The following is a 144,179-nucleotide window of genomic DNA, read 5'->3' on the forward strand; positions in this document are numbered from 1 at the left end:
AAATCAGTTAACGATGAAATCAGTTAACGATGAAATCAGTTAACGATGAAATCAGTTAACGATGAAATCAGTTAACGATGAAATCAGTTAAATGAAGATGAAATCAGTTAACGATGAAATCAGTTAAATGAAGAATGAAAATGAAATCAGTTAAATGAAGATGAAATCAGTTAACGATGAAATCAGTTAACGATGAAATCAGTTAACGATGAAATCAGTTAAATGAAGATGAAATCAGTTAACGATGAAATCAGTTAACAATGAAATCAGTTAAATGAAGATGAAATCAGTTAACGATGAAATCAGTTAACGATGAAATCAGTTAACGATGAAATCAGTTAAATGAAGATGAAATCAGTTAAATGAAGATGAAATCAGTTAACGATGAAATCAGTTAAATGAAGATGAAATCAGTTAACGATGAAATCAGTTAACGATGAAATCAATTAACGATGAAATCAGTTAAATGAAGATGAAATCAGTTAACGATGAAATCAGTTAAAGATGAAATCAGTTAAATGAAGAATGAAGATGAAATCAGTTAACGATGAAATCAGTTAAATGAAGATGAAATCAGTTAACGATGAAATCAGTTAACGATGAAATCAGTTAACGATGAAATCAGTTAAATGAAGATGAAATCAGTTAACGATGAAATCAGTTAAATGAAGAATGAAGATGAAATCAGTTAACGATGAAATCAATTAACGATGAAATCAGTTAACGATGAAATCAGTTAAATGAAGATGAAATCAGTTAACGATGAAATCAGTTAACGATGAAATCAGTTAAATGAAGAATGAAAATGAAATCAGTTAACGATGAAATCAATTAACGATGAAATCAGTTAACGATGAAATCAGTTAAATGAAGATGAAATCAGTTAACGATGAAATCAGTTAACGATGAAATCAGTTAACGATGAAATCAGTTAACGATGAAATCAGTTAAATGAAGATGAAATCAGTTAACGATGAAATCAGTTAACGATGAAATCAGTTAACGATGAAATCAATTAAATGAAGATGAAATCAGTTAACGATGAAATCAGTTAACGATGAAATCAGTTAAATGAAGATGAAATCAGTTAAATGAAGATGAAATCAGTTAACGATGAAATCAGTTAACGATGAAATCAGTTAACGATGAAATCAGTTAAATGAAGATGAAATCAGTTAAAGATGAAATCAGTTAACGATGAAATCAGTTAACGATGAAATCAGTTAAATGAAGATGAAATCAGTTAACGATGAAATCAGTTAACGATGAAATCAATTAACGATGAAATCAGTTAAATGAAGATGAAATCAGTTAACGATGAAATCAGTTAAAGATGAAATCAGTTAAATGAAGAATGAAGATGAAATCAGTTAACGATGAAATCAGTTAAATGAAGATGAAATCAGTTAACGATGAAATCAATTAACGATGAAATCAGTTAACGATGAAATCAATTAACGATGAAATCAGTTAAATGAAGATGAAATCAGTTAACGATGAAATCAGTTAAAGATGAAATCAGTTAAATGAAGAATGAAGATGAAATCAGTTAACGATGAAATCAGTTAAATGAAGATGAAATCAGTTAACGATGAAATCAATTAACGATGAAATCAGTTAACGATGAAATCAATTAACGATGAAATCAGTTAAATGAAGATGAAATCAGTTAACGATGAAATCAGTTAAAGATGAAATCAGTTAAATGAAGAATGAAGATGAAATCAGTTAACGATGAAATCAGTTAAATGAAGATGAAATCAGTTAACGATGAAATCAGTTAACGATGAAATCAGTTAACGATGAAATCAGTTAAATGAAGATGAAATCAGTTAACGATGAAATCAGTTAAATGAAGAATGAAGATGAAATCAGTTAACGATGAAATCAATTAACGATGAAATCAGTTAACGATGAAATCAGTTAAATGAAGATGAAATCAGTTAACGATGAAATCAGTTAACGATGAAATCAGTTAAATGAAGAATGAAAATGAAATCAGTTAACGATGAAATCAATTAACGATGAAATCAGTTAACGATGAAATCAGTTAAATGAAGATGAAATCAGTTAACGATGAAATCAGTTAACGATGAAATCAGTTAAATGAAGATGAAATCAGTTAACGATGAAATCAGTTAACGATGAAATCAGTTAACGATGAAATCAGTTAAATGAAGATGAAATCAGTTAACGATGAAATCAGTTAACGATGAAATCAGTTAACGATGAAATCAATTAAATGAAGATGAAATCAGTTAACGATGAAATCAGTTAAATGAAGAATGAAAATGAAATCAGTTAAATGAAGATGAAATCAGTTAACGATGAAATCAGTTAACGATGAAATCAGTTAAATGAAGATGAAATCAGTTAACGATGAAATCAGTTAACGATGAAATCAGTTAAATGAAGAATGAAAATGAAATCAGTTAACGATGAAATCAATTAACGATGAAATCAGTTAACGATGAAATCAGTTAAATGAAGATGAAATCAGTTAACGATGAAATCAGTTAACGATGAAATCAGTTAAATGAAGATGAAATCAGTTAACGATGAAATCAGTTAACGATGAAATCAGTTAACGATGAAATCAGTTAAATGAAGATGAAATCAGTTAACGATGAAATCAGTTAACGATGAAATCAGTTAACGATGAAATCAATTAAATGAAGATGAAATCAGTTAACGATGAAATCAGTTAACGATGAAATCAGTTAAATGAAGATGAAATCAGTTAAATGAAGATGAAATCAGTTAACGATGAAATCAGTTAACGATGAAATCAGTTAACGATGAAATCAGTTAACGATGAAATCAGTTAACGATGAAATCAATTAAATGAAGATGAAATCAGTTAACGATGAAATCAGTTAAATGAAGATGAAATCAGTTAACGATGAAATCAGTTAAAGATGAAATCAGTTAACGATGAAATCAGTTAACGATGAAATCAGTTAAATGAAGATGAAATCAGTTAACGATGAAATCAATTAACGATGAAATCAGTTAACGATGAAATCAATTAACGATGAAATCAGTTAAATGAAGATGAAATCAGTTAACGATGAAATCAGTTAAAGATGAAATCAGTTAAATGAAGAATGAAGATGAAATCAGTTAACGATGAAATCAGTTAAATGAAGATGAAATCAGTTAACGATGAAATCAGTTAACGATGAAATCAGTTAAATGAAGAATGAAAATGAAATCAGTTAACGATGAAATCAATTAACGATGAAATCAGTTAACGATGAAATCAGTTAAATGAAGATGAAATCAGTTAACGATGAAATCAGTTAACGATGAAATCAGTTAAATGAAGATGAAATCAGTTAACGATGAAATCAGTTAACGATGAAATCAATTAAATGAAGATGAAATCAGTTAACGATGAAATCAGTTAAATGAAGAATGAAAATGAAATCAGTTAAATGAAGATGAAATCAGTTAACGATGAAATCAGTTAACGATGAAATCAGTTAAATGAAGATGAAATCAGTTAACGATGAAATCAGTTAACGATGAAATCAGTTAACGATGAAATCAATTAAATGAAGATGAAATCAGTTAACGATGAAATCAGTTAAATGAAGATGAAATCAGTTAACGATGAAATCAGTTAAAGATGAAATCAGTTAACGATGAAATCAGTTAACGATGAAATCAGTTAACGATGAAATCAGTTAAATGAAGATGAAATCAGTTAACGATGAAATCAGTTAAATGAAGAATGAAAATGAAATCAGTTAAATGAAGATGAAATCAGTTAACGATGAAATCAGTTAACGATGAAATCAGTTAACGATGAAATCAGTTAAATGAAGATGAAATCAGTTAACGATGAAATCAGTTAACAATGAAATCAGTTAAATGAAGATGAAATCAGTTAACGATGAAATCAGTTAACGATGAAATCAGTTAACGATGAAATCAGTTAAATGAAGATGAAATCAGTTAAAGATGAAATCAGTTAACGATGAAATCAGTTAACGATGAAATCAGTTAAATGAAGATGAAATCAGTTAACGATGAAATCAGTTAACGATGAAATCAATTAACGATGAAATCAGTTAAATGAAGATGAAATCAGTTAACGATGAAATCAGTTAAAGATGAAATCAGTTAAATGAAGAATGAAGATGAAATCAGTTAACGATGAAATCAGTTAAATGAAGATGAAATCAGTTAACGATGAAATCAGTTAACGATGAAATCAGTTAACGATGAAATCAGTTAAATGAAGATGAAATCAGTTAACGATGAAATCAGTTAAATGAAGAATGAAGATGAAATCAGTTAACGATGAAATCAATTAACGATGAAATCAGTTAACGATGAAATCAGTTAAATGAAGATGAAATCAGTTAACGATGAAATCAGTTAACGATGAAATCAGTTAAATGAAGAATGAAAATGAAATCAGTTAACGATGAAATCAATTAACGATGAAATCAGTTAACGATGAAATCAGTTAAATGAAGATGAAATCAGTTAACGATGAAATCAGTTAACGATGAAATCAGTTAACGATGAAATCAGTTAACGATGAAATCAGTTAAATGAAGATGAAATCAGTTAACGATGAAATCAGTTAACGATGAAATCAGTTAACGATGAAATCAATTAAATGAAGATGAAATCAGTTAACGATGAAATCAGTTAACGATGAAATCAGTTAAATGAAGATGAAATCAGTTAAATGAAGATGAAATCAGTTAACGATGAAATCAGTTAAATGAAGATGAAATCAGTTAAAGATGAAATCAGTTAACGATGAAATCAGTTAACGATGAAATCAGTTAAATGAAGATGAAATCAGTTAACGATGAAATCAGTTAACGATGAAATCAATTAACGATGAAATCAGTTAAATGAAGATGAAATCAGTTAACGATGAAATCAGTTAAAGATGAAATCAGTTAAATGAAGAATGAAGATGAAATCAGTTAACGATGAAATCAGTTAAATGAAGATGAAATCAGTTAACGATGAAATCAATTAACGATGAAATCAGTTAACGATGAAATCAATTAACGATGAAATCAGTTAAATGAAGATGAAATCAGTTAACGATGAAATCAGTTAAAGATGAAATCAGTTAAATGAAGAATGAAGATGAAATCAGTTAACGATGAAATCAGTTAAATGAAGATGAAATCAGTTAACGATGAAATCAATTAACGATGAAATCAGTTAACGATGAAATCAATTAACGATGAAATCAGTTAAATGAAGATGAAATCAGTTAACGATGAAATCAGTTAAAGATGAAATCAGTTAAATGAAGATGAAATCAGTTAACGATGAAATCAGTTAACGATGAAATCAGTTAACGATGAAATCAGTTAAATGAAGATGAAATCAGTTAACGATGAAATCAGTTAACGATGAAATCAGTTAAATGAAGATGAAATCAGTTAACGATGAAATCAGTTAACGATGAAATCAGTTAAATGAAGAATGAAAATGAAATCAGTTAACGATGAAATCAATTAACGATGAAATCAGTTAACGATGAAATCAGTTAAATGAAGATGAAATCAGTTAACGATGAAATCAGTTAACGATGAAATCAGTTAAATGAAGATGAAATCAGTTAACGATGAAATCAGTTAACGATGAAATCAATTAAATGAAGATGAAATCAGTTAACGATGAAATCAGTTAAATGAAGAATGAAAATGAAATCAGTTAAATGAAGATGAAATCAGTTAACGATGAAATCAGTTAACGATGAAATCAGTTAAATGAAGATGAAATCAGTTAACGATGAAATCAGTTAACGATGAAATCAGTTAACGATGAAATCAATTAAATGAAGATGAAATCAGTTAACGATGAAATCAGTTAAATGAAGATGAAATCAGTTAACGATGAAATCAGTTAAAGATGAAATCAGTTAACGATGAAATCAGTTAACGATGAAATCAGTTAACGATGAAATCAGTTAAATGAAGATGAAATCAGTTAACGATGAAATCAGTTAAATGAAGAATGAAAATGAAATCAGTTAAATGAAGATGAAATCAGTTAACGATGAAATCAGTTAACGATGAAATCAGTTAACGATGAAATCAGTTAAATGAAGATGAAATCAGTTAACGATGAAATCAGTTAACAATGAAATCAGTTAAATGAAGATGAAATCAGTTAACGATGAAATCAGTTAACGATGAAATCAGTTAACGATGAAATCAGTTAAATGAAGATGAAATCAGTTAAATGAAGATGAAATCAGTTAACGATGAAATCAGTTAAATGAAGATGAAATCAGTTAACGATGAAATCAGTTAACGATGAAATCAATTAACGATGAAATCAGTTAAATGAAGATGAAATCAGTTAACGATGAAATCAGTTAAAGATGAAATCAGTTAAATGAAGAATGAAGATGAAATCAGTTAACGATGAAATCAGTTAAATGAAGATGAAATCAGTTAACGATGAAATCAGTTAACGATGAAATCAGTTAACGATGAAATCAGTTAAATGAAGATGAAATCAGTTAACGATGAAATCAGTTAAATGAAGAATGAAGATGAAATCAGTTAACGATGAAATCAATTAACGATGAAATCAGTTAACGATGAAATCAGTTAAATGAAGATGAAATCAGTTAACGATGAAATCAGTTAACGATGAAATCAGTTAAATGAAGAATGAAAATGAAATCAGTTAACGATGAAATCAATTAACGATGAAATCAGTTAACGATGAAATCAGTTAAATGAAGATGAAATCAGTTAACGATGAAATCAGTTAACGATGAAATCAGTTAACGATGAAATCAGTTAACGATGAAATCAGTTAAATGAAGATGAAATCAGTTAACGATGAAATCAGTTAACGATGAAATCAGTTAACGATGAAATCAATTAAATGAAGATGAAATCAGTTAACGATGAAATCAGTTAACGATGAAATCAGTTAAATGAAGATGAAATCAGTTAAATGAAGATGAAATCAGTTAACGATGAAATCAGTTAACGATGAAATCAGTTAACGATGAAATCAGTTAAATGAAGATGAAATCAGTTAAAGATGAAATCAGTTAACGATGAAATCAGTTAACGATGAAATCAGTTAAATGAAGATGAAATCAGTTAACGATGAAATCAATTAACGATGAAATCAGTTAACGATGAAATCAATTAACGATGAAATCAGTTAAATGAAGATGAAATCAGTTAACGATGAAATCAGTTAAAGATGAAATCAGTTAAATGAAGAATGAAGATGAAATCAGTTAACGATGAAATCAGTTAAATGAAGATGAAATCAGTTAACGATGAAATCAATTAACGATGAAATCAGTTAACGATGAAATCAATTAACGATGAAATCAGTTAAATGAAGATGAAATCAGTTAACGATGAAATCAGTTAAAGATGAAATCAGTTAAATGAAGAATGAAGATGAAATCAGTTAACGATGAAATCAGTTAAATGAAGATGAAATCAGTTAACGATGAAATCAGTTAACGATGAAATCAGTTAACGATGAAATCAGTTAAATGAAGATGAAATCAGTTAACGATGAAATCAGTTAAATGAAGAATGAAGATGAAATCAGTTAACGATGAAATCAATTAACGATGAAATCAGTTAACGATGAAATCAGTTAAATGAAGATGAAATCAGTTAACGATGAAATCAGTTAACGATGAAATCAGTTAAATGAAGAATGAAAATGAAATCAGTTAACGATGAAATCAATTAACGATGAAATCAGTTAACGATGAAATCAGTTAAATGAAGATGAAATCAGTTAACGATGAAATCAGTTAACGATGAAATCAGTTAAATGAAGATGAAATCAGTTAACGATGAAATCAGTTAACGATGAAATCAGTTAACGATGAAATCAGTTAAATGAAGATGAAATCAGTTAACGATGAAATCAGTTAACGATGAAATCAGTTAACGATGAAATCAATTAAATGAAGATGAAATCAGTTAACGATGAAATCAGTTAAATGAAGAATGAAAATGAAATCAGTTAAATGAAGATGAAATCAGTTAACGATGAAATCAGTTAACGATGAAATCAGTTAAATGAAGATGAAATCAGTTAACGATGAAATCAGTTAACGATGAAATCAGTTAAATGAAGAATGAAAATGAAATCAGTTAACGATGAAATCAATTAACGATGAAATCAGTTAACGATGAAATCAGTTAAATGAAGATGAAATCAGTTAACGATGAAATCAGTTAACGATGAAATCAGTTAAATGAAGATGAAATCAGTTAACGATGAAATCAGTTAACGATGAAATCAGTTAACGATGAAATCAGTTAAATGAAGATGAAATCAGTTAACGATGAAATCAGTTAACGATGAAATCAGTTAACGATGAAATCAATTAAATGAAGATGAAATCAGTTAACGATGAAATCAGTTAACGATGAAATCAGTTAAATGAAGATGAAATCAGTTAAATGAAGATGAAATCAGTTAACGATGAAATCAGTTAACGATGAAATCAGTTAACGATGAAATCAGTTAAATGAAGATGAAATCAGTTAAAGATGAAATCAGTTAACGATGAAATCAGTTAACGATGAAATCAGTTAAATGAAGATGAAATCAGTTAACGATGAAATCAGTTAACGATGAAATCAATTAACGATGAAATCAGTTAAATGAAGATGAAATCAGTTAACGATGAAATCAGTTAAAGATGAAATCAGTTAAATGAAGAATGAAGATGAAATCAGTTAACGATGAAATCAGTTAAATGAAGATGAAATCAGTTAACGATGAAATCAATTAACGATGAAATCAGTTAACGATGAAATCAATTAACGATGAAATCAGTTAAATGAAGATGAAATCAGTTAACGATGAAATCAGTTAACGATGAAATCAGTTAAATGAAGAATGAAAATGAAATCAGTTAACGATGAAATCAATTAACGATGAAATCAGTTAACGATGAAATCAGTTAAATGAAGATGAAATCAGTTAACGATGAAATCAGTTAACGATGAAATCAGTTAAATGAAGATGAAATCAGTTAACGATGAAATCAGTTAACGATGAAATCAGTTAACGATGAAATCAGTTAAATGAAGATGAAATCAGTTAACGATGAAATCAGTTAACGATGAAATCAGTTAACGATGAAATCAATTAAATGAAGATGAAATCAGTTAACGATGAAATCAGTTAAATGAAGAATGAAAATGAAATCAGTTAAATGAAGATGAAATCAGTTAACGATGAAATCAGTTAACGATGAAATCAGTTAAATGAAGATGAAATCAGTTAACGATGAAATCAGTTAACGATGAAATCAGTTAACGATGAAATCAGTTAACGATGAAATCAATTAAATGAAGATGAAATCAGTTAACGATGAAATCAGTTAAATGAAGATGAAATCAGTTAACGATGAAATCAGTTAAAGATGAAATCAGTTAACGATGAAATCAGTTAACGATGAAATCAGTTAAATGAAGATGAAATCAGTTAACGATGAAATCAGTTAAATGAAGAATGAAAATGAAATCAGTTAAATGAAGATGAAATCAGTTAACGATGAAATCAGTTAACGATGAAATCAGTTAACGATGAAATCAGTTAAATGAAGATGAAATCAGTTAACGATGAAATCAGTTAACAATGAAATCAGTTAAATGAAGATGAAATCAGTTAACGATGAAATCAGTTAACGATGAAATCAGTTAACGATGAAATCAGTTAAATGAAGATGAAATCAGTTAACGATGAAATCAGTTAACGATGAAATCAGTTAAATGAAGATGAAATCAGTTAACGATGAAATCAGTTAACGATGAAATCAGTTAACGATGAAATCAGTTAAATGAAGATGAAATCAGTTAACGATGAAATCAGTTAACGATGAAATCAGTTAACGATGAAATCAATTAAATGAAGATGAAATCAGTTAACGATGAAATCAATTAAATGAAGATGAAATCAGTTAACGATGAAATCAGTTAACAATGAAATCAGTTAAATGAAGATGAAATCAGTTAACGATGAAATCAGTTAACGATGAAATCAGTTAAAGATGAAATCAGTTAACGATGAAATCAGTTAACGATGAAATCAGTTAACGATGAAATCAGTTAAATGAAGATGAAATCAGTTAACGATGAAATCAATTAACGATGAAATCAGTTAACAATGAAATCAGTTAAATGAAGATGAAATCAGTTAACGATGAAATCAGTTAACGATGAAATCAGTTAACGATGAAATCAGTTAACGATGAAATCAGTTAAATGAAGATGAAATCAGTTAACGATGAAATCAGTTAAATGAAGAATGAAAATGAAATCAGTTAAATGAAGATGAAATCAGTTAACGATGAAATCAGTTAACAATGAAATCAGTTAAATGAAGATGAAATCAGTTAACGATGAAATCAGTTAACGATGAAATCAGTTAACGATGAAATCAGTTAAATGAAGATGAAATCAGTTAACGATGAAATCAGTTAACGATGAAATCAGTTAAATGAAGATGAAATCAGTTAACGATGAAATCAGTTAACGATGAAATCAGTTAAATGAAGATGAAATCAGTTAACGATGAAATCAGTTAAATGAAGAATGAAAATGAAATCAGTTAAATGAAGATGAAATCAGTTAACGATGAAATCAGTTAACGATGAAATCAGTTAAATGAAGATGAAATCAGTTAACGATGAAATCAGTTAACGATGAAATCAGTTAACGATGAAATCAATTAAATGAAGATGAAATCAGTTAACGATGAAATCAGTTAAATGAAGATGAAATCAGTTAACGATGAAATCAGTTAAAGATGAAATCAGTTAACGATGAAATCAGTTAACGATGAAATCAGTTAACGATGAAATCAGTTAAATGAAGATGAAATCAGTTAACGATGAAATCAGTTAAATGAAGAATGAAAATGAAATCAGTTAAATGAAGATGAAATCAGTTAACGATGAAATCAGTTAACGATGAAATCAGTTAACGATGAAATCAGTTAAATGAAGATGAAATCAGTTAACGATGAAATCAGTTAACAATGAAATCAGTTAAATGAAGATGAAATCAGTTAACGATGAAATCAGTTAACGATGAAATCAGTTAAATGAAGATGAAATCAGTTAACGATGAAATCAGTTAACGATGAAATCAGTTAAATGAAGATGAAATCAGTTAACGATGAAATCAGTTAACGATGAAATCAGTTAACGATGAAATCAATTAAATGAAGATGAAATCAGTTAACGATGAAATCAATTAAATGAAGATGAAATCAGTTAACGATGAAATCAGTTAACAATGAAATCAGTTAAATGAAGATGAAATCAGTTAACGATGAAATCAGTTAACGATGAAATCAGTTAAAGATGAAATCAGTTAACGATGAAATCAGTTAACGATGAAATCAGTTAAATGAAGATGAAATCAGTTAACGATGAAATCAATTAACGATGAAATCAGTTAACAATGAAATCAGTTAAATGAAGATGAAATCAGTTAACGATGAAATCAGTTAACGATGAAATCAGTTAAAGATGAAATCAGTTAACGATGAAATCAGTTAACGATGAAATCAGTTAAATGAAGAATGAAAATGAAATCAGTTAACGATGAAATCAATTAACGATGAAATCAGTTAACGATGAAATCAGTTAAATGAAGATGAAATCAGTTAACGATGAAATCAGTTAACGATGAAATCAGTTAAATGAAGATGAAATCAGTTAACGATGAAATCAGTTAACGATGAAATCAATTAAATGAAGATGAAATCAGTTAACGATGAAATCAGTTAAATGAAGAATGAAAATGAAATCAGTTAAATGAAGATGAAATCAGTTAACGATGAAATCAGTTAACGATGAAATCAGTTAAATGAAGATGAAATCAGTTAACGATGAAATCAGTTAACGATGAAATCAGTTAAATGAAGATGAAATCAGTTAACGATGAAATCAGTTAACGATGAAATCAATTAAATGAAGATGAAATCAGTTAACGATGAAATCAGTTAAATGAAGAATGAAAATGAAATCAGTTAAATGAAGATGAAATCAGTTAACGATGGAATCAGTTAACGATGAAATCAATTAAATGAAGATGAAATCAGTTAACGATGAAATCAGTTAAATGAAGATGAAATCAGTTAACGATGAAATCAGTTAAAGATGAAATCAGTTAACGATGAAATCAGTTAACGATGAAATCAGTTAAATGAAGATGAAATCAGTTAACGATGAAATCAGTTAAATGAAGAATGAAAATGAAATCAGTTAAATGAAGATGAAATCAGTTAACGATGAAATCAGTTAACGATGAAATCAGTTAACGATGAAATCAGTTAACGATGAAATCAGTTAAATGAAGATGAAATCAGTTAACGATGAAATCAGTTAACAATGAAATCAGTTAAATGAAGATGAAATCAGTTAACGATGAAATCAGTTAACGATGAAATCAGTTAACGATGAAATCAGTTAAATGAAGATGAAATCAGTTAACGATGAAATCAGTTAACGATGAAATCAATTAACGATGAAATCAGTTAAATGAAGATGAAATCAGTTAACGATGAAATCAGTTAAAGATGAAATCAGTTAAATGAAGAATGAAGATGAAATCAGTTAACGATGAAATCAGTTAAATGAAGATGAAATCAGTTAACGATGAAATCAGTTAACGATGAAATCAGTTAAATGAAGATGAAATCAGTTAACGATGAAATCAGTTAAATGAAGAATGAAGATGAAATCAGTTAACGATGAAATCAATTAACGATGAAATCAGTTAACGATGAAATCAGTTAAATGAAGATGAAATCAGTTAACGATGAAATCAGTTAACGATGAAATCAGTTAAATGAAGAATGAAAATGAAATCAGTTAACGATGAAATCAGTTAAATGAAGATGAAATCAGTTAACGATGAAATCAGTTAACGATGAAATCAGTTAAATGAAGATGAAATCAGTTAACGATGAAATCAGTTAACGATGAAATCAGTTAACGATGAAATCAGTTAAATGAAGATGAAATCAGTTAACGATGAAATCAGTTAACGATGAAATCAGTTAACGATGAAATCAATTAAATGAAGATGAAATCAGTTAACGATGAAATCAGTTAACGATGAAATCAGTTAAATGAAGATGAAATCAGTTAAATGAAGATGAAATCAGTTAACGATGAAATCAGTTAACGATGAAATCAGTTAACGATGAAATCAGTTAAATGAAGATGAAATCAGTTAAAGATGAAATCAGTTAACGATGAAATCAGTTAACGATGAAATCAGTTAAATGAAGATGAAATCAGTTAACGATGAAATCAGTTAACGATGAAATCAATTAACGATGAAATCAGTTAAATGAAGATGAAATCAGTTAACGATGAAATCAGTTAAAGATGAAATCAGTTAAATGAAGAATGAAGATGAAATCAGTTAACGATGAAATCAGTTAAATGAAGATGAAATCAGTTAACGATGAAATCAATTAACGATGAAATCAGTTAACGATGAAATCAATTAACGATGAAATCAGTTAAATGAAGATGAAATCAGTTAACGATGAAATCAGTTAAAGATGAAATCAGTTAAATGAAGAATGAAGATGAAATCAGTTAACGATGAAATCAGTTAACGATGAAATCAGTTAACGATGAAATCAATTAACGATGAAATCAGTTAAATGAAGATGAAATCAGTTAACGATGAAATCAATTAACGATGAAATCAGTTAACGATGAAATCAGTTAAATGAAGATGAAATCAGTTAACGATGAAATCAGTTAACGATGAAATCAGTTAAATGAAGAATGAAAATGAAATCAGTTAACGATGAAATCAATTAACGATGAAATCAGTTAACGATGAAATCAGTTAAATGAAGATGAAATCAGTTAACGATGAAATCAGTTAACGATGAAATCAGTTAAATGAAGATGAAATCAGTTAACGATGAAATCAGTTAACGATGAAATCAGTTAACGATGAAATCAGTTAAATGAAGATGAAATCAGTTAACGATGAAATCAGTTAACGATGAAATCAGTTAACGATGAAATCAATTAAATGAAGATGAAATCAGTTAACGATGAAATCAGTTAACGATGAAATCAGTTAAATGAAGATGAAATCAGTTAACGATGTAATCAGTTAACGATGAAATCAGTTAACGATGAAATCAGTTAAATGAAGATGAAATCAGTTAAAGATGAAATCAGTTAACGATGAAATCAGTTAACGATGAAATCAGTTAAATGAAGATGAAATCAGTTAACGATGAAATCAGTTAACGATGAAATCAATTAACGATGAAATCAGTTAACGATGAAATCAATTAACGATGAAATCAGTTAAATGAAGATGAAATCAGTTAACGATGAAATCAGTTAACGATGAAATCAGTTAAATGAAGAATGAAAATGAAATCAGTTAACGATGAAATCAATTAACGATGAAATCAGTTAACGATGAAATCAGTTAAATGAAGATGAAATCAGTTAACGATGAAATCAGTTAACGATGAAATCAGTTAAATGAAGATGAAATCAGTTAACGATGAAATCAGTTAACGATGAAATCAGTTAACGATGAAATCAGTTAAATGAAGATGAAATCAGTTAACGATGAAATCAGTTAACGATGAAATCAGTTAACGATGAAATCAATTAAATGAAGATGAAATCAGTTAACGATGAAATCAGTTAAATGAAGAATGAAAATGAAATCAGTTAAATGAAGATGAAATCAGTTAACGATGAAATCAGTTAACGATGAAATCAGTTAAATGAAGATGAAATCAGTTAACGATGAAATCAGTTAACGATGAAATCAGTTAACGATGAAATCAATTAAATGAAGATGAAATCAGTTAACGATGAAATCAGTTAAATGAAGATGAAATCAGTTAACGATGAAATCAGTTAAAGATGAAATCAGTTAACGATGAAATCAGTTAACGATGAAATCAGTTAACGATGAAATCAGTTAAATGAAGATGAAATCAGTTAACGATGAAATCAGTTAAATGAAGAATGAAAATGAAATCAGTTAAATGAAGATGAAATCAGTTAACGATGAAATCAGTTAACGATGAAATCAGTTAACGATGAAATCAGTTAAATGAAGATGAAATCAGTTAACGATGAAATCAGTTAACAATGAAATCAGTTAAATGAAGATGAAATCAGTTAACGATGAAATCAGTTAACGATGAAATCAGTTAACGATGAAATCAGTTAACGATGAAATCAGTTAAATGAAGATGAAATCAGTTAACGATGAAATCAGTTAACGATGAAATCAGTTAAATGAAGATGAAATCAGTTAACGATGAAATCAGTTAAATGAAGATGAAATCAGTTAACGATGAAATCAGTTAACGATGAAATCAGTTAAATGAAGAATGAAAATGAAATCAGTTAACGATGAAATCAATTAACGATGAAATCAGTTAACGATGAAATCAGTTAAATGAAGATGAAATCAGTTAACGATGAAATCAGTTAACGATGAAATCAGTTAAATGAAGATGAAATCAGTTAACGATGAAATCAGTTAACGATGAAATCAGTTAACGATGAAATCAATTAAATGAAGATGAAATCAGTTAACGATGAAATCAGTTAAATGAAGATGAAATCAGTTAACGATGAAATCAGTTAAAGATGAAATCAGTTAACGATGAAATCAGTTAACGATGAAATCAGTTAACGATGAAATCAGTTAAATGAAGATGAAATCAGTTAACGATGAAATCAGTTAAATGAAGAATGAAAATGAAATCAGTTAAATGAAGATGAAATCAGTTAACGATGAAATCAGTTAACGATGAAATCAGTTAAATGAAGATGAAATCAGTTAACGATGAAATCAGTTAACAATGAAATCAGTTAAATGAAGATGAAATCAGTTAACGATGAAATCAGTTAACGATGAAATCAGTTAACGATGAAATCAGTTAACGATGAAATCAGTTAAATGAAGATGAAATCAGTTAACGATGAAATCAGTTAACGATGAAATCAGTTAACGATGAAATCAGTTAAATGAAGATGAAATCAGTTAACGATGAAATCAGTTAACAATGAAATCAGTTAAATGAAGATGAAATCAGTTAACGATGAAATCAGTTAACGATGAAATCAGTTAAATGAAGATGAAATCAGTTAACGATGAAATCAATTAAATGAAGATGAAATCAGTTAACGATGAAATCAGTTAACGATGAAATCAGTTAAATGAAGATGAAATCAGTTAAATGAAGATGAAATCAGTTAACGATGTAATCAGTTAACGATGAAATCAGTTAACGATGAAATCAGTTAAATGAAGATGAAATCAGTTAAAGATGAAATCAGTTAACGATGAAATCAGTTAACGATGAAATCAGTTAAATGAAGATGAAATCAGTTAACGATGAAATCAGTTAACGATGAAATCAATTAACGATGAAATCAGTTAACGATGAAATCAATTAACGATGAAATCAGTTAAATGAAGATGAAATCAGTTAACGATGAAATCAGTTAACGATGAAATCAGTTAAATGAAGAATGAAAATGAAATCAGTTAACGATGAAATCAATTAACGATGAAATCAGTTAACGATGAAATCAGTTAAATGAAGATGAAATCAGTTAACGATGAAATCAGTTAACGATGAAATCAGTTAAATGAAGATGAAATCAGTTAACGATGAAATCAGTTAACGATGAAATCAGTTAACGATGAAATCAGTTAAATGAAGATGAAATCAGTTAACGATGAAATCAGTTAACGATGAAATCAGTTAACGATGAAATCAATTAAATGAAGATGAAATCAGTTAACGATGAAATCAGTTAAATGAAGAATGAAAATGAAATCAGTTAAATGAAGATGAAATCAGTTAACGATGAAATCAGTTAACGATGAAATCAGTTAAATGAAGATGAAATCAGTTAACGATGAAATCAGTTAACGATGAAATCAGTTAACGATGAAATCAATTAAATGAAGATGAAATCAGTTAACGATGAAATCAGTTAAATGAAGATGAAATCAGTTAACGATGAAATCAGTTAAAGATGAAATCAGTTAACGATGAAATCAGTTAACGATGAAATCAGTTAACGATGAAATCAGTTAAATGAAGATGAAATCAGTTAACGATGAAATCAGTTAAATGAAGAATGAAAATGAAATCAGTTAAATGAAGATGAAATCAGTTAACGATGAAATCAGTTAACGATGAAATCAGTTAACGATGAAATCAGTTAAATGAAGATGAAATCAGTTAACGATGAAATCAGTTAACAATGAAATCAGTTAAATGAAGATGAAATCAGTTAACGATGAAATCAGTTAACGATGAAATCAGTTAACGATGAAATCAGTTAACGATGAAATCAGTTAAATGAAGATGAAATCAGTTAACGATGAAATCAGTTAACGATGAAATCAGTTAAATGAAGATGAAATCAGTTAACGATGAAATCAGTTAAATGAAGATGAAATCAGTTAACGATGAAATCAGTTAACGATGAAATCAGTTAAATGAAGAATGAAAATGAAATCAGTTAACGATGAAATCAATTAACGATGAAATCAGTTAACGATGAAATCAGTTAAATGAAGATGAAATCAGTTAACGATGAAATCAGTTAACGATGAAATCAGTTAAATGAAGATGAAATCAGTTAACGATGAAATCAGTTAACGATGAAATCAGTTAACGATGAAATCAATTAAATGAAGATGAAATCAGTTAACGATGAAATCAGTTAAATGAAGATGAAATCAGTTAACGATGAAATCAGTTAAAGATGAAATCAGTTAACGATGAAATCAGTTAACGATGAAATCAGTTAACGATGAAATCAGTTAAATGAAGATGAAATCAGTTAACGATGAAATCAGTTAAATGAAGAATGAAAATGAAATCAGTTAAATGAAGATGAAATCAGTTAACGATGAAATCAGTTAACGATGAAATCAGTTAAATGAAGATGAAATCAGTTAACGATGAAATCAGTTAACAATGAAATCAGTTAAATGAAGATGAAATCAGTTAACGATGAAATCAGTTAACGATGAAATCAGTTAACGATGAAATCAGTTAAATGAAGATGAAATCAGTTAACGATGAAATCAGTTAACGATGAAATCAGTTAACGATGAAATCAGTTAAATGAAGATGAAATCAGTTAACGATGAAATCAGTTAACAATGAAATCAGTTAAATGAAGATGAAATCAGTTAACGATGAAATCAGTTAACGATGAAATCAGTTAAATGAAGATGAAATCAGTTAACGATGAAATCAGTTAAATGAAGAATGAAGATGAAATCAGTTAACGATGAAATCAATTAACGATGAAATCAGTTAACGATGAAATCAGTTAAATGAAGATGAAATCAGTTAACGATGAAATCAGTTAACGATGAAATCAGTTAAATGAAGAATGAAAATGAAATCAGTTAACGATGAAATCAATTAACGATGAAATCAGTTAACGATGAAATCAGTTAAATGAAGATGAAATCAGTTAACGATGAAATCAGTTAACGATGAAATCAGTTAAATGAAGATGAAATCAGTTAACGATGAAATCAGTTAACGATGAAATCAGTTAACGATGAAATCAGTTAAATGAAGATGAAATCAGTTAACGATGAAATCAGTTAACGATGAAATCAGTTAACGATGAAATCAATTAAATGAAGATGAAATCAGTTAACGATGAAATCAGTTAAATGAAGAATGAAAATGAAATCAGTTAAATGAAGATGAAATCAGTTAACGATGAAATCAGTTAACGATGAAATCAGTTAAATGAAGATGAAATCAGTTAACGATGAAATCAGTTAACGATGAAATCAGTTAACGATGAAATCAATTAAATGAAGATGAAATCAGTTAACGATGAAATCAGTTAAATGAAGATGAAATCAGTTAACGATGAAATCAGTTAAAGATGAAATCAGTTAACGATGAAATCAGTTAACGATGAAATCAGTTAAATGAAGATGAAATCAGTTAACGATGAAATCAGTTAAATGAAGAATGAAAATGAAATCAGTTAAATGAAGATGAAATCAGTTAACGATGAAATCAGTTAACGATGAAATCAGTTAACGATGAAATCAGTTAAATGAAGATGAAATCAGTTAACGATGAAATCAGTTAACGATGAAATCAATTAACGATGAAATCAGTTAAATGAAGATGAAATCAGTTAACGATGAAATCAGTTAAAGATGAAATCAGTTAAATGAAGAATGAAGATGAAATCAGTTAACGATGAAATCAGTTAAATGAAGATGAAATCAGTTAACGATGAAATCAATTAACGATGAAATCAGTTAACGATGAAATCAATTAACGATGAAATCAGTTAAATGAAGATGAAATCAGTTAACGATGAAATCAGTTAAAGATGAAATCAGTTAAATGAAGAATGAAGATGAAATCAGTTAACGATGAAATCAGTTAACGATGAAATCAGTTAACGATGAAATCAATTAACGATGAAATCAGTTAAATGAAGATGAAATCAGTTAACGATGAAATCAGTTAAAGATGAAATCAGTTAAATGAAGAATGAAGATGAAATCAGTTAACGATGAAATCAGTTAAATGAAGATGAAATCAGTTAACGATGAAATCAGTTAACGATGAAATCAGTTAACGATGAAATCAGTTAACGATGAAATCAATTAAATGAAGATGAAATCAGTTAACGATGAAATCAGTTAAATGAAGATGAAATCAGTTAACGATGAAATCAGTTAAAGATGAAATCAGTTAACGATGAAATCAGTTAACGATGAAATCAGTTAAATGAAGATGAAATCAGTTAACGATGAAATCAGTTAAATGAAGAATGAAAATGAAATCAGTTAAATGAAGATGAAATCAGTTAACGATGAAATCAGTTAACGATGAAATCAGTTAACGATGAAATCAGTTAACGATGAAATCAGTTAAATGAAGATGAAATCAGTTAACGATGAAATCAGTTAACAATGAAATCAGTTAAATGAAGATGAAATCAGTTAACGATGAAATCAGTTAACGATGAAATCAGTTAACGATGAAATCAGTTAACGATGAAATCAGTTAAATGAAGATGAAATCAGTTAACGATGAAATCAGTTAAATGAAGAATGAAGATGAAATCAGTTAACGATGAAATCAATTAACGATGAAATCAGTTAACGATGAAATCAGTTAAATGAAGATGAAATCAGTTAACGATGAAATCAGTTAAATGAAGAATGAAAATGAAATCAGTTAACGATGAAATCAATTAACGATGAAATCAGTTAACGATGAAATCAGTTAAATGAAGATGAAATCAGTTAACGATGAAATCAGTTAACGATGAAATCAGTTAAATGAAGATGAAATCAGTTAACGATGAAATCAGTTAACGATGAAATCAGTTAACGATGAAATCAGTTAAATGAAGATGAAATCAGTTAACGATGAAATCAGTTAACGATGAAATCAGTTAACGATGAAATCAATTAAATGAAGATGAAATCAGTTAACGATGAAATCAGTTAAATGAAGAATGAAAATGAAATCAGTTAAATGAAGATGAAATCAGTTAACGATGAAATCAGTTAAATGAAGATGAAATCAGTTAACGATGAAATCAGTTAACGATGAAATCAGTTAACGATGAAATCAATTAAATGAAGATGAAATCAGTTAACGATGAAATCAGTTAAATGAAGATGAAATCAGTTAACGATGAAATCAGTTAACGATGAAATCAGTTAACGATGAAATCAGTTAACGATGAAATCAGTTAAATGAAGATGAAATCAGTTAACGATGAAATCAGTTAAATGAAGAATGAAAATGAAATCAGTTAAATGAAGATGAAATCAGTTAACGATGAAATCAGTTAACGATGAAATCAGTTAACGATGAAATCAGTTAAATGAAGATGAAATCAGTTAACGATGAAATCAGTTAACGATGAAATCAATTAACGATGAAATCAGTTAAATGAAGATGAAATCAGTTAACGATGAAATCAGTTAAAGATGAAATCAGTTAAATGAAGAATGAAGATGAAATCAGTTAACGATGAAATCAGTTAAATGAAGATGAAATCAGTTAACGATGAAATCAATTAACGATGAAATCAGGTAACGATGAAATCAATTAACGATGAAATCAGTTAAATGAAGATGAAATCAGTTAACGATGAAATCAGTTAAAGATGAAATCAGTTAAATGAAGAATGAAGATGAAATCAGTTAACGATGAAATCAGTTAACGATGAAATCAGTTAACGATGAAATCAATTAACGATGAAATCAGTTAAATGAAGATGAAATCAGTTAACGATGAAATCAGTTAAAGATGAAATCAGTTAAATGAAGAATGAAGATGAAATCAGTTAACGATGAAATCAGTTAAATGAAGATGAAATCAGTTAACGATGAAATCAGTTAACGATGAAATCAGTTAACGATGAAATCAATTAAATGAAGATGAAATCAGTTAACGATGAAATCAGTTAAATGAAGATGAAATCAGTTAACGATGAAATCAGTTAAAGATGAAATCAGTTAACGATGAAATCAGTTAACGATGAAATCAGTTAACGATGAAATCAGTTAAATGAAGATGAAATCAGTTAACGATGAAATCAGTTAAATGAAGAATGAAAATGAAATCAGTTAAATGAAGATGAAATCAGTTAACGATGAAATCAGTTAACGATGAAATCAGTTAACGATGAAATCAGTTAAATGAAGATGAAATCAGTTAACGATGAAATCAGTTAACAATGAAATCAGTTAAATGAAGATGAAATCAGTTAACGATGAAATCAGTTAAATGAAGATGAAATCAGTTAACGATGAAATCAGTTAAATGAAGAATGAAGATGAAATCAGTTAACGATGAAATCAATTAACGATGAAATCAGTTAACGATGAAATCAGTTAAATGAAGATGAAATCAGTTAACGATGAAATCAGTTAACGATGAAATCAGTTAAATGAAGAATGAAAATGAAATCAGTTAACGATGAAATCAATTAACGATGAAATCAGTTAACGATGAAATCAGTTAAATGAAGATGAAATCAGTTAACGATGAAATCAGTTAACGATGAAATCAGTTAAATGAAGATGAAATCAGTTAACGATGAAATCAGTTAACGATGAAATCAGTTAACGATGAAATCAGTTAAATGAAGATGAAATCAGTTAACGATGAAATCAGTTAACGATGAAATCAGTTAACGATGAAATCAATTAAATGAAGATGAAATCAGTTAACGATGAAATCAGTTAAATGAAGAATGAAAATGAAATCAGTTAAATGAAGATGAAATCAGTTAACGATGAAATCAGTTAACGATGAAATCAGTTAAATGAAGATGAAATCAGTTAACGATGAAATCAGTTAACGATGAAATCAATTAAATGAAGATGAAATCAGTTAACGATGAAATCAGTTAAATGAAGATGAAATCAGTTAACGATGAAATCAGTTAAAGATGAAATCAGTTAACGATGAAATCAGTTAACGATGAAATCAGTTAACGATGAAATCAGTTAAATGAAGATGAAATCAGTTAACGATGAAATCAGTTAAATGAAGAATGAAAATGAAATCAGTTAAATGAAGATGAAATCAGTTAACGATGAAATCAGTTAACGATGAAATCAGTTAACGAGGAAATCAGTTAAATGAAGATGAAATCAGTTAACGATGAAATCAGTTAACAATGAAATCAGTTAAATGAAGATGAAATCAGTTAACGATGAAATCAGTTAACGATGAAATCAGTTAACGATGAAATCAGTTAAATGAAGATGAAATCAGTTAAAGATGAAATCAGTTAACGATGAAATCAGTTAAATGAAGATGAAATCAGTTAACGATGAAATCAGTTAACGATGAAATCAATTAACGATGAAATCAGTTAAATGAAGATGAAATCAGTTAACGATGAAATCAGTTAAAGATGAAATCAGTTAAATGAAGAATGAAGATGAAATCAGTTAACGATGAAATCAATTAACGATGAAATCAGTTAACGATGAAATCAGTTAAATGAAGATGAAATCAGTTAACGATGAAATCAGTTAACGATGAAATCAGTTAAATGAAGAATGAAAATGAAATCAGTTAACGATGAAATCAATTAACTATGAAATCAGTTAACGATGAAATCAGTTAAATGAAGATGAAATCAGTTAACGATGAAATCAGTTAACGATGAAATCAGTTAAATGAAGATGAAATCAGTTAACGATGAAATCAGTTAACGATGAAATCAGTTAACGATGAAATCAGTTAAATGAAGATGAAATCAGTTAACGATGAAATCAGTTAACGATGAAATCAGTTAACGATGAAATCAATTAAATGAAGATGAAATCAGTTAACGATGAAATCAGTTAACGATGAAATCAGTTAAATGAAGATGAAATCAGTTAAATGAAGATGAAATCAGTTAACGATGAAATCAGTTAACGATGAAATCAGTTAACGATGAAATCAGTTAAATGAAGATGAAATCAGTTAAAGATGAAATCAGTTAACGATGAAATCAGTTAACGATGAAATCAGTTAAATGAAGATGAAATCAGTTAACGATGAAATCAGTTAACGATGAAATCAATTAACGATGAAATCAGTTAAATGAAGATGAAATCAGTTAACGATGAAATCAGTTAAAGATGAAATCAGTTAAATGAAGAATGAAGATGAAATCAGTTAACGATGAAATCAGTTAAATGAAGATGAAATCAGTTAACGATGAAATCAATTAACGATGAAATCAGTTAACGATGAAATCAATTAACGATGAAATCAGTTAAATGAAGATGAAATCAGTTAACGATGAAATCAGTTAAAGATGAAATCAGTTAAATGAAGAATGAAGATGAAATCAGTTAACGATGAAATCAGTTAAATGAAGATGAAATCAGTTAACGATGAAATCAATTAACGATGAAATCAGTTAACGATGAAATCAATTAACGATGAAATCAGTTAAATGAAGATGAAATCAGTTAACGATGAAATCAGTTAACGATGAAATCAGTTAACGATGAAATCAATTAACGATGAAATCAGTTAAATGAAGATGAAATCAGTTAAAGATGAAATCAGTTAACGATGAAATCAGTTAACGATGAAATCAGTTAAATGAAGATGAAATCAGTTAACGATGAAATCAGTTAACGATGAAATCAATTAACGATGAAATCAGTTAAATGAAGATGAAATCAGTTAACGATGAAATCAGTTAAAGATGAAATCAGTTAAATGAAGAATGAAGATGAAATCAGTTAACGATGAAATCAGTTAAATGAAGATGAAATCAGTTAACGATGAAATCAATTAACGATGAAATCAGTTAACGATGAAATCAATTAACGATGAAATCAGTTAAATGAAGATGAAATCAGTTAACGATGAAATCAGTTAAAGATGAAATCAGTTAAATGAAGAATGAAGATGAAATCAGTTAACGATGAAATCAGTTAAATGAAGATGAAATCAGTTAACGATGAAATCAATTAACGATGAAATCAGTTAACGATGAAATCAATTAACGATGAAATCAGTTAAATGAAGATGAAATCAGTTAACGATGAAATCAGTTAAAGATGAAATCAGTTAAATGAAGAATGAAGATGAAATCAGTTAACGATGAAATCAGTTAAATGAAGATGAAATCAGTTAACGATGAAATCAATTAACGATGAAATCAGTTAACGATGAAATCAATTAACGATGAAATCAGTTAAATGAAGATGAAATCAGTTAACGATGAAATCAGTTAACGATGAAATCAGTTAACGATGAAATCAATTAACGATGAAATCAGTTAAATGAAGATGAAATCAGTTAACGATGAAATCAGTTAAAGATGAAATCAGTTAAATGAAGAATGAAGATGAAATCAGTTAACGATGAAATCAGTTAAATGAAGATGAAATCAGTTAACGATGAAATCAGTTAACGATGAAATCAGTTAACGATGAAATCAGTTAAATGAAGATGAAATCAGTTAACGATGAAATCAGTTAAATGAAGAATGAAGATGAAATCAGTTAACGATGAAATCAATTAACGATGAAATCAGTTAACGATGAAATCAGTTAAATGAAGATGAAATCAGTTAACGATGAAATCAGTTAAATGAAGAATGAAAATGAAATCAGTTAACGATGAAATCAATTAACGATGAAATCAGTTAACGATGAAATCAGTTAAATGAAGATGAAATCAGTTAACGATGAAATCAGTTAACGATGAAATCAGTTAAATGAAGATGAAATCAGTTAACGATGAAATCAGTTAACGATGAAATCAGTTAACGATGAAATCAGTTAAATGAAGATGAAATCAGTTAACGATGAAATCAGTTAACGATGAAATCAGTTAACGATGAAATCAATTAAATGAAGATGAAATCAGTTAACGATGAAATCAGTTAAATGAAGAATGAAAATGAAATCAGTTAAATGAAGATGAAATCAGTTAACGATGGAATCAGTTAACGATGAAATCAGTTAAATGAAGATGAAATCAGTTAACGATGAAATCAGTTAACGATGAAATCAGTTAACGATGAAATCAATTAAATGAAGATGAAATCAGTTAACGATGAAATCAGTTAAATGAAGATGAAATCAGTTAACGATGAAATCAGTTAAAGATGAAATCAGTTAACGATGAAATCAGTTAACGATGAAATCAGTTAAATGAAGATGAAATCAGTTAACGATGAAATCAGTTAAATGAAGAATGAAAATGAAATCAGTTAAATGAAGATGAAATCAGTTAACGATGAAATCAGTTAACGATGAAATCAGTTAACGATGAAATCAGTTAAATGAAGATGAAATCAGTTAACGATGAAATCAGTTAACAATGAAATCAGTTAAATGAAGATGAAATCAGTTAACGATGAAATCAGTTAACGATGAAATCAGTTAAATGAAGATGAAATCAGTTAACGATGAAATCAGTTAAATGAAGAATGAAGATGAAATCAGTTAACGATGAAATCAATTAACGATGAAATCAGTTAACGATGAAATCAGTTAAATGAAGATGAAATCAGTTAACGATGAAATCAGTTAACGATGAAATCAGTTAAATGAAGAATGAAAATGAAATCAGTTAACGATGAAATCAATTAACGATGAAATCAGTTAACGATGAAATCAGTTAAATGAAGATGAAATCAGTTAACGATGAAATCAGTTAAATGAAGATGAAATCAGTTAACGATGAAATCAGTTAACGATGAAATCAGTTAACGATGAAATCAATTAAATGAAGATGAAATCAGTTAACGATGAAATCAGTTAAATGAAGAATGAAAATGAAATCAGTTAAATGAAGATGAAATCAGTTAACGATGAAATCAGTTAACGATGAAATCAGTTAAATGAAGATGAAATCAGTTAACGATGAAATCAGTTAACGATGAAATCAGTTAACGATGAAATCAATTAAATGAAGATGAAATCAGTTAACGATGAAATCAGTTAAATGAAGATGAAATCAGTTAACGATGAAATCAGTTAAAGATGAAATCAGTTAACGATGAAATCAGTTAACGATGAAATCAGTTAACGATGAAATCAGTTAAATGAAGATGAAATCAGTTAACGATGAAATCAGTTAAATGAAGAATGAAAATGAAATCAGTTAAATGAAGATGAAATCAGTTAACGATGAAATCAGTTAACGATGAAATCAGTTAACGAGGAAATCAGTTAAATGAAGATGAAATCAGTTAACGATGAAATCAGTTAACGATGAAATCAGTTAAATGAAGATGAAATCAGTTAACGATGAAATCAGTTAACGATGAAATCAGTTAACGATGAAATCAGTTAAATGAAGATGAAATCAGTTAACGATGAAATCAGTTAACGATGAAATCAATTAACGATGAAATCAGTTAAATGAAGATGAAATCAGTTAACGATGAAATCAGTTAAAGATGAAATCAGTTAAATGAAGAATGAAGATGAAATCAGTTAACGATGAAATCAATTAACGATGAAATCAGTTAACGATGAAATCAGTTAAATGAAGATGAAATCAGTTAACGATGAAATCAGTTAACGATGAAATCAGTTAAATGAAGAATGAAAATGAAATCAGTTAACGATGAAATCAATTAACGATGAAATCAGTTAACGATGAAACCAGTTAAATGAAGATGAAATCAGTTAACGATGAAATCAGTTAACGATGAAATCAGTTAAATGAAGATGAAATCAGTTAACGATGAAATCAGTTAACGATGAAATCAGTTAACGATGAAATCAGTTAAATGAAGATGAAATCAGTTAACGATGAAATCAGTTAACGATGAAATCAGTTAACGATGAAATCAATTAAATGAAGATGAAATCAGTTAAATGAAGATGAAATCAGTTAACGATGAAATCAGTTAACGATGAAATCAGTTAACGATGAAATCAGTTAAATGAAGATGAAATCAGTTAAAGATGAAATCAGTTAACGATGAAATCAGTTAACGATGAAATCAGTTAAATGAAGATGAAATCAGTTAACGATGAAATCAGTTAACGATGAAATCAATTAACGATGAAATCAGTTAAATGAAGATGAAATCAGTTAACGATGAAATCAGTTAAAGATGAAATCAGTTAAATGAAGAATGAAGATGAAATCAGTTAACGATGAAATCAGTTAAATGAAGATGAAATCAGTTAACGATGAAATCAATTAACGATGAAATCAGTTAACGATGAAATCAATTAACGATGAAATCAGTTAAATGAAGATGAAATCAGTTAACGATGAAATCAGTTAAAGATGAAATCAGTTAAATGAAGAATGAAGATGAAATCAGTTAACGATGAAATCAGTTAAATGAAGATGAAATCAGTTAACGATGAAATCAATTAACGATGAAATCAGTTAACGATGAAATCAATTAACGATGAAATCAGTTAAATGAAGATGAAATCAGTTAACGATGAAATCAGTTAACGATGAAATCAGTTAACGATGAAATCAATTAACGATGAAATCAGTTAAATGAAGATGAAATCAGTTAACGATGAAATCAGTTAAATGAAGATGAAATCAGTTAACGATGAAATCAATTAACGATGAAATCAGTTAAATGAAGATGAAATCAGTTAACGATGAAATCAGTTAACGATGAAATCAGTTAACGATGAAATCAATTAACGATGAAATCAGTTAAATGAAGATGAAATCAATTAACGATGAAATCAGTTAAATGAAGATGAAATCAATTAACGATGAAATCAATTAACGATGAAATCAATTAACGATGAAATCAGTTAAATGAAGATGAAATCAGTTAACGATGAAATCAGTTAAAGATGAAATCAGTTAAATGAAGAATGAAGATGAAATCAGTTAACGATGAAATCAGTTAAATGAAGATGAAATCAGTTAACGATGAAATCAATTAACGATGAAATCAGTTAACGATGAAATCAATTAACGATGAAATCAGTTAAATGAAGATGAAATCAGTTAACGATGAAATCAGTTAAAGATGAAATCAGTTAAATGAAGAATGAAGATGAAATCAGTTAACGATGAAATCAGTTAAATGAAGATGAAATCAGTTAACGATGAAATCAATTAACGATGAAATCAGTTAACGATGAAATCAATTAACGATGAAATCAGTTAAATGAAGATGAAATCAGTTAACGATGAAATCAGTTAACGATGAAATCAGTTAAAGATGAAATCAGTTAACGATGAAATCAGTTAACGATGAAATCAGTTAAATGAAGATGAAATCAGTTAACGATGAAATCAGTTAACGATGAAATCAATTAACGATGAAATCAGTTAAATGAAGATGAAATCAGTTAACGATGAAATCAGTTAAAGATGAAATCAGTTAAATGAAGAATGAAGATGAAATCAGTTAACGATGAAATCAGTTAAATGAAGATGAAATCAGTTAACGATGAAATCAATTAACGATGAAATCAGTTAACGATGAAATCAATTAACGATGAAATCAGTTAAATGAAGATGAAATCAGTTAACGATGAAATCAGTTAAAGATGAAATCAGTTAAATGAAGAATGAAGATGAAATCAGTTAACGATGAAATCAGTTAAATGAAGATGAAATCAGTTAACGATGAAATCAGTTAAAGATGAAATCAGTTAAATGAAGAATGAAGATGAAATCAGTTAACGATGAAATCAGTTAAATGAAGATGAAATCAGTTAACGATGAAATCAATTAACGATGAAATCAGTTAACGATGAAATCAATTAACGATGAAATCAGTTAAATGAAGATGAAATCAGTTAACGATGAAATCAGTTAACGATGAAATCAGTTAACGATGAAATCAATTAACGATGAAATCAGTTAAATGAAGATGAAATCAGTTAACGATGAAATCAGTTAAAGATGAAATCAGTTAAATGAAGAATGAAGATGAAATCAGTTAACGATGAAATCAGTTAAATGAAGATGAAATCAGTTAACGATGAAATCAGTTAACGATGAAATCAGTTAACGATGAAATCAGTTAAATGAAGATGAAATCAGTTAACGATGAAATCAGTTAAATGAAGAATGAAGATGAAATCAGTTAACGATGAAATCAATTAACGATGAAATCAGTTAACGATGAAATCAGTTAAATGAAGATGAAATCAGTTAACGATGAAATCAGTTAACGATGAAATCAGTTAAATGAAGAATGAAAATGAAATCAGTTAACGATGAAATCAATTAACGATGAAATCAGTTAACGATGAAATCAGTTAAATGAAGATGAAATCAGTTAACGATGAAATCAGTTAACGATGAAATCAGTTAAATGAAGATGAAATCAGTTAACGATGAAATCAGTTAACGATGAAATCAGTTAACGATGAAATCAGTTAAATGAAGATGAAATCAGTTAACGATGAAATCAGTTAACGATGAAATCAGTTAAATGAAGATGAAATCAGTTAACGATGAAATCAGTTAACGATGAAATCAGTTAACGATGAAATCAATTAAATGAAGATGAAATCAGTTAACGATGAAATCAGTTAAATGAAGAATGAAAATGAAATCAGTTAAATGAAGATGAAATCAGTTAACGATGAAATCAGTTAACGATGAAATCAGTTAAATGAAGATGAAATCAGTTAACGATGAAATCAGTTAACGATGAAATCAGTTAACGATGAAATCAGTTAACGATGAAATCAATTAAATGAAGATGAAATCAGTTAACGATGAAATCAGTTAAATGAAGATGAAATCAGTTAAATGAAGATGAAATCAGTTAACGATGAAATTAGTTAAAGATGAAATCAGTTAACGATGAAATCAGTTAACGATGAAATCAGTTAAATGAAGATGAAATCAGTTAACGATGAAATCAGTTAAATGAAGAATGAAAATGAAATCAGTTAAATGAAGATGAAATCAGTTAACGATGAAATCAGTTAACGATGAAATCAGTTAACGATGAAATCAGTTAAATGAAGATGAAATCAGTTAACGATGAAATCAGTTAACAATGAAATCAGTTAAATGAAGATGAAATCAGTTAACGATGAAATCAGTTAACGATGAAATCAGTTAACGATGAAATCAGTTAAATGAAGATGAAATCAGTTAACGATGAAATCAGTTAAATGAAGAATGAAGATGAAATCAGTTAACGATGAAATCAATTAACGATGAAATCAGTTAACGATGAAATCAGTTAAATGAAGATGAAATCAGTTAACGATGAAATCAGTTAACGATGAAATCAGTTAAATGAAGAATGAAAATGAAATCAGTTAACGATGAAATCAATTAACGATGAAATCAGTTAACGATGAAATCAGTTAAATGAAGATGAAATCAGTTAACGATGAAATCAGTTAACGATGAAATCAGTTAAATGAAGATGAAATCAGTTAACGATGAAATCAGTTAACGATGAAATCAGTTAAATGAAGATGAAATCAGTTAACGATGAAATCAGTTAAATGAAGATGAAATCAGTTAACGATGAAATCAGTTAAATGAAGATGAAATCAGTTAACGATGAAATCAATTAACGATGAAATCAGTTAACGATGAAATCAATTAACGATGAAATCAGTTAAATGAAGATGAAATCAGTTAACGATGAAATCAGTTAAAGATGAAATCAGTTAAATGAAGAATGAAGATGAAATCAGTTAACGATGAAATCAGTTAAATGAAGATGAAATCAGTTAACGATGAAATCAATTAACGATGAAATCAGTTAACGATGAAATCAATTAACGATGAAATCAGTTAAATGAAGATGAAATCAGTTAACGATGAAATCAGTTAAAGATGAAATCAGTTAAATGAAGAATGAAGATGAAATCAGTTAACGATGAAATCAGTTAAATGAAGATGAAATCAGTTAACGATGAAATCAGTTAACGATGAAATCAGTTAACGATGAAATCAGTTAAATGAAGATGAAATCAGTTAACGATAAAATCAGTTAAATGAAGAATGAAGATGAAATCAGTTAACGATGAAATCAATTAACGATGAAATCAGTTAACGATGAAATCAGTTAAATGAAGATGAAATCAGTTAACGATGAAATCAGTTAACGATGAAATCAGTTAACGATGAAATCAGTTAAATGAAGAATGAAAATGAAATCAGTTAACGATGAAATCAATTAACGATGAAATCAGTTAACGATGAAATCAGTTAAATGAAGATGAAATCAGTTAACGATGAAATCAGTTAACGATGAAATCAGTTAAATGAAGATGAAATCAGTTAACGATGAAATCAGTTAACGATGAAATCAGTTAACGATGAAATCAGTTAAATGAAGATGAAATCAGTTAACGATGAAATCAGTTAACGATGAAATCAGTTAACGATGAAATCAATTAAATGAAGATGAAATCAGTTAACGATGAAATCAGTTAAATGAAGAATGAAAATGAAATCAGTTAAATGAAGATGAAATCAGTTAACGATGAAATCAGTTAACGATGAAATCAGTTAAATGAAGATGAAATCAGTTAACGATGAAATCAGTTAACGATGAAATCAGTTAACGATGAAATCAATTAAATGAAGATGAAATCAGTTAACGATGAAATCAGTTAAATGAAGATGAAATCAGTTAACGATGAAATCAGTTAAAGATGAAATCAGTTAACGATGAAATCAGTTAACGATGAAATCAGTTAACGATGAAATCAGTTAAATGAAGATGAAATCAGTTAACGATGAAATCAGTTAAATGAAGAATGAAAATGAAATCAGTTAAATGAAGATGAAATCAGTTAACGATGAAATCAGTTAACGATGAAATCAGTTAACGATGAAATCAGTTAAATGAAGATGAAATCAGTTAACGATGAAATCAGTTAACAATGAAATCAGTTAAATGAAGATGAAATCAGTTAACGATGAAATCAGTTAACGATGAAATCAGTTAACGATGAAATCAGTTAACGATGAAATCAGTTAAATGACGATGAAATCAGTTAACGATGAAATCAGTTAACGATGAAATCAGTTAAATGAAGATGAAATCAGTTAACGATGAAATCAGTTAACGATGAAATCAGTTAAATGAAGATGAAATCAGTTAACGATGAAATCAGTTAACGATGAAATCAGTTAACGATGAAATCAATTAAATGAAGATGAAATCAGTTAACGATGAAATCAATTAAATGAAGATGAAATCAGTTAACGATGAAATCAGTTAACAATGAAATCAGTTAAATGAAGATGAAATCAGTTAACGATGAAATCAGTTAACGATGAAATCAGTTAACGATGAAATCAGTTAACGATGAAATCAGTTAAATGAAGATGAAATCAGTTAACGATTAAATCAATTAACGATGAAATCAGTTAAATGAAGATGAAATCAGTTAACGATGAAATCAGTTAACGATGAAATCAGTTAAATGAAGAATGAAAATGAAATCAGTTAACGATGAAATCAATTAACGATGAAATCAGTTAACGATGAAATCAGTTAAATGAAGATGAAATCAGTTCACGATGAAATCAGTTAAATGAAGAATGAAAATGAAATCAGTTAAATGAAGATGAAATCAGTTAACGATGAAATCAGTTAACGATGAAATCAGTTAAATGAAGATGAAATCAGTTAACGATGAAATCAGTTAACGATGAAATCAGTTAACGATGAAATCAATTAAATGAAGATGAAATCAGTTAACGATGAAATCAGTTAAATGAAGATGAAATCAGTTAACGATGAAATCAGTTAACGATGAAATCAGTTAACGATGAAATCAGTTAAATGAAGATGAAATCAGTTAACGATGAAATCAGTTAACGATGAAATCAGTTAAATGAAGATGAAATCAGTTAACGATGAAATCAGTTAAATGAAGAATGAAAATGAAATCAGTTAAATGAAGATGAAATCAGTTAACGATGAAATCAGTTAACGATGAAATCAGTTAACGATGAAATCAGTTAAATGAAGATGAAATCAGTTAACGATGAAATCAGTTAACAATGAAATCAGTTAAATGAAGATGAAATCAGTTAACGATGAAATCAGTTAACGATGAAATCAATTAAATGAAGATGAAATCAGTTAACGATGAAATCAGTTAAATGAAGAATGAAAATGAAATCAGTTAAATGAAGATGAAATCAGTTAACGATGAAATCAGTTAAATGAAGATGAAATCAGTTAACGATGAAATCAGTTAACGATGAAATCAATTAAATGAAGATGAAATCAGTTAACGATGAAATCAGTTAAATGAAGAATGAAAATGAAATCAATTAAATGAAGATGAAATCAGTTAACGATGAAATCAGTTAACGATGAAATCAGTTAAATGAAGATGAAATCAGTTAACGATGAAATCAGTTAACGATGAAATCAGTTAACGATGAAATCAATTAAATGAAGATGAAATCAGTTAACGATGAAATCAGTTAAATGAAGATGAAATCAGTTAACGATGAAATCAGTTAACGATGAAATCAGTTAACGATGAAATCAGTTAACGATGAAATCAGTTAACGATGAAATCAGTTAAATGAAGAATGAAAATGAAATCAGTTAAATGAAGATGAAATCAGTTAACGATGAAATCAGTTAACGATGAAATCAGTTAACGATGAAATCAGTTAACGATGAAATCAGTTAACGATGAAATCAGTTAAATGAAGATGAAATCAGTTAACGATGAAATCAGTTAACGATGAAATCAGTTAACGATGAAATCAGTTAAATGAAGATGAAATCAGTTAACGATGAAATCAGTTAAATGAAGAATGAAAATGAAATCAGTTAAATGAAGATGAAATCAGTTAACGATGAAATCAGTTAACGATGAAATCAGTTAACGATGAAATCAGTTAACGATGAAATCAGTTAACGATGAAATCAGTTAAATGAAGATGAAATCAGTTAACGATGAAATCAGTTAAATGAAGAATGAAAATGAAATCAGTTAAATGAAGATGAAATCAGTTAACGATGAAATCAGTTAACGATGAAATCAGTTAACGATGAAATCAGTTAAATGAAGATGAAATCAGTTAACGATGAAATCAGTTAACAATGAAATCAGTTAAATGAAGATGAAATCAGTTAACGATGAAATCAGTTAACGATGAAATCAGTTAACGATGAAATCAGTTAACGATGAAATCAGTTAAATGAAGATGAAATCAGTTAAAGATGAAATCAGTTAACGATGAAATCAGTTAAATGAAGATGAAATCAGTTAACGATGAAATCAGTTAACGATGAAATCAATTAACGATGAAATCAGTTAAATGAAGATGAAATCAGTTAACGATGAAATCAGTTAACGATGAAATCAGTTAAATGAAGAATGAAGATGAAATCAGTTAACGATGAAATCAGTTAAATGAAGATGAAATCAGTTAACGATGAAATCAGTTAACGATGAAATCAGTTAACGATGAAATCAGTTAAATGAAGATGAAATCAGTTAACGATGAAATCAGTTAAATGAAGAATGAAGATGAAATCAGTTAACGATGAAATCAATTAACGATGAAATCAGTTAACGATGAAATCAGTTAAATGAAGATGAAATCAGTTAACGATGAAATCAGTTAACGATGAAATCAGTTAAATGAAGAATGAAAATGAAATCAGTTAACGATGAAATCAATTAACGATGAAATCAGTTAACGATGAAATCAGTTAAATGAAGATGAAATCAGTTAACGATGAAATCAGTTAACGATGAAATCAGTTAAATGAAGATGAAATCAGTTAACGATGAAATCAGTTAACGATGAAATCAGTTAACGATGAAATCAGTTAAATGAAGATGAAATCAGTTAACGATGAAATCAGTTAACGATGAAATCAGTTAACGATGAAATCAATTAAATGAAGATGAAATCAGTTAACGATGAAATCAGTTAACGATGAAATCAGTTAAATGAAGATGAAATCATTTAAATGAAGATGAAATCAGTTAACGATGAAATCAGTTAACGATGAAATCAGTTAACGATGAAATCAGTTAAATGAAGATGAAATCAGTTAAAGATGAAATCAGTTAACGATGAAATCAGTTAACGATGAAATCAGTTAAATGAAGATGAAATCAGTTAACGATGAAATCAGTTAACGATGAAATCAATTAACGATGAAATCAGTTAAATGAAGATGAAATCAGTTAACGATGAAATCAGTTAACGATGAAATCAGTTAAAGATGAAATCAGTTAAATGAAGAATGAAGATGAAATCAGTTAACGATGAAATCAGTTAAATGAAGATGAAATCAGTTAACGATGAAATCAGTTAACGATGAAATCAGTTAACGATGAAATCAGTTAAATGAAGATGAAATCAGTTAACGATGAAATCAGTTAAATGAAGAATGAAGATGAAATCAGTTAACGATGAAATCAATTAACGATGAAATCAGTTAACGATGAAATCAGTTAAATGAAGATGAAATCAGTTAACGATGAAATCAGTTAACGATGAAATCAGTTAAATGAAGAATGAAAATGAAATCAGTTAACGATGAAATCAATTAACGATGAAATCAGTTAACGATGAAATCAGTTAAATGAAGATGAAATCAGTTAACGATGAAATCAGTTAACGATGAAATCAGTTAAATGAAGATGAAATCAGTTAACGATGAAATCAGTTAACGATGAAATCAGTTAAATGAAGATGAAATCAGTTAACGATGAAATCAGTTAACGATGAAATCAATTAAATGAAGATGAAATCAGTTAACGATGAAATCAGTTAACGATGAAATCAGTTAAATGAAGATGAAATCAGTTAAATGAAGATGAAATCAGTTAACGATGAAATCAGTTAACGATGAAATCAGTTAACGATGAAATCAGTTAAATGAAGATGAAATCAGTTAAAGATGAAATCAGTTAACGATGAAATCAGTTAACGATGAAATCAGTTAAATGAAGATGAAATCAGTTAACGATGAAATCAGTTAACGATGAAATCAATTAACGATGAAATCAGTTAAATGAAGATGAAATCAGTTAACGATGAAATCAGTTAAAGATGAAATCAGTTAAATGAAGAATGAAGATGAAATCAGTTAACGATGAAATCAGTTAAATGAAGATGAAATCAGTTAACGATGAAATCAATTAACGATGAAATCAGTTAACGATGAAATCAATTAACGATGAAATCAGTTAAATGAAGATGAAATCAGTTAACGATGAAATCAATTAACGATGAAATCAGTTAACGATGAAATCAGTTAAAGATGAAATCAGTTAAATGAAGAATGAAGATGAAATCAGTTAACGATGAAATCAGTTAACGATGAAATCAGTTAACGATGAAATCAATTAACGATGAAATCAGTTAAATGAAGATGAAATCAGTTAACGATGAAATCAATTAACGATGAAATCAGTTAACGATGAAATCAGTTAACGATGAAATCAATTAAATGAAGATGAAATCAGTTAACGATGAAATCAGTTAAATGAAGATGAAATCAGTTAACGATGAAATCAGTTAAAGATGAAATCAGTTAACGATGAAATCAGTTAACGATGAAATCAGTTAAATGAAGATGAAATCAGTTAACGATGAAATCAGTTAAATGAAGAATGAAAATGAAATCAGTTAAATGAAGATGAAATCAGTTAACGATGAAATCAGTTAACGATGAAATCAGTTAACGATGAAATCAGTTAAATGAAGATGAAATCAGTTAACGATGAAATCAGTTAACAATGAAATCAGTTAAATGAAGATGAAATCAGTTAACGATGAAATCAGTTAACGATGAAATCAGTTAACGATGAAATCAGTTAAATGAAGATGAAATCAGTTAACGATGAAATCAGTTAACGATGAAATCAGTTAAATGAAGATGAAATCAGTTAACGATGAAATCAGTTAACGATGAAATCAGTTAAATGAAGATGAAATCAGTTAACGATGAAATCAGTTAACGATGAAATCAGTTAACGATGAAATCAATTAAATGAAGATGAAATCAGTTAACGATGAAATCAATTAAATGAAGATGAAATCAGTTAACGATGAAATCAGTTAACAATGAAATCAGTTAAATGAAGATGAAATCAGTTAACGATGAAATCAGTTAACGATGAAATCAGTTAAAGATGAAATCAGTTAACGATGAAATCAGTTAACGATGAAATCAGTTAACGATGAAATCAGTTAAATGAAGATGAAATCAGTTAACGATGAAATCAATTAACGATGAAATCAGTTAAATGAAGATGAAATCAGTTAACGATGAAATCAGTTAACGATGAAATCAGTTAAATGAAGAATGAAAATGAAATCAGTTAACGATGAAATCAATTAACGATGAAATCAGTTAACGATGAAATCAGTTAAATGAAGATGAAATCAGTTAACGATGAAATCAGTTAACGATGAAATCAGTTAAATGAAGATGAAATCAGTTAACGATGAAATCAGTTAACGATGAAATCAATTAAATGAAGATGAAATCAGTTAACGATGAAATCAGTTAAATGAAGAATGAAAATGAAATCAGTTAAATGAAGATGAAATCAGTTAACGATGAAATCAGTTAACGATGAAATCAGTTAAATGAAGATGAAATCAGTTAACGATGAAATCAGTTAACGATGAAATCAGTTAACGATGAAATCAATTAAATGAAGATGAAATCAGTTAACGATGAAATCAGTTAAATGAAGATGAAATCAGTTAACGATGAAATCAGTTAAAGATGAAATCAGTTAACGATGAAATCAGTTAACGATGAAATCAGTTAACGATGAAATCAGTTAAATGAAGATGAAATCAGTTAACGATGAAATCAGTTAAATGAAGAATGAAAATGAAATCAGTTAAATGAAGATGAAATCAGTTAACGATGAAATCAGTTAACGATGAAATCAGTTAACGATGAAATCAGTTAAATGAAGATGAAATCAGTTAACGATGAAATCAGTTAACAATGAAATCAGTTAAATGAAGATGAAATCAGTTAACGATGAAATCAGTTAACGATGAAATCAGTTAACGATGAAATCAGTTAAATGAAGATGAAATCAGTTAAAGATGAAATCAGTTAACGATGAAATCAGTTAACGATGAAATCAGTTAAATGAAGATGAAATCAGTTAACGATGAAATCAGTTAACGATGAAATCAATTAACGATGAAATCAGTTAAATGAAGATGAAATCAGTTAACGATGAAATCAGTTAAAGATGAAATCAGTTAAATGAAGAATGAAGATGAAATCAGTTAACGATGAAATCAGTTAAATGAAGATGAAATCAGTTAACGATGAAATCAGTTAACGATGAAATCAGTTAACGATGAAATCAGTTAAATGAAGATGAAATCAGTTAACGATGAAATCAGTTAAATGAAGAATGAAGATGAAATCAGTTAACGATGAAATCAATTAACGATGAAATCAGTTAACGATGAAATCAGTTAAATGAAGATGAAATCAGTTAACGATGAAATCAGTTAACGATGAAATCAGTTAAATGAAGAATGAAAATGAAATCAGTTAACGATGAAATCAATTAACGATGAAATCAGTTAACGATGAAATCAGTTAAATGAAGATGAAATCAGTTAACGATGAAATCAGTTAAATGAAGATGAAATCAGTTAACGATGAAATCAGTTAACGATGAAATCAGTTAAATGAAGATGAAATCAGTTAACGATGAAATCAGTTAACGATGAAATCAGTTAACGATGAAATCAATTAAATGAAGATGAAATCAGTTAACGATGAAATCAGTTAACGATGAAATCAGTTAAATGAAGATGAAATCAGTTAAATGAAGATGAAATCAGTTAACGATGAAATCAGTTAACGATGAAATCAGTTAAATGAAGATGAAATCAGTTAAAGATGAAATCAGTTAACGATGAAATCAGTTAACGATGAAATCAGTTAACGATGAAATCAGTTAAATGAAGATGAAATCAGTTAACGATGAAATCAGTTAAAGATGAAATCAGTTAAATGAAGAATGAAGATGAAATCAGTTAACGATGAAATCAGTTAAATGAAGATGAAATCAGTTAACGATGAAATCAATTAACGATGAAATCAGTTAACGATGAAATCAATTAACGATGAAATCAGTTAAATGAAGATGAAATCAGTTAACGATGAAATCAGTTAAAGATGAAATCAGTTAAATGAAGAATGAAGATGAAATCAGTTAACGATGAAATCAGTTAAATGAAGATGAAATCAGTTAACGATGAAATCAGTTAAAGATGAAATCAGTTAACGATGAAATCAGTTAAATGAAGATGAAATCAGTTAACGATGAAATCAGTTAAATGAAGAATGAAGATGAAATCAGTTAACGATGAAATCAATTAACGATGAAATCAGTTAACGATGAAATCAGTTAAATGAAGATGAAATCAGTTAACGATGAAATCAGTTAACGATGAAATCAGTTAAATGAAGAATGAAAATGAAATCAGTTAACGATGAAATCAATTAACGATGAAATCAGTTAACGATGAAATCAGTTAAATGAAGATGAAATCAGTTAACGATGAAATCAGTTAACGATGAAATCAGTTAAATGAAGATGAAATCAGTTAACGATGAAATCAGTTAACGATGAAATCAGTTAACGATGAAATCAGTTAAATGAAGATGAAATCAGTTAACGATGAAATCAGTTAACGATGAAATCAGTTAACGATGAAATCAATTAAATGAAGATGAAATCAGTTAACGATGAAATCAGTTAAATGAAGAATGAAAATGAAATCAGTTAAATGAAGATGAAATCAGTTAACGATGAAATCAGTTAACGATGAAATCAGTTAAATGAAGATGAAATCAGTTAACGATGAAATCAGTTAACGATGAAATCAGTTAACGATGAAATCAATTAAATGAAGATGAAATCAGTTAACGATGAAATCAGTTAAATGAAGATGAAATCAGTTAACGATGAAATCAGTTAACGATGAAATCAGTTAACGATGAAATCAGTTAACGATGAAATCAGTTAACGATGAAATCAGTTAAATGAAGATGAAATCAGTTAACGATGAAATCAGTTAAATGAAGAATGAAAATGAAATCAGTTAAATGAAGATGAAATCAGTTAACGATGAAATCAGTTAACGATGAAATCAGTTAACGATGAAATCAGTTAAATGAAGATGAAATCAGTTAACGATGAAATCAGTTAACAATGAAATCAGTTAAATGAAGATGAAATCAGTTAACGATGAAATCAGTTAACGATGAAATCAGTTAACGATGAAATCAGTTAACGATGAAATCAGTTAAATGAAGATGAAATCAGTTAACGATGAAATCAGTTAACGATGAAATCAGTTAACGATGAAATCAGTTAAATGAAGATGAAATCAGTTAACGATGAATTCAGTTAACGATGAAATCAGTTAACGATGAAATCAGTTAAATGAAGATGAAATCAGTTACCGATGAAATCAGTTAACGATGAAATCAGTTAACGATGAAATCAATTAAATGAAGATGAAATCAGTTAACGATGAAATCAGTTAAATGAAGAATGAAAATGAAATCAGTTAAATGAAGATGAAATCAGTTAACGATGAAATCAGTTAACGATGAAATCAGTTAAATGAAGATGAAATCAGTTAACGATGAAATCAGTTAACGATGAAATCAATTAAATGAAGATGAAATCAGTTAACGATGAAATCAGTTAAATGAAGATGAAATCAGTTAACGATGAAATCAGTTAAAGATGAAATCAGTTAACGATGAAATCAGTTAACGATGAAATCAGTTAACGATGAAATCAGTTAAATGAAGATGAAATCAGTTAACGATGAAATCAGTTAAATGAAGAATGAAAATGAAATCAGTTAAATGAAGATGAAATCAGTTAACGATGAAATCAGTTAACGATGAAATCAGTTAACGATGAAATCAGTTAAATGAAGATGAAATCAGTTAACGATGAAATCAGTTAACAATGAAATCAGTTAAATGAAGATGAAATCAGTTAACGATGAAATCAGTTAACGATGAAATCAGTTAACGATGAAATCAGTTAACGATGAAATCAGTTAAATGAAGATGAAATCAGTTAACGATGAAATCAGTTAACGATGAAATCAGTTAAATGAAGATGAAATCAGTTAACGATGAAATCAGTTAACGATGAAATCAGTTAAATGAAGATGAAATCAGTTAACGATGAAATCAGTTAACGATGAAATCAGTTAACGATGAAATCAGTTAAATGAAGATGAAATCAGTTAACGATGAAATCAGTTAACGATGAAATCAATTAACGATGAAATCAGTTAAATGAAGATGAAATCAGTTAACGATGAAATCAGTTAAAGATGAAATCAGTTAAATGAAGAATGAAGATGAAATCAGTTAACGATGAAATCAGTTAAATGAAGATGAAATCAGTTAACGATGAAATCAGTTAACGATGAAATCAGTTAAATGAAGATGAAATCAGTTAACGATGAAATCAGTTAAATGAAGAATGAAGATGAAATCAGTTAACGATGAAATCAATTAACGATGAAATCAGTTAACGATGAAATCAGTTAAATGAAGATGAAATCAGTTAACGATGAAATCAGTTAACGATGAAATCAGTTAAATGAAGAATGAAAATGAAATCAGTTAACGATGAAATCAATTAACGATGAAATCAGTTAACGATGAAATCAGTTAAATGAAGATGAAATCAGTTAACGATGAAATCAGTTAACGATGAAATCAGTTAAATGAAGATGAAATCAGTTAACGATGAAATCAGTTAACGATGAAATCAGTTAACGATGAAATCAGTTAAATGAAGATGAAATCAGTTAACGATGAAATCAGTTAACGATGAAATCAGTTAACGATGAAATCAATTAAATGAAGATGAAATCAGTTAACGATGAAATCAGTTAACGATGAAATCAGTTAAATGAAGATGAAATCAGTTAAATGAAGATGAAATCAGTTAAATGAAGATGAAATCAGTTAACGATGAAATCAGTTAACGATGAAATCAGTTAAATGAAGATGAAATCAGTTAAAGATGAAATCAGTTAACGATGAAATCAGTTAACGATGAAATCAGTTAAATGAAGATGAAATCAGTTAACGATGAAATCAGTTAACGATGAAATCAATTAACGATGAAATCAGTTAAATGAAGATGAAATCAGTTAACGATGAAATCAGTTAAAGATGAAATCAGTTAAATGAAGAATGAAGATGAAATCAGTTAACGATGAAATCAGTTAAATGAAGATGAAATCAGTTAACGATGAAATCAATTAACGATGAAATCAGTTAACGATGAAATCAGTTAAATGAAGATGAAATCAGTTAACGATGAAATCAGTTAAAGATGAAATCAGTTAAATGAAGAATGAAGATGAAATCAGTTAACGATGAAATCAGTTAAATGAAGATGAAATCAGTTAACGATGAAATCAATTAACGATGAAATCAGTTAACGATGAAATCAATTAACGATGAAATCAGTTAAATGAAGATGAAATCAGTTAACGATGAAATCAGTTAAAGATGAAATCAGTTAAATGAAGAATGAAGATGAAATCAGTTAACGATGAAATCAGTTAAATGAAGATGAAATCAGTTAACGATGAAATCAATTAACGATGAAATCAGTTAACGATGAAATCAATTAACGATGAAATCAGTTAAATGAAGATGAAATCAGTTAACGATGAAATCAGTTAAAGATGAAATCAGTTAAATGAAGAATGAAGATGAAATCAGTTAACGATGAAATCAGTTAAATGAAGATGAAATCAGTTAACGATGAAATCAGTTAACGATGAAATCAGTTAACGATGAAATCAGTTAAATGAAGATGAAATCAGTTAACGATGAAATCAGTTAAATGAAGAATGAAGATGAAATCAGTTAACGATGAAATCAATTAACGATGAAATCAGTTAACGATGAAATCAGTTAAATGAAGATGAAATCAGTTAAATGAAGATGAAATCAGTTAACGATGAAATCAGTTAACGATGAAATCAGTTAAATGAAGAATGAAAATGAAATCAGTTAACGATGAAATCAATTAACGATGAAATCAGTTAACGATGAAATCAGTTAAATGAAGATGAAATCAGTTAACGATGAAATCAGTTAACGATGAAATCAGTTAACGATGAAATCAATTAAATGAAGATGAAATCAGTTAACGATGAAATCAGTTAAATGAAGAATGAAAATGAAATCAGTTAAATGAAGATGAAATCAGTTAACGATGAAATCAGTTAACGATGAAATCAGTTAAATGAAGATGAAATCAGTTAACGATGAAATCAGTTAACGATGAAATCAGTTAACGATGAAATCAATTAAATGAAGATGAAATCAGTTAACGATGAAATCAGTTAAATGAAGATGAAATCAGTTAACGATGAAATCAGTTAAAGATGAAATCAGTTAACGATGAAATCAGTTAACGATGAAATCAGTTAACGATGAAATCAGTTAAATGAAGATGAAATCAGTTAACGATGAAATCAGTTAAATGAAGAATGAAAATGAAATCAGTTAAATGAAGATGAAATCAGTTAACGATGAAATCAGTTAACGATGAAATCAGTTAACGATGAAATCAGTTAAATGAAGATGAAATCAGTTAACGATGAAATCAGTTAACAATGAAATCAGTTAAATGAAGATGAAATCAGTTAACGATGAAATCAGTTAACGATGAAATCAGTTAACGATGAAATCAGTTAACGATGAAATCAGTTAAATGAAGATGAAATCAGTTAACGATGAAATCAGTTAAATGAAGATGAAATCAGTTAACGATGAAATCAGTTAACGATGAAATCAGTTAACGATGAAATCAGTTAAATGAAGATGAAATCAGTTAACGATGAAATCAGTTAACGATTAAATCAGTTAACGATGAAATCAATTAAATGAAGATGAAATCAGTTAACGATGAAATCAGTTAAATGAAGATGAAATCAGTTAACGATGAAATCAGTTAAAGATGAAATCAGTTAACGATGAAATCAGTTAACGATGAAATCAGTTAACGATGAAATCAGTTAAATGAAGATGAAATCAGTTAAAGATGAAATCAGTTAACGATGAAATCAGTTAACGATGAAATCAGTTAAATGAAGATGAAATCAGTTAACGATGAAATCAGTTAACGATGAAATCAATTAACGATGAAATCAGTTAAATGAAGATGAAATCAGTTAACGATGAAATCAGTTAAAGATGAAATCAGTTAAATGAAGAATGAAGATGAAATCAGTTAACGATGAAATCAGTTAAATGAAGATGAAATCAGTTAACGATGAAATCAGTTAACGATGAAATCAGTTAACGATGAAATCAGTTAAATGAAGATGAAATCAGTTAACGATGAAATCAGTTAAATGAAGAATGAAGATGAAATCAGTTAACGATGAAATCAATTAACGATGAAATCAGTTAACGATGAAATCAGTTAAATGAAGATGAAATCAGTTAACGATGAAATCAGTTAACGATGAAATCAGTTAAATGAAGAATGAAAATGAAATCAGTTAACGATGAAATCAATTAACGATGAAATCAGTTAACGATGAAATCAGTTAAATGAAGATGAAATCAGTTAACGATGAAATCAGTTAACGATGAAATCAGTTAAATGAAGATGAAATCAGTTAACGATGAAATCAGTTAACGATGAAATCAGTTAACGATGAAATCAGTTAAATGAAGATGAAATCAGTTAACGATGAAATCAGTTAACGATGAAATCAGTTAAATGAAGAATGAAGATGAAATCAGTTAACGATGAAATCAATTAACGATGAAATCAGTTAACGATGAAATCAGTTAAATGAAGATGAAATCAGTTAACGATGAAATCAGTTAACGATGAAATCAGTTAAATGAAGAATGAAAATGAAATCAGTTAACGATGAAATCAATTAACGATGAAATCAGTTAACGATGAAATCAGTTAAATGAAGATGAAATCAGTTAACGATGAAATCAGTTAACGATGAAATCAGTTAAATGAAGATGAAATCAGTTAACGATGAAATCAGTTAACGATGAAATCAGTTAACGATGAAATCAGTTAAATGAAGATGAAATCAGTTAACGATGAAATCAGTTAACGATGAAATCAGTTAACGATGAAATCAATTAAATGAAGATGAAATCAGTTAACGATGAAATCAGTTAACGATGAAATCAGTTAAATGAAGATGAAATCAGTTAAAGATGAAATCAGTTAACGATGAAATCAGTTAACGATGAAATCAGTTAAATGAAGATGAAATCAGTTAACGATGAAATCAGTTAACGATGAAATCAATTAACGATGAAATCAGTTAAATGAAGGTGAAATCAGTTAACGATGAAATCAGTTAAAGATGAAATCAGTTAAATGAAGAATGAAGATGAAATCAGTTAACGATGAAATCAGTTAAATGAAGATGAAATCAGTTAACGATGAAATCAGTTAACGATGAAATCAGTTAAATGAAGATGAAATCAGTTAACGATGAAATCAGTTAAATGAAGAATGAAGATGAAATCAGTTAACGATGAAATCAATTAACGATGAAATCAGTTAACGATGAAATCAGTTAAATGAAGATGAAATCAGTTAACGATGAAATCAGTTAACGATGAAATCAGTTAAATGAAGAATGAAAATGAAATCAGTTAACGATGAAATCAATTAACGATGAAATCAGTTAACGATGAAATCAGTTAAATGAAGATGAAATCAGTTAACGATGAAATCAGTTAACGATGAAATCAGTTAAATGAAGATGAAATCAGTTAACGATGAAATCAGTTAACGATGAAATCAGTTAACGATGAAATCAGTTAAATGAAGATGAAATCAGTTAACGATGAAATCAGTTAACGATGAAATCAGTTAACGATGAAATCAATTAAATGAAGATGAAATCAGTTAACGATGAAATCAGTTAACGATGAAATCAGTTAAATGAAGATGAAATCAGTTAAATGAAGATGAAATCAGTTAACGATGAAATCAGTTAACGATGAAATCAGTTAAATGAAGATGAAATCAGTTAAAGATGAAATCAGTTAACGATGAAATCAGTTAACGATGAAATCAGTTAAATGAAGATGAAATCAGTTAACGATGAAATCAGTTAACGATGAAATCAATTAACGATGAAATCAGTTAAATGAAGATGAAATCAGTTAACGATGAAATCAGTTAAAGATGAAATCAGTTAAATGAAGAATGAAGATGAAATCAGTTAACGATGAAATCAGTTAAATGAAGATGAAATCAGTTAACGATGAAATCAATTAACGATGAAATCAGTTAACGATGAAATCAATTAACGATGAAATCAGTTAAATGAAGATGAAATCAGTTAACGATGAAATCAGTTAAAGATGAAATCAGTTAAATGAAGAATGAAGATGAAATCAGTTAACGATGAAATCAGTTAACGATGAAATCAGTTAACGATGAAATCAATTAACGATGAAATCAGTTAAATGAAGATGAAATCAGTTAACGATGAAATCAATTAACGATGAAATCAGTTAACGATGAAATCAGTTAACGATGAAATCAGTTAAATGAAGAATGAAAATGAAATCAGTTAACGATGAAATCAATTAACGATGAAATCAGTTAACGATGAAATCAGTTAAATGAAGATGAAATCAGTTAACGATGAAATCAGTTAACGATGAAATCAGTTAAATGAAGATGAAATCAGTTAACGATGAAATCAGTTAACAATGAAATCAGTTAAATGAAGATGAAATCAGTTAACGATGAAATCAGTTAACGATGAAATCAGTTAAATGAAGATGAAATCAGTTAACGATGAAATCAGTTAAATGAAGAATGAAAATGAAATCAGTTAAATGAAGATGAAATCAGTTAACGATGAAATCAGTTAACGATGAAATCAGTTAACGATGAAATCAGTTAAATGAAGATGAAATCAGTTAACGATGAAATCAGTTAACAATGAAATCAGTTAAATGAAGATGAAATCAGTTAACGATGAAATCAGTTAACGATGAAATCAGTTAAATGAAGATGAAATCAGTTAACGATGAAATCAGTTAACGATGAAATCAGTTAAATGAAGATGAAATCAGTTAACGATGAAATCAGTTAACGATGAAATCAGTTAAATGAAGAATGAAAATGAAATCAGTTAACGATGAAATCAATTAACGATGAAATCAGTTAACGATGAAATCAGTTAAATGAAGATGAAATCAGTTAACGATGAAATCAGTTAACGATGAAATCAGTTAAATGAAGATGAAATCAGTTAACGATGAAATCAGTTAACGATGAAATCAATTAAATGAAGATGAAATCAGTTAACGATGAAATCAGTTAAATGAAGAATGAAAATGAAATCAGTTAAATGAAGATGAAATCAGTTAACGATGAAATCAGTTAACGATGAAATCAGTTAAATGAAGATGAAATCAGTTAACGATGAAATCAGTTAATGATGAAATCAGTTAACGATGAAATCAATTAAATGAAGATGAAATCAGTTAACGATGAAATCAGTTAAATGAAGATGAAATCAGTTAACGATGAAATCAGTTAAAGATGAAATCAGTTAACGATGAAATCAGTTAACGATGAAATCAGTTAACGATGAAATCAGTTAAATGAAGATGAAATCAGTTAACGATGAAATCAGTTAAATGAAGAATGAAAATGAAATCAGTTAAATGAAGATGAAATCAGTTAACGATGAAATCAGTTAACGATGAAATCAGTTAACGATGAAATCAGTTAAATGAAGATGAAATCAGTTAACGATGAAATCAGTTAACAATGAAATCAGTTAAATGAAGATGAAATCAGTTAACGATGAAATCAGTTAACGATGAAATCAGTTAAATGAAGATGAAATCAGTTAAAGATGAAATCAGTTAACGATGAAATCAGTTAACGATGAAATCAGTTAAATGAAGATGAAATCAGTTAACGATGAAATCAGTTAACGATGAAATCAATTAACGATGAAATCAGTTAAATGAAGATGAAATCAGTTAACGATGAAATCAGTTAAAGATGAAATCAGTTAAATGAAGAATGAAGATGAAATCAGTTAACGATGAAATCAGTTAAATGAAGATGAAATCAGTTAACGATGAAATCAGTTAACGATGAAATCAGTTAACGATGAAATCAGTTAAATGAAGATGAAATCAGTTAACGATGAAATCAGTTAAATGAAGAATGAAGATGAAATCAGTTAACGATGAAATCAATTAACGATGAAATCAGTTAACGATGAAATCAGTTAAATGAAGATGAAATCAGTTAACGATGAAATCAGTTAACGATGAAATCAGTTAAATGAAGAATGAAAATGAAATCAGTTAACGATGAAATCAGTTAAATGAAGATGAAATCAGTTAACGATGAAATCAGTTAAATGAAGATGAAATCAGTTAACGATGAAATCAGTTAACGATGAAATCAGTTAACGATGAAATCAGTTAAATGAAGATGAAATCAGTTAACGATGAAATCAGTTAACGATGAAATCAGTTAACGATGAAATCAATTAATTGAAGATGAAATCAGTTAACGATGAAATCAGTTAACGATGAAATCAGTTAAATGAAGATGAAATCAGTTAAATGAAGATGAAATCAGTTAACGATGAAATCAGTTAACGATGAAATCAGTTAACGATGAAATCAGTTAAATGAAGATGAAATCAGTTAAAGATGAAATCAGTTAACGATGAAATCAGTTAACGATGAAATCAGTTAAATGAACATGAAATCAGTTAACGATGAAATCAGTTAACGATGAAATCAATTAACGATGAAATCAGTTAAATGAAGATGAAATCAGTTAACGATGAAATCAGTTAAAGATGAAATCAGTTAAATGAAGAATGAAGATGAAATCAGTTAACGATGAAATCAGTTAAATGAAGATGAAATCAGTTAACGATGAAATCAATTAACGATGAAATCAGTTAACGATGAAATCAATTAACGATGAAATCAGTTAAATGAAGATGAAATCAGTTAACGATGAAATCAGTTAAAGATGAAATCAGTTAAATGAAGAATGAAGATGAAATCAGTTAACGATGAAATCAGTTAACGATGAAATCAGTTAACGATGAAATCAATTAACGATGAAATCAGTTAAATGAAGATGAAATCAGTTAACGATGAAATCAATTAACGATGAAATCAGTTAACGATGAAATCAGTTAAATGAAGATGAAATCAGTTAACGATGAAATCAGTTAACGATGAAATCAGTTAACGATGAAATCAGTTAAATGAAGATGAAATCAGTTAACGATGAAATCAGTTAAATGAAGAATGAAAATGAAATCAGTTAAATGAAGATGAAATCAGTTAACGATGAAATCAGTTAACGATGAAATCAGTTAAATGAAGATGAAATCAGTTAACGATGAAATCAGTTAACAATGAAATCAGTTAAATGAAGATGAAATCAGTTAACGATGAAATCAGTTAACGATGAAATCAGTTAACGATGAAATCAGTTAACGATGAAATCAGTTAAATGAAGATGAAATCAGTTAAAGATGAAATCAGTTAACGATGAAATCAGTTAACGATGAAATCAGTTAAATGAAGATGAAATCAGTTAACGATGAAATCAGTTAACGATGAAATCAATTAACGATGAAATCAGTTAAATGAAGATGAAATCAGTTAACGATGAAATCAGTTAAAGATGAAATCAGTTAAATGAAGAATGAAGATGAAATCAGTTAACGATGAAATCAGTTAAATGAAGATGAAATCAGTTAACGATGAAATCAGTTAACGATGAAATCAGTTAACGATGAAATCAGTTAAATGAAGATGAAATCAGTTAACGATGAAATCAGTTAAATGAAGAATGAAGATGAAATCAGTTAACGATGAAATCAATTAACGATGAAATCAGTTAACGATGAAATCAGTTAAATGAAGATGAAATCAGTTAACGATGAAATCAGTTAACGATGAAATCAGTTAAATGAAGAATGAAAATGAAATCAGTTAACGATGAAATCAATTAACGATGAAATCAGTTAACGATGAAATCAGTTAAATGAAGATGAAATCAGTTAACGATGAAATCAGTTAACGATGAAATCAGTTAAATGAAGATGAAATCAGTTAACGATGAAATCAGTTAACGATGAAATCAGTTAACGATGAAATCAGTTAAATGAAGATGAAATCAGTTAACGATGAAATCAGTTAACGATGAAATCAGTTAACGATGAAATCAATTAAATGAAGATGAAATCAGTTAACGATGAAATCAGTTAACGATGAAATCAGTTAAATGAAGATGAAATCAGTTAAATGAAGATGAAATCAGTTAACGATGAAATCAGTTAACGATGAAATCAGTTAACGATGAAATCAGTTAACGATGAAATCAGTTAAATGAAGATGAAATCAGTTAAAGATGAAATCAGTTAACGATGAAATCAGTTAACGATGAAATCAGTTAAATGAAGATGAAATCAGTTAACGATGAAATCAGTTAACGATGAAATCAATTAACGATGAAATCAGTTAAATGAAGATGAAATCAGTTAACGATGAAATCAGTTAAAGATGAAATCAGTTAACGATGAAATCAGTTAAATGAAGATGAAATCAGTTAACGATGAAATCAGTTAACGATGAAATCAGTTAAATGAAGATGAAATCAGTTAACGATGAAATCAGTTAACGATGAAATCAGTTAAATGAAGAATGAAAATGAAATCAGTTAACGATGAAATCAATTAACGATGAAATCAGTTAACGATGAAATCAGTTAAATGAAGATGAAATCAGTTAACGATGAAATCAGTTAACGATGAAATCAGTTAAATGAAGATGAAATCAGTTAACGATGAAATCAGTTAACGATGAAATCAATTAAATGAAGATGAAATCAGTTAACGATGAAATCAGTTAAATGAAGAATGAAAATGAAATCAGTTAAATGAAGATGAAATCAGTTAACGATGAAATCAGTTAACGATGAAATCAGTTAAATGAAGATGAAATCAGTTAACGATGAAATCAGTTAACGATGAAATCAGTTAACGATGAAATCAGTTAAATGAAGATGAAATCAGTTAACGATGAAATCAGTTAACAATGAAATCAGTTAAATGAAGATGAAATCAGTTAACGATGAAATCAGTTAACGATGAAATCAGTTAAATGAAGATGAAATCAGTTAAAGATGAAATCAGTTAACGATGAAATCAGTTAACGATGAAATCAGTTAAATGAAGATGAAATCAGTTAACGATGAAATCAGTTAACGATGAAATCAATTAACGATGAAATCAGTTAAATGAAGATGAAATCAGTTAACGATGAAATCAGTTAAAGATGAAATCAGTTAAATGAAGAATGAAGATGAAATCAGTTAACGATGAAATCAGTTAAATGAAGATGAAATCAGTTAACGATGAAATCAGTTAACGATGAAATCAGTTAACGATGAAATCAGTTAAATGAAGATGAAATCAGTTAACGATGAAATCAGTTAACGATGAAATCAGTTAAATGAAGATGAAATCAGTTAAAGATGAAATCAGTTAACGATGAAATCAGTTAACGATGAAATCAGTTAAATGAAGATGAAATCAGTTAAATGAAGATGAAATCAGTTAAATGAAGAATGAAAATGAAATCAGTTAACGATGAAATCAATTAACGATGAAATCAGTTAACGATGAAATCAGTTAAATGAAGATGAAATCAGTTAACGATGAAATCAGTTAACGATGAAATCAGTTAAATGAAGATGAAATCAGTTAACGATGAAATCAGTTAACGATGAAATCAGTTAACGATGAAATCAGTTAAATGAAGATGAAATCAGTTAACGATGAAATCAGTTAACGATGAAATCAGTTAACGATGAAATCAATTAAATGAAGATGAAATCAGTTAACGATGAAATCAGTTAAATGAAGAATGAAAATGAAATCAGTTAAATGAAGATGAAATCAGTTAACGATGAAATCAGTTAACGATGAAATCAGTTAAATGAAGATGAAATCAGTTAACGATGAAATCAGTTAACGATGAAATCAGTTAACGATGAAATCAATTAAATGAAGATGAAATCAGTTAACGATGAAATCAGTTAAATGAAGATGAAATCAGTTAACGATGAAATCAGTTAAAGATGAAATCAGTTAACGATGAAATCAGTTAACGATGAAATCAGTTAACGATGAAATCAGTTAAATGAAGATGAAATCAGTTAACGATGAAATCAGTTAACGATGAAATCAGTTAACGATGAAATCAGTTAAATGAAGATGAAATCAGTTAAAGATGAAATCAGTTAACGATGAAATCAGTTAACGATGAAATCAGTTAAATGAAGATGAAATCAGTTAACGATGAAATCAGTTAACGATGAAATCAGTTAAATGAAGATGAAATCAGTTAAAGATGAAATCAGTTAACGATGAAATCAGTTAACGATGAAATCAGTTAAATGAAGATGAAATCAGTTAACGATGAAATCAGTTAACGATGAAATCAATTAACGATGAAATCAGTTAAATGAAGATGAAATCAGTTAACGATGAAATCAGTTAAAGATGAAATCAGTTAAATGAAGAATGAAGATGAAATCAGTTAACGATGAAATCAGTTAAATGAAGATGAAATCAGTTAACGATGAAATCAGTTAACGATGAAATCAGTTAACGATGAAATCAGTTAAATGAAGATGAAATCAGTTAACGATGAAATCAGTTAAATGAAGAATGAAGATGAAATCAGTTAACGATGAAATCAATTAACGATGAAATCAGTTAACGATGAAATCAGTTAAATGAAGATGAAATCAGTTAACGATGAAATCAGTTAACGATGAAATCAGTTAAATGAAGAATGAAAATGAAATCAGTTAACGATGAAATCAATTAACGATGAAATCAGTTAACGATGAAATCAGTTAAATGAAGATGAAATCAGTTAACGATGAAATCAGTTAACGATGAAATCAGTTAACGATGAAATCAGTTAAATGAAGATGAAATCAGTTAACGATGAAATCAGTTAACGATGAAATCAGTTAACGATGAAATCAATTAAATGAAGATGAAATCAGTTAACGATGAAATCAGTTAAATGAAGAATGAAAATGAAATCAGTTAAATGAAGATGAAATCAGTTAACGATGAAATCAGTTAACGATGAAATCAGTTAAATGAAGATGAAATCAGTTAACGATGAAATCAGTTAACGATGAAATCAGTTAACGATGAAATCAATTAAATGAAGATGAAATCAGTTAACGATGAAATCAGTTAAATGAAGATGAAATCAGTTAACGATGAAATCAGTTAAAGATGAAATCAGTTAACGATGAAATCAGTTAACGATGAAATCAGTTAACGATGAAATCAGTTAAATGAAGATGAAATCAGTTAACGATGAAATCAGTTAACGATGAAATCAGTTAACGATGAAATCAGTTAAATGAAGATGAAATCAGTTAACGATGAAATCAGTTAACGATGAAATCAGTTAAATGAAGATGAAATCAGTTAAATGAAGATGAAATCAGTTAACGATGAAATCAGTTAAATGAAGAATGAAGATGAAATCAGTTAACGATGAAATCAATTAACGATGAAATCAGTTAACGATGAAATCAGTTAAATGAAGATGAAATCAGTTAACGATGAAATCAGTTAACGATGAAATCAGTTAAATGAAGAATGAAAATGAAATCAGTTAACGATGAAATCAATTAACGATGAAATCAGTTAACGATGAAATCAGTTAAATGAAGATGAAATCAGTTAACGATGAAATCAGTTAACGATGAAATCAGTTAAATGAAGATGAAATCAGTTAACGATGAAATCAGTTAACGATGAAATCAGTTAACGATGAAATCAATTAAATGAAGATGAAATCAGTTAACGATGAAATCAGTTAAATGAAGAATGAAAATGAAATCAGTTAAATGAAGATGAAATCAGTTAACGATGAAATCAGTTAACGATGAAATCAGTTAAATGAAGATGAAATCAGTTAACGATGAAATCAGTTAACGATGAAATCAGTTAAATGAAGATGAAATCAGTAAACGATGAAATCAGTTAACGATGAAATCAGTTAACGATGAAATCAATTAAATGAAGATGAAATCAGTTAACGATGAAATCAGTTAAATGAAGATGAAATCAGTTAACGATGAAATCAGTTAAAGATGAAATCAGTTAACGATGAAATCAGTTAACGATGAAATCAGTTAACGATGAAATCAGTTAAATGAAGATGAAATCAGTTAACGATGAAATCAGTTAAATGAAGAATGAAAATGAAATCAGTTAAATGAAGATGAAATCAGTTAACGATGAAATCAGTTAACGATGAAATCAGTTAAATGAAGATGAAATCAGTTAACGATGAAATCAGTTAACAATGAAATCAGTTAACAATGAAATCAGTTAAATGAAGATGAAATCAGTTAACGATGAAATCAGTTAACGATGAAATCAGTTAACGATGAAATCAGTTAACGATGAAATCAGTTAAATGAAGATGAAATCAGTTAACGATGAAATCAGTTAACGATGAAATCAGTTAACGATGAAATCAGTTAAATGAAGATGAAATCAGTTAACGATGAAATCAGTTAAATGAAGAATGAAGATGAAATCAGTTAACGATGAAATCAATTAACGATGAAATCAGTTAACGATGAAATCAGTTAAATGAAGATGAAATCAGTTAAATGAAGATGAAATCAGTTAACGATGAAATCAGTTAACGATGAAATCAGTTAAATGAAGATGAAATCAGTTAAAGATGAAATCAGTTAACGATGAAATCAGTTAACGATGAAATCAGTTAAATGAAGATGAAATCAGTTAAATGAAGATGAAATCAGTTAAATGAAGATGAAATCAGTTAAATGAAGAATGAAAATGAAATCAGTTAACGATGAAATCAATTAACGATGAAATCAGTTAACGATGAAATCAGTTAAATGAAGATGAAATCAGTTAACGATGAAATCAGTTAACGATGAAATCAGTTAAATGAAGATGAAATCAGTTAACGATGAAATCAGTTAACGATGAAATCAGTTAACGATGAAATCAGTTAAATGAAGATGAAATCAGTTAACGATGAAATCAGTTAACGATGAAATCAGTTAACGATGAAATCAATTAAATGAAGATGAAATCAGTTAACGATGAAATCAGTTAAATGAAGAATGAAAATGAAATCAGTTAAATGAAGATGAAATCAGTTAACGATGAAATCAGTTAACGATGAAATCAGTTAAATGAAGATGAAATCAGTTAACGATGAAATCAGTTAACGATGAAATCAGTTAACGATGAAATCAATTAAATGAAGATGAAATCAGTTAACGATGAAATCAGTTAAATGAAGATGAAATCAGTTAACGATGAAATCAGTTAAAGATGAAATCAGTTAACGATGAAATCAGTTAACGATGAAATCAGTTAACGATGAAATCAGTTAAATGAAGATGAAATCAGTTAACGATGAAATCAGTTAACGATGAAATCAGTTAACGATGAAATCAGTTAAATGAAGATGAAATCAGTTAACGATGAAATCAGTTAACGATGAAATCAGTTAACGATGAAATCAGTTAAATGAAGATGAAATCAGTTAACGATGAAATCAGTTAACGATGAAATCAGTTAAATGAAGATGAAATCAGTTAAAGATGAAATCAGTTAACGATGAAATCAGTTAACGATGAAATCAGTTAAATGAAGATGAAATCAGTTAACGATGAAATCAGTTAACGATGAAATCAATTAACGATGAAATCAGTTAAATGAAGATGAAATCAGTTAACGATGAAATCAGTTAAAGATGAAATCAGTTAAATGAAGAATGAAGATGAAATCAGTTAACGATGAAATCAGTTAAATGAAGATGAAATCAGTTAACGATGAAATCAGTTAACGATGAAATCAGTTAACGATGAAATCAGTTAAATGAAGATGAAATCAGTTAACGATGAAATCAGTTAAATGAAGAATGAAGATGAAATCAGTTAACGATGAAATCAATTAACGATGAAATCAGTTAACGATGAAATCAGTTAAATGAAGATGAAATCAGTTAACGATGAAATCAGTTAACGATGAAATCAGTTAAATGAAGAATGAAAATGAAATCAGTTAACGATGAAATCAATTAACGATGAAATCAGTTAACGATGAAATCAGTTAAATGAAGATGAAATCAGTTAACGATGAAATCAGTTAACGATGAAATCAGTTAACGATGAAATCAGTTAAATGAAGATGAAATCAGTTAACGATGAAATCAGTTAACGATGAAATCAGTTAACGATGAAATCAATTAAATGAAGATGAAATCAGTTAACGATGAAATCAGTTAAATGAAGAATGAAAATGAAATCAGTTAAATGAAGATGAAATCAGTTAACGATGAAATCAGTTAACGATGAAATCAGTTAAATGAAGATGAAATCAGTTAACGATGAAATCAGTTAACGATGAAATCAGTTAACGATGAAATCAATTAAATGAAGATGAAATCAGTTAACGATGAAATCAGTTAAATGAAGATGAAATCAGTTAACGATGAAATCAGTTAAAGATGAAATCAGTTAACGATGAAATCAGTTAACGATGAAATCAGTTAACGATGAAATCAGTTAAATGAAGATGAAATCAGTTAACGATGAAATCAGTTAACGATGAAATCAGTTAACGATGAAATCAGTTAAATGAAGATGAAATCAGTTAACGATGAAATCAGTTAACGATGAAATCAGTTAAATGAAGATGAAATCAGTTAAATGAAGATGAAATCAGTTAACGATGAAATCAGTTAAATGAAGAATGAAGATGAAATCAGTTAACGATGAAATCAATTAACGATGAAATCAGTTAACGATGAAATCAGTTAAATGAAGATGAAATCAGTTAACGATGAAATCAGTTAACGATGAAATCAGTTAAATGAAGAATGAAAATGAAATCAGTTAACGATGAAATCAATTAACGATGAAATCAGTTAACGATGAAATCAGTTAAATGAAGATGAAATCAGTTAACGATGAAATCAGTTAACGATGAAATCAGTTAAATGAAGATGAAATCAGTTAACGATGAAATCAGTTAACGATGAAATCAGTTAACGATCAAATCAATTAAATGAAGATGAAATCAGTTAACGATGAAATCAGTTAAATGAAGAATGAAAATGAAATCAGTTAAATGAAGATGAAATCAGTTAACGATGAAATCAGTTAACGATGAAATCAGTTAAATGAAGATGAAATCAGTTAACGATGAAATCAGTTAACGATGAAATCAGTTAAATGAAGATGAAATCAGTTAACGATGAAATCAGTTAACGATGAAATCAGTTAACGATGAAATCAATTAAATGAAGATGAAATCAGTTAACGATGAAATCAGTTAAATGAAGATGAAATCAGTTAACGATGAAATCAGTTAAAGATGAAATCAGTTAACGATGAAATCAGTTAAATGAAGATGAAATCAGTTAACGATGAAATCAGTTAAATGAAGAATGAAAATGAAATCAGTTAAATGAAGATGAAATCAGTTAACGATGAAATCAGTTAACGATGAAATCAGTTAAATGAAGATGAAATCAGTTAACGATGAAATCAGTTAACAATGAAATCAGTTAACAATGAAATCAGTTAAATGAAGATGAAATCAGTTAACGATGAAATCAGTTAACGATGAAATCAGTTAACGATGAAATCAGTTAAATGAAGATGAAATCAGTTAACGATGAAATCAGTTAACGATGAAATCAGTTAACGATGAAATCAGTTAAATGAAGATGAAATCAGTTAACGATGAAATCAGTTAACGATGAAATCAGTTAACGATGAAATCAGTTAAATGAAGATGAAATCAGTTAACGATGAAATCAGTTAAATGAAGAATGAAAATGAAATCAGTTAAATGAAGATGAAATCAGTTAACGATGAAATCAGTTAACGATGAAATCAGTTAAATGAAGATGAAATCAGTTAACGATGAAATCAGTTAACAATGAAATCAGTTAACAATGAAATCAGTTAAATGAAGATGAAATCAGTTAACGATGAAATCAGTTAACGATGAAATCAGTTAACGATGAAATCAGTTAAATGAAGATGAAATCAGTTAACGATGAAATCAGTTAACGATGAAATCAGTTAACGATGAAATCAGTTAAATGAAGATGAAATCAGTTAACGATGAAATCAGTTAAATGAAGAATGAAGATGAAATCAGTTAACGATGAAATCAATTAACGATGAAATCAGTTAACGATGAAATCAGTTAAATGAAGATGAAATCAGTTAACGATGAAATCAGTTAACGATGAAATCAGTTAAATGAAGAATGAAAATGAAATCAGTTAACGATGAAATCAATTAACGATGAAATCAGTTAACGATGAAATCAATTAAATGAAGATGAAATCAGTTAACGATGAAATCAGTTAACGATGAAATCAGTTAAATGAAGATGAAATCAGTTAAATGAAGATGAAATCAGTTAACGATGAAATCAGTTAACGATGAAATCAGTTAAATGAAGATGAAATCAGTTAACGATGAAATCAGTTAAATGAAGAATGAAGATGAAATCAGTTAACGATGAAATCAATTAACGATGAAATCAGTTAACGATGAAATCAGTTAAATGAAGATGAAATCAGTTAACGATGAAATCAGTTAACGATGAAATCAGTTAAATGAAGAATGAAAATGAAATCAGTTAACGATGAAATCAATTAACGATGAAATCAGTTAACGATGAAATCAGTTAAATGAAGATGAAATCAGTTAACGATGAAATCAGTTAACGATGAAATCAGTTAAATGAAGATGAAATCAGTTAACGATGAAATCAGTTAACGATGAAATCAGTTAACGATGAAATCAATTAAATGAAGATGAAATCAGTTAACGATGAAATCAGTTAAATGAAGAATGAAAATGAAATCAGTTAAATGAAGATGAAATCAGTTAACGATGAAATCAGTTAACGATGAAATCAGTTAAATGAAGATGAAATCAGTTAACGATGAAATCAGTTAACGATGAAATCAGTTAACGATGAAATCAATTAAATGAAGATGAAATCAGTTAACGATGAAATCAGTTAAATGAAGATGAAATCAGTTAACGATGAAATCAGTTAAAGATGAAATCAGTTAACGATGAAATCAGTTAACGATGAAATCAGTTAACGATGAAATCAGTTAAATGAAGATGAAATCAGTTAACGATGAAATCAGTTAAATGAAGAATGAAAATGAAATCAGTTAAATGAAGATGAAATCAGTTAACGATGAAATCAGTTAACGATGAAATCAGTTAACGATGAAATCAGTTAAATGAAGATGAAATCAGTTAACGATGAAATCAGTTAACAATGAAATCAGTTAAATGAAGATGAAATCAGTTAACGATGAAATCAGTTAACGATGAAATCAGTTAACGATGAAATCAGTTAACGATGAAATCAGTTAAATGAAGATGAAATCAGTTAAAGATGAAATCAGTTAACGATGAAATCAGTTAACGATGAAATCAGTTAAATGAAGATGAAATCAGTTAACGATGAAATCAGTTAACGATGAAATCAATTAACGATGAAATCAGTTAAATGAAGATGAAATCAGTTAACGATGAAATCAGTTAAAGATGAAATCAGTTAAATGAAGAATGAAGATGAAATCAGTTAACGATGAAATCAGTTAAATGAAGATGAAATCAGTTAACGATGAAATCAGTTAACGATGAAATCAGTTAACGATGAAATCAGTTAACGATGAAATCAGTTAACGATGAAATCAGTTAAATGAAGATGAAATCAGTTAACGATGAAATCAATTAAATGAAGAATGAAGATGAAATCAGTTAACGATGAAATCAATTAACGATGAAATCAGTTAACGATGAAATCAGTTAAATGAAGATGAAATCAGTTAACGATGAAATCAGTTAACGATGAAATCAGTTAACGATGAAATCAGTTAACGATGAAATCAGTTAAATGAAGATGAAATCAGTTAACGATGAAATCAGTTAACGATGAAATCAGTTAACGATGAAATCAGTTAAATGAAGATGAAATCAGTTAACGATGAAATCAGTTAACGATGAAATCAGTTAAATGAAGATGAAATCAGTTAAAGATGAAATCAGTTAACGATGAAATCAGTTAACGATGAAATCAGTTAAATGAAGATGAAATCAGTTAACGATGAAATCAGTTAACGATGAAATCAATTAACGATGAAATCAGTTAAATGAAGATGAAATCAGTTAACGATGAAATCAGTTAAAGATGAAATCAGTTAAATGAAGAATGAAGATGAAATCAGTTAACGATGAAATCAGTTAAATGAAGATGAAATCAGTTAACGATGAAATCAGTTAACGATGAAATCAGTTAACGATGAAATCAGTTAAATGAAGATGAAATCAGTTAACGATGAAATCAGTTAAATGAAGAATGAAGATGAAATCAGTTAACGATGAAATCAATTAACGATGAAATCAGTTAACGATGAAATCAGTTAAATGAAGATGAAATCAGTTAACGATGAAATCAGTTAACGATGAAATCAGTTAAATGAAGAATGAAAATGAAATCAGTTAACGATGAAATCAATTAACGATGAAATCAGTTAACGATGAAATCAGTTAAATGAAGATGAAATCAGTTAACGATGAAATCAGTTAACGATGAAATCAGTTAACGATGAAATCAGTTAAATGAAGATGAAATCAGTTAACGATGAAATCAGTTAACGATGAAATCAGTTAACGATGAAATCAATTAAATGAAGATGAAATCAGTTAACGATGAAATCAGTTAAATGAAGAATGAAAATGAAATCAGTTAAATGAAGATGAAATCAGTTAACGATGAAATCAGTTAACGATGAAATCAGTTAAATGAAGATGAAATCAGTTAACGATGAAATCAGTTAACGATGAAATCAGTTAACGATGAAATCAATTAAATGAAGATGAAATCAGTTAACGATGAAATCAGTTAAATGAAGATGAAATCAGTTAACGATGAAATCAGTTAAAGATGAAATCAGTTAACGATGAAATCAGTTAACGATGAAATCAGTTAACGATGAAATCAGTTAAATGAAGATGAAATCAGTTAACGATGAAATCAGTTAACGATGAAATCAGTTAACGATGAAATCAGTTAAATGAAGATGAAATCAGTTAACGATGAAATCAGTTAACGATGAAATCAGTTAAATGAAGATGAAATCAGTTAAATGAAGATGAAATCAGTTAACGATGAAATCAGTTAAATGAAGAATGAAGATGAAATCAGTTAACGATGAAATCAATTAACGATGAAATCAGTTAACGATGAAATCAGTTAAATGAAGATGAAATCAGTTAACGATGAAATCAGTTAACGATGAAATCAGTTAAATGAAGAATGAAAATGAAATCAGTTAACGATGAAATCAATTAACGATGAAATCAGTTAACGATGAAATCAGTTAAATGAAGATGAAATCAGTTAACGATGAAATCAGTTAACGATGAAATCAGTTAAATGAAGATGAAATCAGTTAACGATGAAATCAGTTAACGATGAAATCAGTTAACGATCAAATCAATTAAATGAAGATGAAATCAGTTAACGATGAAATCAGTTAAATGAAGAATGAAAATGAAATCAGTTAAATGAAGATGAAATCAGTTAACGATGAAATCAGTTAACGATGAAATCAGTTAAATGAAGATGAAATCAGTTAACGATGAAATCAGTTAACGATGAAATCAGTTAAATGAAGATGAAATCAGTTAACGATGAAATCAGTTAACGATGAAATCAGTTAACGATGAAATCAATTAAATGAAGATGAAATCAGTTAACGATGAAATCAGTTAAATGAAGATGAAATCAGTTAACGATGAAATCAGTTAAAGATGAAATCAGTTAACGATGAAATCAGTTAAATGAAGATGAAATCAGTTAACGATGAAATCAGTTAAATGAAGAATGAAAATGAAATCAGTTAAATGAAGATGAAATCAGTTAACGATGAAATCAGTTAACGATGAAATCAGTTAAATGAAGATGAAATCAGTTAACGATGAAATCAGTTAACAATGAAATCAGTTAACAATGAAATCAGTTAAATGAAGATGAAATCAGTTAACGATGAAATCAGTTAACGATGAAATCAGTTAACGATGAAATCAGTTAAATGAAGATGAAATCAGTTAACGATGAAATCAGTTAACGATGAAATCAGTTAACGATGAAATCAGTTAAATGAAGATGAAATCAGTTAACGATGAAATCAGTTAACGATGAAATCAGTTAACGATGAAATCAGTTAAATGAAGATGAAATCAGTTAACGATGAAATCAGTTAAATGAAGAATGAAAATGAAATCAGTTAAATGAAGATGAAATCAGTTAACGATGAAATCAGTTAACGATGAAATCAGTTAAATGAAGATGAAATCAGTTAACGATGAAATCAGTTAACAATGAAATCAGTTAACAATGAAATCAGTTAAATGAAGATGAAATCAGTTAACGATGAAATCAGTTAACGATGAAATCAGTTAACGATGAAATCAGTTAAATGAAGATGAAATCAGTTAACGATGAAATCAGTTAACGATGAAATCAGTTAACGATGAAATCAGTTAAATGAAGATGAAATCAGTTAACGATGAAATCAGTTAAATGAAGAATGAAGATGAAATCAGTTAACGATGAAATCAATTAACGATGAAATCAGTTAACGATGAAATCAGTTAAATGAAGATGAAATCAGTTAACGATGAAATCAGTTAACGATGAAATCAGTTAAATGAAGAATGAAAATGAAATCAGTTAACGATGAAATCAATTAACGATGAAATCAGTTAACGATGAAATCAATTAAATGAAGATGAAATCAGTTAACGATGAAATCAGTTAACGATGAAATCAGTTAAATGAAGATGAAATCAGTTAAATGAAGATGAAATCAGTTAACGATGAAATCAGTTAACGATGAAATCAGTTAAATGAAGATGAAATCAGTTAACGATGAAATCAGTTAAATGAAGAATGAAGATGAAATCAGTTAACGATGAAATCAATTAACGATGAAATCAGTTAACGATGAAATCAGTTAAATGAAGATGAAATCAGTTAACGATGAAATCAGTTAACGATGAAATCAGTTAAATGAAGAATGAAAATGAAATCAGTTAACGATGAAATCAATTAACGATGAAATCAGTTAACGATGAAATCAGTTAAATGAAGATGAAATCAGTTAACGATGAAATCAGTTAACGATGAAATCAGTTAAATGAAGATGAAATCAGTTAACGATGAAATCAGTTAACGATGAAATCAGTTAACGATGAAATCAATTAAATGAAGATGAAATCAGTTAACGATGAAATCAGTTAAATGAAGAATGAAAATGAAATCAGTTAAATGAAGATGAAATCAGTTAACGATGAAATCAGTTAACGATGAAATCAGTTAAATGAAGATGAAATCAGTTAACGATGAAATCAGTTAACGATGAAATCAGTTAACGATGAAATCAATTAAATGAAGATGAAATCAGTTAACGATGAAATCAGTTAAATGAAGATGAAATCAGTTAACGATGAAATCAGTTAAAGATGAAATCAGTTAACGATGAAATCAGTTAACGATGAAATCAGTTAACGATGAAATCAGTTAAATGAAGATGAAATCAGTTAACGATGAAATCAGTTAAATGAAGAATGAAAATGAAATCAGTTAAATGAAGATGAAATCAGTTAACGATGAAATCAGTTAACGATGAAATCAGTTAACGATGAAATCAGTTAAATGAAGATGAAATCAGTTAACGATGAAATCAGTTAACAATGAAATCAGTTAAATGAAGATGAAATCAGTTAACGATGAAATCAGTTAACGATGAAATCAGTTAACGATGAAATCAGTTAACGATGAAATCAGTTAAATGAAGATGAAATCAGTTAAAGATGAAATCAGTTAACGATGAAATCAGTTAACGATGAAATCAGTTAAATGAAGATGAAATCAGTTAACGATGAAATCAGTTAACGATGAAATCAATTAACGATGAAATCAGTTAAATGAAGATGAAATCAGTTAACGATGAAATCAGTTAAAGATGAAATCAGTTAAATGAAGAATGAAGATGAAATCAGTTAACGATGAAATCAGTTAAATGAAGATGAAATCAGTTAACGATGAAATCAGTTAACGATGAAATCAGTTAACGATGAAATCAGTTAACGATGAAATCAGTTAACGATGAAATCAGTTAAATGAAGATGAAATCAGTTAACGATGAAATCAATTAAATGAAGAATGAAGATGAAATCAGTTAACGATGAAATCAATTAACGATGAAATCAGTTAACGATGAAATCAGTTAAATGAAGATGAAATCAGTTAACGATGAAATCAGTTAACGATGAAATCAGTTAAATGAAGAATGAAAATGAAATCAGTTAACGATGAAATCAATTAACGATGAAATCAGTTAACGATGAAATCAGTTAAATGAAGATGAAATCAGTTAACGATGAAATCAGTTAACGATGAAATCAGTTAAATGAAGATGAAATCAGTTAACGATGAAATCAGTTAACGATGAAATCAGTTAACGATGAAATCAGTTAAATGAAGATGAAATCAGTTAACGATGAAATCAGTTAACGATGAAATCAGTTAACGATGAAATCAATTAAATGAAGATGAAATCAGTTAACGATGAAATCAGTTAACGATGAAATCAGTTAAATGAAGATGAAATCAGTTAAATGAAGATGAAATCAGTTAACGATGAAATCAGTTAACGATGAAATCAGTTAACGATGAAATCAGTTAAATGAAGATGAAATCAGTTAAAGATGAAATCAGTTAACGATGAAATCAGTTAACGATGAAATCAGTTAAATGAAGATGAAATCAGTTAACGATGAAATCAGTTAACGATGAAATCAATTAACGATGAAATCAGTTAAATGAAGATGAAATCAGTTAACGATGAAATCAGTTAAATGAAGAATGAAGATGAAATCAGTTAACGATGAAATCAGTTAAATGAAGATGAAATCAGTTAACGATGAAATCAGTTAACGATGAAATCAGTTAACGATGAAATCAGTTAAATGAAGATGAAATCAGTTAACGATGAAATCAGTTAAATGAAGAATGAAGATGAAATCAGTTAACGATGAAATCAATTAACGATGAAATCAGTTAACGATGAAATCAGTTAAATGAAGATGAAATCAGTTAACGATGAAATCAGTTAACGATGAAATCAGTTAAATGAAGAATGAAAATGAAATCAGTTAACGATGAAATCAATTAACGATGAAATCAGTTAACGATGAAATCAGTTAAATGAAGATGAAATCAGTTAACGATGAAATCAGTTAACGATGAAATCAGTTAAATGAAGATGAAATCAGTTAACGATGAAATCAGTTAACGATGAAATCAGTTAACGATGAAATCAGTTAAATGAAGATGAAATCAGTTAACGATGAAATCAGTTAACGATGAAATCAGTTAACGATGAAATCAATTAAATGAAGATGAAATCAGTTAACGATGAAATCAGTTAAATGAAGAATGAAAATGAAATCAGTTAAATGAAGATGAAATCAGTTAACGATGAAATCAGTTAACGATGAAATCAGTTAAATGAAGATGAAATCAGTTAACGATGAAATCAGTTAACGATGAAATCAGTTAACGATGAAATCAATTAAATGAAGATGAAATCAGTTAACGATGAAATCAGTTAAATGAAGATGAAATCAGTTAACGATGAAATCAGTTAAAGATGAAATCAGTTAACGATGAAATCAGTTAACGATGAAATCAGTTAACGATGAAATCAGTTAAATGAAGATGAAATCAGTTAACGATGAAATCAGTTAACGATGAAATCAGTTAAATGAAGATGAAATCAGTTAAAGATGAAATCAGTTAACGATGAAATCAGTTAACGATGAAATCAGTTAAATGAAGATGAAATCAGTTAACGATGAAATCAGTTAACGATGAAATCAATTAACGATGAAATCAGTTAAATGAAGATGAAATCAGTTAACGATGAAATCAGTTAAAGATGAAATCAGTTAAATGAAGAATGAAGATGAAATCAGTTAACGATGAAATCAGTTAAATGAAGATGAAATCAGTTAACGATGAAATCAGTTAACGATGAAATCAGTTAAATGAAGATGAAATCAGTTAACGATGAAATCAGTTAAATGAAGAATGAAGATGAAATCAGTTAACGATGAAATCAATTAACGATGAAATCAGTTAACGATGAAATCAGTTAAATGAAGATGAAATCAGTTAACGATGAAATCAGTTAACGATGAAATCAGTTAAATGAAGAATGAAAATGAAATCAGTTAACGATGAAATCAATTAACGATGAAATCAGTTAACGATGAAATCAGTTAAATGAAGATGAAATCAGTTAACGATGAAATCAGTTAACGATGAAATCAGTTAAATGAAGATGAAATCAGTTAACGATGAAATCAGTTAACGATGAAATCAGTTAACGATGAAATCAGTTAACGATGAAATCAGTTAACGATGAAATCAGTTAAATGAAGATGAAATCAGTTAACGATGAAATCAGTTAACGATGAAATCAGTTAACGATGAAATCAGTTAAATGAAGATGAAATCAGTTAACGATGAAATCAGTTAACAATGAAATCAGTTAAATGAAGATGAAATCAGTTAACGATGAAATCAGTTAACGATGAAATCAGTTAACGATGAAATCAGTTAAATGAAGATGAAATCAGTTAACGATGAAATCAGTTAACGATGAAATCAATTAACGATGAAATCAGTTAAATGAAGATGAAATCAGTTAACGATGAAATCAGTTAAAGATGAAATCAGTTAAATGAAGAATGAAGATGAAATCAGTTAACGATGAAATCAGTTAAATGAAGATGAAATCAGTTAACGATGAAATCAGTTAACGATGAAATCAGTTAACGATGAAATCAGTTAAATGAAGATGAAATCAGTTAACGATGAAATCAGTTAAATGAAGAATGAAGATGAAATCAATTAACGATGAAATCAATTAACGATGAAATCAGTTAACGATGAAATCAGTTAAATGAAGATGAAATCAGTTAACGATGAAATCAGTTAACGATGAAATCAGTTAAATGAAGAATGAAAATGAAATCAGTTAACGATGAAATCAATTAACGATGAAATCAGTTAACGATGAAATCAGTTAAATGAAGATGAAATCAGTTAACGATGAAATCAGTTAACGATGAAATCAGTTAAATGAAGATGAAATCAGTTAACGATGAAATCAGTTAACGATGAAATCAGTTAACGATGAAATCAGTTAAATGAAGATGAAATCAGTTAACGATGAAATCAGTTAACGATGAAATCAGTTAACGATGAAATCAATTAAATGAAGATGAAATCAGTTAACGATGAAATCAGTTAACGATGAAATCAGTTAAATGAAGATGAAATCAGTTAAATGAAGATGAAATCAGTTAACGATGAAATCAGTTAACGATGAAATCAGTTAAATGAAGATGAAATCAGTTAAAGATGAAATCAGTTAACGATGAAATCAGTTAACGATGAAATCAGTTAAATGAAGATGAAATCAGTTAACGATGAAATCAGTTAACGATGAAATCAATTAACGATGAAATCAGTTAAATGAAGATGAAATCAGTTAACGATGAAATCAGTTAAAGATGAAATCAGTTAAATGAAGAATGAAGATGAAATCAGTTAACGATGAAATCAGTTAAATGAAGATGAAATCAGTTAACGATGAAATCAATTAACGATGAAATCAGTTAACGATGAAATCAATTAACGATGAAATCAGTTAAATGAAGATGAAATCAGTTAACGATGAAATCAGTTAAAGATGAAATCAGTTAAATGAAGAATGAAGATGAAATCAGTTAACGATGAAATCAGTTAAATGAAGATGAAATCAGTTAACGATGAAATCAATTAACGATGAAATCAGTTAACGATGAAATCAATTAACGATGAAATCAGTTAAATGAAGATGAAATCAGTTAACGATGAAATCAGTTAACGATGAAATCAGTTAACGATGAAATCAATTAACGATGAAATCAGTTAAATGAAGATGAAATCAGTTAACGATGAAATCAGTTAAAGATGAAATCAGTTAAATGAAGAATGAAGATGAAATCAGTTAACGATGAAATCAGTTAAATGAAGATGAAATCAGTTAACGATGAAATCAGTTAACGATGAAATCAGTTAACGATGAAATCAGTTAAATGAAGATGAAATCAGTTAACGATGAAATCAGTTAAATGAAGAATGAAGATGAAATCAGTTAACGATGAAATCAATTAACGATGAAATCAGTTAACGATGAAATCAGTTAAATGAAGATGAAATCAGTTAAATGAAGAATGAAAATGAAATCAGTTAACGATGAAATCAATTAACGATGAAATCAGTTAACGATGAAATCAGTTAAATGAAGATGAAATCAGTTAACGATGAAATCAGTTAACGATGAAATCAGTTAAATGAAGATGAAATCAGTTAACGATGAAATCAGTTAACGATGAAATCAGTTAACGATGAAATCAGTTAAATGAAGATGAAATCAGTTAACGATGAAATCACTTAACGATGAAATCAGTTAACGATGAAATCAATTAAATGAAGATGAAATCAGTTAACGATGAAATCAGTTAAATGAAGAATGAAAATGAAATCAGTTAAATGAAGATGAAATCAGTTAACGATGAAATCAGTTAACGATGAAATCAGTTAACGATGAAATCAGTTAAATGAAGATGAAATCAGTTAACGATGAAATCAGTTAACAATGAAATCAGTTAAATGAAGATGAAATCAGTTAACGATGAAATCAGTTAACGATGAAATCAGTTAAATGAAGAATGAAAATGAAATCAGTTAACGATGAAATCAATTAACGATGAAATCAGTTAACGATGAAATCAGTTAAATGAAGATGAAATCAGTTAACGATGAAATCAGTTAACGATGAAATCAGTTAAATGAAGATAAAATCAGTTAACGATGAAATCAGTTAACGATGAAATCAGTTAACGATGAAATCAATTAAATGAAGATGAAATCAGTTAACGATGAAATCAGTTAAATGAAGAATGAAAATGAAATCAGTTAAATGAAGATGAAATCAGTTAACGATGAAATCAGTTAACGATGAAATCAGTTAAATGAAGATGAAATCAGTTAACGATGAAATCAGTTAACGATGAAATCAGTTAACGATGAAATCAATTAAATGAAGATGAAATCAGTTAACGATGAAATCAGTGAAATGAAGATGAAATCAGTTAACGATGAAATCAGTTAAAGATGAAATCAGTTAACGATGAAATCAGTTAACGATGAAATCAGTTAACGATGAAATCAGTTAAATGAAGATGAAATCAGTTAACGATGAAATCAGTTAAATGAAGAATGAAAATGAAATCAGTTAAATGAAGATGAAATCAGTTAACGATGAAATCAGTTAACGATGAAATCAGTTAACGATGAAATCAGTTAAATGAAGATGAAATCAGTTAACGATGAAATCAGTTAACAATGAAATCAGTTAAATGAAGATGAAATCAGTTAACGATGAAATCAGTTAACGATGAAATTAGTTAACGATGAAATCAGTTAAATGAAGATGAAATCAGTTAAAGATGAAATCAGTTAACGATGAAATCAGTTAACGATGAAATCAGTTAAATGAAGATGAAATCAGTTAACGATGAAATCAGTTAACGATGAAATCAATTAACGATGAAATCAGTTAAATGAAGATGAAATCAGTTAACGATGAAATCAGTTAAAGATGAAATCAGTTAAATGAAGAATGAAGATGAAATCAGTTAACGATGAAATCAGTTAAATGAAGATGAAATCAGTTAACGATGAAATCAGTTAACGATGAAATCAGTTAACGATGAAATCAGTTAACGATGAAATCTGTTAAATGAAGAATGAAGATGAAATCAGTTAACGATGAAATCAATTAACGATGAAATCAGTTAACGATGAAATCAGTTAAATGAAGATGAAATCAGTTAACGATGAAATCAGTTAAATGAAGAATGAAGATGAAATCAGTTAACGATGAAATCAATTAACGATGAAATCAGTTAACGATGAAATCAGTTAAATGAAGATGAAATCAGTTAACGATGAAATCAGTTAACGATGAAATCAGTTAAATGAAGAATGAAAATGAAATCAGTTAACGATGAAATCAATTAACGATGAAATCAGTTAAATGAAGATGAAATCAGTTAACGATGAAATCAGTTAACGATGAAATCAGTTAAATGAAGATGAAATCAGTTAACGATGAAATCAGTTAACGATGAAATCAGTTAACGATGAAATCAGTTAAATGAAGATGAAATCAGTTAACGATGAAATCAGTTAACGATGAAATCAGTTAACGATGAAATCAATTAAATGAAGATGAAATCAGTTAACGATGAAATCAGTTAACGATGAAATCAGTTAAATGAAGATGAAATCAGTTAAATGAAGATGAAATCAGTTAACGATGAAATCAGTTAACGATGAAATCAGTTAACGATGAAATCAGTTAAATGAAGATGAAATCAGTTAAAGATGAAATCAGTTAACGATGAAATCAGTTAACGATGAAATCAGTTAAATGAAGATGAAATCAGTTAACGATGAAATCAGTTAACGATGAAATCAATTAACGATGAAATCAGTTAAATGAAGATGAAATCAGTTAACGATGAAATCAGTTAAAGATGAAATCAGTTAAATGAAGAATGAAGATGAAATCAGTTAACGATGAAATCAGTTAAATGAAGATGAAATCAGTTAACGATGAAATCAATTAACGATGAAATCAGTTAAATGAAGATGAAATCAGTTAACGATGAAATCAGTTAAAGATGAAATCAGTTAAATGAAGAATGAAGATGAAATCAGTTAACGATGAAATCAGTTAAATGAAGATGAAATCAGTTAACGATGAAATCAGTTAACGATGAAATCAGTTAACGATGAAATCAGTTAAATGAAGATGAAATCAGTTAACGATGAAATCAGTTAAATGAAGAATGAAGATGAAATCAGTTAACGATGAAATCAATTAACGATGAAATCAGTTAACGATGAAATCAGTTAAATGAAGATGAAATCAGTTAACGATGAAATCAGTTAACGATGAAATCAGTTAAATGAAGAATGAAAATGAAATCAGTTAACGATGAAATCAATTAACGATGAAATCAGTTAACGATGAAATCAGTTAAATGAAGATGAAATCAGTTAACGATGAAATCAGTTAACGATGAAATCAGTTAAATGAAGATGAAATCAGTTAACGATGAAATCAGTTAACGATGAAATCAGTTAACGATGAAATCAGTTAAATGAAGATGAAATCAGTTAACGATGAAATCAGTTAACGATGAAATCAGTTAACGATGAAATCAATTAAATGAAGATGAAATCAGTTAACGATGAAATCAGTTAAATGAAGAATGAAAATGAAATCAGTTAAATGAAGATGAAATCAGTTAACGATGAAATCAGTTAACGATGAAATCAGTTAAATGAAGATGAAATCAGTTAACGATGAAATCAGTTAACGATGAAATCAGTTAACGATGAAATCAATTAAATGAAGATGAAATCAGTTAACGATGAAATCAGTTAAATGAAGATGAAATCAGTTAACGATGAAATCAGTTAAAGATGAAATCAGTTAACGATGAAATCAGTTAACGATGAAATCAGTTAAATGAAGATGAAATCAGTTAACGATGAAATCAGTTAAATGAAGAATGAAAATGAAATCAGTTAAATGAAGATGAAATCAGTTAACGATGAAATCAGTTAAATGAAGATGAAATCAGTTAACGATGAAATCAGTTAAATGAAGATGAAATCAGTTAACGATGAAATCAGTTAACGATGAAATCAGTTAAATGAAGATGAAATCAGTTAAATGAAGAATGAAAATGAAATCAGTTAAATGAAGATGAAATCAGTTAACGATGAAATCAGTTAACGATGAAATCAGTTAAATGAAGATGAAATCAGTTAACGATGAAATCAGTTAAATGAAGAATGAAAATGAAATCAGTTAAATGAAGATGAAATCAGTTAACGATGAAATCAGTTAACGATGGAATCAGTTAACGATGGAATCAGTTAAATGAAGATGAAATCAGTTAACGATGAAATCAGTTAAATGAAGATGAAATCAGTTAACGATGGAATCAGTTAACGATGAAATCAGTTAACGATGAAATCAGTTAAATGAAGATGAAATCAGTTAACGATGAAATCAGTTAACGATGAAATCAGTTAAATGAAGATGAAATCAGTTAACGATGAAATCAGTTAAATGAAGATGAAATCAGTTAACGATGAAATCAGTTAACGATGAAATCAGTTAACGATGGAATCAGTTAAATGAAGATGAAATCAGTTAACGATGAAATCAGTTAACGATGGAATCAGTTAAATGAAGATGAAATCAGTTAACGATGAAATCAGTTAACGATGAAATCAGTTAAATGAAGATGAAATCAGTTAACGATGAAATCAGTTAAAGATGAAATCAGTTAACGATGAAATCAGTTAAATGAAGATGAAATCAGTTAACGATGAAATCAGTTAACGATGAAATCAGTTAAATGAAGATGAAATCAGTTAACGATGAAATCAGTTAACGATGGAATCAGTTAAATGAAGATGAAATCAGTTAAAGATGAAATCAGTTAACGATGAAATCAGTTAATGATGAAATCAGTTAAATGAAGATGAAATCAGTTAACGATGAAATCAGTGAACGATGAAATCAGTTAACGATGGAATCAGTTAAATGAAGATGAAATCAGTTAACGATGAAATCAGTTAACGATGAAATCAGTTAAATGAAGATGAAATCAGTTAACGATGAAATCAGTTAAATGAAGATGAAATCAGTTAACGATGAAATCAGTTAAAGATGAAATCAGTTAACGATGAAATCAGTTAACGATGAAATCAGTTAAATGAAGATGAAATCAGTTAACGATGAAATCAGTTAACGATGAAATCAGTTAACGATGAAATCAGTTAAATGAAGATGAAATCAGTTAACGATGAAATCAGTTAACGATGAAATCAGTTAAATGAAGATGAAATCAGTTAACGATGAAATCAGTTAACGATGAAATCAGTTAACGATGAAATCAGTTAAATGAAGATGAAATCAGTTAACGATGAAATCAGTTAACGATGAAATCAGTTAAATGAAGATGAAATCAGTTAACGATGAAATCAGTTAACGATGAAATCAATTAAATGAAGATGAAATCAGTTAACGATGAAATCAGTTAACGATGAAATCAGTTAAATGAAGATGAAATCAGTTAAGGATGAAATCAGTGAACGATGAAATCAGTTAAATGAAGATGAAATCAGTTAACGATGAAATCAGTTAAATGAAGATGAAATCAGTTAACGATGAAATCAGTTAAAGATGAAATCAGTTAACGATGAAATCAGTTAAATGAAGATGAAATCAGTTAACGATGAAATCAATTAAATGAAGATGAAATCAGTTAACGATGAAATCAGTTAAATGAAGATGAAATCAGTTAACGATGAAATCAGTTAAATGAAGATGAAATCAGTTAACGATGAAATCAGTTAAATGAAGATGAAATCAGTTAACGATGAAATCAGTTAAATGAAGATGAAATCAGTTAACGATGAAATCAGTTAACGATGAAATCAGTTAAATGAAGATGAAATCAGTTAACGATGAAATCAGTTAACGATGAAATCAGTTAACGATGAAATCAGTTAAAGATGAAATCAGTTAACGATGAAATCAGTTAAATGAAGACGAAATCAGTTAACGATGAAATCAGTTAAATGAAGACGAAATCAGTTAACGATGAAATCAGTTAAATGAAGATGAAATCAGTTAACGATGAAATCAGTTAAATGAAGATGAAATCAGTTAACGATGAAATCAGTTAACGATGAAATCAGTTAAATGAAGATGAAATCAGTTAACGATGAAATCAGTTAACGATGAAATCAGTTAAATGAAGATGAAATCAGTTAACGATGAAATCAGTTAACGATGAAATCAGTGAACGATGAAATCAGTTAAATGAAGATGAAATCAGTTAACGATGAAATCAGTTAACGATGAAATCAGTTAACGATGAAATCACTTAACGATGAAATCAGTTAAATGAAGATGAAATCAGTTAACGATGAAATCAGTTAAAGATGAAATCAGTTAAATGAAGATGAAATCAGTTAACGATGAAATCAGTTAACGATGAAATCAGTTAAATGAAGATGAAATCAGTTAACGATGAAATCAGTTAACGATGAAATCAGTTAACGATGAAATCAGTTAAATGAAGATGAAATCAGTTAACGATGAAATCAGTTAACGATGAAATCAGTTAACGATGAAATCAGTTAAAGATGAAATCAGTTAACGATGAAATCAGTTAAATGAAGATGAAATCAGTTAACGATGAAATCAGTTAACGATGAAATCAGTTAAATGAAGATGAAATCAGTTAACGATGAAATCAGTTAACGATGGAATCAGTTAAATGAAGATGAAATCAGTTAACGATGAAATCAGTTAACGATGAAATCATTTAACGATGAAATCAGTTAACGATGAAATCAATTAAATGAAGATGAAATCAGTTAACGATGAAATCAGTTAAATGAAGATGAAATCAGTTAACGATGAAATCAGTTAAATGAAGATGAAATCAGTTAACGATGAAATCAGTTAAATGAAGAATGAAAATGAAATCAGTTAAATGAAGATGAAATCAGTTAACGATGAAATCAGTTAACGATGAAATCAGTTAACGATGAAATCAGTTAAATGAAGATGAAATCAGTTAACGATGAAATCAGTTAAATGAAGATGAAATCAGTTAACGATGAAATCAGTTAACGATGGAATCAGTTAACGATGAAATCAGTTAACGATGAAATCAGTTAAATGAAGATGAAATCAGTTAACGATGAAATCAGTTAACGATGAAATCAGTTAACGATGAAATCAGTTAAATGAAGATGAAATCAGTTAACGACGAAATCAGTTAAAGATGAAATCAGTTAACGATGAAATCAGTTAACGATGAAATCAGTTAAATGAAGATGAAATCAGTTAACGATGAAATCAGTTAACGATGAAATCAGTTAACGATGGAATCAGTTAAATGAAGATGAAATCAGTTAACGATGAAATCAGTTAACGATGAAATCAGTTAACGATGAAATCAGTTAAATGAAGATGAAATCAGTTAACGATGAAATCAGTTAAATGAAGATGAAATCAGTTAACGATGAAATCAGTTAACGATGAAATCAGTTAAAGATGAAATCAGTTAAATGAAGATGAAATCAGTTAACGATGAAATCAGTTAAAGATGAAATCAGTTAACGATGAAATCAGTTAACGATGAAATCAGTTAAACGAAGATGAAATCAGTTAACGATGAAATCAGTTAACGATGAAATCAGTTAACGATGAAATCAGTTAAATGAAGATGAAATCAGTTAACGATGAAATCAGTTAACGATGAAATCAGTTAACGATGAAATCAATTAAATGAAGATGAAATCAGTTAACGATGAAATCAGTTAAATGAAGATGAAATCAGTTAACGATGAAATCAGTTAACGATGAAATCAGTTAACGATGAAATCAGTTAACGATGGAATCAGTTAACGATGAAATCAGTTAACGATGAAATCAGTTAAATGAAGATGAAATCAGTTAACGATGAAATCAGTTAACGATGAAATCAGTTAACAATGAAATCAGTTAAATGAAGATGAAATCAGTTAACGATGGAATCAGTTAACGATGAAATCAGTTAACGATGAAATCAGTTAAATGAAGATGAAATCAGTTAACGATGAAATCAGTTAAAGATGAAATCAGTTGACGATGGAATCAGTTAACGATGAAATCAGTTAACGATGAAATCAGTTAAATGAAGATGAAATCAGTTAACGATGAAATCAGTTAACGATGAAATCAGTTAAATGAAGATGAAATCAGTTAACGATGAAATCAGTTAAAGATGAAATCAGTTAACGATGAAATCAGTTAACGATGAAATCAGTTAAATGAAGATGAAATCAGTTAACGATGAAATCAGTTAAAGATGAAATCAGTTAACGATGAAATCAGTTAACGATGAAATCAGTTAAATGAAGATGAAATCAGTTAACGATGAAATCAGTTAACGATGGAATCAGTTAACGATGAAATCAGTTAACGATGAAATCAGTTAAATGAAGATGAAATCAGTTAACGATGAAATCAGTTAACGATGAAATCAGTTAACGATGAAATCAATTAAATGAAGATGAAATCAGTTAACGATGAAATCAGTTAAATGAAGATGAAATCAGTTAACGATGAAATCAGTTAAAGATGAAATCAGTTAACGATGAAATCAGTTAACGATGAAATCAGTTAAATGAAGATGAAATCAGTTAACGATGAAATCAGTTAAATGAAGAATGAAAATGAAATCAGTTAAATGAAGATGAAATCAGTTAACGATGAAATCAGTTAACGATGAAATCAGTTAAATGAAGATGAAATCAGTTAACGATGAAATCAGTTAAATGAAGATGAAATCAGTTAACGATGAAATCAGTTAACGATGAAATCAGTTAACGATGGAATCAGTTAACGATGAAATCAGTTAAATGAAGATGAAATCAGTTAACGATGAAATCAGTTAACGATGGAATCAGTTAAATGAAGATGAAATCAGTTAACGATGAAATCAGTTAACGATAAAATCAGTTAACGATGAAATCAGTTAAATGAAGATGAAATCAGTTAACGATGAAATCAGTTAAATGAAGAATGAAAATGAAATCAGTTAAATGAAGATGAAATCAGTTAACGATGAAATCAGTTAAATGAAGATGAAATCAGTTAACGATGAAATCAGTTAAAGATGAAATCAGTTAACGATGAAATCAGTTAACGATGAAATCAGTTAACGATGGAATCAGTTAAATGAAGATGAAATCAGTTAACGATGAAATCAGTTAACGATGAAATCAGTTAAATGAAGATGAAATCAGTTAACGATGAAATCAGTTAAATGAAGATGAAATCAGTTAACGATGAAATCAGTTAACGATGAAATCAGTTAAATGAAGATGAAATCAGTTAACGATGAAATCAGTTAACGATGAAATCAATTAAATGAAGATGAAATCAGTTAACGATGAAATCAGTTAAAAGAAGATGAAATCAGTTAACGATGAAATCAGTTAACGATGAAATCAGTTAAATGAAGATGAAATCAGTTAACGATGAAATCAGTTAAATGAAGAATGAAAATGAAATCAGTTAAATGAAGATGAAATCAGTTAACGATGAAATCAGTTAACGATGAAATCAGTTAAATGAAGATGAAATCAGTTAACGATGAAATCAGTTAAAGATGAAATCAGTTAACGATGAAATCAGTTAACGATGAAATCAGTTAACGATGGAATCAGTTAAATGAAGATGAAATCAGTTAACGATGAAATCAGTTAACGATGAAAACAGTTAAATGAAGATGAAATCAGTTAACGATGAAATCAGTTAAATGAAGATGAAATCAGTTAAATGAAGATGAAATCAGTTAACGATGAAATCAGTTAAATGAAGATGAAATCAGTTAACGATGAAATCAGTTAACGATGAAATCAATTAAATGAAGATGAAATCAGTTAACGATGAAATCAGTTAAAAGAAGATGAAATCAGTTAACGATGAAATCAGTTAAATGAAGATGAAATCAGTTAACGATGAAATCAGTTAAATGAAGAATGAAAATGAAATCAGTTAAATGAAGATGAAATCAGTTAACGATGAAATCAGTTAAATGAAGATGAAATCAGTTAACGATGGAATCAGTTAACGATGAAATCAGTTAACGATGAAATCAGTTAAATGAAGATGAAATCAGTTAACGATGAAATCAGTTAACAATGAAATCAGTTAAATGAAGATGAAATCAGTTAACGATGAAATCACTTAACGATGAAATCAGTTAAATGAAGATGAAATCAGTTAACGATGAAATCAGTTAAAGATGAAATCAGTTAACGATGGAATCAGTTAACGATGAAATCAGTTAACGATGAAATCAGTTAAATGAAGATGAAATCAGTTAACGATGAAATCAGTTAACGATGAAATCAGTTAAATGAAGATGAAATCAGTTAACGATGAAATCAGTTAAATGAAGAATGAAAATGAAATCAGTTAAATGAAGATGAAATCAGTTAACGATGAAATCAGTTAAATGAAGATGAAATCAGTTAACGATGAAATCAGTTAATGATGAAATCAGTTAACGATGGAATCAGTTAACGATGAAATCAGTTAACGATGAAATCAGTTAAATGAAGATGAAATCAGTTAACGATGAAATCAGTTAACAATGAAATCAGTTAAATGAAGATGAAATCAGTTAACGATGAAATCACTTAACGATGAAATCAGTTAAATGAAGATGAAATCAGTTAACGATGAAATCAGTTAAAGATGAAATCAGTTAACGATGGAATCAGTTAACGATGAAATCAGTTAACGATGAAATCAGTTAAATGAAGATGAAATCAGTTAACGATGAAATCAGTTAACGATGAAATCAGTTAAATGAAGATGAAATCAGTTAACGATGAAATCAGTTAACGATGAAATCAGTTAACGATGAAATCAGTTAACGATGAAATCAGTTAACGATGAAATCAGTTAACGATGAAATCAGTTAAATGAAGATGAAATCAGTTAACGATGAAATCAGTTAACGATGAAATCAGTTAAATGAAGATGAAATCAGTTAACGATGGAATCAGTTAACGATGAAATCAGTTAAATGAAGATGAAATCAGTTAACGATGAAATCAGTTAACGATGAAATCAGTTAACGATGAAATCAATTAAATGAAGATGAAATCAGTTAACGATGAAATCAGTTAAATGAAGATGAAATCAGTTAACGATGAAATCAGTTAAAGATGAAATCAGTTAACGATGGAATCAGTTAACGATGAAATCAGTTAACGATGAAATCAGTTAAATGAAGATGAAATCAGTTAACGATGAAATCAGTTAACGATGAAATCAGTTAAATGAAGATGAAATCAGTTAACGATGAAATCAGTTAAAGATGAAATCAGTTAACGATGAAATCAGTTAACGATGAAATCAGTTAAATGAAGATGAAATCAGTTAACGATGAAATCAGTTAAAGATGAAATCAGTTAACGATGAAATCAGTTAACGATGAAATCAGTTAAATGAAGATGAAATCAGTTAATGATGAAATCAGTTAACGATGGAATCAGTTAACGATGAAATCAGTTAACGATGAAATCAGTTAAATGAAGATGAAATCAGTTAACGATGAAATCAGTTAACGATGAAATCAATTAAATGAAGATGAAATCAGTTAACGATGAAATCAGTTAAATGAAGATGAAATCAGTTAACGATGAAATCAGTTAAAGATGAAATCAGTTAACGATGAAATCAGTTAACGATGAAATCAGTTAAATGAAGATGAAATCAGTTAACGATGAAATCAGTTAAAGATGAAATCAGTTAACGATGAAATCAGTTAACGATGAAATCAGTTAAATGAAGATGAAATCAGTTAACGATGAAATCAGTTAAATGAAGAATGAAAATGAAATCAGTTAAATGAAGAGGAAATCAGTTAACGATGAAATCAGTTAACGATGAAATCAGTTAACGATGAAATCAGTTAAATGAAGATGAAATCAGTTAACGATGAAATCAGTTAAATGAAGATGAAATCAGTTAACGATGAAATCAGTTAACGATGGAATCAGTTAACGATGAAATCAGTTAACGATGAAATCAGTTAAATGAAGATGAAATCAGTTAACGATGAAATCAGTAAACGATGAAATCAGTTAACGATGAAATCAGTTAACGATGGAATCAGTTAACGATGAAATCAGTTAACGATGAAATCAGTTAAATGAAGATGAAATCAGTTAACGATGAAATCAGTAAACGATGAAATCAGTTAACGATGAAATCAGTTAAATGAAGATGAAATCAGTTAACGATGAAATCAGTTAAAGATGAAATCAGTTAACGATGAAATCAGTTAACGATGAAATCAGTTAAATGAAGATGAAATCAGTTAACGATGAAATCAGTTAACGATGAAATCAGTTAACGATGGAATCAGTTAAATGAAGATGAAATCAGTTAACGATGAAATCAGTTAACGATGAAATCAGTTAAATGAAGATGAAATCAGTTAACGATGAAATCAGTTAAATGAAGATGAAATCAGTTAACGATGAAATCAGTTAAAGATGAAATCAGTTAACGATGAAATCAGTTAACGATGAAATCAGTTAAATGAAGATGAAATCAGTTAACGATGAAATCAGTTAAAGATGAAATCAGTTAACGATGAAATCAGTTAACGATGAAATCAGTTAACGATGAAATCAGTTAAATGAAGATGAAATCAGTTAACGATGAAATCAGTTAACGATGAAATCAGTTAAATGAAGATGAAATCAGTTAACGATGAAATCAGTTAACGATGAAATCAGTTAACGATGAAATCAATTAAATGAAGATGAAATCAGTTAACGATGAAATCAGTTAACGATGAAATCAGTTAACGATGAAATCAGTTAAATGAAGATGAAATCAGTTAACGATGAAATCAGTTAAATGAAGATGAAATCAGTTAACGATGAAATCAGTTAACGATGAAATCAGTTAACGATGGAATCAGTTAACGATGAAATCAGTTAACGATGAAATCAGTTAAATGAAGATGAAATCAGTTAACGATGAAATCAGTTAACGATGAAATCAGTTAAATGAAGATGAAATCAGTTAACGATGAAATCAGTTAACGATGAAATCAGTTAACGATGGAATCAGTTAACGATGAAATCAGTTAACGATGAAATCAGTTAAATGAAGATGAAATCAGTTAACGATGAAATGAAATCAGTTAAATGAAGATGAAATCAGTTAACGATGAAATCAGTTAAAGATGAAATCAGTTAACGATGGAATCAGTTAACGATGAAATCAGTTAACGATGAAATCAGTTAAATGAAGATGAAATCAGTTAACGATGAAATCAGTTAACGATGAAATCAGTTAAATGAAGATGAAATCAGTTAACGATGAAATCAGTTAACGATGAAATCAGTTAAATGAAGATGAAATCAGTTAACGATGAAATCAGTTAAATGAAGAATGAAAATGAAATCAGTTGAATGAAGATGAAATCAGTTAACGATGAAATCAGTTAAATGAAGATGAAATCAGTTAACGATGAAATCAGTTAACGATGAAATCAGTTAACGATGGAATCAGTTAACGATGAAATCAGTTAACGATGAAATCAGTTAAATGAAGATGAAATCAGTTAACGATGAAATCAGTTAACAATGAAATCAGTTAAATGAAGATGAAATCAGTTAACGATGAAATCACTTAACGATGAAATCAGTTAAATGAAGATGAAATCAGTTAACGATGAAATCAGTTAAAGATGAAATCAGTTAACGATGGAATCAGTTAACGATGAAATCAGTTAAATGAAGATGAAATCAGTTAACGATGAAATCAGTTAACGATGAAATCAGTTAAATGAAGATGAAATCAGTTAACGATGAAATCAGTTAAAGATGAAATCAGTTAACGATGAAATCAGTTAACGATGAAATCAGTTAAATGAAGATGAAATCAGTTAACGATGAAATCAGTTAAATGAAGATGAAATCAGTTAACGATGGAATCAGTTAACGATGAAATCAGTTAAATGAAGATGAAATCAGTTAACGATGAAATCAGTTAACGATGAAATCAGTTAACGATGAAATCAGTTAACGATGAAATCAGTTAACGATGAAATCAATTAAATGAAGATGAAATCAGTTAACGATGAAATCAGTTAAATGAAGATGAAATCAGTTAACGATGAAATCAGTTAAAGATGAAATCAGTTAACGATGAAATCAGTTAAATGAAGATGAAATCAGTTAACGATGAAATCAGTTAAATGAAGATGAAATCAGTTAACGATGAAATCAGTTAAAGATGAAATCAGTTAACGATGAAATCAGTTAAAGATGAAATCAGTTAACGATGAAATCAGTTAACGATGAAATCAGTTAAATGAAGATGAAATCAGTTAACGATGAAATCAGTTAAAGATGAAATCAGTTAACGATGAAATCAGTTAACGATGAAATCAGTTAAATGAAGATGAAATCAGTTAACGATGAAATCAGTTAACGATGAAATCAGTTAACGATGAAATCAGTTAACGATGAAATCAGTTAACGATGAAATCAGTTAAATGAAGATGAAATCAGTTAACGATGAAATCAGTTAACGATGAAATCAATTAAATGAAGATGAAATCAGTTAACGATGAAATCAGTTAAATGAAGAATGAAAATGAAATCAGTTAAATGAAGATGAAATCAGTTAACGATGAAATCAGTTAACGATGAAATCAGTTAACGATGAAATCAGTTAAATGAAGATGAAATCAGTTAACGATGAAATCAGTTAAATGAAGATGAAATCAGTTAACGATGAAATCAGTTAAATGAAGATGAAATCAGTTAACGATGAAATCAGTTAACGATGGAATCAGTTAACGATGAAATCAGTTAACGATGAAATCAGTTAACGATGAAATCAGTTAACGATGAAATCAGTTAAATGAAGATGAAATCAGTTAACGATGAAATCAGTTAAATGAAGATGAAATCAGTTAACGATGAAATCAGTTAACGATGGAATCAGTTAACGATGAAATCAGTTAACGATGAAATCAGTTAAATGAAGATGAAATCAGTTAACGATGAAATCAGTTAACGATGAAATCAGTTAAATGAAGATGAAATCAGTTAACGATGAAATCAGTTAAAGATGAAATCAGTTAACGATGAAATCAGTTAACGATGAAATCAGTTAAATGAAGATGAAATCAGTTAACGATGAAATCAGTTAACGATGAAATCAGTTAACGATGGAATCAGTTAAATGAAGATGAAATCAGTTAACGATGAAATCAGTTAACGATGAAATCAGTTAAATGAAGATGAAATCAGTTAACGATGAAATCAGTTAACGATGAAATCAGTTAAATGAAGATGAAATCAGTTAACGATGAAATCAGTTAAAGATGAAATCAGTTAACGATGAAATCAGTTAACGATGAAATCATTTAAATGAAGATGAAATCAGTTAACGATGAAATCAGTTAACGATGAAATCAGTTAACGATGAAATCAGTTAAATGAAGATGAAATCAGTTAACGATGAAATCAGTTAACGATGAAATCAGTTAACGATGAAATCAGTTAAATGAAGATGAAATCAGTTAACGATGAAATCAGTTAACGATGAAATCAGTTAAATGAAGAATGAAAATGAAATCAGTTAAATGAAGATGAAATCAGTTAACGATGAAATCAGTTAACGATGAAATCAGTTAACGATGAAATCAGTTAACGATGAAATCACTTAACGATGAAATCAGTTAAATGAAGATGAAATCAGTTAACGATGAAATCAGTTAAAGATGAAATCAGTTAACGATGGAATCAGTTAACGATGAAATCAGTTAACGATGAAATCAGTTAAATGAAGATGAAATCAGTTAACGATGAAATCAGTTAACGATGAAATCAGTTAAATGAAGATGAAATCAGTTAACGATGAAATCAGTTAAAGATGAAATCAGTTAACGATGAAATCAGTTAACGATGAAATCAGTTAACGATGAAATCAGTTAAATGAAGATGAAATCAGTTAACGATGAAATCAGTTAAAGATGAAATCAGTTAACGATGAAATCAGTTAACGATGAAATCAGTTAAATGAAGATGAAATCAGTTAATGATGAAATCAGTTAACGATGGAATCAGTTAACGATGAAATCAGTTAAATGAAGATGAAATCAGTTAACGATGAAATCAGTTAACGATGAAATCAGTTAACGATGAAATCAATTAAATGAAGATGAAATCAGTTAACGATGAAATCAGTTAAATGAAGATGAAATCAGTTAACGATGAAATCAGTTAAAGATGAAATCAGTTAACGATGAAATCAGTTAACGATGAAATCAGTTAAATGAAGATGAAATCAGTTAACGATGAAATCAGTTAAATGAAGAATGAAAATGAAATCAGTTAAATGAAGATGAAATCAGTTAACGATGAAATCAGTTAACGATGAAATCAGTTAAATGAAGATGAAATCAGTTAAATGAAGATGAAATCAGTTAACGATGAAATCAGTTAACGATGAAATCAGTTAAATGAAGATGAAATCAGTTAACGATGAAATCAGTTAAAGATGAAATCAGTTAACGATGAAATCAGTTAACGATGAAATCAGTTAACGATGAAATCAGTTAACGATGGAATCAGTTAAATGAAGATGAAATCAGTTAACGATGAAATCAGTTAACGATGAAATCAGTTAACGATGAAATCAGTTAAATGAAGATGAAATCAGTTAACGATGAAATCAGTTAAATGAAGATGAAATCAGTTAAATGAAGATGAAATCAGTTAACGATGAAATCAGTTAACGATGAAATCACTTAACGATGAAATCAGTTAAATGAAGATGAAATCAGTTAACGATGAAATCAGTTAAAGATGAAATCAGTTAACGATGGAATCAGTTAACGATGAAATCAGTTAACGATGAAATCAGTTAAATGAAGATGAAATCAGTTAACGATGAAATCAGTTAACAATGAAATCAGTTAAATGAAGATGAAATCAGTTAACGATGAAATCAGTTAACGATGAAATCAGTTAAATGAAGATGAAATCAGTTAACGATGAAATCAGTTAACGATGAAATCAGTTAACGATGAAATCACTTAACGATGAAATCAGTTAAATGAAGATGAAATCAGTTAACGATGAAATCAGTTAAAGATGAAATCAGTTAACGATGGAATCAGTTAACGATGAAATCAGTTAACGATGAAATCAGTTAAATGAAGATGAAATCAGTTAACGATGAAATCAGTTAACGATGAAATCAGTTAAATGAAGATGAAATCAGTTAACGATGAAATCAGTTAAAAATGAAATCAGTTAACGATGAAATCAGTTAACGATGAAATCAGTTAAATGAAGATGAAATCAGTTAACGATGAAATCAGTTAACGATGAAATCAGTTAACGATGGAATCAGTTAACGATGAAATCAGTTAACGATGAAATCAGTTAAATGAAGATGAAATCAGTTAACGATGAAATCAGTTAAATGAAGATGAAATCAGTTAACGATGAAATCAGTTAACGATGAAATCAGTTAACGATGAAATCAATTAAATGAAGATGAAATCAGTTAACGATGAAATCAGTTAAATGAAGATGAAATCAGTTAACGATGAAATCAGTTAAAGATGAAATCAGTTAACGATGAAATCAGTTAAATGAAGATGAAATCAGTTAACGATGAAATCAGTTAAATGAAGAATGAAAATTAAATCAGTTAAATGAAGATGAAATCAGTTAACGATGATATCAGTTAACGATGGAATCAGTTAACGATGAAATCAGTTAACGATGAAATCAGTTAAATGAAGATGAAATCAGTTAACGATGAAATCAGTTAACGATGAAATCAGTTAAATGAAGATGAAATCAGTTAAAGATGAAATCAGTTAACGATGAAATCAGTTAACGATGAAATCAGTTAACGATGAAATCAGTTAACGATGGAATCAGTTAAATGAAGATGAAATCAGTTAACGATGAAATCAGTTAACAATGAAATCAGTTAAATGAAGATGAAATCAGTTAACGATGAAATCACTTAACGATGAAATCAGTTAAATGAAGATGAAATCAGTTAACGATGAAATCAGTTAAAGATGAAATCAGTTAACGATGGAATCAGTTAACGATGAAATCAGTTAACGATGAAATCAGTTAAATGAAGATGAAATCAGTTAACGATGAAATCAGTTAACGATGAAATCAGTTAAATGAAGATGAAATCAGTTAACGATGAAATCAGTTAACGATGAAATCAGTTAACGATGAAATCAGTTAAATGAAGATGAAATCAGTTAACGATGAAATCAGTTAACGATGAAATCAGTTAAATGAAGATGAAATCAGTTAACGATGGAATCAGTTAACGATGAAATCAGTTAAATGAAGATGAAATCAGTTAACGATGAAATCAGTTAAATGAAGATGAAATCAGTTAACGATGAAATCAGTTAACGATGGAATCAGTTAACGATGAAATCAGTTAACGATGAAATCAGTTAAATGAAGATGAAATCAGTTAACGATGAAATCAGTTAACGATGAAATCAGTTAACGATGAAATCAGTTAAATGAAGATGAAATCAGTTAACGATGAAATCAGTTAAAGATGAAATCAGTTAACGATGAAATCAGTTAACGATGAAATCAGTTAAATGAAGATGAAATCAGTTAACGATGAAATCAGTTAACGATGAAATCAGTTAACGATGGAATCAGTTAAATGAAGATGAAATCAGTTAACGATGAAATCAGTTAACGATGAAATCAGTTAAATGAAGATGAAATCAGTTAACGATGAAATCAGTTAAATGAAGATGAAATCAGTTAACGATGAAATCAGTTAAAGATGAAATCAGTTAACGATGAAATCAGTTAACGATGAAATCAGTTAAATGAAGATGAAATCAGTTAACGATGAAATCAGTTAAAGATGAAATCAGTTAACGATGAAATCAGTTAACGATGAAATCAGTTAAATGAAGATGAAATCAGTTAACGATGAAATCAGTTAACGATGAAATCAGTTAACGATGAAATCAGTTAAATGAAGATGAAATCAGTTAACGATGAAATCAGTTAACGATGAAATCAGTTAAATGAAGATGAAATCAGTTAACGATGAAATCAGTTAACGATGAAATCAGTTAACGATGAAATCAATTAAATGAAGATGAAATCAGTTAACGATGAAATCAGTTAAATGAAGAATGAAAATGAAATCAGTTAAATGAAGATGAAATCAGTTAACGATGAAATCAGTTAACGATGAAATCAGTTAACGATGAAATCAGTTAAATGAAGATGAAATCAGTTAACGATGAAATCAGTTAAATGAAGATGAAATCAGTTAACGATGAAATCAGTTAACGATGAAATCAGTTAACGATGAAATCAATTAAATGAAGATGAAATCAGTTAACGATGAAATCAGTTAAATGAAGATGAAATCAGTTAACGATGAAATCAGTTAACGATGAAATCAGTTAACGATGAAATCAGTTAACGATGAAATCAGTTAACGATGAAATCAGTTAAATGAAGATGAAATCAGTTAACGATGAAATCAGTTAACGATGAAATCAGTTAACGATGGAATCAGTTAACGATGAAATCAGTTAACGATGAAATCAGTTAAATGAAGATGAAATCAGTTAACGATGAAATCAGTTAACGATGAAATCAGTTAACGATGAAATCAATTAAATGAAGATGAAATCAGTTAACGATGAAATCAGTTAAATGAAGATGAAATCAGTTAACGATGAAATCAGTTAACGATGAAATCAGTTAACGATGAAATCAGTTAAATGAAGATGAAATCAGTTAACGATGAAATCAGTTAAATGAAGAATGAAAATTAAATCAGTTAAATGAAGATGAAATCAGTTAACGATGATATCAGTTAACGATGGAATCAGTTAACGATGAAATCAGTTAACGATGAAATCAGTTAAATGAAGATGAAATCAGTTAACGATGAAATCAGTTAACGATGAAATCAGTTAACGATGAAATCAGTTAAATGAAGATGAAATCAGTTAACGATGAAATCAGTTAACGATGAAATCAGTTAAATGAAGATGAAATCAGTTAAAGATGAAATCAGTTAACGATGAAATCAGTTAACGATGAAATCAGTTAACGATGAAATCAGTTAACGATGGAATCAGTTAAATGAAGATGAAATCAGTTAACGATGAAATCACTTAACGATGAAATCAGTTAAATGAAGATGAAATCAGTTAACGATGAAATCAGTTAAAGATGAAATCAGTTAACGATGGAATCAGTTAACGATGAAATCAGTTAACGATGAAATCAGTTAAATGAAGATGAAATCAGTTAACGATGAAATCAGTTAACGATGAAATCAGTTAAATGAAGATGAAATCAGTTAACGATGAAATCAGTTAACGATGAAATCAGTTAACGATGAAATCAGTTAAATGAAGATGAAATCAGTTAACGATGAAATCAGTTAACGATGAAATCAGTTAAATGAAGATGAAATCAGTTAACGATGGAATCAGTTAACGATGAAATCAGTTAAATGAAGATGAAATCAGTTAACGATGAAATCAGTTAAATGAAGATGAAATCAGTTAACGATGAAATCAGTTAACGATGGAATCAGTTAACGATGAAATCAGTTAACGATGAAATCAGTTAACGATGAAATCAGTTAAATGAAGATGAAATCAGTTAACGATGAAATCAGTTAAAGATGAAATCAGTTAACGATGAAATCAGTTAACGATGAAATCAGTTAAATGAAGATGAAATCAGTTAACGATGAAATCAGTTAACGATGAAATCAGTTAACGATGGAATCAGTTAAATGAAGATGAAATCAGTTAACGATGAAATCAGTTAACGATGAAATCAGTTAAATGAAGATGAAATCAGTTAACGAAGAAATCAGTTAACGATGAAATCAGTTAACGATGAAATCAGTTAACGATGAAATCAGTTAAATGAAGATGAAATCAGTTAACGATGAAATCAGTTAAATGAAGATGAAATCAGTTAACGATGAAATCAGTTAAAGATGAAATCAGTTAACGATGAAATCAGTTAACGATGAAATCAGTTAAAGATGAAATCAGTTAACGATGAAATCAGTTAACGATGAAATCAGTTAAATGAAGATGAAATCAGTTAACGATGAAATCAGTTAACGATGAAATCAGTTAACGATGAAATCAGTTAAATGAAGATGAAATCAGTTAACGATGAAATCAGTTAACGATGAAATCAGTTAAATGAAGATGAAATCAGTTAACGATGAAATCAGTTAACGATGAAATCAGTTAACGATGAAATCAATTAAATGAAGATGAAATCAGTTAACGATGAAATCAGTTAAATGAAGAATGAAAATGAAATCAGTTAAATGAAGATGAAATCAGTTAACGATTAAATCAGTTAACGATGAAATCAGTTAACGATGAAATCAGTTAAATGAAGATGAAATCAGTTAACGATGAAATCAGTTAAATGAAGATGAAATCAGTTAACGATGAAATCAGTTAACGATGAAATCAGTTAACGATGGAATCAGTTAAATGAAGATGAAATCAGTTAACGATGAAATCAGTTAACGATGAAATCAGTTAACGATGAAATCAGTTAAATGAAGATGAAATCAGTTAACGATGAAATCAGTTAAATGAAGATGAAATCAGTTAACGATGAAATCAGTTAAAGATGAAATCAGTTAACGATGAAATCAGTTAACGATGAAATCAGTTAAATGAAGATGAAATCAGTTAACGATGAAATCAGTTAAAGATGAAATCAGTTAACGATGAAATCAGTTAACGATGAAATCCTTTAAATGAAGATGAAATCAGTTAACGATGAAATCAGTTAACGATGAAATCAGTTAAATGAAGATGAAATCAGTTAACGATGAAATCAGTTAACGATGAAATCAGTTAACGATGAAATCAGTTAAATGAAGATGAAATCAGTTAACGATGAAATCAGTTAACGATGAAATCAGTTAACGATGAAATCAATTAAATGAAGATGAAATCAGTTAACGATGAAATCAGTTAAATGAAGATGAAATCAGTTAACGATGAAATCAGTTAAAGATGAAATCAGTTAACGATGAAATCAGTTAACGATGAAATCAGTTAACGATGAAATCAGTTAAATGAAGATGAAATCAGTTAACGATGAAATCAGTTAACGATGAAATCAGTTAAATGAAGAATGAAAATGAAATCAGTTAAATGAAGATGAAATCAGTTAACGATGAAATCAGTTAACGATGAAATCAGTTAACGATGGAATCAGTTAACGATGAAATCAGTTAACGATGAAATCAGTTAAATGAAGATGAAATCAGTTAACGATGAAATCAGTTAACAATGAAATCAGTTAAATGAAGATGAAATCAGTTAACGATGAAATCAGTTAACGATGAAATCAGTTAACGATGAAATCACTTAACGATGAAATCAGTTAAATGAAGATGAAATCAGTTAACGATGAAATCAGTTAAAGATGAAATCAGTTAACGATGAAATCAGTTAAAGATGAAATCAGTTAACGATGAAATCAGTTAACGATGAAATCAGTTAAATGAAGATGAAATCAGTTAACGATGAAATCAGTTAAAGATGAAATCAGTTAACGATGAAATCAGTTAACGATGAAATCAGTTAAATGAAGATGAAATCAGTTAATGATGAAATCAGTTAACGATGGAATCAGTTAACGATGAAATCAGTTAACGATGAAATCAGTTAAATGAAGATGAAATCAGTTAACGATGAAATCAGTTAACGATGAAATCAATTAAATGAAGATGAAATCAGTTAACGATGAAATCAGTTAAATGAAGATGAAATCAGTTAACGATGAAATCAGTTAAAGATGAAATCAGTTAACGATGAAATCAGTTAACGATGAAATCAGTTAAATGAAGATGAAATCAGTTAACGATGAAATCAGTTAAATGAAGAATGAAAATGAAATCAGTTAAATGAAGATGAAATCAGTTAACGATGAAATCAGTTAACGATGAAATCAGTTAAATGAAGATGAAATCAGTTAAATGAAGATGAAATCAGTTAACGATGAAATCAGTTAACGATGAAATCAGTTAAATGAAGATGAAATCAGTTAACGATGAAATCAGTTAACGATGAAATCAGTTAACGATGAAATCAGTTAAATGAAGATGAAATCAGTTAACGATGAAATCAGTTAACGATGGAATCAGTTAAATGAAGATGAAATCAGTTAACGATGAAATCAGTTAACGATGAAATCAGTTAACGATGAAATCAGTTAAATGAAGATGAAATCAGTTAACGATGAAATCAGTTAAATGAAGAATGAAAATGAAATCAGTTAAATGAAGATGAAATCAGTTAACGATGAAATCAGTTAACGATGAAATCAGTTAAATGAAGATGAAATCAGTTAACGATGAAATCAGTTAACGATGAAATCAGTTAACGATGAAATCAATTAACGATGGAATCAGTTAAATGAAGATGAAATCAGTTAACGATGAAATCAGTTAACGATGAAATCAGTTAAATGAAGATGAAATCAGTTAACGATGAAATCAGTTAAATGAAGATGAAATCAGTTAACGATGAAATCAGTTAACGATGAAATCAGTTAAATGAAGATGAAATCAGTTAACGATGAAATCAGTTAACGATGAAATCAGTTAACGATGAAATCAATTAAATGAAGATGAAATCAGTTAACGATGAAATCAGTTAAAAGAAGATGAAATCAGTTAACGATGAAATCAGTTAACGATGAAATCAGTTAAATGAAGATGAAATCAGTTAACGATGAAATCAGTTAAATGAAGAATGAAAATGAAATCAGTTAAATGAAGATGAAATCAGTTAACGATGAAATCAGTTAAATGAAGATGAAATCAGTTAACGATGAAATCAGTTAACGATGAAATCAGTTAACGATGAAATCAGTTAAATGAAGATGAAATCAGTTAACGATGAAATCAGTTAACAATGAAATCAGTTAAATGAAGATGAAATCAGTTAACGATGAAATCAGTTAACGATGAAATCAGTTAACGATGAAATCACTTAACGATGAAATCAGTTAAATGAAGATGAAATCAGTTAACGATGAAATCAGTTAAAGATGAAATCAGTTAACGATGGAATCAGTTAACGATGAAATCAGTTAACGATGAAATCAGTTAACGATGAAATCAGTTAACGATGAAATCAGTTAAATGAAGATGAAATCAGTTAACGATGAAATCAGTTAACGATGAAATCAGTTAAATGAAGATGAAATCAGTTAACGATGAAATCAGTTAACGATGAAATCAGTTAACGATGAAATCAGTTAACGATGGAATCAGTTAACGGTGAAATCAGTTAACGATGAAATCAGTTAAATGAAGATGAAATCAGTTAACGATGAAATCAGTTAACGATGAAATCAGTTAAATGAAGATGAAATCAGTTAACGATGAAATCAGTTAAAGATGAAATCAGTTAACGATGAAATCAGTTAACGATGAAATCAGTTAAATGAAGATGAAATCAGTTAACGATGAAATCAGTTAACGATGAAATCAGTTAACGATGAAATCAGTTAAATGAAGATGAAATCAGTTAACGATGAAATCAGTTAACGATGAAATCAGTTAACGATGAAATCAGTTAAATGAAGATGAAATCAGTTAACGATGAAATCAGTTAACGATGAAATCAGTTAACGATGAAATCAATTAAATGAAGATGAAATCAGTTAACGATGAAATCAGTTAAATGAAGAATGAAAATGAAATCAGTTAACGATGAAATCAGTTAACGATGAAATCAGTTAACGATGAAATCAGTTAACGATGAAATCAGTTAAATGAAGATGAAATCAGTTAACGATGAAATCAGTTAAATGAAGATGAAATCAGTTAACGATGAAATCAGTTAACGATGAAATCAGTTAACGATGAAATCAGTTAAATGAAGATGAAATCAGTTAACGATGAAATCAGTTAACGATGAAATCAGTTAACGATGAAATCAGTTAAAGATGAAATCAGTTAACGATGAAATCAGTTAACGATGAAATCAGTTAACGATGAAATCAGTTAACGATGAAATCAGTTAAATGAAGATGAAATCAGTTAACGATGAAATCAGTTAACGATGAAATCAGTTAACGATGGAATCAGTTAAATGAAGATGAAATCAGTTAACGATGAAATCAGTTAACGATGAAATCAGTTAACGATGAAATCAGTTAAATGAAGATGAAATCAGTTAACGATGAAATCAGTTAAATGAAGATGAAATCAGTTAACGATGAAATCAGTTAAAGATGAAATCAGTTAACGATGAAATCAGTTAACGATGAAATCAGTTAAATGAAGATGAAATCAGTTAACGATGAAATCAGTTAAAGATGAAATCAGTTAACGATGAAATCAGTTAACGATGAAATCAGTTAAATGAAGATGAAATCAGTTAACGATGAAATCAGTTAACGATGAAATCAGTTAAATGAAGATGAAATCAGTTAACGATGAAATCAGTTAACGATGAAATCAGTTAACGATGAAATCAGTTAACGATGAAATCAGTTAAATGAAGATGAAATCAGTTAACGATGAAATCAGTTAACGATGAAATCAGTTAAATGAAGAATGAAAATGAAATCAGTTAAATGAAGATGAAATCAGTTAACGATGAAATCAGTTAACGATGAAATCAGTTAACGATGGAATCAGTTAACGATGAAATCAGTTAACGATGAAATCAGTTAAATGAAGATGAAATCAGTTAACGATGAAATCAGTTAACAATGAAATCAGTTAAATGAAGATGAAATCAGTTAACGATGAAATCAGTTAAATGAAGATGAAATCAGTTAACGATGAAATCAGTTAACGATGAAATCAGTTAAATGAAGATGAAATCAGTTAACGATGAAATCAGTTAACGATGAAATCACTTAACGATGAAATCAGTTAAATGAAGATGAAATCAGTTAAATGAAGATGAAATCAGTTAACGATGAAATCAGTTAAAGATGAAATCAGTTAACGATGAAATCAGTTAAAGATGAAATCAGTTAACGATGAAATCAGTTAACGATGAAATCAGTTAAATGAAGATGAAATCAGTTAACGATGAAATCAGTTAACGATGAAATCAGTTAACGATGGAATCAGTTAAATGAAGATGAAATCAGTTAACGATGAAATCAGTTAACGATGAAATCAGTTAACGATGAAATCAGTTAAATGAAGATGAAATCAGTTAACGATGAAATCAGTTAAATGAAGATGAAATCAGTTAACGATGAAATCAGTTAAAGATGAAATCAGTTAACGATGAAATCAGTTAACGATGAAATCAGTTAAATGAAGATGAAATCAGTTAACGATGAAATCAGTTAAAGATGAAATCAGTTAACGATGAAATCAGTTAACGATGAAATCAGTTAAATGAAGATGAAATCAGTTAACGATGAAATCAGTTAACGATGAAATCAGTTAAATGAAGATGAAATCAGTTAAATGAAGATGAAATCAGTTAACGATGAAATCAGTTAACGATGAAATCAGTTAAATGAAGATGAAATCAGTTAACGATGAAATCAGTTAACGATGAAATCAGTTAAATGAAGAATGAAAATGAAATCAGTTAAATGAAGATGAAATCAGTTAACGATGAAATCAGTTAACGATGAAATCAGTTAACGATGGAATCAGTTAACGATGAAATCAGTTAACGATGAAATCAGTTAAATGAAGATGAAATCAGTTAACGATGAAATCAGTTAACAATGAAATCAGTTAAATGAAGATGAAATCAGTTAACGATGAAATCAGTTAACGATGAAATCAGTTAAATGAAGATGAAATCAGTTAACGATGAAATCAGTTAACGATGAAATCAGTTAACGATGAAATCACTTAACGATGAAATCAGTTAAATGAAGATGAAATCAGTTAACGATGAAATCAGTTAAAGATGAAATCAGTTAACGATGGAATCAGTTAACGATGAAATCAGTTAACGATGAAATCAGTTAAATGAAGATGAAATCAGTTAGCGATGAAATCAGTTAACGATGAAATCAGTTAAATGAAGATGAAATCAGTTAACGATGAAATCAGTTAAAGATGAAATCAGTTAAATGAAGATGAAATCAGTTAACGATGAAATCAGTTAAAGATGAAATCAGTTAACGATGGAATCAGTTAACGATGAAATCAGTTAACGATGAAATCAGTTAAATGAAGATGAAATCAGTTAGCGATGAAATCAGTTAACGATGAAATCAGTTAAATGAAGATGAAATCAGTTAACGATGAAATCAGTTAACGATGAAATCAGTTAAATGAAGATGAAATCAGTTAACGATGAAATCAGTTAAAGATGAAATCAGTTAACGATGGAATCAGTTAACGATGAAATCAGTTAAATGAAGATGAAATCAGTTAACGATGAAATCAGTTAACGATGAAATCAGTTAACGATGAAATCAGTTAAATGAAGATGAAATCAGTTAACGATGAAATCAGTTAAATGAAGATGAAATCAGTTAACGATGAAATCAGTTAACGATGGAATCAGTTAACGATGAAATCAGTTAACGATGAAATCAGTTAAATGAAGATGAAATCAGTTAACGATGAAATCAGTTAACGATGGAATCAGTTAAATGAAGATGAAATCAGTTAACGATGAAATCAGTTAACGATGAAATCAGTTAAATGAAGATGAAATCAGTTAACGATGAAATCAGTTAAATGAAGAATGAAAATGAAATCAGTTAAATGAAGATGAAATCAGTTAACGATGAAATCAGTTAACGATGAAATCAGTTAAATGAAGATGAAATCAGTTAACGATGAAATCAGTTAACGATGAAATCAGTTAACGATGGAATCAGTTAAATGAAGATGAAATCAGTTAACGATGAAATCAGTTAAATGAAGATGAAATCAGTTAACGATGAAATCAGTTAACGATGAAATCAGTTAAATGAAGATGAAATCAGTTAACGATGAAATCAGTTAACGATGAAATCAATTAAATGAAGATGAAATCAGTTAACGATGAAATCAGTTAAAAGAAGATGAAATCAGTTAACGATGAAATCAGTTAACGATGAAATCAGTTAAATGAAGATGAAATCAGTTAACGATGAAATCAGTCAAATGAAGAATGAAAATGAAATCAGTTAAATGAAGATGAAATCAGTTAACGATGAAATCAGTTAAATGAAGATGAAATCAGTTAACGATGAAATCAGTTAACGATGAAATCAGTTAACGATGGAATCAGTTAACGATGAAATCAGTTAACGATGGAATCAGTTAACGATGAAATCAGTTAACGATGAAATCAGTTAAATGAAGATGAAATCAGTTAACGATGAAATCAGTTAACAATGAAATCAGTTAAATGAAGATGAAATCAGTTAACGATGAAATCAGTTAACGATGAAATCAGTTAACGATGAAATCAGTTAACGATGAAATCACTTAACGAGGAAATCAGTTAAATGAAGATGAAATCAGTTAACGATGAAATCAGTTAACGATGAAATCAGTTAACGATGAAATCAGTTAAATGAAGAATGAAAATGAAATCAGTTAAATGAAGATGAAATCAGTTAACGATGAAATCAGTTAACGATGAAATCAGTTAAATGAAGATGAAATCACTTAACGATGAAATCAGTTAAATGAAGATGAAATCAGTTAAATGAAGATGAAATCAGTTAACGATGAAATCAGTTAACGATGAAATCAGTTAACGATGAAATCAGTTAAATGAAGATGAAATCAGTTAACGATGAAATCAGTTAAAGATGAAATCAGTTAACGATGAAATCAGTTAACGATGAAATCAGTTAACGATGAAATCAGTTAAATGAAGATGAAATCAGTTAACGATGAAATCAGTTAACGATGAAATCAGTTAAATGAAGAATGAAAATGAAATCAGTTAAATGAAGATGAAATCAGTTAACGATGAAATCAGTTAACGATGAAATCAGTTAACGATGGAATCAGTTAACGATGAAATCAGTTAACGATGAAATCAGTTAAATGAAGATGAAATCAGTTAACGATGAAATCAGTTAACAATGAAATCAGTTAAATGAAGATGAAATCAGTTAACGATGAAATCAGTTAACGATGAAATCAGTTAACGATGAAATCAGTTAAATGAAGATGAAATCAGTTAACGATGAAATCAGTTAAAGATGAAATCAGTTAACGATGAAATCAGTTAAAGATGAAATCAGTTAACGATGAAATCAGTTAACGATGAAATCAGTTAAATGAAGATGAAATCAGTTAACGATGAAATCAGTTAACGATGAAATCAGTTAACGATGAAATCAGTTAAATGAAGATGAAATCAGTTAATGATGAAATCAGTTAACGATGGAATCAGTTAACGATGAAATCAGTTAACGATGAAATCAGTTAAATGAAGATGAAATCAGTTAACGATGAAATCAGTTAACGATGAAATCAGTTAACGATGAAATCAATTAAATGAAGATGAAATCAGTTAACGATGAAATCAGTTAAATGAAGATGAAATCAGTTAACGATGAAATCAGTTAAAGATGAAATCAGTTAACGATGAAATCAGTTAACGATGAAATCAGTTAAATGAAGATGAAATCAGTTAACGATGAAATCAGTTAAATGAAGAATGAAAATGAAATCAGTTAAATGAAGATGAAATCAGTTAACGATGAAATCAGTTAACGATGAAATCAGTTAAATGAAGATGAAATCAGTTAAATGAAGATGAAATCAGTTAACGATGAAATCAGTTAACGATGAAATCAGTTAAATGAAGATGAAATCAGTTAACGATGAAATCAGTTAACGATGAAATCAGTTAACGATGAAATCAGTTAAATGAAGATGAAATCAGTTAACGATGAAATCAGTTAACGATGGAATCAGTTAAATGAAGATGAAATCAGTTAACGATGAAATCAGTTAACGATGAAATCAGTTAACGATGAAATCAGTTAAATGAAGATGAAATCAGTTAACGATGAAATCAGTTAAATGAAGAATGAAAATGAAATCAGTTAAATGAAGATGAAATCAGTTAACGATGAAATCAGTTAACGATGAAATCAGTTAAATGAAGATGAAATCAGTTAACGATGAAATCAGTTAACGATGAAATCAGTTAACGATGAAATCAATTAACGATGGAATCAGTTAAATGAAGATGAAATCAGTTAACGATGAAATCAGTTAACGATGAAATCAGTTAAATGAAGATGAAATCAGTTAACGATGAAATCAGTTAAATGAAGATGAAATCAGTTAACGATGAAATCAGTTAACGATGAAATCAGTTAAATGAAGATGAAATCAGTTAACGATGAAATCAGTTAACGATGAAATCAATTAAATGAAGATGAAATCAGTTAACGATGAAATCAGTTAAAAGAAGATGAAATCAGTTAACGATGAAATCAGTTAACGATGAAATCAGTTAACGATGAAATCAGTTAAATGAAGATGAAATCAGTTAACGATGAAATCAGTTAAATGAAGAATGAAAATGAAATCAGTTAAATGAAGATGAAATCAGTTAACGATGAAATCAGTTAAATGAAGATGAAATCAGTTAACGATGAAATCAGTTAACGATGAAATCAGTTAACGATGAAATCAGTTAAATGAAGATGAAATCAGTTAACGATGAAATCAGTTAACAATGAAATCAGTTAAATGAAGATGAAATCAGTTAACGATGAAATCAGTTAACGATGAAATCAGTTAACGATGAAATCACTTAACGATGAAATCAGTTAAATGAAGATGAAATCAGTTAACGATGAAATCAGTTAAAGATGAAATCAGTTAACGATGGAATCAGTTAACGATGAAATCAGTTAACGATGAAATCAGTTAAATGAAGATGAAATCAGTTAACGATGAAATCAGTTAAATGAAGATGAAATCAGTTAACGATGAAATCAGTTAACGATGAAATCAGTTAAATGAAGATGAAATCAGTTAACGATGAAATCAGTTAACGATGAAATCAGTTAACGATGGAATCAGTTAACGGTGAAATCAGTTAACGATGAAATCAGTTAAATGAAGATGAAATCAGTTAACGATGAAATCAGTTAACGATGAAATCAGTTAAATGAAGATGAAATCAGTTAACGATGAAATCAGTTAAAGATGAAATCAGTTAACGATGAAATCAGTTAACGATGAAATCAGTTAAATGAAGATGAAATCAGTTAACGATGAAATCAGTTAAAGATGAAATCAGTTAACGATGAAATCAGTTAAATGAAGATGAAATCAGTTAACGATGAAATCAGTTAACGATGAAATCAATTAAATGAAGATGAAATCAGTTAACGATGAAATCAGTTAAAAGAAGATGAAATCAGTTAACGATGAAATCAGTTAACGATGAAATCAGTTAACGATGAAATCAGTTAAATGAAGATGAAATCAGTTAACGATGAAATCAGTTAAATGAAGAATGAAAATGAAATCAGTTAAATGAAGATGAAATCAGTTAACGATGAAATCAGTTAAATGAAGATGAAATCAGTTAACGATGAAATCAGTTAACGATGAAATCAGTTAACGATGAAATCAGTTAAATGAAGATGAAATCAGTTAACGATGAAATCAGTTAACAATGAAATCAGTTAAATGAAGATGAAATCAGTTAACGATGAAATCAGTTAACGATGAAATCAGTTAACGATGAAATCACTTAACGATGAAATCAGTTAAATGAAGATGAAATCAGTTAACGATGAAATCAGTTAAAGATGAAATCAGTTAACGATGGAATCAGTTAACGATGAAATCAGTTAACGATGAAATCAGTTAAATGAAGATGAAATCAGTTAACGATGAAATCAGTTAACGATGAAATCAGTTAAATGAAGATGAAATCAGTTAACGATGAAATCAGTTAACGATGAAATCAGTTAAATGAAGATGAAATCAGTTAACGATGAAATCAGTTAACGATGAAATCAGTTAACGATGGAATCAGTTAACGGTGAAATCAGTTAACGATGAAATCAGTTAAATGAAGATGAAATCAGTTAACGATGAAATCAGTTAACGATGAAATCAGTTAAATGAAGATGAAATCAGTTAACGATGAAATCAGTTAAAGATGAAATCAGTTAACGATGAAATCAGTTAACGATGAAATCAGTTAAATGAAGATGAAATCAGTTAACGATGAAATCAGTTAAAGATGAAATCAGTTAACGATGAAATCAGTTAACGATGAAATCAGTTAAATGAAGATGAAATCAGTTAACGATGAAATCAGTTAACGATGAAATCAGTTAACGATGAAATCAGTTAAATGAAGATGAAATCAGTTAACGATGAAATCAGTTAACGATGAAATCAGTTAACGATGAAATCAGTTAAATGAAGATGAAATCAGTTAACGATGAAATCAGTTAACGATGAAATCAGTTAACGATGAAATCAATTAAATGAAGATGAAATCAGTTAACGATGAAATCAGTTAAATGAAGAATGAAAATGAAATCAGTTAACGATGAAATCAGTTAACGATGAAATCAGTTAACGATGAAATCAGTTAACGATGAAATCAGTTAAATGAAGATGAAATCAGTTAACGATGAAATCAGTTAAATGAAGATGAAATCAGTTAACGATGAAATCAGTTAACGATGAAATCAGTTAACGATGAAATCAGTTAAATGAAGATGAAATCAGTTAACGATGAAATCAGTTAACGATGAAATCAGTTAACGATGAAATCAGTTAACGATGAAATCAGTTAAATGAAGATGAAATCAGTTAACGATGAAATCAGTTAACGATGAAATCAGTTAACGATGAAATCAGTTAAATGAAGATGAAATCAGTTAACGATGAAATCAGTTAACGATGAAATCAGTTAAATGAAGAATGAAAATGAAATCAGTTAAATGAAGATGAAATCAGTTAACGATGAAATCAGTTAACGATGAAATCAGTTAACGATGGAATCAGTTAACGATGAAATCAGTTAACGATGAAATCAGTTAAATGAAGATGAAATCAGTTAACGATGAAATCAGTTAACAATGAAATCAGTTAAATGAAGATGAAATCAGTTAACGATGAAATCAGTTAAATGAAGATGAAATCAGTTAACGATGAAATCAGTTAACGATGAAATCAGTTAAATGAAGATGAAATCAGTTAACGATGAAATCACTTAACGATGAAATCAGTTAAATGAAGATGAAATCAGTTAAATGAAGATGAAATCAGTTAACGATGAAATCAGTTAAAGATGAAATCAGTTAACGATGAAATCAGTTAAAGATGAAATCAGTTAACGATGAAATCAGTTAACGATGAAATCAGTTAAATGAAGATGAAATCAGTTAACGATGAAATCAGTTAACGATGAAATCAGTTAACGATGGAATCAGTTAAATGAAGATGAAATCAGTTAACGATGAAATCAGTTAACGATGAAATCAGTTAAATGAAGATGAAATCAGTTAACGATGAAATCAGTTAAATGAAGATGAAATCAGTTAACGATGAAATCAGTTAAAGATGAAATCAGTTAACGATGAAATCAGTTAACGATGAAATCAGTTAAATGAAGATGAAATCAGTTAACGATGAAATCAGTTAAAGATGAAATCAGTTAACGATGAAATCAGTTAACGATGAAATCAGTTAAATGAAGATGAAATCAGTTAACGATGAAATCAGTTAACGATGAAATCAGTTAACGATGAAATCAGTTAAATGAAGATGAAATCAGTTAACGATGAAATCAGTTAACGATGAAATCAGTTAAATGAAGATGAAATCAGTTAACGATGAAATCAGTTAACGATGAAATCAGTTAAATGAAGAATGAAAATGAAATCAGTTAAATGAAGATGAAATCAGTTAACGATGAAATCAGTTAACGATGAAATCAGTTAACGATGGAATCAGTTAACGATGAAATCAGTTAACGATGAAATCAGTTAAATGAAGATGAAATCAGTTAACGATGAAATCAGTTAACAATGAAATCAGTTAAATGAAGATGAAATCAGTTAACGATGAAATCAGTTAACGATGAAATCAGTTAAATGAAGATGAAATCAGTTAACGATGAAATCAGTTAACGATGAAATCAGTTAACGATGAAATCACTTAACGATGAAATCAGTTAAATGAAGATGAAATCAGTTAACGATGAAATCAGTTAAAGATGAAATCAGTTAACGATGGAATCAGTTAACGATGAAATCAGTTAACGATGAAATCAGTTAAATGAAGATGAAATCAGTTAGCGATGAAATCAGTTAACGATGAAATCAGTTAAATGAAGATGAAATCAGTTAACGATGAAATCAGTTAAAGATGAAATCAGTTAAATGAAGATGAAATCAGTTAACGATGAAATCAGTTAAAGATGAAATCAGTTAACGATGGAATCAGTTAACGATGAAATCAGTTAACGATGAAATCAGTTAAATGAAGATGAAATCAGTTAGCGATGAAATCAGTTAACGATGAAATCAGTTAAATGAAGATGAAATCAGTTAACGATGAAATCAGTTAACGATGAAATCAGTTAAATGAAGATGAAATCAGTTAACGATGAAATCAGTTAAAGATGAAATCAGTTAACGATGGAATCAGTTAACGATGAAATCAGTTAAATGAAGATGAAATCAGTTAACGATGAAATCAGTTAACGATGAAATCAGTTAACGATGAAATCAGTTAAATGAAGATGAAATCAGTTAACGATGAAATCAGTTAAATGAAGATGAAATCAGTTAACGATGAAATCAGTTAACGATGGAATCAGTTAACGATGAAATCAGTTAACGATGAAATCAGTTAAATGAAGATGAAATCAGTTAACGATGAAATCAGTTAACGATGGAATCAGTTAAATGAAGATGAAATCAGTTAACGATGAAATCAGTTAACGATGAAATCAGTTAAATGAAGATGAAATCAGTTAACGATGAAATCAGTCAAATGAAGAATGAAAATGAAATCAGTTAAATGAAGATGAAATCAGTTAACGATGAAATCAGTTAAATGAAGATGAAATCAGTTAACGATGAAATCAGTTAACGATGAAATCAGTTAACGATGGAATCAGTTAACGATGGAATCAGTTAACGATGAAATCAGTTAACGATGAAATCAGTTAAATGAAGATGAAATCAGTTAACGATGAAATCAGTTAACAATGAAATCAGTTAAATGAAGATGAAATCAGTTAACGATGAAATCAGTTAACGATGAAATCAGTTAACGATGAAATCAGTTAACGATGAAATCACTTAACGAGGAAATCAGTTAAATGAAGATGAAATCAGTTAACGATGAAATCAGTTAAAGATGAAATCAGTTAACGATGAAATCAGTTAAATGAAGAATGAAAATGAAATCAGTTAAATGAAGATGAAATCAGTTAACGATGAAATCAGTTAACGATGAAATCAGTTAAATGAAGATGAAATCACTTAACGATGAAATCAGTTAAATGAAGATGAAATCAGTTAAATGAAGATGAAATCAGTTAACGATGAAATCAGTTAACGATGAAATCAGTTAACGATGAAATCAGTTAACGATGAAATCACTTAACGAGGAAATCAGTTAAATGAAGATGAAATCAGTTAACGATGAAATCAGTTAACGATGGAATCAGTTAAATGAAGATGAAATCAGTTAACGATGAAATCAGTTAACGATGAAATCAGTTAAATGAAGATGAAATCAGTTAACGATGAAATCAGTTAAATGAAGAATGAAAATGAAATCAGTTAAATGAAGATGAAATCAGTTAACGATGAAATCAGTTAACGATGAAATCAGTTAAATGAAGATGAAATCAGTTAACGATGAAATCAGTTAAAGATGAAATCAGTTAACGATGAAATCAGTTAACGATGAAATCAGTTAACGATGAAATCAGTTAACGATGGAATCAGTTAAATGAAGATGAAATCAGTTAACGATGAAATCAGTTAACGATGAAATCAGTTAAATGAAGATGAAATCAGTTAACGATGAAATCAGTTAAATGAAGATGAAATCAGTTAACGATGAAATCAGTTAACGATGAAATCAGTTAAATGAAGATGAAATCAGTTAACGATGAAATCAGTTAACGATGAAATCAGTTAAAAGAAGATGAAATCAGTTAACGATGAAATCAGTTAACGATGAAATCAGTTAAATGAAGATGAAATCAGTTAACGATGAAATCAGTTAAATGAAGAATGAAAATGAAATCAGTTAAATGAAGATGAAATCAGTTAACGATGAAATCAGTTAAATGAAGATGAAATCAGTTAACGATGAAATCAGTTAACGATGGAATCAGTTAACGATGAAATCAGTTAACGATGGAATCAGTTAACGATGAAATCAGTTAACGATGAAATCAGTTAAATGAAGATGAAATCAGTTAACGATGAAATCAGTTAAAGATGAAATCAGTTAACGATGAAATCACTTAACGATGAAATCAGTTAAATGAAGATGAAATCAGTTAACGATGAAATCAGTTAAATGAAGATGAAATCAGTTAACGATGAAATCAGTTAACGATGAAATCAGTTAACGATGAAATCACTTAACGATGAAATCAGTTAAATGAAGATGAAATCAGTTAACGATGAAATCAGTTAAAGATGAAATCAGTTAACGATGGAATCAGTTAACGATGAAATCAGTTAACGATGGAATCAGTTAACGATGAAATCAGTTAACGATGGAATCAGTTAACGATGAAATCAGTTAACGATGAAATCAGTTAAATGAAGATGAAATCAGTTAACGATGAAATCAGTTAACGATGAAATCAGTTAAATGAAGATGAAATCAGTTAACGATGAAATCAGTTAACGATGAAATCAGTTAACGATGAGATCAGTTAACGATGAAATCAGTTAACGATGAAATCAGTTAAATGAAGATGAAATCAGTTAACGATGAAATCAGTTAAATGAAGATGAAATCAGTTAACGATGAAATCAGTTAACGATGAAATCAGTTAAATGAAGATGAAATCAGTTAACGATGAAATCAGTTAAAGATGAAATCAGCTAACGATGGAATCAGTTAAATGAAGATGAAATCAGTTAACGATGAAATCAGTTAAATGAAGATGAAATCAGTTAACGATGAAATCAGTTAAATGAAGATGAAATCAGTTAAATGAAGATGAAATCAGTTAACGATGAAATCAGTTAAAGATGAAATCAGTTAACGATGAAATCAGTTAACGATGAAATCAGTTAAATGAAGATGAAATCAGTTAACGATGAAATCAGTTAACGATGAAATCAGTTAAATGAAGATGAAATCAGTTATCGATGAAATCAGTTAAAGATGAAATCAGTTAACGATGGAATCAGTTAAATGAAGATGAAATCAGTTAACGATGAAATCAGTTAAAGATGAAATCAGTTACAGATGAAATCAGTTACATGAAGATTAAATCAGTTAACGATGAAATCAGTTAACGATGAAATCAGTTAAATGAAGATGAAATCAGTTAACGATGAAATCAGTTAACGATGAAATCAGTTAATGATGAAATCAGTTAAATGAAGATGAAATCAGTTAACGATGAAATCAGTTAACGATGAAATCAGTTAAATGAAGATGAAATCAGTTAACGATGAAATCAGTTAAATGAAGATGAAATCAGTTAACGATGAAATCAGTTAAATGAAGAATGAAAATGAAATCAGTTAAATGAAGATGAAATCAGTTAACGATGAAATCAGTTAACGATGAAATCAGTTAAATGAAGATGAAATCAGTTAACGATGAAATCAGTTAACGATGAAATCAGTTAAATGAAGATGAAATCAGTTAACGATGAAATCAGTTAACGATGAAATCAGTTAAATGAAGATGAAATCAGTTAACGATGAAATCAGTTAAAGATGAAATCAGTTAACGATGAAATCAGTTAACGATGAAATCAGTTAAATGAATATGAAATCAGTTAACGATGAAATCAGTTAACGATGGAATCAGTTAACGATGAAATCAGTTAACGATGAAATCAGTTAAATGAAGATGAAATCAGTTAACGATGAAATCAGTTAAATGAAGATGAAATCAGTTAACGATGAAATCAGTTAACGATGAAATCAGTTAACGATGGAATCAGTTAAATGAAGATGAAATCAGTTAACGATGAAATCAGTTAAATGAAGATGAAATCAGTTAAATGAAGATGAAATCAGTTAACGATGAAATCAGTTAAAGATGAAATCAGTTACAGATGAAATCAGTTACATGAAGATTAAATCAGTTAACGATGAAATCAGTTAAAGATTAAATCAGTTAACGATGAAATCAGTTAACGATGAAATCAGTTAAATGAAGATGAAATCAGTTAATGATGAAATCAGTTAAAGATGAAATCAGTTAACGATGGAATCAGTTAAATGAAGATGAAATCAGTTAACGATGAAATCAGTTAACGATGAAATCAGTTAACGATGGAATCAGTTAACGATGAAATCTGTTAACGATGGAATCAGTTAAATGAAGATGAAATCAGTTAACGGTGAAATCAGTTAACGGTGAAATCAGTTAACGATGGAATCAGTTAACGATGAAATCAGTTAACGATGAGATCAGTTAACGATGGAATCAGTTAAATGAAGATGAAATCAGTTAACGATGGAATCAGTTAAATGAAGATGAAATCAGTCAACGATGAAATCAGTTAAATGAAGATGAAATCAGTTAACGATGAAATCAGTTAAAGATGAAATCAGTTAACGATGAAATCAGTAAAAGATGAAATCAGTTAACGATGAAATCAGTAAAAGATGAAATCAGTTAACGATGAAATCAGTTAACGATGAAATCAGTTAAATGAAGATGAAATCAGTTAACGATGAAATCAGTTAACGATGAAATCAGTTAAATGAAGATGAAATCAGTTAACGATGAAATCAGTTAACGATGAAATCAGTTAAATGAAGAATGAAAATGAAATCAGTTAAATGAAGATGAAATCAGTTAACGATGAAATCAGTTAACGATGAAATCAGTTAAATGAAGATGAAATCAGTTAACGATGAAATCAGTTAACGATGGAATCAGTTAACGATGAAATCAGTTAACGATGAAATCAGTTAACGATGAAATCAGTTAAATGAAGATGAAATCAGTTAACGATGAAATCAGTTAACGATGAAATCAGTTAACGATGGAATCAGTTAACGATGAAATCAGTTAACGATGAAATCAGTTAAATGAAGATGAAATCAGTTAACGATGAAATCAGTTAAATGAAGATGAAATCAGTTAACGATGAAATCAGTTAACGATGAAATCAGTTAACGATGGAATCAGTTAAATGAAGATGAAATCAGTTAACGATGAAATCAGTTAAATGAAGATGAAATCAGTTAAATGAAGATGAAATCAGTTAACGATGAAATCAGTTAAAGATGAAATCAGTTACAGATGAAATCAGTTACATGAAGATTAAATCAGTTAACGATGAAATCAGTTAAATGAAGATGAAATCAGTTAATGATGAAATCAGTTAAAGATGAAATCAGTTAACGATGGAATCAGTTAAATGAAGATGAAATCAGTTAACGATGAAATCAGTTAACGATGAAATCAGTTAAATGAAGATGAAATCAGTTAACGATGAAATCAGTTAAAGATGAAATCAGTTAACAATGAAATCAGTTAACGATGAAATCAGTTAAATGAAGATGAAATCAGTTAACGATGAAATCAGTTAAATGAAGATGAAATCAGTTAAATGAAGATGAAATCAGTTAACGATGAAATCAGTTACAGATGAAATCAGTTACATGAAGATTAAATCAGTTAACGGTGAAATCAGTTAACGATGAAATCAGTTAAATGAAGATGACATCAGTTAACGATGAAATCAGTTAAATGAAGATGAAATCAGTTAAATGAAGATGAAATCAGTTAACGATGAAATCAGTTACAGATGAAATCAGTTAAATGAAGATGAAATCAGTTAACGATGAAATCAGTTAGAGATGAAATCATTTACATGAAGTTGAAATCAGTTAACGATAAAATCAGTTAAAGATGAAATCAGTTAACGATGAAATCAGTTAAATGAAGAATGAAAATGAAATCAGTTAACGATGAAATCAGTTAACGATGAAATCAGTTAAATGAAGATGAAATCAGTTAACGATGAAATCAGTTAAATGAAGATGAAATCAGTTAACGATGAAATCCGTTAACGATGAAATCCGTTAACGATGGAATCCGTTAACGATGAAATCCGTTAACGATGAAATCCGTTAACGATGAGATCAGTTAACGATGAAATCAGTTAAATGAAGATGAAATCAGTTAACGATGAAATCAGTTAAAGATGAAATCAGTTAACGATGAAATCAGTTAACGATGAAATCAGTTAAATGAAGATGAAATCAGTAAACGATGAAATCAGTTAACGATGAAATCAGTTAAATGAAGATGAAATCAGTTAACGATGAAATCAGTTAAAGATGAAATCAGTTAACGACGAAATCAGTTAACGATGAAATCAGTTAAATGAAGATGAAATCAGTTAACGATGAAATCAGTTAACGATGAAATCAGTTAACGATGAAATCAGTTAAATGAAGAATGAAAATGAAATCAGTTAAATGAAGATGAAATCAGTTAACGATGAAATCAGTTAACGATGAAATCAGTTAACGATGAAATCAGTTAAATGAAGATGAAATCAGTTAACGATGAAATCAGTTAACGATGAAATCAGTTAACGATGAAATCAGTTAACGATGAAATCTGTTAACGATGGAATCAGTTAAATGAAGATGAAATCAGTTAACGGTGAAATCAGTTAACGGTGAAATCAGTTAACGATGGAATCAGTTAACGATGAAATCAGTTAACGATGAGATCAGTTAACGATGGAATCAGTTAAATGAAGATGAAATCAGTTAACGATGGAATCAGTTAAATGAAGATGAAATCAGTCAACGATGAAATCAGTTAAATGAAGATGAAATCAGTTAACGATGAAATCAGTAAAAGATGAAATCAGTTAACGATGAAATCAGTAAAAGATGAAATCAGTTAACGATGAAATCAGTTAACGATGAAATCAGTTAACGATGAAATCAGTTAACGATGAAATCAGTTAAATGAAGATGAAATCAGTTAACGATGAAATCAGTTAACGATGAAATCAGTTAAATGAAGAATGAAAATGAAATCAGTTAAATGAAGATGAAATCAGTTAACGATGAAATCAGTTAACGATGAAATCAGTTAAATGAAGATGAAATCAGTTAACGATGAAATCAGTTAACGATGGAATCAGTTAACGATGAAATCAGTTAACGATGAAATCAGTTAAATGAATATGAAATCAGTTAACGATGAAATCAGTTAACGATGGAATCAGTTAACGATGAAATCAGTTAACGATGAAATCAGTTAAATGAAGATGAAATCAGTTAACGATGAAATCAGTTAAATGAAGATGAAATCAGTTAACGATGAAATCAGTTAACGATGAAATCAGTTAACGATGGAATCAGTTAAATGAAGATGAAATCAGTTAACGATGAAATCAGTTAAATGAAGATGAAATCAGTTAAATGAAGATGAAATCAGTTAACGATGAAATCAGTTAAAGATGAAATCAGTTACAGATGAAATCAGTTACATGAAGATTAAATCAGTTAACGATGAAATCAGTTAAAGATTAAATCAGTTAACGATGAAATCAGTTAACGATGAAATCAGTTAAATGAAGATGAAATCAGTTAATGATGAAATCAGTTAAAGATGAAATCAGTTAACGATGGAATCAGTTAAATGAAGATGAAATCAGTTAACGATGAAATCAGTTAACGATGAAATCAGTTAAATGAAGATGAAATCAGTTAACGATGAAATCAGTTAAAGATGAAATCAGTTAACGATGGAATCAGTTAAATGAAGATGAAATCAGTTAACGATGAAATCAGTTAACGATGAAATCAGTTAAATGAAGATGAAATCAGTTAACGATGAAATCAGTTAAAGATGAAATCAGTTAACAATGAAATCAGTTAACGATGAAATCAGTTAAATGAAGATGAAATCAGTTAACGATGAAATCAGTTAAATGAAGATGAAATCAGTTAAATGAAGATGAAATCAGTTAACGATGAAATCAGTTACAGATGAAATCAGTTACATGAAGATTAAATCAGTTAACGATGAAATCAGTTAACGATGAAATCAGTTAAATGAAGATGACATCAGTTAACGATGAAATCAGTTAAATGAAGATGAAATCAGTTAAATGAAGATGAAATCAGTTAACGATGAAATCAGTTACAGATGAAATCAGTTAAATGAAGATGAAATCAGTTAACGATGAAATCAGTTACAGATGAAATCATTTACATGAAGTTGAAATCAGTTAACGATAAAATCAGTTAAAGATGAAATCAGTTAACGATGAAATCAGTTAAATGAAGAATGAAAATGAAATCAGTTAACGATGAAATCAGTTAAATGAAGATGAAATCAGTTAACGATGAAATCAGTTAAATGAAGATGAAATCAGTTAACGATGAAATCCGTTAACGATGAAATCCGTTAACGATGGAATCCGTTAACGATGAAATCCGTTAACGATGAAATCAGTTAACGATGAGATCAGTTAACGATGAGATCAGTTAACGATGAAATCAGTTAAATGAAGATGAAATCAGTTAACGATGAAATCAGTTAAAGATGAAATCAGTTAACGATGAAATCAGTTAAATGAAGATGAAATCAGTAAACGATGAAATCAGTTAACGATGAAATCAGTTAAATGAAGATGAAATCAGTTAACGATGAAATCAGTTAAAGATGAAATCAGTTAACGACGAAATCAGTTAACGATGAAATCAGTTAAATGAAGATGAAATCAGTTAACGATGAAATCAGTTAACGATGAAATCAGTTAACGATGAAATCAGTTAAATGAAGAATGAAAATGAAATCAGTTAAATGAAGATGAAATCAGTTAACGATGAAATCAGTTAACGATGAAATCAGTTAACGATGAAATCAGTTAAATGAAGATGAAATCAGTTAAAGATGAAATCAGTTAACGATGAAATCAGTTAAAGATGAAATCTGTTAACGATGGAATCAGTTAAATGAAGATGAAATCAGTTAACGGTGAAATCAGTTAACGGTGAAATCAGTTAACGATGGAATCAGTTAACGATGAAATCAGTTAACGATGAGATCAGTTAACGATGGAATCAGTTAAATGAAGATGAAATCAGTTAACGATGGAATCAGTTAAATGAAGATGAAATCAGTCAACGATGAAATCAGTTAAATGAAGATGAAATCAGTTAACGATGAAATCAGTTAAAGATGAAATCAGTTAACGATGAAATCAGTAAAAGATGAAATCAGTTAACGATGAAATCAGTTAACGATGAAATCAGTTAAATGAAGATGAAATCAGTTAACGATGAAATCAGTTAACGATGAAATCAGTTAAATGAAGATGAAATCAGTTAACGATGAAATCAGTTAACGATGAAATCAGTTAAATGAAGAATGAAAATGAAATCAGTTAAATGAAGATGAAATCAGTTAACGATGAAATCAGTAAACGATGAAATCAGTTAACGATGGAATCAGTTAAATGAAGATGAAATCAGTTAACGATGAAATCAGTTAACGATGAAATCAGTTAACGATGAAATCAGTTAAATGAAGATGAAATCAGTTAACGATGAAATCAGTTAACGATGGAATCAGTTAACGATGAAATCAGTTAACGATGAAATCAGTTAACGATGAAATCAGTTAAATGAAGATGAAATCAGTTAACGATGAAATCAGTTAACGATGAAATCAGTTAACGATGGAATCAGTTAAATGAAGATGAAATCAGTTAACGATGAAATCAGTTAACGATGAAATCAGTTAAATGAAGATGAAATCAGTTAACGATGAAATCAGTTAACGATGGAATCAGTTAAATGAAGATGAAATCAGTTAACGATGAAATCAGATAAATGAAGATGAAATCAGTTAACGATGAAATCAGTTAACGATGAAATCAGTTAACGATGAAATCAGTTAAATGAAGATGAAATCAGTTAACGATGAAATCAGTTAAATGAAGATGAAATCAGTTAACGATGGAATCAGTTAACGATGAAATCAGTTAAATGAAGATGAAATCAGTTAAATGAAGATGAAATCAGTTAAAGATGAAATCAGTTAACGATGAAATCAGTTAACGATGGAATCAGTTAAATGAAGATGAAATCAGGTAACGATGAAATCAGTTAACGATGAAATCAGTTAAATGAAGATGACATCAGTTAACGATGAAATCAGTTAAATGAAGATGAAATCAGTTAAATGAAGATGAAATCAGTTAACGATGAAATCAGTTACAGATGAAATCAGTTAAATGAAGATGAAATCAGTTAACGATGAAATCAGTTACAGATGAAATCAGTTACATGAAGATGAAATCAGTTAACGATAAAATCAGTTAAAGATGAAATCAGTTAACGATGAAATCAGTTAAATGAAGAATGAAAATGAAATCAGTTAACGATGAAATCAGTTAACGATGAAATCAGTTAAATGAAGATGAAATCAGTTAACGATGAAATCAGTTAAATGAAGATGAAATCAGTTAACGATGAAATCCGTTAACGATGGAATCCGTTAACGATGAAATCCGTTAACGATGAAATCCGTTAACGATGAGATCAGTTAACGATGAAATCAGTTAAAAGAAGATGAAATCAGTTAACGATGAAATCAGTTAAAGATGAAATCAGTTAACGATGAAATCAGTTAACGATGAAATCAGTTAAATGAAGATGAAATCAGTAAACGATGAAATCAGTTAACGATGAAATCAGTTAAATGAAGATGAAATCAGTTAACGATGAAATCAGTTAAAGATGAAATCAGTTAACGATGAAATCAGTTAAATGAAGATGAAATCAGTTAACGATGAAATCAGTTAACGATGAAATCAGTTAACGATGAAATCAGTTAAATGAAGAATGAAAATGAAATCAGTTAAATGAAGATGAAATCAGTTAACGATGAAATCAGTTAACGATGAAATCAGTTAACGATGAAATCAGTTAAATGAAGATGAAATCAGTTAACGATGAAATCAGTTAAAGATGAAATCAGTTAACGATGAAATCAGTTAAAGATGAAATCTGTTAACGATGGAATCAGTTAAATGAAGATGAAATCAGTTAACGGTGAAATCAGTTAACGGTGAAATCAGTTAACGATGGAATCAGTTAACGATGAGATCAGTTAACGATGGAATCAGTTAAATGAAGATGAAATCAGTTAACGATGGAATCAGTTAAATGAAGATGAAATCAGTCAACGATGAAATCAGTTAAATGAAGATGAAATCAGTTAACGATGAAATCAGTTAAAGATGAAATCAGTTAACGATGAAATCAGTAAAAGATGAAATCAGTTAACGATGAAATCAGTTAACGATGAAATCAGTTAAATGAAGATGAAATCAGTTAACGATGAAATCAGTTAACGATGAAATCAGTTAAATGAAGATGAAATCAGTTAACGATGAAATCAGTTAACGATGAAATCAGTTAAATGAAGAATGAAAATGAAATCAGTTAAATGAAGATGAAATCAGTTAACGATGAAATCAGTAAACGATGAAATCAGTTAACGATGGAATCAGTTAAATGAAGATGAAATCAGTTAACGATGAAATCAGTTAACGATGAAATCAGTTAACGATGAAATCAGTTAAATGAAGATGAAATCAGTTAACGATGAAATCAGTTAACGATGGAATCAGTTAACGATGAAATCAGTTAACGATGAAATCAGTTAACGATGAAATCAGTTAAATGAAGATGAAATCAGTTAACGATGAAATCAGTTAACGATGAAATCAGTTAACGATGGAATCAGTTAAATGAAGATGAAATCAGTTAACGATGAAATCAGTTAACGATGAAATCAGTTAAATGAAGATGAAATCAGTTAACGATGAAATCAGTTAACGATGGAATCAGTTAAATGAAGATGAAATCAGTTAACGATGAAATCAGATAAATGAAGATGAAATCAGTTAACGATGAAATCAGTTAACGATGAAATCAGTTAACGATGAAATCAGTTAAATGAAGATGAAATCAGTTAACGATGAAATCAGTTAAATGAAGATGAAATCAGTTAACGATGGAATCAGTTAACGATGAAATCAGTTAAATGAAGATGAAATCAGTTAAATGAAGATGAAATCAGTTAAAGATGAAATCAGTTAACGATGAAATCAGTTAACGATGGAATCAGTTAAATGAAGATGAAATCAGGTAACGATGAAATCAGTTAACGATGAAATCAGTTAAATGAAGATGACATCAGTTAACGATGAAATCAGTTAAATGAAGATGAAATCAGTTAAATGAAGATGAAATCAGTTAACGATGAAATCAGTTACAGATGAAATCAGTTAAATGAAGATGAAATCAGTTAACGATGAAATCAGTTACAGATGAAATCAGTTACATGAAGATGAAATCAGTTAACGATAAAATCAGTTAAAGATGAAATCAGTTAACGATGAAATCAGTTAAATGAAGAATGAAAATGAAATCAGTTAACGATGAAATCAGTTAACGATGAAATCAGTTAAATGAAGATGAAATCAGTTAACGATGAAATCAGTTAAATGAAGATGAAATCAGTTAACGATGAAATCCGTTAACGATGGAATCCGTTAACGATGAAATCCGTTAACGATGAAATCCGTTAACGATGAGATCAGTTAACGATGAAATCAGTTAAAAGAAGATGAAATCAGTTAACGATGAAATCAGTTAACGATGAAATCAGTTAACGATGAAATCAGTTAAATGAAGATGAAATCAGTAAACGATGAAATCAGTTAACGATGAAATCAGTTAAATGAAGATGAAATCAGTTAACGATGAAATCAGTTAAAGATGAAATCAGTTAACGATGAAATCAGTTAAATGAAGATGAAATCAGTTAACGATGAAATCAGTTAACGATGAAATCAGTTAACGATGAAATCAGTTAAATGAAGAATGAAAATGAAATCAGTTAAATGAAGATGAAATCAGTTAACGATGAAATCAGTTAACGATGAAATCAGTTAACGATGAAATCAGTTAAATGAAGATGAAATCAGTTAACGATGAAATCAGTTAAAGATGAAATCAGTTAACGATGAAATCAGTTAAAGATGAAATCTGTTAACGATGGAATCAGTTAAATGAAGATGAAATCAGTTAACGGTGAAATCAGTTAACGGTGAAATCAGTTAACGATGGAATCAGTTAACGATGAGATCAGTTAACGATGGAATCAGTTAAATGAAGATGAAATCAGTTAACGATGGAATCAGTTAAATGAAGATGAAATCAGTCAACGATGAAATCAGTTAAATGAAGATGAAATCAGTTAACGATGAAATCAGTTAAAGATGAAATCAGTTAACGATGAAATCAGTAAAAGATGAAATCAGTTAACGATGAAATCAGTTAACGATGAAATCAGTTAAATGAAGATGAAATCAGTTAACGATGAAATCAGTTAACGATGAAATCAGTTAAATGAAGATGAAATCAGTTAACGATGAAATCAGTTAACGATGAAATCAGTTAAATGAAGAATGAAAATGAAATCAGTTAAATGAAGATGAAATCAGTTAACGATGAAATCAGTAAACGATGAAATCAGTTAAATGAAGAATGAAAATGAAATCAGTTAAATGAAGATGAAATCAGTTAACGATGAAATCAGTTAACGATGAAATCAGTTAACGATGAAATCAATTAAATGAAGATGAAATCAGTTAACGATGAAATCAGTTAAATGAAGATGAAATCAGTTAACGATGAAATCAGTTAAAGATGAAATCAGTTAACGATGAAATCAGTTAACGATGAAATCAGTTAACGATGAAATCAGTTAAATGAAGATGAAATCAGTTAACGATGAAATCAGTTAAATGAAGAATGAAAATGAAATCAGTTAAATGAAGATGAAATCAGTTAACGATGAAATCAGTTAACGATGAAATCAGTTAACGATGAAATCAGTTAAATGAAGATGAAATCAGTTAACGATGAAATCAGTTAACAATGAAATCAGTTAAATGAAGATGAAATCAGTTAACGATGAAATCAGTTAACGATGAAATCAGTTAACGATGAAATCAGTTAAATGAAGATGAAATCAGTTAACGATGAAATCAGTTAAATGAAGATGAAATCAGTTAACGATGAAATCAGTTAACGATGAAATCAGTTAACGATGAAATCAGTTAAATGAAGATGAAATCAGTTAACGATGAAATCAGTTAACGATGAAATCAGTTAAATGAAGATGAAATCAGTTAAGGATGAAATCAGTTAACGATGAAATCAATTAAATGAAGATGAAATCAGTTAACGATGAAATCAGTTAAATGAAGATGAAATCAGTTAACGATGAAATCAGTTAAAGATGAAATCAGTTAACGATGGAATCAGTTAACGATGAAATAAGTTAACGATGAAATCAGTTAAATGAAGATGAAATCAGTTAACGATGAAATCAGTTAACGATGGAATCAGTTAAATGAAGATGAAATCAGTTAACGATGAAATCAGTTAACGATGAAATCAGTTAACGATGAAATCAGTTAAATGAAGATGAAATCAGTTAACGATGAAATCAGTTAAAGATGAAATCAGTTAACGATGAAATCAGTTAAATGAAGACGAAATCAGTTAACGATGAAATCAGTTGAATGAAGATGAAATCAGTTAACGATGAAATCAGTTAAATGAAGATGAAATCAGTTAACGATGAAATCAGTTAACGATGAAATCAGTTAACGATGAAATCAGTTAAATGAAGATGAAATCAGTGAACGATGAAATCAGTGAACGATGAAATCAGTTAAATGAAGATGAAATCAGTTAACGATGAAATCAGTTAACGATGAAATCAGTTAACGATGAAATCAGTTAAATGAAGATGAAATCAGTTAACGATGAAATCAGTTAACGATGAAATCAGTTAACGATGAAATCAGTTAAATGAAGATGAAATCAGTTAACGATGAAATCAGTTAAAGATGAAATCAGTTAACGATGAAATCAGTTAAATGAAGACGAAATCAGTTAACGATGAAATCAGTTGAATGAAGATGAAATCAGTTAACGATGAAATCAGTTAAATGAAGATGAAATCAGTTAACGATGAAATCAGTTAAAGATGAAATCAGTTAACGATGGAATCAGTTAACGATGAAATCAGTTAACGATGAAATCAGTTAAATGAAGATGAAATCAGTTAACGATGAAATCAGTTAACGATGAAATCAGTTAAATGAAGATGAAATCAGTTAACGATGAAATCAGTTAACGATGAAATCAGTTAACGATGAAATCAGTTAAATGAAGATGAAATCAGTTAACGATGAAATCAGTTAAAGATGAAATCAGTTAACGATGAAATCAGTTAAATGAAGATGAAATCAGTTAACGATGAAATCAGTTAACGATGAAATCAGTTAAATGAAGATGAAATCAGTTAACGATGAAATCAGTTAACGATGGAATCAGTTAACGATGAAATCAGTTAACGATGAAATCAGTTAAATGAAGATGAAATCAGTTAACGATGAAATCAGTTAACGATGAAATCAGTTAACGATGAAATCAGTTAAATGAAGATGAAATCAGTTAACGATGAAATCAGTTAAATGAAGATGAAATCAGTTAACGATGAAATCAGTTAAATGAAGAATGAAAATGAAATCAGTTAAATGAAGATGAAATCAGTTAACGATGAAATCAGTTAACGATGAAATCAGTTAACGATGAAATCAGTTAAATGAAGATGAAATCAGTTAACGATGAAATCAGTTAAATGAAGAATGAAAATGAAATCAGTTAAATGAAGATGAAATCAGTTAACGATGAAATCAGTTAAATGAAGATGAAATCAGTTAACGATGGAATCAGTTAACGATGAAATCAGTTAACGATGAAATCAGTTAAATGAAGATGAAATCAGTTAACGATGAAATCAGTTAACAATGAAATCAGTTAAATGAAGATGAAATCAGTTAACGATGAAATCACTTAACGATGAAATCAGTTAAATGAAGATGAAATCAGTTAACGATGAAATCAGTTAAAGATGAAATCAGTTAACGATGGAATCAGTTAACGATGAAATCAGTTAACGATGAAATCAGTTAAATGAAGATGAAATCAGTTAACGATGAAATCAGTTAACGATGAAATCAGTTAAATGAAGATGAAATCAGTTAACGATGAAATCAGTTAAATGAAGAATGAAAATGAAATCAGTTAAATGAAGATGAAATCAGTTAACGATGAAATCAGTTAAATGAAGATGAAATCAGTAAACGATGAAATCAGTTAAAGATGAAATCAGTTAACGATGAAATCAGTTAACGATGAAATCAGTTAACGATGGAATCAGTTAAATGAAGATGAAATCAGTTAACGATGAAATCAGTTAACGATGAAATCAGTTAAATGAAGATGAAATCAGTTAACGATGAAATCAGTTAAATGAAGATGAAATCAGTTAACGATGAAATCAGTTAAATGAAGATGAAATCAGTTAACGATGAAATCAGTTAAATGAAGATGAAATCAGTTAACGATGAAATCAGTTAACGATGAAATCAATTAAATGAAGATGAAATCAGTTAACGATGAAATCAGTTAAAAGAAGATGAAATCAGTTAACGATGAAATCAGTTAACGATGAAATCAGTTAACGATGAAATCAGTTAAATGAAGATGAAATCAGTTAACGATGAAATCAGTTAAATGAAGAATGAAAATGAAATCAGTTAAATGAAGATGAAATCAGTTAACGATGAAATCAGTTAAATGAAGATGAAATCAGTTAACGATGGAATCAGTTAACGATGAAATCAGTTAACGATGAAATCAGTTAAATGAAGATGAAATCAGTTAACGATGAAATCAGTTAACAATGAAATCAGTTAAATGAAGATGAAATCAGTTAACGATGAAATCACTTAACGATGAAATCAGTTAAATGAAGATGAAATCAGTTAACGATGAAATCAGTTAAAGATGAAATCAGTTAACGATGGAATCAGTTAACGATGAAATCAGTTAACGATGAAATCAGTTAAATGAAGATGAAATCAGTTAACGATGAAATCAGTTAACGATGAAATCAGTTAACGATGAAATCAGTTAAATGAAGATGAAATCAGTTAACGATGAAATCAGTTAACGATGAAATCAGTTAAATGAAGATGAAATCAGTTAACGATGAAATCAGTTAAATGAAGAATGAAAATGAAATCAGTTAAATGAAGATGAAATCAGTTAACGATGAAATCAGTTAAATGAAGATGAAATCAGTTAACGATGAAATCAGTTAACGATGAAATCAGTTAACGATGGAATCAGTTAACGATGAAATCAGTTAACGATGAAATCAGTTAAATGAAGATGAAATCAGTTAACGATGTAATCAGTTAACAATGAAATCAGTTAAATGAAGATGAAATCAGTTAACGATGAAATCACTTAACGATGAAATCAGTTAAATGAAGATGAAATCAGTTAACGATGAAATCAGTTAAAGATGAAATCAGTTAACGATGGAATCAGTTAACGATGAAATCAGTTAACGATGAAATCAGTTAAATGAAGATGAAATCAGTTAACGATGGAATCAGTTAACGATGAAATCAGTTAAATGAAGATGAAATCAGTTAACGATGAAATCAGTTAACGATGAAATCAGTTAACGATGAAATCAGTTAACGATGAAATCAATTAAATGAAGATGAAATCAGTTAACGATGAAATCAGTTAAATGAAGATGAAATCAGTTAACGATGAAATCAGTTAAAGATGAAATCAGTTAACGATGAAATCAGTTAAATGAAGATGAAATCAGTTAACGATGAAATCAGTTAAATGAAGATGAAATCAGTTAACGATGAAATCAGTTAAAGATGAAATCAGTTAACGATGAAATCAGTTAAAGATGAAATCAGTTAACGATGAAATCAGTTAACGATGAAATCAGTTAAATGAAGATGAAATCAGTTAACGATGAAATCAGTTAAAGATGAAATCAGTTAACGATGAAATCAGTTAACGATGAAATCAGTTAAATGAAGATGAAATCAGTTAACGATGAAATCAGTTAACGATGAAATCAGTTAACGATGAAATCAGTTAAATGAAGATGAAATCAGTTAACGATGAAATCAGTTAACGATGAAATCAGTTAAATGAAGATGAAATCAGTTAACGATGAAATCAGTTAACGATGAAATCAATTAAATGAAGATGAAATCAGTTAACGATGAAATCAGTTAAATGAAGAATGAAAATGAAATCAGTTAAATGAAGATGAAATCAGTTAACGATGAAATCAGTTAACGATGAAATCAGTTAACGATGAAATCAGTTAAATGAAGATGAAATCAGTTAACGATGAAATCAGTTAAATGAAGATGAAATCAGTTAACGATGAAATCAGTTAACGATGAAATCAGTTAACGATGGAATCAGTTAACGATGAAATCAGTTAACGATGAAATCAGTTAAATGAAGATGAAATCAGTTAACGATGAAATCAGTTAACGATGAAATCAGTTAAATGAAGATGAAATCAGTTAACGATGAAATCAGTTAAAGATGAAATCAGTTAACGATGAAATCAGTTAACGATGAAATCAGTTAAATGAAGATGAAATCAGTTAACGATGAAATCAGTTAACGATGAAATCAGTTAACGATGGAATCAGTTAAATGAAGATGAAATCAGTTAACGATGGAATCAGTTAAATGAAGATGAAATCAGTTAACGATGAAATCAGTTAACGATGAAATCAGTTAAATGAAGATGAAATCAGTTAACGATGAAATCAGTTAACGATGAAATCAGTTAAATGAAGATGAAATCAGTTAACGATGAAATCAGTTAAAGATGAAATCAGTTAACGATGAAATCAGTTAACGATGAAATCAGTGAAATGAAGATGAAATCAGTTAACGATGAAATCAGTTAACGATGAAATCAGTTAACGATGAAATCAATTAAATGAAGATGAAATCAGTTAAATGAAGATGAAATCAGTTAACGATGAAATCAGTTAAAGATGAAATCAGTTAACGATGAAATCAGTTAACGATGAAATCAGTTAAATGAAGAATGAAAATGAAATCAGTTAAATGAAGATGAAATCAGTTAACGATGAAATCAGTTAACGATGAAATCAGTTAACGATGAAATCACTTAACGATGAAATCAGTTAAATGAAGATGAAATCAGTTAACGATGAAATCAGTTAAAGATGAAATCAGTTAACGATGGAATCAGTTAACGATGAAATCAGTTAACGATGAAATCAGTTAAATGAAGATGAAATCAGTTAACGATGAAATCAGTTAACGATGAAATCAGTTAAATGAAGATGAAATCAGTTAACGATGAAATCAGTTAAAGATGAAATCAGTTAACGATGAAATCAGTTAACGATGAAATCAGTTAAATGAAGATGAAATCAGTTAACGATGAAATCAGTTAAAGATGAAATCAGTTAACGATGAAATCAGTTAACGATGAAATCAGTTAAATGAAGATGAAATCAGTTAATGATGAAATCAGTTAACGATGGAATCAGTTAACGATGAAATCAGTTAAATGAAGATGAAATCAGTTAACGATGAAATCAGTTAACGATGAAATCAGTTAACGATGAAATCAATTAAATGAAGATGAAATCAGTTAACGATGAAATCAGTTAAATGAAGATGAAATCAGTTAACGATGAAATCAGTTAAAGATGAAATCAGTTAACGATGAAATCAGTTAACGATGAAATCAGTTAAATGAAGATGAAATCAGTTAACGATGAAATCAGTTAAATGAAGAATGAAAATGAAATCAGTTAAATGAAGATGAAATCAGTTAACGATGAAATCAGTTAACGATGAAATCAGTTAAATGAAGATGAAATCAGTTAAATGAAGATGAAATCAGTTAACGATGAAATCAGTTAACGATGAAATCAGTTAACGATGAAATCAGTTAAATGAAGATGAAATCAGTTAACGATGAAATCAGTTAACGATGAAATCAGTTAACGATGAAATCAGTTAAATGAAGATGAAATCAGTTAACGATGAAATCAGTTAAAGATGAAATCAGTTAACGATGAAATCAGTTAACGATGAAATCAGTTAACGATGAAATCAGTTAACAATGGAATCAGTTAAATGAAGATGAAATCAGTTAACGATGAAATCAGTTAACGATGAAATCAGTTAACGATGAAATCAGTTAAATGAAGATGAAATCAGTTAACGATGAAATCAGTTAAATGAAGATGAAATCAGTTAAATGAAGATGAAATCAGTTAACGATGAAATCAGTTAACGATGAAATCACTTAACGATGAAATCAGTTAAATGAAGATGAAATCAGTTAACGATGAAATCAGTTAAAGATGAAATCAGTTAACGATGGAATCAGTTAACGATGAAATCAGTTAACGATGAAATCAGTTAAATGAAGATGAAATCAGTTAACGATGAAATCAGTTAACAATGAAATCAGTTAAATGAAGATGAAATCAGTTAACGATGAAATCAGTTAACGATGAAATCAGTTAAATGAAGATGAAATCAGTTAACGATGAAATCAGTTAACGATGAAATCAGTTAACGATGAAATCACTTAACGATGAAATCAGTTAAATGAAGATGAAATCAGTTAACGATGAAATCAGTTAAAGATGAAATCAGTTAACGATGGAATCAGTTAACGATGAAATCAGTTAACGATGAAATCAGTTAAATGAAGATGAAATCAGTTAACGATGAAATCAGTTAACGATGAAATCAGTTAAATGAAGATGAAATCAGTTAACGATGAAATCAGTTAAAAATGAAATCAGTTAACGATGAAATCAGTTAACGATGAAATCAGTTAAATGAAGATGAAATCAGTTAACGATGAAATCAGTTAACGATGAAATCAGTTAACGATGGAATCAGTTAACGATGAAATCAGTTAACGATGAAATCAGTTAAATGAAGATGAAATCAGTTAACGATGAAATCAGTTAAATGAAGATGAAATCAGTTAACGATGAAATCAGTTAACGATGAAATCAGTTAACGATGAAATCAATTAAATGAAGATGAAATCAGTTAACGATGAAATCAGTTAAATGAAGATGAAATCAGTTAACGATGAAATCAGTTAAAGATGAAATCAGTTAACGATGAAATCAGTTAAATGAAGATGAAATCAGTTAACGATGAAATCAGTTAAATGAAGAATGAAAATTAAATCAGTTAAATGAAGATGAAATCAGTTAACGATGATATCAGTTAACGATGGAATCAGTTAACGATGAAATCAGTTAACGATGAAATCAGTTAAATGAAGATGAAATCAGTTAACGATGAAATCAGTTAACGATGAAATCAGTTAACGATGAAATCAGTTAAATGAAGATGAAATCAGTTAAAGATGAAATCAGTTAACGATGAAATCAGTTAACGATGAAATCAGTTAACGATGGAATCAGTTAAATGAAGATGAAATCAGTTAACGATGAAATCAGTTAAATGAAGATGAAATCAGTTAACGATGAAATCACTTAACGATGAAATCAGTTAAATGAAGATGAAATCAGTTAACGATGAAATCAGTTAAAGATGAAATCAGTTAACGATGGAATCAGTTAACGATGAAATCAGTTAACGATGAAATCAGTTAAATGAAGATGAAATCAGTTAACGATGAAATCAGTTAACGATGAAATCAGTTAAATGAAGATGAAATCAGTTAACGATGAAATCAGTTAACGATGAAATCAGTTAACGATGAAATCAGTTAAATGAAGATGAAATCAGTTAACGATGAAATCAGTTAACGATGAAATCAGTTAAATGAAGATGAAATCAGTTAACGATGGAATCAGTTAACGATGAAATCAGTTAAATGAAGATGAAATCAGTTAACGATGAAATCAGTTAAATGAAGATGAAATCAGTTAACGATGAAATCAGTTAACGATGGAATCAGTTAACGATGAAATCAGTTAACGATGAAATCAGTTAAATGAAGATGAAATCAGTTAACGATGAAATCAGTTAACGATGAAATCAGTTAACGATGAAATCAGTTAAATGAAGATGAAATCAGTTAACGATGAAATCAGTTAAAGATGAAATCAGTTAACGATGAAATCAGTTAACGATGAAATCAGTTAAATGAAGATGAAATCAGTTAACGATGAAATCAGTTAACGATGAAATCAGTTAACGATGGAATCAGTTAAATGAAGATGAAATCAGTTAACGATGAAATCAGTTAACGATGAAATCAGTTAAATGAAGATGAAATCATTTAACGATGAAATCAGTTAAATGAAGATGAAATCAGTTAACGATGAAATCAGTTAAAGATGAAATCAGTTAACGATGAAATCAGTTAACGATGAAATCAGTTAAATGAAGATGAAATCAGTTAAAGATGAAATCAGTTAACGATGAAATCAGTTAACGATGAAATCAGTTAAATGAAGATGAAATCAGTTAACGATGAAATCAGTTAACGATGAAATCAGTTAACGATGAAATCAGTTAAATGAAGATGAAATCAGTTAACGATGAAATCAGTTAACGATGAAATCAGTTAAATGAAGATGAAATCAGTTAACGATGAAATCAGTTAACGATGAAATCAATTAAATGAAGATGAAATCAGTTAACGATGAAATCAGTTAAATGAAGAATGAAAATGAAATCAGTTAAATGAAGATGAAATCAGTTAACGATGAAATCAGTTAACGATGAAATCAGTTAAATGAAGATGAAATCAGTTAACGATGAAATCAGTTAAATGAAGATGAAATCAGTTAACGATGAAATCAGTTAACGATGAAATCAGTTAACGATGAAATCAATTAAATGAAGATGAAATCAGTTAACGATGAAATCAGTTAAATGAAGATGAAATCAGTTAACGATGAAATCAGTTAAAGATGAAATCAGTTAACGACGAAATCAGTTAACGATGAAATCAGTTAACGATGAAATCAGTTAAATGAAGATGAAATCAGTTAACGATGAAATCAGTTAACGATGAAATCAGTTAACGATGGAATCAGTTAACGATGAAATCAGTTAACGATGAAATCAGTTAAATGAAGATGAAATCAGTTAACGATGAAATCAGTTAACGATGAAATCAGTTAACGATGAAATCAATTAAATGAAGATGAAATCAGTTAACGATGAAATCAGTTAAATGAAGATGAAATCAGTTAACGATGAAATCAGTTAACGATGAAATCAGTTAACGATGAAATCAGTTAAATGAAGATGAAATCAGTTAACGATGAAATCAGTTAAATGAAGAATGAAAATTAAATCAGTTAAATGAAGATGAAATCAGTTAACGATGATATCAGTTAACGATGGAATCAGTTAACGATGAAATCAGTTAACGATGAAATCAGTTAAATGAAGATGAAATCAGTTAACGATGAAATCAGTTAACGATGAAATCAGTTAACGATGAAATCAGTTAAATGAAGATGAAATCAGTTAACGATGAAATCAGTTAACGATGAAATCAGTTAAATGAAGATGAAATCAGTTAAAGATGAAATCAGTTAACGATGAAATCAGTTAACGATGAAATCAGTTAACGATGAAATCAGTTAACGATGGAATCAGTTAAATGAAGATGAAATCAGTTAACGATGAAATCACTTAACGATGAAATCAGTTAAATGAAGATGAAATCAGTTAACGATGAAATCAGTTAAAGATGAAATCAGTTAACGATGGAATCAGTTAACGATGAAATCAGTTAACGATGAAATCAGTTAAATGAAGATGAAATCAGTTAACGATGAAATCAGTTAACGATGAAATCAGTTAAATGAAGATGAAATCAGTTAACGATGAAATCAGTTAACGATGAAATCAGTTAACGATGAAATCAGTTAAATGAAGATGAAATCAGTTAACGATGAAATCAGTTAACGATGAAATCAGTTAAATGAAGATGAAATCAGTTAACGATGGAATCAGTTAACGATGAAATCAGTTAAATGAAGATGAAATCAGTTAACGATGAAATCAGTTAAATGAAGATGAAATCAGTTAACGATGAAATCAGTTAACGATGGAATCAGTTAACGATGAAATCAGTTAACGATGAAATCAGTTAAATGAAGATGAAATCAGTTAACGATGAAATCAGTTAACGATGAAATCAGTTAACGATGAAATCAGTTAAATGAAGATGAAATCAGTTAACGATGAAATCAGTTAAAGATGAAATCAGTTAACGATGAAATCAGTTAACGATGAAATCAGTTAAATGAAGATGAAATCAGTTAACGATGAAATCAGTTAACGATGAAATCAGTTAACGATGGAATCAGTTAAATGAAGATGAAATCAGTTAACGATGAAATCAGTTAACGATGAAATCAGTTAAATGAAGATGAAATCAGTTAACGAAGAAATCAGTTAACGATGAAATCAGTTAACGATGAAATCAGTTAACGATGAAATCAGTTAAATGAAGATGAAATCAGTTAACGATGAAATCAGTTAAATGAAGATGAAATCAGTTAACGATGAAATCAGTTAAAGATGAAATCAGTTAACGATGAAATCAGTTAACGATGAAATCAGTTAAAGATGAAATCAGTTAACGATGAAATCAGTTAACGATGAAATCAGTTAAATGAAGATGAAATCAGTTAACGATGAAATCAGTTAACGATGAAATCAGTTAAATGAAGATGAAATCAGTTAACGATGAAATCAGTTAACGATGAAATCAGTTAAATGAAGATGAAATCAGTTAACGATGAAATCAGTTAACGATGAAATCAGTTAACGATGAAATCAATTAAATGAAGATGAAATCAGTTAACGATGAAATCAGTTAAATGAAGAATGAAAATGAAATCAGTTAAATGAAGATGAAATCAGTTAACGATTAAATCAGTTAACGATGAAATCAGTTAACGATGAAATCAGTTAAATGAAGATGAAATCAGTTAACGATGAAATCAGTTAAATGAAGATGAAATCAGTTAACGATGAAATCAGTTAACGATGAAATCAGTTAACGATGGAATCAGTTAAATGAAGATGAAATCAGTTAACGATGAAATCAGTTAACGATGAAATCAGTTAACGATGAAATCAGTTAAATGAAGATGAAATCAGTTAACGATGAAATCAGTTAAATGAAGATGAAATCAGTTAACGATGAAATCAGTTAAAGATGAAATCAGTTAACGATGAAATCAGTTAAATGAAGATGAAATCAGTTAACGATGAAATCAGTTAAAGATGAAATCAGTTAACGATGAAATCAGTTAACGATGAAATCCTTTAAATGAAGATGAAATCAGTTAACGATGAAATCAGTTAACGATGAAATCAGTTAAATGAAGATGAAATCAGTTAACGATGAAATCAGTTAACGATGAAATCAGTTAACGATGAAATCAGTTAAATGAAGATGAAATCAGTTAACGATGAAATCAGTTAACGATGAAATCAGTTAACGATGAAATCAGTTAAATGAAGATGAAATCAGTTAACGATGAAATCAGTTAAAGATGAAATCAGTTAACGATGAAATCAGTTAAAGATGAAATCAGTTAACGATGAAATCAGTTAACGATGAAATCAGTTAAATGAAGATGAAATCAGTTAACGATGAAATCAGTTAACGATGAAATCAGTTAACGATGGAATCAGTTAAATGAAGATGAAATCAGTTAACGATGAAATCAGTTAACGATGAAATCAGTTAACGATGAAATCAGTTAAATGAAGATGAAATCAGTTAACGATGAAATCAGTTAAATGAAGATGAAATCAGTTAACGATGAAATCAGTTAACGATGAAATCAGTTAACGATGAAATCAGTTAACGATGAAATCAGTTAAATGAAGATGAAATCAGTTAACGATGAAATCAGTTAAAGATGAAATCAGTTAACGATGAAATCAGTTAACGATGAAATCAGTTAAATGAAGATGAAATCAGTTAACGATGAAATCAGTTAACGATGAAATCAGTTAAATGAAGATGAAATCAGTTAACGATGAAATCAGTTAACGATGAAATCAGTTAAATGAAGAATGAAAATGAAATCAGTTAAATGAAGATGAAATCAGTTAACGATGAAATCAGTTAACGATGAAATCAGTTAACGATGGAATCAGTTAACGATGAAATCAGTTAACGATGAAATCAGTTAAATGAAGATGAAATCAGTTAACGATAAAATCAGTTAACAATGAAATCAGTTAAATGAAGATGAAATCAGTTAACGATGAAATCAGTTAAATGAAGATGAAATCAGTTAACGATGAAATCAGTTAACGATGAAATCAGTTAAATGAAGATGAAATCAGTTAACGATGAAATCAGTTAACGATGAAATCACTTAACGATGAAATCAGTTAAATGAAGATGAAATCAGTTAAATGAAGATGAAATCAGTTAACGATGAAATCAGTTAAAGATGAAATCAGTTAACGATGAAATCAGTTAAAGATGAAATCAGTTAACGATGAAATCAGTTAACGATGAAATCAGTTAAATGAAGATGAAATCAGTTAACGATGAAATCAGTTAACGATGAAATCAGTTAACGATGGAATCAGTTAAATGAAGATGAAATCAGTTAACGATGAAATCAGTTAACGATGAAATCAGTTAACGATGAAATCAGTTAAATGAAGATGAAATCAGTTAACGATGAAATCAGTTAAATGAAGATGAAATCAGTTAACGATGAAATCAGTTAAAGATGAAATCAGTTAACGATGAAATCAGTTAACGATGAAATCAGTTAAATGAAGATGAAATCAGTTAACGATGAAATCAGTTAAAGATGAAATCAGTTAACGATGAAATCAGTTAACGATGAAATCAGTTAAATGAAGATGAAATCAGTTAACGATGAAATCAGTTAACGATGAAATCAGTTAACGATGAAATCAGTTAAATGAAGATGAAATCAGTTAACGATGAAATCAGTTAACGATGAAATCAGTTAAATGAAGATGAAATCAGTTAACGATGAAATCAGTTAACGATGAAATCAGTTAAATGAAGAATGAAAATGAAATCAGTTAAATGAAGATGAAATCAGTTAACGATGAAATCAGTTAACGATGAAATCAGTTAACGATGGAATCAGTTAACGATGAAATCAGTTAACGATGAAATCAGTTAAATGAAGATGAAATCAGTTAACGATGAAATCAGTTAACAATGAAATCAGTTAAATGAAGATGAAATCAGTTAACGATGAAATCAGTTAACGATGAAATCAGTTAAATGAAGATGAAATCAGTTAACGATGAAATCAGTTAACGATGAAATCAGTTAACGATGAAATCACTTAACGATGAAATCAGTTAAATGAAGATGAAATCAGTTAACGATGAAATCAGTTAAAGATGAAATCAGTTAACGATGGAATCAGTTAACGATGAAATCAGTTAACGATGAAATCAGTTAAATGAAGATGAAATCAGTTAGCGATGAAATCAGTTAACGATGAAATCAGTTAAATGAAGATGAAATCAGTTAACGATGAAATCAGTTAAAGATGAAATCAGTTAACGATGAAATCAGTTAACGATGAAATCAGTTAAATGAAGATGAAATCAGTTAACGATGAAATCAGTTAAAGATGAAATCAGTTAACGATGGAATCAGTTAACGATGAAATCAGTTAAATGAAGATGAAATCAGTTAACGATGGAATCAGTTAACGATGAAATCAGTTAACGATGAAATCAGTTAAATGAAGATGAAATCAGTTAGCGATGAAATCAGTTAACGATGAAATCAGTTAAATGAAGATGAAATCAGTTAACGATGAAATCAGTTAAAGATGAAATCAGTTAACGATGAAATCAGTTAACGATGAAATCAGTTAAATGAAGATGAAATCAGTTAACGATGAAATCAGTTAAAGATGAAATCAGTTAACGATGGAATCAGTTAACGATGAAATCAGTTAAATGAAGATGAAATCAGTTAACGATGAAATCAGTTAACGATGAAATCAGTTAACGATGAAATCAGTTAAATGAAGATGAAATCAGTTAACGATGAAATCAGTTAAATGAAGATGAAATCAGTTAACGATGAAATCAGTTAACGATGGAATCAGTTAACGATGAAATCAGTTAACGATGAAATCAGTTAAATGAAGATGAAATCAGTTAACGATGAAATCAGTTAACGATGGAATCAGTTAAATGAAGATGAAATCAGTTAACGATGAAATCAGTTAACGATGAAATCAGTTAAATGAAGATGAAATCAGTTAACGATGAAATCAGTTAAATGAAGAATGAAAATGAAATCAGTTAAATGAAGATGAAATCAGTTAACGATGAAATCAGTTAACGATGAAATCAGTTAAATGAAGATGAAATCAGTTAACGATGAAATCAGTTAACGATGAAATCAGTTAACGATGGAATCAGTTAAATGAAGATGAAATCAGTTAACGATGAAATCAGTTAAATGAAGATGAAATCAGTTAACGATGAAATCAGTTAACGATGAAATCAGTTAAATGAAGATGAAATCAGTTAACGATGAAATCAGTTAACGATGAAATCAATTAAATGAAGATGAAATCAGTTAACGATGAAATCAGTTAAAAGAAGATGAAATCAGTTAACGATGAAATCAGTTAACGATGAAATCAGTTAAATGAAGATGAAATCAGTTAACGATGAAATCAGTCAAATGAAGAATGAAAATGAAATCAGTTAAATGAAGATGAAATCAGTTAACGATGAAATCAGTTAAATGAAGATGAAATCAGTTAACGATGAAATCAGTTAACGATGGAATCAGTTAACGATGAAATCAGTTAACGATGGAATCAGTTAACGATGAAATCAGTTAACGATGAAATCAGTTAAATGAAGATGAAATCAGTTAACGATGAAATCAGTTAACAATGAAATCAGTTAAATGAAGATGAAATCAGTTAACGATGAAATCAGTTAACGATGAAATCAGTTAACGATGAAATCAGTTAACGATGAAATCACTTAACGAGGAAATCAGTTAAATGAAGATGAAATCAGTTAACGATGAAATCAGTTAAAGATGAAATCAGTTAACGATGAAATCAGTTAAATGAAGAATGAAAATGAAATCAGTTAAATGAAGATGAAATCAGTTAACGATGAAATCAGTTAACGATGAAATCAGTTAAATGAAGATGAAATCACTTAACGATGAAATCAGTTAAATGAAGATGAAATCAGTTAAATGAAGATGAAATCAGTTAACGATGAAATCAGTTAACGATGAAATCAGTTAACGATGAAATCAGTTAACGATGAAATCACTTAACGAGGAAATCAGTTAAATGAAGATGAAATCAGTTAACGATGAAATCAGTTAACGATGGAATCAGTTAAATGAAGATGAAATCAGTTAACGATGAAATCAGTTAACGATGAAATCAGTTAAATGAAGATGAAATCAGTTAACGATGAAATCAGTTAAATGAAGAATGAAAATGAAATCAGTTAAATGAAGATGAAATCAGTTAACGATGAAATCAGTTAACGATGAAATCAGTTAAATGAAGATGAAATCAGTTAACGATGAAATCAGTTAAAGATGAAATCAGTTAACGATGAAATCAGTTAACGATGAAATCAGTTAACGATGAAATCAGTTAACGATGGAATCAGTTAAATGAAGATGAAATCAGTTAACGATGAAATCAGTTAAAAGAAGATGAAATCAGTTAAATGAAGATGAAATCAGTTAACGATGAAATCAGTTAAATGAAGATGAAATCAGTTAACGATGAAATCAGTTAAATGAAGAATGAAAATGAAATCAGTTAAATGAAGATGAAATCAGTTAACGATGAAATCAGTTAAATGAAGATGAAATCAGTTAACGATGAAATCAGTTAACGATGGAATCAGTTAACGATGAAATCAGTTAACGATGGAATCAGTTAACGATGAAATCAGTTAACGATGAAATCAGTTAAATGAAGATGAAATCAGTTAACGATGAAATCAGTTAAAGATGAAATCAGTTAACGATGAAATCACTTAACGATGAAATCAGTTAAATGAAGATGAAATCAGTTAACGATGAAATCAGTTAAATGAAGATGAAATCAGTTAACGATGAAATCAGTTAACGATGAAATCAGTTAACGATGAAATCACTTAACGATGAAATCAGTTAACGATGAAATCAGTTAACGATGAAATCAGTTAACGATGGAATCAGTTAACGATGAAATCAGTTAACGATGGAATCAGTTAACGATGAAATCAGTTAACGATGGAATCAGTTAACGATGAAATCAGTTAACGATGAAATCAGTTAAATGAAGATGAAATCAGTTAACGATGAAATCAGTTAACGATGAAATCAGTTAACGATGAAATCAGTTAACGATGAGATCAGTTAACGATGAAATCAGTTAACGATGAAATCAGTTAAATGAAGATGAAATCAGTTAACGATGAAATCAGTTAAATGAAGATGAAATCAGTTAACGATGAAATCAGTTAACGATGAAATCAGTTAAATGAAGATGAAATCAGTTAACGATGAAATCAGTTAAAGATGAAATCAGCTAACGATGGAATCAGTTAAATGAAGATGAAATCAGTTAACGATGAAATCAGTTAAATGAAGATGAAATCAGTTAACGATGAAATCAGTTAAATGAAGATGAAATCAGTTAAATGAAGATGAAATCAGTTAACGATGAAATCAGTTAAAGATGAAATCAGTTAACGATGAAATCAGTTAACGATGAAATCAGTTAAATGAAGATGAAATCAGTTAACGATGAAATCAGTTAACGATGAAATCAGTTAAATGAAGATGAAATCAGTTATCGATGAAATCAGTTAAAGATGAAATCAGTTAACGATGGAATCAGTTAAATGAAGATGAAATCAGTTAACGATGAAATCAGTTAAAGATGAAATCAGTTACAGATGAAATCAGTTACATGAAGATTAAATCAGTTAACGATGAAATCAGTTAACGATGAAATCAGTTAATGATGAAATCAGTTAAATGAAGATGAAATCAGTTAACGATGAAATCAGTTAACGATGAAATCAGTTAAATGAAGATGAAATCAGTTAACGATGAAATCAGTTAAATGAAGATGAAATCAGTTAACGATGAAATCAGTTAAATGAAGAATGAAAATGAAATCAGTTAAATGAAGATGAAATCAGTTAACGATGAAATCAGTTAACGATGAAATCAGTTAAATGAAGATGAAATCAGTTAACGATGAAATCAGTTAACGATGAAATCAGTTAAATGAAGATGAAATCAGTTAACGATGAAATCAGTTAACGATGAAATCAGTTAAATGAAGATGAAATCAGTTAACGATGAAATCAGTTAAAGATGAAATCAGTTAACGATGAAATCAGTTAACGATGAAATCAGTTAAATGAATATGAAATCAGTTAACGATGAAATCAGTTAACGATGGAATCAGTTAACGATGAAATCAGTTAACGATGAAATCAGTTAAATGAAGATGAAATCAGTTAACGATGAAATCAGTTAAATGAAGATGAAATCAGTTAACGATGAAATCAGTTAACGATGAAATCAGTTAACGATGGAATCAGTTAAATGAAGATGAAATCAGTTAACGATGAAATCAGTTAAATGAAGATGAAATCAGTTAAATGAAGATGAAATCAGTTAACGATGAAATCAGTTAAAGATGAAATCAGTTACAGATGAAATCAGTTACATGAAGATTAAATCAGTTAACGATGAAATCAGTTAAAGATTAAATCAGTTAACGATGAAATCAGTTAACGATGAAATCAGTTAAATGAAGATGAAATCAGTTAATGATGAAATCAGTTAAAGATGAAATCAGTTAACGATGGAATCAGTTAAATGAAGATGAAATCAGTTAACGATGAAATCAGTTAACGATGAAATCAGTTAAATGAAGATGAAATCAGTTAACGATGAAATCAGTTAAAGATGAAATCAGTTAACGATGGAATCAGTTAAATGAAGATGAAATCAGTTAACGATGAAATCAGTTAACGATGAAATCAGTTAAATGAAGATGAAATCAGTTAACGATGAAATCAGTTAAAGATGAAATCAGTTAACAATGAAATCAGTTAACGATGAAATCAGTTAAATGAAGATGAAATCAGTTAACGATGAAATCAGTTAAATGAAGATGAAATCAGTTAAATGAAGATGAAATCAGTTAACGATGAAATCAGTTACAGATGAAATCAGTTACATGAAGATTAAATCAGTTAACGGTGAAATCAGTTAACGATGAAATCAGTTAAATGAAGATGACATCAGTTAACGATGAAATCAGTTAAATGAAGATGAAATCAGTTAAATGAAGATGAAATCAGTTAACGATGAAATCAGTTACAGATGAAATCAGTTAAATGAAGATGAAATCAGTTAACGATGAAATCAGTTAGAGATGAAATCATTTACATGAAGTTGAAATCAGTTAACGATAAAATCAGTTAAAGATGAAATCAGTTAACGATGAAATCAGTTAAATGAAGAATGAAAATGAAATCAGTTAACGATGAAATCAGTTAACGATGAAATCAGTTAAATGAAGATGAAATCAGTTAACGATGAAATCAGTTAAATGAAGATGAAATCAGTTAACGATGAAATCCGTTAACGATGAAATCCGTTAACGATGGAATCCGTTAACGATGAAATCCGTTAACGATGAAATCCGTTAACGATGAGATCAGTTAACGATGAAATCAGTTAAATGAAGATGAAATCAGTTAACGATGAAATCAGTTAAAGATGAAATCAGTTAACGATGAAATCAGTTAACGATGAAATCAGTTAAATGAAGATGAAATCAGTAAACGATGAAATCAGTTAACGATGAAATCAGTTAAATGAAGATGAAATCAGTTAACGATGAAATCAGTTAAAGATGAAATCAGTTAACGACGAAATCAGTTAACGATGAAATCAGTTAAATGAAGATGAAATCAGTTAACGATGAAATCAGTTAACGATGAAATCAGTTAACGATGAAATCAGTTAAATGAAGAATGAAAATGAAATCAGTTAAATGAAGATGAAATCAGTTAACGATGAAATCAGTTAACGATGAAATCAGTTAACGATGAAATCAGTTAAATGAAGATGAAATCAGTTAACGATGAAATCAGTTAACGATGAAATCAGTTAACGATGAAATCTGTTAACGATGGAATCAGTTAAATGAAGATGAAATCAGTTAACGGTGAAATCAGTTAACGGTGAAATCAGTTAACGATGGAATCAGTTAACGATGAAATCAGTTAACGATGAGATCAGTTAACGATGGAATCAGTTAAATGAAGATGAAATCAGTTAACGATGGAATCAGTTAAATGAAGATGAAATCAGTCAACGATGAAATCAGTTAAATGAAGATGAAATCAGTTAACGATGAAATCAGTTAAAGATGAAATCAGTTAACGATGAAATCAGTAAAAGATGAAATCAGTTAACGATGAAATCAGTAAAAGATGAAATCAGTTAACGATGAAATCAGTTAACGATGAAATCAGTTAACGATGAAATCAGTTAACGATGAAATCAGTTAAATGAAGATGAAATCAGTTAACGATGAAATCAGTTAACGATGAAATCAGTTAAATGAAGAATGAAAATGAAATCAGTTAAATGAAGATGAAATCAGTTAACGATGAAATCAGTTAACGATGAAATCAGTTAACGATGAAATCAGTTAAATGAAGATGAAATCAGTTAACGATGAAATCAGTTAACGATGGAATCAGTTAACGATGAAATCAGTTAACGATGAAATCAGTTAACGATGAAATCAGTTAAATGAAGATGAAATCAGTTAACGATGAAATCAGTTAACGATGAAATCAGTTAACGATGGAATCAGTTAAATGAAGATGAAATCAGTTAACGATGAAATCAGTTAACGATGAAATCAGTTAACGATGAAATCAGTTAAATGAATATGAAATCAGTTAACGATGAAATCAGTTAACGATGGAATCAGTTAACGATGAAATCAGTTAACGATGAAATCAGTTAAATGAAGATGAAATCAGTTAACGATGAAATCAGTTAAATGAAGATGAAATCAGTAAACGATGAAATCAGTTAACGATGAAATCAGTTAACGATGGAATCAGTTAAATGAAGATGAAATCAGTTAACGATGAAATCAGTTAAATGAAGATGAAATCAGTTAAATGAAGATGAAATCAGTTAACGATGAAATCAGTTAAAGATGAAATCAGTTACAGATGAAATCAGTTACATGAAGATTAAATCAGTTAACGATGAAATCAGTTAAAGATTAAATCAGTTAACGATGAAATCAGTTAACGATGAAATCAGTTAAATGAAGATGAAATCAGTTAATGATGAAATCAGTTAAAGATGAAATCAGTTAACGATGGAATCAGTTAAATGAAGATGAAATCAGTTAACGATGAAATCAGTTAACGATGAAATCAGTTAAATGAAGATGAAATCAGTTAACGATGAAATCAGTTAAAGATGAAATCAGTTAACGATGGAATCAGTTAAATGAAGATGAAATCAGTTAACGATGAAATCAGTTAACGATGAAATCAGTTAAATGAAGATGAAATCAGTTAACGATGAAATCAGTTAAAGATGAAATCAGTTAACAATGAAATCAGTTAACGATGAAATCAGTTAAATGAAGATGAAATCAGTTAACGATGAAATCAGTTAAATGAAGATGAAATCAGTTAAATGAAGATGAAATCAGTTAACGATGAAATCAGTTACAGATGAAATCAGTTACATGAAGATTAAATCAGTTAACGATGAAATCAGTTAACGATGAAATCAGTTAAATGAAGATGACATCAGTTAACGATGAAATCAGTTAAATGAAGATGAAATCAGTTAAATGAAGATGAAATCAGTTAACGATGAAATCAGTTACAGATGAAATCAGTTAAATGAAGATGAAATCAGTTAACGATGAAATCAGTTACAGATGAAATCATTTACATGAAGTTGAAATCAGTTAACGATAAAATCAGTTAAAGATGAAATCAGTTAACGATGAAATCAGTTAAATGAAGAATGAAAATGAAATCAGTTAACGATGAAATCAGTTAAATGAAGATGAAATCAGTTAACGATGAAATCAGTTAAATGAAGATGAAATCAGTTAACGATGAAATCCGTTAACGATGAAATCCGTTAACGATGGAATCCGTTAACGATGAAATCAGTTAACGATGAGATCAGTTAACGATGAAATCAGTTAAATGAAGATGAAATCAGTTAACGATGAAATCAGTTAAAGATGAAATCAGTTAACGATGAAATCAGTTAAATGAAGATGAAATCAGTAAACGATGAAATCAGTTAACGATGAAATCAGTTAAATGAAGATGAAATCAGTTAACGATGAAATCAGTTAAAGATGAAATCAGTTAACGACGAAATCAGTTAACGATGAAATCAGTTAAATGAAGATGAAATCAGTTAACGATGAAATCAGTTAACGATGAAATCAGTTAACGATGAAATCAGTTAAATGAAGAATGAAAATGAAATCAGTTAAATGAAGATGAAATCAGTTAACGATGAAATCAGTTAACGATGAAATCAGTTAACGATGAAATCAGTTAAATGAAGATGAAATCAGTTAAAGATGAAATCAGTTAACGATGAAATCAGTTAAAGATGAAATCTGTTAACGATGGAATCAGTTAAATGAAGATGAAATCAGTTAACGGTGAAATCAGTTAACGGTGAAATCAGTTAACGATGGAATCAGTTAACGATGAAATCAGTTAACGATGAGATCAGTTAACGATGGAATCAGTTAAATGAAGATGAAATCAGTTAACGATGGAATCAGTTAAATGAAGATGAAATCAGTCAACGATGAAATCAGTTAAATGAAGATGAAATCAGTTAACGATGAAATCAGTTAAAGATGAAATCAGTTAACGATGAAATCAGTAAAAGATGAAATCAGTTAACGATGAAATCAGTTAACGATGAAATCAGTTAAATGAAGATGAAATCAGTTAACGATGAAATCAGTTAACGATGAAATCAGTTAAATGAAGATGAAATCAGTTAACGATGAAATCAGTTAACGATGAAATCAGTTAAATGAAGAATGAAAATGAAATCAGTTAAATGAAGATGAAATCAGTTAACGATGAAATCAGTAAACGATGAAATCAGTTAACGATGGAATCAGTTAAATGAAGATGAAATCAGTTAACGATGAAATCAGTTAACGATGAAATCAGTTAACGATGAAATCAGTTAAATGAAGATGAAATCAGTTAACGATGAAATCAGTTAACGATGGAATCAGTTAACGATGAAATCAGTTAACGATGAAATCAGTTAACGATGAAATCAGTTAAATGAAGATGAAATCAGTTAACGATGAAATCAGTTAACGATGAAATCAGTTAACGATGGAATCAGTTAAATGAAGATGAAATCAGTTAACGATGAAATCAGTTAACGATGAAATCAGTTAAATGAAGATGAAATCAGTTAACGATGAAATCAGTTAACGATGGAATCAGTTAAATGAAGATGAAATCAGTTAACGATGAAATCAGATAAATGAAGATGAAATCAGTTAACGATGAAATCAGTTAACGATGAAATCAGTTAACGATGAAATCAGTTAAATGAAGATGAAATCAGTTAACGATGAAATCAGTTAAATGAAGATGAAATCAGTTAACGATGGAATCAGTTAACGATGAAATCAGTTAAATGAAGATGAAATCAGTTAAATGAAGATGAAATCAGTTAACGATGAAATCAGTTAACGATGGAATCAGTTAAATGAAGATGAAATCAGGTAACGATGAAATCAGTTAACGATGAAATCAGTTAAATGAAGATGACATCAGTTAACGATGAAATCAGTTAAATGAAGATGAAATCAGTTAAATGAAGATGAAATCAGTTAACGATGAAATCAGTTACAGATGAAATCAGTTAAATGAAGATGAAATCAGTTAACGATGAAATCAGTTACAGATGAAATCAGTTACATGAAGATGAAATCAGTTAACGATAAAATCAGTTAAAGATGAAATCAGTTAACGATGAAATCAGTTAAATGAAGAATGAAAATGAAATCAGTTAACGATGAAATCAGTTAACGATGAAATCAGTTAAATGAAGATGAAATCAGTTAACGATGAAATCAGTTAAATGAAGATGAAATCAGTTAACGATGAAATCCGTTAACGATGGAATCCATTAACGATGAAATCCGTTAACGATGAAATCCGTTAACGATGAGATCCGTTAACGATGAAATCAGTTAAAAGAAGATGAAATCAGTTAACGATGAAATCAGTTAAAGATGAAATCAGTTAACGATGAAATCAGTTAACGATGAAATCAGTTAAATGAAGATGAAATCAGTAAACGATGAAATCAGTTAACGATGAAATCAGTTAAATGAAGATGAAATCAGTTAACGATGAAATCAGTTAAATGAAGAATGAAAATGAAATCAGTTAAATGAAGATGAAATCAGTTAACGATGAAATCAGTTAACGATGAAATCAGTTAAATGAAGATGAAATCAGTTAACGATGAAATCAGTTAACGATGAAATCAGTTAAATGAAGATGAAATCAGTTAACGATGAAATCAGTTAACGATGAAATCAGTTAAATGAAGATGAAATCAGTTAACGATGAAATCAGTTAAAGATGAAATCAGTTAACGATGAAATCAGTTAACGATGAAATCAGTTAAATGAATATGAAATCAGTTAACGATGAAATCAGTTAACGATGGAATCAGTTAACGATGAAATCAGTTAACGATGAAATCAGTTAAATGAAGATGAAATCAGTTAACGATGAAATCAGTTAAATGAAGATGAAATCAGTTAACGATGAAATCAGTTAACGATGAAATCAGTTAACGATGGAATCAGTTAAATGAAGATGAAATCAGTTAACGATGAAATCAGTTAAATGAAGATGAAATCAGTTAAATGAAGATGAAATCAGTTAACGATGAAATCAGTTAAAGATGAAATCAGTTACAGATGAAATCAGTTACATGAAGATTAAATCAGTTAACGATGAAATCAGTTAAAGATTAAATCAGTTAACGATGAAATCAGTTAACGATGAAATCAGTTAAATGAAGATGAAATCAGTTAATGATGAAATCAGTTAAAGATGAAATCAGTTAACGATGGAATCAGTTAAATGAAGATGAAATCAGTTAACGATGAAATCAGTTAACGATGAAATCAGTTAAATGAAGATGAAATCAGTTAACGATGAAATCAGTTAAAGATGAAATCAGTTAACGATGGAATCAGTTAAATGAAGATGAAATCAGTTAACGATGAAATCAGTTAACGATGAAATCAGTTAAATGAAGATGAAATCAGTTAACGATGAAATCAGTTAAAGATGAAATCAGTTAACAATGAAATCAGTTAACGATGAAATCAGTTAAATGAAGATGAAATCAGTTAACGATGAAATCAGTTAAATGAAGATGAAATCAGTTAAATGAAGATGAAATCAGTTAACGATGAAATCAGTTACAGATGAAATCAGTTACATGAAGATTAAATCAGTTAACGGTGAAATCAGTTAACGATGAAATCAGTTAAATGAAGATGACATCAGTTAACGATGAAATCAGTTAAATGAAGATGAAATCAGTTAAATGAAGATGAAATCAGTTAACGATGAAATCAGTTACAGATGAAATCAGTTAAATGAAGATGAAATCAGTTAACGATGAAATCAGTTAGAGATGAAATCATTTACATGAAGTTGAAATCAGTTAACGATAAAATCAGTTAAAGATGAAATCAGTTAACGATGAAATCAGTTAAATGAAGAATGAAAATGAAATCAGTTAACGATGAAATCAGTTAACGATGAAATCAGTTAAATGAAGATGAAATCAGTTAACGATGAAATCAGTTAAATGAAGATGAAATCAGTTAACGATGAAATCCGTTAACGATGAAATCCGTTAACGATGGAATCCGTTAACGATGAAATCCGTTAACGATGAAATCCGTTAACGATGAGATCAGTTAACGATGAAATCAGTTAAATGAAGATGAAATCAGTTAACGATGAAATCAGTTAAAGATGAAATCAGTTAACGATGAAATCAGTTAACGATGAAATCAGTTAAATGAAGATGAAATCAGTAAACGATGAAATCAGTTAACGATGAAATCAGTTAAATGAAGATGAAATCAGTTAACGATGAAATCAGTTAAAGATGAAATCAGTTAACGACGAAATCAGTTAACGATGAAATCAGTTAAATGAAGATGAAATCAGTTAACGATGAAATCAGTTAACGATGAAATCAGTTAACGATGAAATCAGTTAAATGAAGAATGAAAATGAAATCAGTTAAATGAAGATGAAATCAGTTAACGATGAAATCAGTTAACGATGAAATCAGTTAACGATGAAATCAGTTAAATGAAGATGAAATCAGTTAACGATGAAATCAGTTAACGATGAAATCAGTTAACGATGAAATCTGTTAACGATGGAATCAGTTAAATGAAGATGAAATCAGTTAACGGTGAAATCAGTTAACGGTGAAATCAGTTAACGATGGAATCAGTTAACGATGAAATCAGTTAACGATGAGATCAGTTAACGATGGAATCAGTTAAATGAAGATGAAATCAGTTAACGATGGAATCAGTTAAATGAAGATGAAATCAGTCAACGATGAAATCAGTTAAATGAAGATGAAATCAGTTAACGATGAAATCAGTTAAAGATGAAATCAGTTAACGATGAAATCAGTAAAAGATGAAATCAGTTAACGATGAAATCAGTAAAAGATGAAATCAGTTAACGATGAAATCAGTTAACGATGAAATCAGTTAACGATGAAATCAGTTAACGATGAAATCAGTTAAATGAAGATGAAATCAGTTAACGATGAAATCAGTTAACGATGAAATCAGTTAAATGAAGAATGAAAATGAAATCAGTTAAATGAAGATGAAATCAGTTAACGATGAAATCAGTTAACGATGAAATCAGTTAACGATGAAATCAGTTAAATGAAGATGAAATCAGTTAACGATGAAATCAGTTAACGATGGAATCAGTTAACGATGAAATCAGTTAACGATGAAATCAGTTAACGATGAAATCAGTTAAATGAAGATGAAATCAGTTAACGATGAAATCAGTTAACGATGAAATCAGTTAACGATGGAATCAGTTAAATGAAGATGAAATCAGTTAACGATGAAATCAGTTAACGATGAAATCAGTTAACGATGAAATCAGTTAAATGAATATGAAATCAGTTAACGATGAAATCAGTTAACGATGGAATCAGTTAACGATGAAATCAGTTAACGATGAAATCAGTTAAATGAAGATGAAATCAGTTAACGATGAAATCAGTTAAATGAAGATGAAATCAGTAAACGATGAAATCAGTTAACGATGAAATCAGTTAACGATGGAATCAGTTAAATGAAGATGAAATCAGTTAACGATGAAATCAGTTAAATGAAGATGAAATCAGTTAAATGAAGATGAAATCAGTTAACGATGAAATCAGTTAAAGATGAAATCAGTTACAGATGAAATCAGTTACATGAAGATTAAATCAGTTAACGATGAAATCAGTTAAAGATTAAATCAGTTAACGATGAAATCAGTTAACGATGAAATCAGTTAAATGAAGATGAAATCAGTTAATGATGAAATCAGTTAAAGATGAAATCAGTTAACGATGGAATCAGTTAAATGAAGATGAAATCAGTTAACGATGAAATCAGTTAACGATGAAATCAGTTAAATGAAGATGAAATCAGTTAACGATGAAATCAGTTAAAGATGAAATCAGTTAACGATGGAATCAGTTAAATGAAGATGAAATCAGTTAACGATGAAATCAGTTAACGATGAAATCAGTTAAATGAAGATGAAATCAGTTAACGATGAAATCAGTTAAAGATGAAATCAGTTAACAATGAAATCAGTTAACGATGAAATCAGTTAAATGAAGATGAAATCAGTTAACGATGAAATCAGTTAAATGAAGATGAAATCAGTTAAATGAAGATGAAATCAGTTAACGATGAAATCAGTTACAGATGAAATCAGTTACATGAAGATTAAATCAGTTAACGATGAAATCAGTTAACGATGAAATCAGTTAAATGAAGATGACATCAGTTAACGATGAAATCAGTTAAATGAAGATGAAATCAGTTAAATGAAGATGAAATCAGTTAACGATGAAATCAGTTACAGATGAAATCAGTTAAATGAAGATGAAATCAGTTAACGATGAAATCAGTTACAGATGAAATCATTTACATGAAGTTGAAATCAGTTAACGATAAAATCAGTTAAAGATGAAATCAGTTAACGATGAAATCAGTTAA

Source organism: Semicossyphus pulcher, unplaced genomic scaffold, assembly GCF_022749685.1.
Source record: "Semicossyphus pulcher isolate SPU_LCO1_2020_fin unplaced genomic scaffold, fSemPul1.0.p SCAF_16, whole genome shotgun sequence".
NCBI classification, from domain to species: Eukaryota; Metazoa; Chordata; class Actinopteri; order Labriformes; family Labridae; genus Semicossyphus; species Semicossyphus pulcher.